Raw genomic sequence first — 114,048 nt, 5'->3', positions numbered from 1 at the left:
GAGCCGGCGCACTTAACCACTTGCGCCACCAGCCAGCCCCTCCTTTGTCTTCTTGAACTCCACTTTTTCCCTCCCTGTATCATCCATCCACTGGCCCCCTTCTTGGAGCTGAGCATGGCTGCCACCTCAGAGAACATGAGGTGGTCCCTGTCTATAAGGGGCTCACAATTTAATGAGGGAGACAGAGAAAGAAACGATATGTTTAGCACAGGGTGCTGTGAGACCCCCATATCATAGCTTTGGGAAGACCAGGGAGGTGACATCTAAGTTTAGACCTGTAGGATAAGTTGGAGTTGGCCAGGGAGAGAGACAGAGGACCACCCCAGGCCGGGTGGGAGCAGGCTATGCAAGGACCCAGCAGCTGGCAACTCACAAGTTTAGAAACAGCAAGTAGTACAATAGCTGGGAGTTAACATTTGAAGGGAAGGGGAGCAGAGTAAAGAGAGGTGGGGCTAAGGAAGTTTTAGGGATGTCAGCGTAGGTGGGGGAGGTAACAGAAGATGAAAAGCTTTTCATGGCATGCTAAACTGAGAGGTTCAGAGTATATTTTCTTTTGTTGTGTGTGAGGAGATCAGCCCTGTGCTAACATCTGCCAATTCTCCTCTTTTTTTTTGCTGAGGAAGACTGGCCCTGGGCTACCATCCATGCCCATCTTCCTCCACTCTATATGGGACGCCGCCACAGCATGGCTTGCTAAGCAGTGCGTCCGTGCGCGCCCAGGATCTGAGCCGGCAAACCCCGGGCCACCGCAACGGAGTGCGCGCACTTAACCGCTTGCGCCACCGGGCCAGCCCCCATCGGAGTATATTTTCTGAGGAAAATGGGAATTCTGAATTACTGAGGGTTTCATAAATAGTAAACCAATGTGACTCAATGATAAATGAATGTCACAGCTTAAGGTGCATACAAAAGAGATAGGCAGGACCAGCTACATAATTTGTGGAGTTCAGTGCAAAATGAAAATGTGGGGGCTCTTGTTGAAAAAGTGTTACGAATTTCAAGATGGCAACAGTGGAATATTAAACCGAGTGTGGGGGGCCAGCCTGAGGCTTAGCGGTTAAGTGTGTGCGCTCTGCTACTGGCGGCCTGGGGGCAGATGCCGGCACCAACGCACCGCTTCTCCGGCCATGCTGAGGCCGCGTCCCACATACAGCAACTAGAAGGATGTGTAACCATGACGTACAACTATCTACTGGGGCTTTGGGGAGAAAAAGGAGGAGGACTGGCAACAGATGTTAGCTCAGGGCCGGTCTTCGTCAGCAAAAAGAGGAGGATTAGCATGGGTGTTAGCTCAGGGCTGATCTCCCTTACACACACACAAACAAACCCAGCATGGGCCCTTCTAAGTGTGGGATTCTGTGCTACTGCCCAGGTCACATGGCCATGAGATGGCCTTGCAGAGAGGCCCTGTATCTCTCTGAGAAATTAATAACAAAACTAACCAAAAAAGAAATGAGAGAGCAGTCTCTTGTTCCTGTCAGATAACAGAGAACTGCTCATGGAGGCTGTGATAAATGCCAATTTTATAGGAGTGCGTGGAAGAAAATAAGCAGTACGCCAGATGATTCATCAAAGAATCTGGATCTTGTCCCAGTTGGGGCTCAGGACCATGAAGGTCAGAACACGGAGCTGGCTCCAGCCCTGCACTGCAGCCAAGGTGGAAGTCAAACATCATGACTGATACGCTCTCAGACACCTGTGTAATTAATCACATACTTATTAAAGCACACATTTGGGGTTGGGTCAGGTTCTAGACTGGCTTGTGAGAAAGAGTGCATATGACACAGACTCCGCCTCCAAGAAACTCATAAAATAGCGAGAAAGACAAAGATGTGCAGAGGGAGTCATTAGTGGTAGATGGTGTGGCTAACAACAAAGCAACAGCATTCTGATTAATAGTGATATTAATATGGCACTCTATACAGTTTATCAATGTTTAAAGATTTGGAATACAATCAAATATATCTGTATCAGTCAGAGTCCAGTCAGGAAAATAGAAACCGTTCTAGATATTTCAAACAGAGGGAATGTAATACAGGGAATTGGTTGCTGTAATAAAATATTTCACAGGTGCCATCTTCACCCAGTTTTGATGCCATAGCTAAAAACTCTCAATTCCCCTTCTCAGGCAGTTTGCTAAGCCCCTACTCCAACAACCTCCTTTATCAGGCTCTAGTATGCCCAGGTATAATACATACTTACCCAAGGCCAGAGGTCCCAGATACCTAACACCCAGGAGTGGCCCTTTCTTCCTTGGGTCCACAGAATTGTTCAAAATACCCAATACCCAGGAACCCCTGGAAACCTAGCTAACCTCACCCCACTTGCCGTAATGAGCCACCTCCTACAGTTCCAACTTGCTACTACCCTGTCCCCCGGTGCAACCGCCCATGTCGCCCTGCTTGACAGTGTTCTCTTATTTGGAGCTGTAAGCAACAAAGAGTTCTGCCTTTCAACCAAGTGTCATTGTGTTGTGTCCTATCATAGAAATAAACTGAACTCTTACACCACAGTTGCACATAGATGAGAAGACAGACATGAGACAGAGAGGCAACTCAGATATCAGCAAAAGTAGGAAGGAAGCTGCCACCACCCGCCTGGCTAGAGCTGAGGCCATGGCAGGAAGCGCTGTCCAACAGAAGTGGCAGGGCTGCTGTTAGACATGCTGCTGCTGTTAGAAACGCCTCCCAAAGCAGAGAGAGAAGAGGAGAAATGCCTTGGCCTCTCCCCTCCTCCCACCCTGCAGTCTTCTACCAGTGCTTCCTATTGGCTGTACTCTCAGAAACCAGCTGACAAGGGGCCCAGGAGACATACTTTCCTATGATACAAAAACAGTAGGGGGTACACCAATACTCATAGCGGCATTATTTACAATAACAAAAAAGGTGGAAGCAACCCAATTGTCCATCAAAGGATAAATGGATAAACAAAATGTGGTATATCTATACAATGGAATATTATTCAGCCTTAAAAAGGAAGAAAATTCTGGGCCGGCTCCGTGGCTTAGTGGTTAAGTGCGCGCGCTCCGCTGCTGGTAGCCCGGGTTCGGATCCCGGGCATGCACCGACGCACCGCTTCTCCAGCCAAGCTGAGGCCGCGTCCCACATACAGCAACTAGAAGGATGTGCAGCTGTGACATACAATTATCTACTGGGGCTCCGGGGAAAAAAAAAAAGGAGGAGGATTGGCAATAGATGTTAGCTCAGAGCTGGTCTTCCTCAGCAAAAAGAGGAGCATTAGCATGGATGTTAGCTCAGGGCTGATCTTCCTCACACACACACAAAAATGATTAAAAGGCTAAATTTTATGTTACGTATATTTTACTACAGACACACACAAAAGAGCAGGGGAGTGGAGGGGAATGGATTGAGAGCAAGCAGGCAAGTTATCTAGGCAACACAACATCTAACCGGGAAATGTTATCAAGTATGATTTATCTTCTTTGGTGATCTAGAAAGGCAGAATCTTGCAATGAAGCAGGGAGATCAGTTAATCTCCCCTTTCTCAGTTTGTAGAATTTTGTAATAAAAGGCATGAGTTCAAGACATAATTTTCCAATGATTTTGTCTTTGGGAGAATCACTTAATCTCTCTGAATTTTATAAAATGGAAATGATAGTCCTACTTTTATAGTTGTTGGGAGGTTATTACAGAGTAAAGCATGTTACACCCCTGGCACATAGTAAGTGTAGTAAATGGTAGATTTAGGCAAAATTAAGATTATGTAGTACTTGCTAGTGTTTTACATGTATTAGGTCAGGCTCACAACAAACTTGTTGTTACTGCCCAAGGAGGGTGTCATCTGCCTGCCAAAAGACGTGCCAATAGTCAAGAGGCAAGGAGGTAGGAGAGAAAGGGCTATTTATTACAGCTTGCTAGCAAGGGGGAAGATGGGCGACTAATGTCTGAAAGAACCATCTTACAGAATAAAGACTACAGGCCAGTTATACAGGGGGCTGGTCTCCGAGTGGGGAAGGCATCTACTCTCAGGGTGGAGATAAGCCATCTGATCCCTGGGTGGAGGCAGACAGCTGGTCTTAGTTCCTGTTAGTCTTTTGTTTTACTGGATATGTGTCAGAGACCTGAGCAATGCCCTCTACTCTGATCTTTTAGTTGTCCCTGATGATGGCCATCAGCATAGACTCTCTGCCCTGGGGTCATCACATTCCTAAGGAACTCAAAAGAACAAAGTTATCGACTTATTGCAGCTGGGAGGGGCCATAAAATCCACAGAGTGTGTCTGGGTTGGTTAATCAGAGGTCATTCAAAGTTACAATATGGGGGCCAGCCCGGTAGCATAGTGGTTAAGCTCGTGAGCTCCACTTCGGCGGCCCAGGGTTCACGGGTTCGGATCCCTGGCGTGGACCAATGCACCGCTTGTCAAGCCATGTTGTGGCGGCATCCCATATGAGGTAGAGGAAGGTGGGCACAGATGTTAGCCCAGGGCCAATCTTCCTCAGCAAAAAGAGGATTGGCGACAGATGTTAGCTCAGGGCTAATCTTCCTCACATACACACACACACACACACACGCACACAAAGTAACAATATGGTTTCTTTTCTACTTCCCTTGTGTCAACCTTGTGTTGAGCTGGTATCACTGTGAGCTAGGTATTAAAATCCCCATTTTTCAGATGAGAAGACTGAGGCTCAGAGACTTTAAGTCACTTGCCCCATGTCTTGCTGCTAGGCAGTGTCGGGGCCAGGATTTGGATCCAGGATGGTTTCACTGCAGAGCTTGAGTGCATTCTGTTCTCTATGCTGCCACTTAGATCCTATCCTCAGGGATTTACTGTCTGAGGAAACAAAGCACCTGTATAAAGCACTAAATAAAAATGTCAGCCTATACAGGTAGCCCCTACATAATGTGTTCCTAAAAATATATATATGAAACTGGAATGTCCAAAAGTTGATGCAATAATTTCTGTTCCTGGAGAGTTAAACATCTTTCTAATTACATACTAACTTTTAAACACAAGCTTTGATGATATTGCTCTAGGTTTTTACAGGTTTCTTAATCTGTCTCCTTCACAAATGAGCAGAGTCAATTAGCCTCGATTGTTCAGGAACCTCTGATTGAGATATTCACAGCTTCTGACATACCCAAGGATTCCTCCCAAGTGTTTTGAGTTTATGAGACCTATGTTTCGTATGACGCATATCAGCACTTTAATTTTCCATTTTCCATCCATGATTATAAATTAAAAAGCGCTAAAATGCAATAAAATATTTAAATGTTTGTACAAATACTTCCTTAAGAGGGCAGCACTGCCGAAACTGATGAGATCAGCAGAATGGTTGTTTGTCAACTGAGAGATAAAAGTTCAAACTCAGCAGAAGAAATGCTTCATAAGAGTGTGGTAGATGGTATTACTGACCTGTTCACCAAGTAATCTGGTTCCGTCTCCCTGGTGCCCCTCCAACCAGGAAGATTAGACATTCCTGCCCTCATGAACTCAGGAGTCCCCATGTGACTTGATTTGGCCAATGATATGGTTAGAAGCCGTGTAGGTGAAAGTTTTAAGAGTCAGATGATGGTTACTAGGTGGATTTCCTCCTCTGCCTGGAAACAGGCAATGGGACAGGTAAGACTGCTCCATCAGCAGTCCAAGAACGAAGATGATGTGGGTCAGAGCCACGGCCAACCCATTTTGGACATGGAGTGTGGGCTAGAAATGACTTGTGGGCTTGTTTGTTAGCACAGAGTGACCTCACCCATCCTGATGGTATAGGGTGTAAGTGTGCCACGCATGAAAACGTGGTTGTCCCATAAGCAGAACATTAAAAAGTAGCAGGTTAAGTGCCTGAAAGTACTATAGCAAAAGCACCAGAAAGTTAGCTGAAAAGTTTCCCCAGGAGATTAGGCAAACAGAAGGCTTCATAGAGGAGTTGGAACTTAATATGAGCTGTGAAAGGAAAGGAGGACATAGATGAGGAGTAGGCTTCTCCTCTTCTCTGTCCTATTTTAATTATCTAACTATGCATTTTCAAATACCAGATAATTAAAAGGTCAACAAAAGGAAAAATAAGGGTATGAGAAATTTTTATTCTTTTTTTTTTTTTGTGAGGAAGATCAGCCCTGAACTAACGTTCATGCCAATCCTCCTCTTTTTGCTGAGGAAGACTGGCCCTGAGCTAACATCTATTGCCAATCCTCCTCCTTTTTTTCCCTTTTTCTCCCCAAAGCCCCAGTAGATAGTTGCATGTCGTAGTTGCACATCCTGCTAGTTGCGTGGCCTCAGCATGGCCGGACAAGCAGTGCGTCAGTGCGCGCCCAGGATCCGAACCCGGGCCGCCAGTAGCAGAGCATGAGCACTTAACCGCTAAGCCACAGGGCTAGCCCTGAGAAATTTTTATTCTTAAGAAAATGATTCCACTAAAGTGAAAAATATTCAGAATAATATCATGAATAATTTTTATGCCCATCACTCAGAGTTCATCAGATCCTAAGATGTTGCTGTATCTGCTTCCTGTTTTTTCTGAGGAAATAAAACGTTACAGATACTGACAAGAGATTTTCACACACTGAGGCATATGGGGTAACTATCTGGGTTCAAAACTGATTTGGCTTGAACTAAAGGAACTTGACTTATTGTCTATGAAACACACATTGTACATCTGCTTTAACCACTTAAGCATGCACTCTCTGGGGCCGGCCCGGTGGCGCAGCGGTTAAGTGTGTGCTCCACCTCAGCAGCCCCAGGGTTTGCCGGTTCGGGTCCGGTCGCGCACCAGCAAACCACTTGTCAAGCCATGCTGTGGCATCCCATATAAAGTGGAGGAAGACGGGCATGGATGTTAGCCTAGGGCTGATCTTCCTCACAAAAAAAAAAAAAAAAACCTCTTAGAAACTTTGATGAATATGTATCCTAGGCATGTTTAATGTATATTCTTTGTTCTAAAAAGGTATAAGACTGTATTGAAAACCATGCTTCTCCAGAACAGTTTCTTCCTTTGTGGAAACTGCCTTCCAGGATTATAATCCTCACTCTGGCTCAAGTAAAATTCACCTTATCTCTCTTATCTATAGAATGGTTATTTGTTATTTTGCATCAACATGTTCAACCTTCATGCGTACCCCTCCTGGATCCTATTTCTTTCCTTTAAAAAGTCCACATTTACAACTCAGTAAATTAGGCATTGAAAAAAACTGGAAACCATTGATGGTGCTTAGCACAGGCCACCCCAAGATGCCCCACTCTGGTATGCAGATTATTTCGAGCTGAAGACACTAAAGACTCAGAAAACTCAGGAAAAACATTTGAGTTTCCCCTCCCAAACTACCTAAAGAACTTAAAAGTTCTGTTTCAGGAAGGAGTTACTATCATGATGGCTGTAATATAATGTAAAATAGATGTTACAATAGGAAAGACACCAAGCCCCTCTTATCAAAATTCTGTCTCTTCCCGGCCACATTCTCTAGGTGGCCCTGCTGGGAGTTGCCAGACAAATATTTACATTTATAAGGGAAATCTCCATTTGTAAATGTATCTCCCTCTCTGTGCTGGGAGGAGGGGGGTGACCTCATCTCTAAAAACTTATCAATGTGAAAGCTGAGGCCTTAAATCTGCATAATAACCTCACTCTTGTTTACTGTGCTTTTCTGGTAATCTCCCGTATCTGACTCCCCCACCCCCAACATCTTCTTTTGTCTTTGGCTGAAGATGGTATTTAAGACGAGAGTCTCTGCTATTGTGTTGAGAAACTCAGTTTCCCTGGTTTCTCCCATGTATACATGTTATTAAACTTGGTATTATTTTCTCTTGCTAACCTGTCTTTTTAATTATTTGGCCAGCCAGAAGAACCTTAAGGGAAAGGGCAGAGGCGGGATTCTCCCTCTTCCCCTACACCATCAAAATAAAAATCCCACTTTGAAAAAAATACACCTTTGTGATGGCAAAGTTGAGAAGCATATTTTTTTAAAAAGTGAAACACAGTTTATTATATCTAGGTGTAAACACCAGATGATCATTACAAATGCCACCCAGTCAGAGGAGGGAACTGAGAGAAAGGTCAGACAATATTTAGTGACTACACTACTGTTTTCTCCAGTTATGCTTGCACAGAATTGGGAAACAATATTATCCTAGCTCTTAAGGATTTAACAGGATCATGAGGTTTCAGAGCTGGAAAGTGTTTGGAGCCAACTTGAATCAGTGTCTTTTTTTGACACTTGAGAAACTGAGGCCCAGAGAGGCAAAGCAACTTGCCCAAAGTCACACCAATAATTTGTGTCAGAGCGAGAGCTTTGTCCCCACATAACTACCTTCCAAAACTAGTAAGGAGGAGAGACTGAGAGGGGAAGGCCAGCTACCTGTGAGTGTGAAGTACAGGCAGCTTTAGCAGGTAGGAGAAGAATGTTTCTGAGGTGTTGGAGGTAGTGGAGTGGAAAGGGAGTGGGACACTCATGTGGAGAGGACTGGTCTCCTTCCAGTGGAGCCTGGAGACCTTAAGAAGGTCTCCAGGAAATGCCTAGTGAATGTGAAGCCGGGTACCTGAGGGTTACTGTAAATATTCAATAAGATCACCTTTTGACCTTGTTATGAAAAGAAGTTAATCTTGTCAACTTGCTGTTTTCTTGTTTAGCCTGAGGGGCGACTCACAGGTCACAAGGATTTGTGAGCTTATCTTGCAGAAGAAGAAGAATGCCTTTAAGGAAGTTACAATCACCAGATAACCAGCCCCCAGCTGCTGTTGACACCCAGAAGTCAGATTGCCCAAGTGCTTATCTGGAGTGAAAGAAACATGGATTACCCTTTTGTTTCTCTCTAACTTCTCCTGCCAAGCCCCTTAGCTCTTTAAAACCCCCTGCTTTCTTCTTTTGTTAAGGTGGATTTGAGATAACCTATCTCCCCACCTTCTAGTTTTGGCCAATTTCAATAAACCTTTCTCCATCTCCAAGCACTGATGTCCCAGGGATTGGCTTACTGTACATCAGGCACAGGAACTTGAGATTGAGGTTTGGTATCAACTATGCCCCAAGACCATGGCTGCAATGGTTGTCTGAAGGCAAGTACTGCTTGCTGGGGTCACCCTGACAAACAGGAGCCCCACTGGAAGCTCCCTTGAGCTGATCTTAGGACTTGGTGAGACCTGTAGTGAAACTGAGTTGTGGGGCCTCGGGATTCTGAGGGCCCAGGAAAGCATGAGGTGCAGAGGAGTTCGCTGCTTCTCCTCCCTTTCTCTCTGACCAAATCATCCATGGGCATTGTTGTTGGCATGTTTTATTTTTGTTTTTATAGTCTGAGGGAGGTTTTCTGCCTTTTTTAAAAAATATATTGATTAGTTTATATTTTGCAGTGGTTTACATAATACTCAAAAACAAAGAATGAATTTAAATTTTGTTTCCTTCTTGAAAGGAGGGATTTAGATTAAGCAAATACAGGGGACGTTTTCACCAGGGCATTTTAATATAGTGAGTCAACCATTTTAGATTACATGAAACAGTGCCTCTTTACTTATGCCAAGACCCTTGCCACAGAGAGGATTTAACACATTCCCGAGATGTTCTTGAGTAAAGGCTGAGGGCACTTGGTTTATGAAAGTGTTTGGCAGCCTCTCCTATTTTCCCCATGGGGGAAAAGTTTGCACTTTGAAAAATAAACTGTGCTAATACTCATGAGTCCACACTGATATAAATAAATGATTGAATAAATAAATGGGGGAGAAGAGATAAATTCACTGGTTCAAAAAAATCCCAAGTAATTTATGTAGATACTTTGCCCATAAGGAGACGTAGCATAACTCCCTACTGCCTAAGTGTGGGCTGTGCATAGTGACTTCCTTCTGTCGATGCAAAATAACCAATAACCATTCTATAGATAAGAGAAACAAGGTGAGTTTTACTTGAGCCAGAGTGAGGATTATAACCTGGGAGGCGTTTTCTAGAAAGGAAGAAAGCATTCTGGAGAAGCATGGTTTTCAGTACAGTCTTATATCTTTTTAGAACAAAGAACATACATTAAACACACCCAGGATACATTTTCAAAGTTTCAAAGAGGTATTTAGTTGCAAATTAGCAGGTCAACATGATCCTGATGTCCAGAAAGGGACTAAAAGGGGTGTTACCAATAGGGCGCAGGAAGGAAGTGTGCATTCTTAAGAGAGTGCATTCTTTATTTTAATGGTTAAAGCAGATGTACAATGTATGTTTGATACGCCGTAAGTCAGGCTTCTTTAGTTTAAGCTGAATAGTTACCTCAATATGTGAAAATCTCTTGGCACTTCCAAAGAGCATGGTATAAAAAGTGGGGGAAAAGAGTAACCTGGAGAAACCTGACAAACGACCTTGGCCGGGTGATCAAGGTCAATATCAACAGTGAGAAGACATGTTGAGAGTATGTACCCTTGATATGGTGTGATGATGAAAATGATGCTTTACCTCGCTGATCTTCTTCCCCAAAACCCATAACCCTGGTCTCATCAAGAGGAAAACATCAACAACTCCCAACTGAGAGACGTTCTACAAAATATCTGACCAGTACTCCTCAAAACTGTCAAGGTCATCAAATACAAGGAAAACAATAAACTGTCACAGCCAAGAGGAGCCTAAGGAGATGTAACAACTAACTGTAATGTGGTCTCCTGGATGGGATCTTGGAACAGAAAAATGACATTAGAGAAAAACCAAGGACATCTGAGTGAAGTATGGACTTTAGTTAATAATAATGTATTAATATTGGCTCATCAATTATGACAAATGTGCCACACTAATGTAAGATGTTAATAATATGGGAAAGTGAGCGTGGGGTGTATGAGAACTCTTTGTGTTAACAGTCGTAATTTTCCTGTATATCTAAACTGTTCTAAAAAATAAAGTTCATTGAAAAAACAAAGACAAAAAAGTGAACTGTGCTGTAACGAGGAGAGGGGAAAATTATTTTAAAACAGTTTTAGACAAATTTTGTAAATGTTCAGATAATCATTAAAGCAAAACTTTGAAGAACTCTAAATTTGGCAACACCTGTGCCAAGAAATTTAGCTTCATCATCTTCCTTACAGAGGAAGAAGAGGATGTCCTGTGTGTTAACGAAAATATGATAAACATGTTAATAAATAAAATGAATCTACGATACTCCTCACAGTGCCCTTTGCTTACCTTTCTTCAAACGCCCCCTTTGAATACCTGGTAAATTTTATATAAATATTTTTTTATTGGCTAAAGGATTTAAAGCAAAGAAATATGCCTTTTTTCTTTTTTTGGTGAGGAAGATTAGCCCTGAGCTAACTTCTGTTGCCGGTCCTCCTCTTTTTGTTGAGGAAAATTGGCCTGGGCTAACATCTGTGCCCATCTTCCTCTATTTTACATATGGGACGCTGCCACAGCATGGCTTGATAAGCGGCGTGTAGGTCCACGCCTGGGATCCAAACCCACGAACCCCAAACCGCCGAAATGGAGCACGTGAACTTAAACACTATGCCACGGGGCCAGCCCAGAAATATGCCATTTTGACTTGAAATATCTTTCTCATTTAACTCTGCTCTGTGTGGCCTTTTCATTAAGGCTTTATTATTCTAATGAAAATGCCCATTGTGTGACGGGTTTTATTTTAAAGTTCACTTAATTTTGCAGTTTTCTTGGAATTGGTTTTGGTAACAGTTCCTTTGTCACCCTCCACTTTAAAAAAGTTTATTTAACATCAGTGCATTCTTTTTTTTTTTTTTTGATGAGGAAGATCAGCCCTGTGCTAACATCCATGCCAATCTTCCTCTTTTTGCTGAGGAAGACTAGCCCTGAGCTAACACCTATCGCCAATCCTCCTCTTTTTTTTCACTTTTTCTCCCCAAGGCCCCAGTAGATAGTTATATGTCATAGTTGCACATCCTTCTAGTTGCTGTATGTGGCACGGCGCCTCAGCATGGCTGAACAAGCAGTGCATCGGTGTGCGCCTGGGATCTGAACCCCAGCCGCCAGTAGGGCACTTAACTGTTAAGCCATGGGGCTGGCCCCAGACGTGATCAATGCGTTCTTTATGCATTGAGAGATCTTGTAATCTCTCAAGATCTGACACAATGTGCAAGGTTGGAGGAGATCACAAAATATTTCAGAAATCGAGAATTCATTAAATATTTGCTGTATACTCTTTGATAAGAAAAATATATCCAGTTTTAAGTAGCTAGTAGTGGTCTACGTTGTTACTTGGTAGACGAGTAGTCGAGAACATTTTGTGTTTCTTTTAGTTCTAGGGACAGTGGTGGAAGAAAGGGAGGAGAGCCCCCCAGTGTTCTGTACAAAGATTAGGAGATGACCTCACTGAAAAAATGAAGGAAAACACTCAACTCTAATGTTAAACATGCCCATATGGCACTTTGATTGGGCTGAGACTGGCCTCATATGAATGGCTCTGGGAGCCCTTTGGAGCAGCTATGGGCTGTGTTCCAGTCCATTCCCACAGCATTTATTGGTAACTCTTTAGTGATGCCACATCCCTGGGACACAAGTTGACTGAGACACGGACCCTCCCTTCCTTGAGCACCAGAACGAGTCAGGGAAAGAGTCCGGTCTCCTAGTGCTTCCAAACTATATATGTCTGAGGGGACAGAGCAGGGCTGGATTCTGTTCAGAGCCAGGGGGGCTGTTCCCTCCTAATTGGGCTGCTCTGTGGCCCTGGGCCCCAAATGAGAGCTTCCTTGCCAAGAGAGTCACAGATATCTCAGAACAGCTCCCTTATCTAGAGGCAACTTCTCCACTAAAAACCCAGAAATCTCCAGAAGCACAAGCATTGATCGGTGTGTAAGCGTGGTGTCTTCTCTCAGGTGGAACGGAGGGGCCCCCTGAGATGGGCCGTCGGGTCTCGGTAGGCGCACCAGTCGGTTTGCAGCCCGCGCGCACGGTGGAATTGATAGAGTTGCAGTCAGGCTAGGGAGGCTGCAGAAGAACAGCGGCTCAGCGGAGGGCGGATCCCGGCAAGAGTGCTCAGTCATCAACCTGAAGGAAGAAGAGCCCAGGAGGAGGGCTGAGAGACTGAGCGGAAACGGAAGGTTGGAGGGTCTGAGGGCTGTTGGGGGTGGGGAGATGGCGGTGAGAGAACACCGATGTGGAAGCAGCTCCAGAGGCAGACGCGGAGGGTACCTAGAGAGGCCGAGGGACTGAGAGACAGGGACGTGGATGAGTTGTCTATGTGGGCTGCAGGAGGTCACCTAGGATTGATATGGGCTCCAGACAAGGTTGACGTAAGGGAAGCCATATTGTAGGGAAAAAAACTCTATTGTAACTTTGAATGACCTCTGACAAACTAACTCAGCTGGATATGCACCCTCCAGGAGATCTAACTGCTCTGTAGATTTTACGACCCCTGCTTGTGCATGTACCTCCCAGCTGTGATAAGACGAGAACTTTGTGTTTTTGAGTTCCTTAGGAACGTGATGACCCCTGAACAGAGAACCTATGCTAATAGCCATCATCAGTGAAAAGTGAAAAATCTGGTGTGGCACTCCCAGTCTGTAACACCAGAAGGTCAACATTCCTAACCCCCTCCCCAATAACCTAATGGCCTATATAACTGCTGTAAGATTTCGTGCCCCCTTAAGATGGTTCTTTTGGACATGAGTCAGCCATCTTCCCTCTTGCTAGCAAGCTGTAATAAAAAAGTCCTTTTTCTCCTACCACCTTACCTCTTGACTGTTGGCATGTCTTGTGGCGAGCAGAAGGCCCCATGTTGGGCGGTAACAAGATGATGGCAAACGGGCTAGACAGGGAGACTGTGGGCCAAGTGCTGGGCCTTCGGTTCCACGTGGGGAGATAGCCAGAACTTGGTAGATGCAGGCCTCCCTGTACCTGGGTGGGCGCGCTCTGCCTACCTGGGCAAGCCAGGCTGAAACCCAGCCCACACTCCCTGGCCAGAGGAAAGGGCACCCTAGCAGCAGCCCTGGGTAGATGACCGCGATGAGGCCGGCTCAAGGGCATAGAGTGGGATGGCATGAAGCTCAAAGGAGGGGGCTTCTTATAAGAAGGCAAAGGAGAAATAGTCTGGAGTGGCATAAGGGAGGGAGGAGAATGCCACCTGCCTTCTGGCCCCATGACACAAAACTCTTCTTGTCAATAATAGTAATAGTTAATAATAATAATGGCCAGTACATACAGAGCTTACTGTATTCCAGACACCACACTAAATACTTTCCGTATGAAACTCATTTAATCCTCACAACAACCTTATGAAGTGGGTACAATTATTATCCCAATTTCACATTGAGGAAACTGAGGCACAGAGATCAGGTTACTCACTCCAGTGCAGGCAGGTAGTGGTGCTAGGAATCGCCCCCCATGGGCATTCCAAAGTTTGTGCTCTTAACCATGACACTAAAACATAAGGTCTACTTTCCTTCACAAAGAGCTCACAAAAACTAGTTTTACATCCCCCAGATTGACAAGTTTTGGCCCAGGTTTAATCAACTCTAAATGAAAATTCGTATGGGAATCCAAAGCTAAACTTTATTTCTTTCAAGATGGAGAAGATCTCACTTGATTGTTTCTCTCACCCTCCAGCTTTGCCCACGTTGCCCTTTGCCTCCCTCCCCACCCCCTCCTTAGACAACTCCTCCGTGGGGCTCAGATCGCCACCTGCTAGAACTTCTGCGTCTTGCCTTCGTTATGGGATTAGTGCCTAAGTATAGCCTGTAGTATTCTCTAATTAGTTTTGCATGATGTAGAAGTTTGTTACCGGGCTGCTTCTTCCTCTAATTGTTTAAACACACGAGTGTTATATATGCAGGTTGGTGGAGAAGCAGACAGCCTGGCCTGGTGGGAAGAAGCTGGAATTCCAGCTGTTGGTTTTGGAACCTCAGACCAGACAAGCATTCAACAAAGTTATTGAGTGTTTAGTAGGGGCCGGGTGCTCTACTGGGTGTAGATTGAATAGGAGTTCACCAAACCCACTTCCCTTCCCTCTGCACACACATGCAGACCACATTTCCCAGGTTTCTTTGCAGTTAAGAGGGGCCATGTGCCTGAGTTTGGGCCATGAGATATGGGTGACAGTGAAGTATGACTCTTCCAGGCGCGGTCCACAAACACCCCACACACAAGCCTCCACTTTCTCTCTTCTCTGACCAAAAAAAAAATTTTTTTTTTTTTTTTGTGGGAAAGATCAGCCCTGAGCTAACATCCACACCAATCCTCCACTTTCTGCTGAGGAGGACTGGCCCTGGGCTGACATCCGTGCCCATCTTCCTCCACTTTATGTGGGACGCTGCCACAGCATGGCCTGACAAGCGGTGCATCCGTGTGTGCACGGATCCGAACCCGGGCCGCCAGCAGTGGAGCGCGAGCAGTTAACTGCTGTGCCATGGGGCCGGCCCCTCCCAAAATTTTTAAGTTTAGAAATCCCTGCTAATGGAGCGTAGTAGGTTATAGACAAATACTTGGTGATTGGTGCGTTTAATTCTGTGCTTTCAAAATGCTAGCACTGCAGGAGATCTTTTGGGTAGCTGCTGCTGAGACTATTAAAACTGAATTAGGGCCGGCCCCGTGGCTCAGCAGTTAAGTGCGTGTGCTCCCCTACTGGTGGCCCGGGTTCGGATCCCGGGCGCGCACTGACGCACCGCTTCTCCGGCCATGCTGAGGCCGCGTCCCACATACAGCAACTAGAAGGATGTGCAGCTATGACATACAACTATCTACTGGGGTTTTGGGGGGAAAAAAATAAAATTAAATTAAAAAAAAAAACTGAATTAATACTTTTTGTCCTGAATTCCCTCCAAAACACATTTTTAGAGTTTGTTTGGGCAACTGAGTAATGATTGAAATAAAATTCCTAAGTATTATTCGTCTCCTGTTAAATCAACTACCCCTTCTATTATCTATTCCATTTCTAGCAACACAATTCCAAAACAGTTTATCTTGAAGTCTTTAGTCCAAACTTCTTTCAAACATTTCTTCTGTGCTACGGGTAATATACTTCCTTGACAGTAAACTGTCGTTATCCCCATAAAACCTTTCACGTTAGCAAAACCTCCTAGATTCTGTGAACTTATGCTCTTTTTTTTCCTGTGCTATAATTCTCAGATCAATTATTGCAGTTATTTTTCTTTTGGATTCCAGGGAATGTATAAAGCTTATAATAAAAATAATAATTCAAAACTGTTCATCTTGATACAGCTGTCCACAAGGAGTCCAGACAGCTCCAGGGAAGGGTTGTAAAGTATGAGATGAGAGCTAGACAAACAGCGGCTAAAGCCAGACAGAATTCCTAAGTGTTTGGAAGCACATGTATCCATATCTATCTTACTTAAAAGATGGGCCATCATTGGGTATTAGAACAAGAGGTCAGAACTCTCCTGTAATTCCTCCAGCTCTCAGTGTCCCAGCCATGGAACAGGTCAAACGATGTCAACCATCAAATGAGGATAATTGTAACAAGAAAAATAACAGAGACATATTAAGATTGTTTGTATCCAAAGCAAAATGTTATTTTTTTAATAAAAGAAATTTCTTAGGCTTTGACCATCATGATTTGTCCCTGTCCTGGAATTCAGTGGCCCTGTAGTTCTGGCCTCCCCAGCCTTCTGCTCACAAAGTGTTCCCTGGTGTGATTTCTGAGTGAGGGAGCTCTGTCTGAGCAATAGCAGACAGGTGACGTCTGTCTCACTGCGAAGTAACCTGAAGTCTTCTCTGCATCCTTTGTCCCTACCACCATAGTTCTCACCTGGAGCCCTGCATCAGCCTTAGGGTGACCAACTGTCTCTGTTTGCCTGGGACTCAGGGTGGGGCTTGAGGGGTGGAAGGGGAGGTTCCCGGAATGCAGAACTTCCAGTGCTAAGACTGGGAAAGTCCTGGGCAAACGGGGACGAGTTGGTCACCCTGAGCAGCTTCCTGCCTGGTCTCCCTGCATTCATCTATTTGCCCCCTCTCATCTATTCTCCACAGAACAGCCAGAAAGATCAGGCAGATATGGTCATGTCACTCCCATGCTAGAAACACTTTGATGGCCTGCTAGCATCATTATAGCTAAGCTACTTTACAGGGCATACAAAGTCTTCTTTATGATTCAGCCCCTGCTGTCCCCCTGGCTTCACTGCTCATCAGCGTCCTTCCTCTTCCCACCCTACCTGACTCCCCTCAGCAAGCTGCACTGCAGGATCCAGCCGCACAGGCCTCCTTCGGCCTGGGCAGGAGGCACACTTCTCGTCCCCAGGCCTTCCCTCACCCTGGTCCCTCTAACCAAACACTCTTCTCCACCTCTTTGATTTGTCTGCCAAGGTCTCGCCTTTGATGTCACCTCCTCAAGCAAGTCTCCTCTGATTTACCCTATTTGAGTTAGGTGTCTTTATCTGTTAGAATAATTTTGGGCTACCCATAACAGAGACATGACTACTGTGGCTTAACAGGGTAGAAATCTAATTTCTCTCTCATGTAAAATGAATGTGGGGATAGATGGTCCAGGGTGGTTTGACAGTTGTGAGGTCATCGGTGACCCAGGCTCCTTTCTTTCTGCACCCTCATCCTAGCGTGGATCACCTCGTGGTCCAGGTGGACTGTTTCAGCTGTCATGTCCACATCACAGGCAAAGTGTTCTAGATTCTGTGTTTGTTTAACTGACATCTATTAATCATAAGACCAAACTAACGGCCATAGTTGTTTGCATCTCCCTTGTGATACAGAGCCCATGCTCTGAACCACTTCCTTTATCTAACTCGCACACACCAAGCCAATATTTCCGCTGCCCTAAATCAACCCAGAGCCAGGTACCAGACAACTAAGGACGGCCCTATGCCACAGAGCCTGCTGGAATTACTCAAACTAGCCAATCCTAAGCTTGCCTTTCCTTTGGAAAACACAATAAAGCCTGTGGCCTGTGCTTTCCCCTCACTCCTGCTTCTGTGTCCTGACCAAACCTTGTGCTTCCCCATGTGGCCCTGCATAGCATGCCTTGCCTCCTTCTCTTGGGAACTGTAAGTAATAAATTCTTCTTTCCACAGTATTAGCCTCTCCATGTTGTCACTCAGTCTCCTTTATAAATTAAGACCCAGGCACAAATCACGAAGTTTGTCAGATTCCTTCTAGCAGCCTTCCCTGGCCCACAGGGCACTGCAGAGTATGACCATGACTAGTCTCCTCCCCACAAGGAGCTCTAGAGGAAGCTAGGAGGGTGCAGTGTTGTTCCAGATAGATCAGGGTTCTATCATGGTGACCTTTCTGTGTGCTCTCCCAGTGCTCTATGCTTTTCTTGTGCTAGTGTTTATCCTCTTGTCCCACAACTGCCTGCTTGCTTGTTTGTCATCTCTCTAAGGGCAAGTTGGTAAGATGAGGGGATGATTTGTCTTGTTTCCTTGTTGACTGTTGTTCCCTGCACCTGACACAGTGCTTGAACATTGTAGGTACTCAGTACTGCAAAAGGAAAGCATAGCTCGTTGACTATTAACTCAGGAACAGGGTGACACATGTCCGCATTGTTAGGTTAACCACACTTTTACAAGATGGGCAACACATTTGTCACATTGTCCACTTACTTATGTAGGCATTGAACAAATATTTTTTTGAGCACTTACATCAGTTACAGGCTAGTAACTGGTTCTAGGTACCAGAGATAGAGTGGTGAGCTAAGCAGACCGCGTCTTTTATTCAGTCTTATGTTTAAAATAAACTCCTGGCAGCAGATCTAAGTCTTGCTGGGCTCACTTTCCTTTTTCCTTCAGACGAGTTTGATTCTGTGCTTTTTACGGTAAATATTCAATAAATCTCAACTGAGCCGCTGGTTGAAACGAGAAGGAGAGAGAGGGAGATTTTAAATGTCCTCATTATCACCCCAATTTCCTCTTTAAAAATGTTACTTGGTCATTCTTCCCTTTTAAGTTTTATAGCCCCAAGGAAATGAACAATTGGATAATAAGAGCTGGATATAAATTCTAATTCCCTTTCCTGGAATGTATCTCTGTAACATTCTGTACCGTTTTCCTTTGAACTTTGGATATTGTAGAAATTGATGCAGAATAGAGTTTTAGAGTGAACTGAGCCACACAGTGTTATCTTTCCTGGTCCAGGTTCTTAGATTTCAGGTCTGGAGTGGCATGAAAGCCCCCAGCTACCATCATCTTTCTGTACAGATTCTTCAAAGACATTTTTCCCTAAGCCTGATATCTGAAAAAATAAGTTCACTTCCAGTTAATTATTGGAAGAGAAATAATATTTTTCTATTTTTCAATACATATATATGTATTTTAAACTTTTTCTCTGCTCACCTGCCTTTCGTATGGTAATAGTGATAGAAATGAATTAAAGCAGGGTGTCCTAAATTGGGGGTCTCTCAAACAATGTATTATCAGTTTATTAGCATCAATGCAATGGGGTATATGACATAAAATGGAATCTCCCAAACAAGATGCTGCCATTTTTATTGATTAATGTCAGTGCTCTGCTGTCTAAACACAAAATGGTTTCTTTTGCTCCATCCATGCCTTCCTTCATCCATTTTCTGTTGAATCCTCCTTTCCTCTCCCTTAGAGATGTTCCTGGAAGATTCCATCATTTCCCACTCATTTTCAGTAATTAAAGTCTAGAACTGGTTATAGCCCCAGTTTAAACATCACCTCTTGCCTCCCCTGCCCAGTACTTGCCAGGCGTGCGGCTTTGGGATTTGGAGGCAGAGGGAGCTTGCTCTGTGCTTTCGTTTCTTTCTCTCTTCCACCTGGAGTGGAGAAGGGGGCTTGTGATGTACTCTGGGGATTCCTGCCTCTTCCATACTCCAGTTTCTCTGCTATTTTAGGGTAGTCAGCTGGGAGGGAAACAGGTTCTGAGTCTTTTTCTAACTGACTGCTGATCCCCCCCCGGGGGTTGTGATGGTTAATTTTGTATGTCACCTTGGCTGGGCTATGGTGCCCAGTTGTTTGGTCAAACACAAGTCTAGATGTTGCTGTGAAAGTATTTTTTAGATGTGATTAACATTTAAATCAGTTGACTTTGAGTAAAGTAGATCACCCTCCATAATGCAGATGGGCCTCATCCAGTCAGTTGAAGGCCTTAAGAGAAAAGACTGATGTCCCCACAAAAGGAGGAAATTTGCTTCCAAACTGCCTTTGGACTCAAGACTGCAACATGAGTTCCTGCCAGAATTTCCAGCCTGCCAGCCTGTCCTGCAGATTTCAGACTTGCCACCTCCCATAATTGCATGAGCCAATTCCTTAAAATAAATCTCTCTCTTTCAGAAATGAGCTATGAAGCCATGAAAAGACATGGAGAAACTTAAATGCATATTACTGAGTGAAAGAAGCCAATCAGAAAATGCTATATAGTGTATGATTCCAACTATCTGACATTTGGAAAAGAAAAAACTATGGAGACAGTAAAAGATCAGTTGTTGCCAGGGTGTGGGGGTGGGAGATGAATAGACAGAGCAAGAGGGTTTTTAGGGCATTGAAAATACTCTGGTGATACCATAATGATGGATACATGTCATTATACATTTGTCCAGACTCATAGAATGTACAACACCAGAGTCAACCCTAAGGTAGACTATGGACTTTGGGTGATAATGATGTGTCTCTTGTCTTCCCCCAGCAAATGTACCACTCTGGTGGGAGATGTTGATAATGGTGGAGTCTGTGCATGTGTGGGGGCAGGAAGTATATGGGAAATTTCTGTACCTTCTGCTCAGTTTTGCTACGAACCTAAAACTGTTCTAAAACAATACAGCCTTAATAAAAAAATAATTTAAAAATCTCATATATATATTTCCTCTTAACGCCTTCAATTGGTTGGAAGAGGCCCACCCACGTTACATGTTATATATATACGTTCTATTGGTTCTGTTTCTCTGGAGAACCCTGGTAAGGGATTTTACCTGCCTCTCTGCCATCACTGGCTGGTCTGTGTCAGTGGCCTCCATGTGCAGTTCAGGAACACAAATCAGAAGAGTTTCTCTTGGAGCACTCCTTCATTTGGCTGGGGTGGTGGTGGAGGACACCTCCTCCCTCTTCCTCACAAAGAGAGGAGGGAAGGTCACAGCGTGCTGCTCTAGGCCAACAACATTCTACTCCTGTGACTCTCTTCCTATCTCCTCTCCCCAGTCTTTTTGGGTGGGGCTCAGGGATTGATGAGACTAGAGGGCATGGACCAGGATGGTGCCCTAGTGATGGAGATTCTCTTCACAACATCAGGCACTTAATGTCCCTTGGTCCTCAGCTGTAGGCCTCAATAGTCAGTTCCAGGGCAATGGGGAAACTTCAACCAGCATCGGTTACAGTAAGTTTTCAGGATGCTACTAGCATTCCTTGAAAAAAAAAAAAGTTCCAAGTCTGAATGTATCTGGGGACAACTAAGGGAAATAGAAACACTTTTCTTTAATGCAGGGTTTCTCTGAAACTCTGATAAGCTGATGTGAATGGTAAACTCCTGAGAGAGGAAGCAGTATACGGGAATTCCTAAACTTTGACTCTAGAACACAGTTTTGAGATTCAACTAGTAATAACTCCCAAAAGTGTTTCACAGGACACTGGGTTGGGAAATACTGAGTTAGCAGGACCGCTGAGATGCTGGTTCTGTTCCTTGCTCCTTCCCAGCTGCACAGCCATGCTGGGATTTGGGACGATTACTTAACCTCCTGAGCTTTGGTGAGCATCTGAGATAACTCACATAGAGCACCTACTATAGAATAGATTCTCTATCCGTGATAGCTATCACCATGAATAAATCAACTCATAACCCGTCCTACTATCAGTAAGTATATTTCACCAGTGGTGCTTTTGTAGTATGAATAATCTAATGCGTGATGTGCTATAAGAAGTCCGAATTCTGAATTGTGTTTTAAAAACATTTCTGCTGTAATCACTCTTTATTTTTCCATTTCCAGAATTGGTACATGGAGGAAATCTGGTGCAGTTTTCCTAACTCCGAGAAGATCTGAACAGTTTTTATACTGGTCAAGTTAACTTTAAAGAGATCAGTGAAGTCACAGAGAATGGGTTAAATATTAGAAAACTCAATTTCCTATTTCAAACATGCAATTAATAAACACACTTTCCTACAACAAACACAAAGCTCAGACATGACATGCCCTGAGATAGGAGGGACTGGAAGATCATTAGATAGCTTCCATCCTCTGCCTAGCCGCCATCCTCAGGCGGCAAGAGGGGACAGTGAGGGGGCATCCTTTCCTTCTTGTGGTGGAGGTTGAGAAGGAACTATCTTGTGACGATCATTCAAAACTTCCTCAGACCAGGGTTTGATCAGATGTGATAAAGTACCATTCTCTTTACTTTTGTGCTTTATGAGGCAGTAGAGACTGGCTGAAAAATAGTAGTTTTCATTATTTTGCAAAAACACTACCTCCTATTTTGTGTGATTTATGTGACTAAATATTTTGGACTCCATACAGAAATTATGGCCAGATGTTTACTGTATTACACAGCGTTGAAGTTAAAAGCTATAGAACATTTAATCATTAAAGTTCTCAGAAAGAGAGCTTCTTGCAAATAAAGTATTTAAATTTATGATGATAATATACAGAGTGTGTGTACATTTTTCCAGAAGGACTTTTACCCCAAACTAACTCTTGTCTATATTGTTGATGTCTTCAAGGTGTCTGACCTGGAATGCCCTCCAGCCCTTATCCTTCCCCGAGTAACAGGAGGCAACGGCTGGGTCAGTGCCTTCTCTTCCCACAGTCTCATATCAGAGCTCAAGGATTCTCAATCTCTCGAGTATGTTGCTGTTAGACTCTTGTGTTCTTGATTTTAAGCAAGGCTGTTTTAAAGATTATTTGTTTATATATTGATTATTGTGGTAAGAACACAACATGAGATCTCCCTTCTTAAATTCTCAAGTGCACAATACAGTGTTAACTGTAGGCACAGCGTTGTACAGCAGACCTCTAGAACTTATTCGTCTTGCAAAACGGAAACTTCATACACGTTGAACAGCAACTCCCCGTTTCTCCCTCTCCATAGGCCCTGGCAACCACCATTCTGCTATCTGTTACTATGAATGTGACTAGTTTAGATATCTCATAGGAGTGGAATCATGCAGTATTTGTCCTTCTGTGACGGGTTTATAATTTTTTTTTAATTCAACAGTGCTTAACATTTCACCGTGAAAAATATATTTGTTGCTTTTTCTAATATATCCCTAATGACCACAATCAGCCCAGAACTCACTGGCCTCATCACATTTTTGTCAGCTACCCATGGGGCGCATGAGGGGATGACTTTCCGTTCACTTCGGTTATTTATGACACTATCAAGCTCCAGGTGATAACAAACCAAATCAACCAGCCCCAAGTGGATTTTATGGTCTGTGATGCAGTGGCAGAGTCTAAGGTGAGGCCAGAGGTTACCTTGGTCTAAAGTAAATTTACAAATAAAATACCAGATTTTCAAAAGGATTTGAACTTATTTTCAAATTGGCCCTTATTTTAAAGCCTTGCTTTTTGGGAATGTAAAATGGTACAGCCACTCTGGAAAACAGTTTGGCAGTTTCTTATAAAATAAAACAAGCAATTACTATACAATGCAGCAAATTGCACTCTTGAGCCTTTATCACAGATTCAATGAAAATTAATGTTCACATAAAAATATGTGTGCAAATGTTCATTGCAGCTTTATTCCTAATAGCCCAAATATGGAAACAATCCAAATGTCCTTTAATGGACAAATGGTTAAACAAACTGTGGCACATCTATACCATGGAATGCTACACAACAAGAGGAATGAACTATTGATACAATAATTTGGATTGACCTCAAGAGAATTATGCTGAGTGAGAAAAACCAATTCACAAAGATACATACCATATGATTCCATTTATAGAACATTCTTGAAATGGCAAAATTATAACGAACAGAGTAATGCTGCCATGGGTTAGGGACAGGGATGGGGTTGGGGAAAGTGTGTGTGGTTGTATAAGGGCAGCACAGGGGAACCTTGTGGTGATGGGGCTGTTCTGTATCTGGATTGGTGCTGATTACATGAATCTACGTAAGATAAAATTGCACAGGATTAATACACACACAGAAAGGCACCTAAAACAGGAAATCTGAATAAGATGGTAGGTCGTATGAATTTCAACTTCCTGCTTGCAATATTGTACTATAGTTTTGCAAGATATTACCTTTGAGGGAAACTGGGTGAAAGGTTCTGTATTATTTCTTACAACTGCCTATGAATCTACAATTATCTCAAAATAAAAAAGTTTAATTAAAAAAAGGCTTTGCTTGTAGTTGAATATACTGCAGGGTAAGCAATTCTTTAAATTTGATAGACTCTTACCGAGCCAAGAAAAATTTTCGTTTGTTGCTACTGAGGAATGGCATACATTGCAAAATAGAACTATAGGCCTCAGGAAAGTTATACATCACTTCTGTTATCGAGAAAGCAATTGGTATCAGTATCCTCTAGAAGTCAATGCAAGGATAAGAGCAGCATAAAGTGAAAGTAATCTAGATAAATTCTCAAATTCTAAAAATGAACTTTTAATTACATTTCTTATTCCTTAAGCTCAGAATTGGGCTCTATACTTATGAAGGTCCAGACTGAAAATTTGCGCATAGGCCAATTTCCATGTTTGGACATTAACAATTATTTTGTCACACTTAAAAACCATCTATCCAACAAATGGCTCTTTCTACGGTTTCTACTATTTGGAAGACTCTATGGTGGTGCAGAGAGGTGATAGGCATAGAAGGCCTCAAGGAATGTACAGCTGTCCACTGAGGAAGACAGGGCAGCAGAAATAAGAGTGTAAGGGACACCTTTGGGTGTGCACAGATGAAGGCCAGGTCTGGGTGGGGGGGGACAGTTGGGGTGTGTGTGCACGCGTGTGTGTGTAGAGTTAGGGCCGAGGACTGAGGAGATCAGGGAATGATTCCTGGAGACGGTATTTTTTTTTTTAAATAATTTTATTTATTTATTTTTCTTCCCCCAAAGCCCCAGTAGATAGTTGTATGTCATAGTTGCACATCCTTCTAGTTGCTGTACGTGGGACGCGGCCTCAGCATGGCCGGAGAAGTGGTGCGTCAGTGCACGCCCAGGATCCGAACCCAAGCCACCAGTAGTGGACTGTGCACACTTAACCACTAAGCCACGGGGCTGGCCCCCTGTATTGTTTTTTAAGATTTTTTTTCAATGTTTCAGTCTAATCCATCGGTAATTTACTTTCATATAAAGTGTGATGGGGCCCAACTTTATTTTCTTCCAGTTAGATAAGTTATGCCAATAACATCTGTTAAGTAAATCATCCTTTTACTAGTGAATTAAAACACCACCTAAATTGTATACAAAATTCCCATGTATGTAGGAATGTATCTCTGAATTCCCTGCCTTGTTCTTCTGACTTATTTGACTATCCTTTTGTTGACAATTGATTAGATTACATTTGTGTAGTAGCCAGTAATGAGGTTTTGGATGCTCAATAAATACATTTTGATATCCTTTATGTTTGAATATCCCACACAGCCAAAATTCATTCTCCAGTATCCCTCACTCTTTGGTAGACATAGAGAAGGCCTCGCCTCTTCCAAACACAGACTAACGAAGGAGCGAGGTAAGAGGAGGCCTGAGCAGAACCCAGTTGTGGACCATGGCGTGGTGGCCTGCAGCCGTGCAGAGGCAGCAGGGGTAGGGCTCAGGCCTTCAGCCCTGAGTGTCCTCACGGGAGCTGGTGAGAGGACCGTTGTTTCTAGAGCAGCCTCTGAACGTGGCTAGGCGTTATTCCTGGCAAGGTAAGGGCCTGGATCTCTGGTGTGTCCAGACCCCTTTTCAGCTTAAACTAGCCAGAGGGAATCCTAGTTTTACAACTATGAACGCTGACGGATACAAGCCGTTTTATATTTTATTCTGGTATCTGGTATTCGTAAGGCAGGTTCCCTGCCTCTCTCCTGATGCTGCCCACTACTTTGTCTTGATCTTTTTCAAATTACTTGTTTCCATAATCTTCGAGGTACTTTAAAAAATCTGTTGCATTCTAACCAGAACTGAATTCAATTTATATATTAATTGTGGAAATACTGGCATTTTTATTTTCCACGTAAAGAATGACACAGCTTTTCATGTGTTAGATTGTTTCTGTCCTTCAATAAGACTTTACAGTTTTCATTTGGTCTTGTGTCTTTCTTGAAAAATTTACTTCTAGATATAATATTGTGATGTAATTGGACTGTTTTCCCTCCATTTCCTTTTCTAGGTGCTTATTCTAGTCCAGAAAATTTTTATGGTTTTTGTGTATCTGCCACTTGAGTGTATTCTCGTCCTAATGCTCATTGCTTTTTATTAGACTCGCTTGAGTTTTCAGGTATACAATCAGGGGAAAAAAAAGATAATTTCCCTCTTCTTTTCTGATGTTATACAATTTTTAAATTTTCTTATTTGTTAATAGCTCTCCAAGACAATGTTGACCTGCCTTGCACTGATTGTAATTGAGATGACTTTAGTATTACACCTATTTTTTTTTTCAAATCTAAATTCAGAATGGTATTGGATCAGCATAGTGTCTTGATCATATACTTTTTCTGCTTTAATTTTGTGATGCAATGAAATATGTTAATAGATTTCCTGACATTGGCCCACACTTGCATCTTTGATAGGTGTTTTATTGTTTTGATAAATTATTGGATTTCATTTGCTAATAGACAGAAATGCCACCATTCCTAGTTCCGGTGCTGAGGCAGGTTTCCTTCCATCTTTCGTTATTGTGGTCATTTCACTCTTGATGAGAAATGGGAACAGCTGCGACTTTTTCAAGTAATCCCATAATATTTTTTAATTATTAAAGACAGTTTAGGGCCGGCGCCATGGCTTAGCGGTTAAGTGCGTGCGCTCCACTGCTGGCGGCCCAGGTTCGGATCCGGGCGCGCACCGACGCACTGCTTCTCTGGCCATGCTGAGGCCGCGTCCCACATACAGCAACTAGAAGGATGTGCAGCTATGACATATAACTATCTCCTGGGGCTTTGGGGGAAAAAATAAATAAATAAATAAAATTTAAAGACAGTTTAGAAGAGAAAGAAATCACTCATAATTCCACTACCTTAAATTACTAGCAGCTCTTGCTGGTTTGCCATAAACCCCTTTGCGGTGCTTGTCCAAGTCCGCAGCCCCTCAACACACTTCACCAGGAATTCTCACCCTAAGCAGGGCACGGGTTGCTCTTCTGAATCCAGGGGGCAGCTCCTGTCTAGAAGAGAGCCTCGCCACCCCCTTCCTCATGGAAAGGCTGCCACGTGGTGTGCGCTACAGAACTCTGGGGGCGCCATTCACATTCAGAGACATTGTGCATATTTGTATTTACTCCAGTAATTTCCCAACAGATGTCAGTGGTATGAGGAAGGAGCGCCAGTGGGGCTGCCTTGACACCTTTCTGAGACCAGGCTAGATGTTACCTGGGACCCTTAGCCAGTTCTGGCACCAAGGACCTGTGCCAAGTGGGGCATCTGAGAGCAGCTATTTTCATCCATGCCTTTCCCCCCTTGATCCTGTTACCAAACAACAGAAGTCAAGCTCTCCCCTAATATCCCCCACTGGTAATGTTCTATTTCTTAAGCAGAATGGTGGTTTCAGAGGCGTTCATTTTATTATGCTTTATAATTTATGTACATGTTACATACATCCATTTTGAATGCTTTGAGACAACAAATAAAAAAGAAAAGCACACATATACAAATAACAATGCCATTACCATGGAGATGACCTTGAATCTGCTTACATCTTTCTTCAAATTAGTCTATTCATAAATCTCAGTACTGTAACTATTATTAGTTAGCAAACATCTTACAATGCACCTCATATACCTGTCTTGATGCTAGGGTTAGAAATCATTCTGTTAAAGTATTTAGAAAGAATAGTAATGCTTTTTTTTTTTTTTAAGATTACTTTATACACCAGGTAATTTTTCTATTGAAACTTGCTATAATCTATATTTGCAGTATTGGTGTGATAGCAGGCTACTCAAGTTTCTTTCAGCCTTTCTGTCTCTAGAATTTAAAGCAGTCATTGAGTGGCGGAAGTTTCCAGAATCTATTACCTATAAGTTGGAACATTATTAGTTGCTACTCTGAGCAGCAGCCAAGAGATTTCAAAATTTCTGCTCAGTTGGAAAAGCTAAAACCTGACCTTAAAAATGATGCTTGGGTGCAGGATATACATAGCGTCTGTCAACCCTGTGATAGAGACTGCCAGCTGTGCCCGACATCCAATTCTCTGCTGCTTCCTCAGTATGAATCCTAAAATGTTAATTTGGCCCGACAGCACAGAATAAAGACTATTATTTCCCATCCCCCTTTGTAACTAGTAGGATCAAATGATTTAAGTATGGGTTGATAAGACTATGTGGTGTGAATAACTCGTAAGAAGAGTTCTTAAAAGAAGGGGCCAGAAACGTTGATAGGAGGTTTCTAGCTGGTGCAGCTGTCTACAACCAGCACATGAAAGTCACATGCTGAGAACAGGGAGGGGCAATACAGAAGGAAGCTGGATCCCTGACCTTGGGTTTTCATAGTAGCCCTGGACTGCATTCCCAGACTTTTACATGCAAGAGAAATAAACTACCTTGTTTAAGTCACTACTATTTGGGGACGCAGCCAAACTTGAGCCTGATTTCCTTAACCTAAAGGTTGATAGAAGTGCTATACTGCACCTGGTGGCAGTTATACCTATTGCTAAGATGATGTAAGATGGAAGCTGTTTCCCATAGAGAGCATTGTGTGTCACAAACAGCGACATTTTCAGAGGGGCTTATCTCCAAATATTTGACTTCCCACTGGTAAAGCCTGCAAGTGCATTCATGGTTTTAGAAAGAAACATCAAGAACATCAAAGAGTGAATTGCCTTTACACTAGCTTAGAATGCAAAATGACTGAGAAGTCCCTTCCCAGAAGAGAACTATAACGAGCAATTTAAACAAAACAAAAATGGTTTGTTTTATTTACAATACTCAATGCATTGTACAAATAACATATTTGCATTCCCTAAGTCTGTTGGAAAGTAATTCCAGTTTGTGCAATGAGTTTACAGGAAAGTCTTAAGACATCTATTAGACATCTTAAACTTAAATTCTACATTTTGAAAGATATTTCACACTATATTAATAAAGGACCGTTTTCAATTAAGAAAAACTAAACTCTGTAGTTAAATATTGCCCTTCAATATCTTTAACCCAAATACAAACCAGATTAGCTTATGAAATAATACCATTAGATTTGGATGAATTCTTTTCCACTGCCCCCAACCCCAATGGAATGCATGCACAAGGTAAACGTGGTAAATTACGTTCACGACAGTTTATTTCAGTACTCTTTTTTTGGACTCTCTCAACTATTGTTTTACTCAATCGAGGGTATGGATAGGTAGGATCCAGTCTGGGGACATCCTAAACCCCAACTCCCTGCTCCAGAATAGGGAAGGATTTCAGTAAGTATGTGGAGACAGGTCCGGATTGGGGAGATTTTTAAGTAGTTTTTCTAGGAGGCCTTGTTTGCTAATCAGAACAAGTTTTCCCTCCAGGCCTGACAAAGCCTAAAGGGATCAGTTATCAGAAGCATCTAATCAAAGCCTCCAAAGGACAACAGGCTCCTCTCTTCCCTCCTTCCTGAATCTCTATCTTGATTTTAGTGCCTTCTGAGGTCATGATGGAGAACAGTTCCTGTGTTCAGATTCCAGAAACTGTTTTAATGTCACATAAAGATCTTTTGCAACAGGTCAAGAGCAATGAACAACGATACTTTAATTGGGCAAGAGTCTGCACCCCATGAGTGTGAAAGAGAATAAATTTATTAATTTTATCACTCAGAGCTGCCATCTCTTAAAACATAAAATCCATGTCCTAGCTCTTGAGCCAGAGAGAAGGGACAGTGGTATCTCCATACTGGATTCACCCCATTTTAGCAACGCACTTCTCCATCTCCACCCTACATCTCTCCTCAAAAGACAGTGTGTCTAACACTTACTTGGTGAAGGTGGTTGAATGGGACATACTAAGCTGGAGAAATAACGTCCAACATTTCACATAGCCAACAAAATTCCAAGATAAAGAAATGGTGAGGTAGAGTTGAGAGAGTTCAGTTAAATTTTTTGAGTGTAGATCTTTCAGCACATTCTAAAATTACAGACTCCCTACTGAATTCTCCTTTGTGATACCTTTACAAAGTGCTGGAAACTTAGGAATCCTTGGATGTATTTAGGAAACACCTATGTAAAGCTAACAAAATATAGTCATTTGAAGAAATCCATTCCGGGCACTTTAGCTTATTTACCCCGATATCAAAGCAAATAAAAACAATGCTATCCATTTGCTGAATTTATTTAAACAAATCAATTTAGAAATATCATAAACAAAACTTCTGACATGTAAACATACTGCCATGTTCCTGAAACAGATGTTAACACCTGATCATAGTTAATAATCGCTTGTTAGGAAAGCTGTCCATTAATAAGGCCAGTCTTCAGCAAAACTAAAACCATTTTGTTTCTTTTAGCTTTCCTAGTCTGACAATGCAATACTATCAAACCACAATTAAATATAATAAAGACAACATTGGATGGCTAGATCAGTACCATTGGTTACAGCTGTTAAACGGTTTCATTCTTGCTGCCACATAAAAACAATTAAGCCAATCACATCCAATATATCATGGCTTTTTTTCTTTATCACAATTCACTAAGTGATGTTAATTATGGTCCTTGTCAAACATGTTTGGTAAAGGCTATTTACAGTGTACATGGCTGAACATGCACTATTTATAGTTACAAAGATACCTGCCAGTTTATTACAATAAAATTACACAGTGCCTGAAAATGGTGAAACATCTCACACATCATTTAAATCAATACAGTTTCAAGCAGGAAACGTTCCTTATTTGACCACAATTGCAATAATTACATGAAAATTCTTATAAAAACATGAATCCCCTTCAAGAAATTGATGCATATTCTACGCACTACAGGTTAAGGCAGTAAAAAAATGTATTCCTGATAACTGGAGGTCTTGACAATGTCAATTAAAGCTGTCTGACTCTAGTTTTTCATTCTCCATCATATACTCAAAGTTTTTGCCTGTATAACTAGTTTGTGAAAGATTTAATTTTTAAAGTCAAAAAGTATTAGTAATGAAGAAGAGTTAACGCTGGAAAAAAGCAATTGCTAGGGAAAGGAAAAATGTTACGTTGGATTTTGCCTGAAAGCTTTCAAATCATAAACAAGAGCATTGTTTGTGAGTCTGAATCCTAAAAGTATGAAACAAATACAGTTTACCTTTCTTAATTTAAAATATACTGTACTTTGAACAATTCAAGTAACATAAGACTATCAAAACTAACTTGATAAGCCATACAAGTGTCTACTGCATTTTCAATGTTTTAATTAAGAACTTTTTAAAAACTGTAAACTAAACCACGACAGTTTAGTTAAACAAATGATAAACGACTTTTTATTTGCACTTGTGATTCCTTTAATACAAATTGCTACCAACAAATATGTAAAGATATGGCAGATTATGCATATGATCAAAGCACTTTGATTTAAGCATAAAACAGACTCAAATGGTATAAGTTCCGTGCATAAGATCCAAGAAGCTGCCCGCTGATTTGTAGGCAACCCTCTTTCTAATCAAAATCCTTTATTCCTCAGCTGCAGATGAGATAGGGCACAATCTGTTGTAAACAGGGCACTGCTGTAAAACCAGGATAATATTCTTAAGATCGTTCTTGTTAAATGGAAAAGACTTTCCCCAAGTGTCTTCCAGCACTGTAGTATATTCTGCTGACCTCTTAATTTCATAAATTAACTTTCCTTTGATTCCATTTTTACGGTGGTTGTGTTCACAGTTTTGTTTTAAAAATTGGCTTAAATTTATATAAAACTCTGTACATGTTCACAAATTATTGCATAAACAGCATAATCTTCAAGACAGTGTTTGCAAACACATGTCCAATTCAGGAAAAAAAATATTCACGTTTCCCGTCTGGCTTTTTTCTTCTTTTTTATTTGTTTGGGAGATTCCCAGCTAGTTTCAGACTTGGCTAAAAGGAAAAACAAAGGGGGGGGGGGCAGAAAAAAGTTAGGAGGATACTGAATACTGTTATGTCTCAATGTAAACGTAGTATCAATGAAACATGCTTCGAAATCCACTAATAATGTCTTAAATTTTTTTAAACTTTTTTTTTTATAATTTTTTATTTATTTTCCCCCCAAAGCCCCAGTAGATAGTTGTATGTCATAGCTGCACATCCTTCTAGTTGCTGTATGTGGGACGTGGCCTCAGCATGGCCGGAGAAGCGGTGTGTTGGTACGCACCTGGGATCCGAACCCGGGCCGCCAGTAGCGGAGCACGCACACTTAACCGCTAAGCCATGGGGCCGGCCCTAATGTCTTAAATTTTATGTTTAAGTTTTTAAGTTCTAGTTCCATGTTTTTAGGTTATTCAATGTCTGCCTTCCTCCTTTCCTTTTTTTTTTTTTTTGGTGAGGAAGATCAGCCCTGAGCTAACATCCATGCTAATCCTCCTCTTTTTGCTGAGGAAGACCGGCTCTGAGCTAACATCTATTGCCAATTCTCCTCCTTTTTTTTTCCCCAAAGCCCCAGTAGATAGTTGTAGGTCATAGTTGCACATCCTTTTAGTTGCTGTACGTGGGACGCTGCCTCAGCATGGCTGGAGAAGTGGTGCGTTGGTGCGCGCCCCGGATCTGAACCCAGGCCGCCAGCAGTGGAACGCATGCACTTAACTGCTAAGCCACGGGGCCGGCCCATTTCCTTTCAATCCCAATGTATTATTTGGTTTAACCATACGGATGATATTTCAACAGCTTTGACTTAGAAAAACCATCATTTAATATAGCTCAATCTAAGTAATAAAAGTAAAAACAGGTAAAAAGGGACACTAAAGGTAGCAGAGGGAGAAAAGGAGGGAGAAAAAGGCACAGAACAACCTGCAGTCTACTCTAAGATCAGAAGTCTAAAAATCTTAGACTTCTAAGATATTAACAGTTATAAACAGAAGAGAAAGCACACAAAAGAACCAAAAATGAGGATTACTCACTCTGTGAAGGAGGCACACTATTTTGCTTAGTACTCGACTTGGCTTTGTCTGTCTCTTGCAGCATTGGTGGCACTTGGGAAGAGCTCTTGTCAGCGTCGCTTTTGGATAAAGTAACAGATGGCTCGGTAGAAACAGCAGGTGGAAGAGTCTTGATAGGCTATTTCGGAATAAAATTATCTTAGATTTTTGTAAAAAGTTTCAAATAAAATTAAATATCATAGTAATACCAGGAGGCTGTAAGTAAATACTAAGCAAGTAAATACTAAGATGGTTCCCTGAAGAAGCCCTACAACTCATGTCTGCCCTCTAGTGACATAATCAAATAGATGTGTGCCTACAACAGCCACAAATACAGGTTGAGATAAAAATGGATGAATTTACAAAATGTTTACTGAATCTCAAATAGGAGTGAATAATTCCATTTTCATTAACTTCTATATTTTTCTTTTCCACTACAAATTGCACGATTTTGCATTTGTTAGCGATTCAGTGGTTCTGTCCACTTCCTACCAACTCTCAATTCCTCAAACCTTTTTCATGTGAAAGACAAAAAGAAAATAGCCAATTTCAGAACTACCACTAGGGGGTACCCCCTTTTCTCCTTCTTAAGAGGTAGGGATATCTCAGACAGCAGCAATAATAGCTCCAGTTTCCTACCCAAGTAAAAATATGGCCTCAGACAAATCAGACTAGGGCTACTAGTCCTGCTGATTAGAGCAACCAGTAAGACTCAGGTCCAAATCTTCAGTTTTATCCAGTCTGGTAGTGAAATCATAATGCTTGGGGCCCAGACTCTTGAGCCTTGCTTTTCTCCTCTCCAGCTTGGGAGCAGAAAGGAGGTGAATGATCTTTTTTTTTAATTTTTTTTTTTGTTGTTGAGGAAGATTAGCCCTGAGCTAACATCCATCGCCAATCTTCCTCCTTTTGCTGAGGAAGATTGGCCCTGGGCTAACATCCATGCCCATCTTCCTCTACTTTATCTGGGACACCACCACAGCATGGCTTGACAAGCTGTGCGTCGGTGCACGCCCCGGATCTGAACTGGGAACCCCGGGCTGCCGTAGTGGAGCGTGCACACTTATCCACTGCACCACCAGCCAGTCCAGGAGGTGAATGATCTAATTTGCCTCACTGAGGCCTAACTATTAATGAATGGTTAGGACCAGGTAATGACAAAAACTCCAATACTTGGAGAGCCTTGAGGCTTTACTAGATGAGTAGATCATCTCACTCTTTAGCTTTACTTGTGATCGTTGGTTTGAATATAGAAACAAGGGTAAAGAACATTTCTCTTGCCCCTTGTTCTTCCAGGCTCTGTGGGTTCAAGAAAGCACAATGGGGGGCCGGCTCCATGGTGTAGTGGTTAAGTGTGCATGCTCCGCTGCTGGCAGCCCGGGTTCGGATCCCAGGCGCACACCGATACACCGCTTGTCAGGCCATGCTGTGGCAGCATCCCATATAAAGTGGAGGAAGATGGGCATAGATGTTAGCCCAGGGCCAGTCTTCTTCAGCAAAAAGAGGAGGATTGGCATGGATGTTAGCTCAGGGCTGATCTTCCTCACAAAAAAAAAAAAAAAAAAGAAAGCACAATGGGAAAGGAAACAAGAGGAGGAAGCTGTGTGTGCCAAGGTAATTACTGGGATTCCTTTGTCCTATGTCAGGTATCTAAAGCTGCACATAAGCTGCACATATGTTGCTCAGCTTAGCTTTCTTAATGTTCCCTGTATTTATTTCATACCCAAAAGTTTTATTACATATTTTAAATCTCCTTTTCCCTTCTATTCTCTCACTAATCTATGTTATATCACAGAAGGACTCAAATATTCTTTACAAGATGGCTTCTAAAAATGACTTAAATAAAACATCAAAATGTCAAATGACCCTTTGTAGTCCTACTGTTATAATTTTATTCATTTTTTTTATTTTTATTTTTTTTCCTCCCAAAGCCCCAGTAGATAGTTGTATGTCATAGCTGCACATTCTTCTAGCTGCTGTATGTGGGACGCGGCCTCAGCATGGCCGGAGAAGTGGTGCGTCGGTGCGCGCCCGGGATCCGAACCCGGGCCGCCAGCAGCGGAGCACGCGCACTCAACCGCTAAGCCACGGGGCTGGCCCTGTAGTCCTACTATTAAACCTAAACATGTATTGAAATTGCATCCTTGGGGCTGGCCCCGTGGCTTAGCGGTTAAGTGTGCGTGCTCCGCTACCGGCGGCCCGGGTTCGGACCCAGGGCGCGCACCGACGCACCGCTTCTCTGGCCATGCTGAGGCCGCGTCCCACATACAGCAGCTAGAAGAATGTGCAGCTATGACATGCAACTATCTACTGGGGCTTTGGGGAAAAAAAGGAGGACTGGCAACAGATGTTAGCTCAGAGCCGGTCTTCCTCAGCAAAAAGAGGAGGATTGGCATGGATGTTAGCTCAGGGCTGATCTTCCTCGGTGGGGGGAAAAAAAAAAAGAAATTGCATCCTTTTATCTCAAAATACTCTTAGGGAATTAAAAGCATCAAATCCAAATAAGAAGTATCGTTAAGATTTTGTTTTAGTACAAGGCTGTTACACCTTCCTTCTCTTAGTGGCAACTAGGTTCTTGTCTAAAGCTGTTTCATTAAATACACAAAGTATATTTGTAAGCTCCACAAAGGCAGAGATTTTTTGTCTGCTTTGTTCTCTGATGTATCCCCAGAACCTCAAATAGTGTGTGGCATGTAGTAGGCTCTCAAAAACTTTTCTTGAATAATAAATGAACCATGCAACTCAAGAATTTCATATATTTCAATATGATACAATTTACCTAATTAGAAATCAGAGTTTGAAGAGCTATGGTCTTTGTGTCACTGGCCTAGATCTTTTGTAAAATGGTGCCTTCTGACAGAGCAAAAATTTCCACAGAAGACATACATTTAAGAATCTGTCACCAAATTTTAAACAAATGTTACATTTCAAGAGGTTGGACCACAGTCATATCATGTGCATGCTTTGGAGAAAATGCAACCAGCCACATTTTCTCTAAGCCATCTATCTCCTGTGTGACTACAAATTTAACAGGAGAAAATACAGTCTAGTGGCTCTAGTTTTGCCACTGATAGTTATGTGACTTTGGACAAGTTATTCAACTTCTCTAACCTCATTTACATAATGGGTCCTCCCTTTCTCATGTGTTGTTGTAAGGACTAAATTATTTAGAGTATTTTAAATGCTTAGCACAGCGCTTCAACAAAATATTAATTATGATACAATTCTCTAGTCATCAAAATTTTATTCTTTAAATATCAAAAAATTACCTGGCTATTTTTGACAAGTGCTTCAGCTGGATCACTAGTGCTTATGGTCTTCAAAGAAAAAGATTTTTCCTGTTTTGGACGGACTTTAGAGCTATTCACTGGAAGCTCTTCTCTAATCTCTTTTTCTAATTCTTCTGTATCCTACAGAGAAAAGCAGTCTATTAGATGATATAAATCACTAATTTTTACTAAGTAAAATCTATTTGGTTTGTTGTACTAATATCTAGAAGATATTCCAAGAAAATAATTTTATTTCAGAAACTATCTAAATAGCTTAAAGGAGCATATGAAAATAATTATTTAAAGATTTATAAATAGGTACCTTTGGAATACACATTCATCATCCCTGCTTTCTACAGAGATTTAAATCAACTGTGAATTGAAAAACCAATACACTCACATACCCAAAAGTGAACCATTCTAATTTATTAAACCACTTCAAACAGAATGAACTAAATTAGTATTTTTTCTTTTAAAAAAAAGTACACAGTGAATTAGTTGATACTTTAAGGCTTTAGAAATAGCATTTCACTTAAAGACTTCCTCAAGAAATGAAATATTTATATAAGTGCATTTTCTAGACAAATTAAGCTTACATAGTAGAAAGGACAAAGACAGGAATTTCAATTTTGGCTACGCCACAGTCTAGCTGTATAATCTTAAGGACAAATCATTTAGTTTCCCTGAACTTTAGTTTTCTCAACTGTAAAATAAAGTTTGCCTAGATAATTTCTACACAAGCTTTAACATTTCCATTTTCTTAGGCCTTCAGATTTTTAAAAAGTTTCAGCAAAATAATTCTAAAGCACATTATATGCTTAGGTATATGAAATAAGTATGAACTAGAATATAGCGAATAGGACCACTACTGTGAATTGCATTGTTCTTTAGCAAACACATACACATAAATGGCTGTTCTTTTTAACAACTGGCTAAGATGATCTTGTAAATTTCCTTCCAACAATGATATTCTATAAAACTTGTTCAGGATGGTAGTGGGTTTAGACAGTAATTCAAAATTTTGTTGTGAATTTAAGTTGAGCAAGTAGTTTGGAAGTATGTACGTTAAGATTTGCAATCTGTACAAAGTTCATGAGAAGACCTCAGTTAGTTCCATTCTAAATTGAACTCTAACAGTAAAGAACCCCAGAAACTACATACCAACAACTAAAAGGAACTTTACTGAAAAAAGAACAAATTCCAAAATATAATCATTTATGGATAGGACACTATGTGCTATGTACTTTACACAGAACTTCATGGATATCTCATTTAATTCTCAAAGCAACCTACGCAGTTAAGTAACTTGTAAGCCATAATTTAAGTCACAGAAATCTAGGAAAAGTTTGACTGAATGGATTTCAGATAGTATTACTAACCAAGGATAGCTGTCAATAACATTTCTCATCAGCTAGCTCAGCTAATAAGAAAAGCACACCTATTATATAGTTGTAGTCTTTTTATATCCATTGATCTTAGTCATGTTAACCTTAATGGCCACCAATTACTAGTACCGAGAAAAAACTAATACTGATAAATGGATTGGTATCATTTATGAAGGGTTTCACTTCCCACAACAAAAAAGAACAGAACACGTTATTTCCTTAAAAAGTCATGCAGCGGGGCCGGCCCGGTGGCACAAGCGGTTAGGTGCGCGCGCTCCGCTGCGGCGGCCCGGGGTTCGCTGGTTCGGATCCCGGGCGCGCACCGACGCACTGCTTGGTAAGCCATGCTGTGGCGGCATCCCATATAAAGTGGAGGAAGATAGGCACCGATGTTAGCCCAGGGCCGTCTTCCTCAGCAAAAAAAGAGGAGGATTGGCGGATGTTAGCTCAGGGCTGATCTCCTCACAAAAAAAAAAAAAAAAAGTCATGCAGCAACTTCTTCCAAATAGAATAAATAGGAAAATTACTATGTAGGCTACCCTCTAGAAATTCTGGCTATCTCCTACTTAGTATCCTTTCTGCTTTTTTGGCTTCTAACAGAAGCTTTCTATCACTCCTACATTTTCCCTTTCTTTTCTTCGGTCTTTCTTATCTGGGGAGAAATTTTTAGATTATAATGTAGATGAAAACAATGATATTTTAATTTCAAACATACTAGATTATTAGAAATATGCATGGATTTATTTTTGAAAGCACTATATCACCATTATGTTACAACTTAGGAAAATCTCATTCCTTACTTACAACTGTGTGTCTAATTGTTTTCATTCTTTTAAATGTAGAATAGCCAGCCAACTCAGTCACGTGAAAGACTCCACTTGTTATAGACATGGTTTTTCTAATCGTGCTAAAATTCTAAATTGCTAAATTTCAGTTACTTGAAGGAAATTTCTGTATATGTGACATAGTGTACCTCCTTTTCCATTTCACCATAATATAAACCAAAATGCATCAGACTAATTTAGAATTTTATTTATTTACTTTTGGGTTTGCACTTTTGATATGATTTTTTTTAGAGCAATAAAGTTTTTATTAGAGTACAATGTATAAAATCTTTTAAAACATTCTCTAAGTTTTCAAATGCTTCTCAAGTAAATTTGATGTCTCATATCGTGTCTTTTATCTCTACATATTCTTAGTATTTGCATATTATCTTTTCACATTCAGCAGTAGGTGCTTAGTGAATGATGTTTGTTGTTTTGATTTTCTACCTGTGCAGGAGAGTTATCTTCACCCTGCTTCTTCTTTTTCTTTTTTTTCTTTTTAGATTTCCCGGTTGGAAGAGCTCCCTCTCCCTTTTCTTTATCGTCATCTGAAACCTGATGTAAAAGCAAAAGTTATTAAAGTGAACCAACTGGTTAAGTTTTCATTATTTGGGAAATTATTATGAAATAATTTCATTAAGTCCGATCTTCATCTCCCAAATTCTAAATCAGAATTAGTAACGAGTAACAAAACTGATCTAAAATTACATACTTAAAAAATAACAAGGTACATGGAACTTCATTCTCCTGTTGTCTAAAGATAGAACACTTTTTCTTACAACTTTCATCACTCACTACAAGATCAATTAGAGAGCTATACAAACCTTGGTTTTTAAAAACTCATTGGAAAGGTAATTCTGTCTCATTTCAGAGTCTAAATGCAGAACTATTTGCATTAAAATTGAATTTGACCCTGATAAGTGAATGACAAGCCACAGAGTGGGAGAAAATACTTGCAAACCATATATCCAACAAAGGACTTCTAACTAGACTATATAAAGAACACTCAAAATTCAACAGTTAAAAAAACAAACAGTCCAATTAGAAAATATGCAAAGATATGAATAGACATTTCACGAAAGAGGATAGACAGATGGCAAAGAATCACATGGAAAGATGTTCAACATCATTAGCCATGAGGGGAATGCAAATTAAAACCACAATGAAGGGGCCGGCCTGGTGGCATAGTGGTTAAGTTCATGGGGTTCGCAGGTTTGCATCCCGGCCGCAGACCTACTCACCACTCATCAAGCCATGCTGTGGCGGCGTCCCATATAAAGTAGAGGAAGATGGGCACGGATGTTAGCCCAGGGCCAATCTTCCTCAGCAAAAAGAGAAGGATTGGCGATGGATGTTAGCCCAGGGCTAATCTTCCTCACAAAAAAACCCAAAAAAACCCCACCAGAAAACCAAACAAAAAAACCACAGTGAATTACCACTACACACCTATCCGAATGGCCAAAATAAAAAATAGTGACAACAGCAAATGCTGGCAAGGATACAGAGAAATTAGATCACTCATACATTGCCGGGGGAATATAAGTGATACAGCCACTCTGGAAACTAGTTTGGAGTTTCTTAAAATATTAAATATGCAACTACCATACAACCCATGGATTATACTCCTGGGTATTTATCCCAGAGAAATGAAAACTTATGTTTACACAAAAACCTTATAGTTTGTGTATACAAATGTGTATAGTTGCTTTACTCATAACAGTCCAAAATTGGAAACAACCCAGATATCCTTCAACCAGAGAATGGTGAAATAAACTAAGGTATATGCAGACCATGCACTACTCTTTTTTTTTATATTTTTATTTACGTTATTTTCCCCCAAAGCCCCAGTAGATAGTTGTATGTCATAGCTACACATCCTTCTAGTTGCTGCATGTGGTACGCGGCCTCAGCATGGCCGGAGAAGCAGTGCGTCGGTGCACGCCCGGGATCCGAACCTGGGCCGCCAGCAGCGGAGTGCACACACTTAACTGCTAAGCCACGGGCCGGCCCTGCACTACTCTTCAGAAGTAAAAAAGAACCAACTACTGATACACATAACAATCTGGATGAACCTCTAGAGAATTATGCTGAATGAAAACAAACAGGACCACAAGGTTACATACTATATAATTCTATTCATAGAACATACTTGAAATGACAAAATTATAGAGATGAAGAACAGATGACAGGTTGCCAGAAGTTATGAAGGAGGTGGGGAAGGGAGGAAAGAAAGTGTGGCTATAAAAAAGGGCAACATGAGGGATCCTTGCAGTGATGGAAATGTTCTGTATCTTGATTGCATCAATGTCAATATCTTGGTTGTGATATTGTACTATAGTTTTCCAAAATGTTACCATTGGGGGACACTGGGTAAAGGGTACACACAGGGCATCTCTGTATTATTTCTTATAAGTGCATGTGACTCTAGAATTATCTCAAAATACAAGCCTTAATTAAAAAATTGAATTTCAGTAGGAATGTCATTGAAAGGGGAATGTCATTTCACATGACAAAAATTGTGAATTAGGATTGTTAAATTAGTATACATGATGATATCTCTTCACACATACCATATAGTTGAATTTTCTATGGAAAAGTGCTTTTTGTCTATTCTGCACAGGTGACAGCCAAGATTCCTAGACTATCCTTATAGGAAGAGATGATCTGGATAACTGTTATTTCTCTGCTCAGCACCATACTCATTAGGATGATTTTGGAGGTTTCATGAACCACCAAACAGTTTACAGAAATTACCAGCAGATAGAAAAACCAAACCAAACCAAACCAAACCAAACCAAACCCTGCACAAACCTAGCTAAGAGATTTTCAGTGCAAGTTGGCTGCTAGTTGTGGAGAAACTTCTACAGAAGTGTTCACCATAAGCTTGTAATGATTAAAATACCATATGAAAAGATGCATCCTATGAAGGAAACTCAGGTCACAAGGACTCTGGTCTGGTTCTCAGCCAATTATAATCCAACCATAAGAGAAATGTAGTTTCTCATGGCAAAACACCGTTCAAAACAAAAAACACGGGTGGGCCCGGTGGTGCAAATGGTTAAGTGCGCGCGCTCCGCTGCAGCGGTCCGGGGTCCGCCAGTTCGGATCCTGGGCGCGCACTGATGCACCGCTTGTTAAGCCATGCTATGGCAGCGTCCCATATAAGTAGAGGAAGATGGGCATGGATGTTAGCCCAGGGCGAGTCTTCCTCAGCAAAAAAGAGGAGGATTGGCATTGGATGTTAGCTCAGCGCTGGTCTTCCTCACAAAAAAACAAAACAAAAAACACTGTTTTTGTTCATGGGAAAAACTCCATACCATCTTTTAACTCATATAAAAGAACTGACATTTTGACAAATTTATTTTAGATTTTTTAACATAAAAGATATTACTGAAAAATTAAAATTTCTTTACACTCCTTCCCAATCTCATTCCCACACTACCTCTCTAGCAGTAACCATTATCATAAACTTCTTTTGTCTATCTAATCAATTTTTCTATAAATTTATGAATATCTACACACACAAAATTTACATAAATGGTATCATAGTGTATCTTTCTGTAACTTGCTCTTTTTTGTTTTTTGTGAGGAAGATCAGCCTTGAGCTAACATCTGCCAATCCTCCTCCTTTTGCTGAGGAAGACTGGCCCTGGGCTAACATCCATGCCCATCTTCCTCTACTCTAGATGGGACACTGCCACAGCACGGCTTGACAAGCAGCGTGTCGGGGAGCACCCGGGATCCGAATCGGTGAACCCCAGGGCCGCCGCAGCGGAGCGCATGCACTTAACTGCTTCCGCCACCAGGCTGGCCCCTGTAACTTGCTCTTCATCATTCAGTATGTTTTTAGATTTTATTCATATTGATAACATTTTTTTTTTGGTGAGGAAGATCAGCCCTGAGCTAACATCCGTGCCAATTCTCCTCTTTTTGCTGAGGAAGACCGGCTCTGAGTTAAAATCCATTGCCAATCCTCCTCCTCTTTTTTCCCCAAAGCCCCAGGAGACAGTTGTATGTCACAGCTGCACATCCTTCTAGTTGCTGTATGTGGGATGTGGCTTCAGCATGGCCAGAGAAGGGGTGCGTCGGTGCGCGCCCGGGATCCAAACCTGGGCCGCCAGTAGCGGAGCGGGCGCACTTAACCGCTGAGCCACGGGGCCGGCCCAATCCAAGGTTTTAAACATGACATTCAAGGCCTTTTAGAATCTGGTCCCTGCCTCCCTCTCCAGCCTCATTTCTGAGCACTCTTCGCTTTACATTCTGTTTTTACCTCTAGCATGCCTTTGCTAAAACTCCCGAGTGCTTCCACAATACCCAACACACTGTAACACTACTTTCATCTGTTGATACGCCAGTCTCCTTCCTCTCCTCCCTCACTAGACTGCAGGCTCCTTGAAGGCAGTAATTGTGTCTTATTTATCTTTGTTTCTCTACTAGCACAATACCTGACCCATGGTTGATGCTCAATTAATGTTTGTTGAATACTAATGGTCCTATTATTTTCAGAGCCTCTTTGACTTTTCATCCTTATTCCTATAAACAACCAGAAGCAAAGTTTGATCAGTAGCTTTACGTCTCTTGTAAATACCACTTCCATTTATTTTTCAAAGCTATCAACTTAGTTCATTATCTTCTACGCTGATTCATGTACTGGCCTCTTTAACACTTACCCCAAATAGTACAAAATAGCCTCCCAAACTGGTTTTCTTCTCTCTCTGCTATATCCAGCCTAATTTTCCTTAACCCTATTGATGATGAGATTACTCCTGGTTTAAAAGCTGCCAACCGGTTCTCATTACTTATAGAATTCCATAGAAATGTGGTAAGGTATATATCATTCCTTTCATTTATTTATTCATTTACTAAATGCCAAGCATGTTACAACTTCGCGGTCCCTTTCTTTAAGGAATACAGCCTAGAAGAGGAAGATAGACCTGTAAACAATTGATCCTATCATCAACTGATTCCACACAAGTGTACTATTTACCTCTTCCCCAAAAGTGTTACCTATTTTCCTGCCTTGGTGTCTTTTTCATGATGTTCTCAATCTTGTCTGTTGCTCTCAAGCCTTCCTTAAATCTTTCTTTGGGAACCAATCTACTCTTCTCTAAATACACTAAGAGTTGGTAGGTTATTATAATTCTGATAAAAGGACAGAAACTGTGTTGTTTTCTTATCAGTGTATAATAGTGCTTTCCACATAGTAGAATCCTCAAGAATTCATGAAAAGAAACAGTGATACAGAGAAGGTATGCAGCATATAATGACTGAAGTAAATACGATCAGAATACCTCTCTGAAGCAATTATAGCACTGGATATATCTGTAATACAGAATGTAACCCTTAATAATTCTAATATAGTTGAGTGCACAGAGACATAAACATACCCACCAATCCTTTTACTCACTTTTTGATCATCAGGAATTGGTTCCTGGGACTTCAGAAGTGAAGCTCTTTCTTCATCTACCCAATTCCCCCACTCCTCTGCTGGTGCATTCCAATCAGAGCTGGGATCAGCAGAAGACAAACCATCTAAAATTTAACAGTGTAAATTAGGTGTCTATCATTTCTGCCAAAAAACTAAAATGCAAAAACTAAAATTCCTTATTTTGAACTAAGCTGTAATTTTAAACTATTGTTCTTCTTTCTTCCAAGCACATTTTAAGCTAGGAAAAAACCAATAACATGATAGTAAAAACCTTTACCCAACTTCTACTGGGCACGTCATGTGGCTAATTAAATAGAATTTCTAAAAAACTCCAGAAAACTTATGAATTAACCATATAATTCCCTTCTCCCTACCTCCTTTATTAGCAGTCTCCTAAATTTGCTCTTTTCCCTGTTTATGCCTAACTTGGTGTAGGATCTGATCATTTTTTTGCCCTAATTATTATAACATTTTGGTAATTGATATATTTTCCAGGGTATACAATTAGCCAATCTCTAACAGTAGTGCCAAAATCATGCTCCCCACCTGTCATTTTACCTATACCTCCTCCCTTCCTTATGAGCTTTTCAAGATTAGGTTCTTCTTCAAATTCACCAAGTCATGACAGAATATGTAACCTCTTCTTTTCCTCTTTTAATACTTAACCTGTATCTTAAATTTTTCAGATTATTCAATGCTACTTTTATCATTCCAAAATATGTGAGTCACTTTTAGGGCTTCTATCATCCTATTCTTAAGAATAAATTTTTATTCTAGACTTCCAAATTCCTTTCTTTCACTCTAGGAGGAACTGAATTTTACCTCCTTTGGGAAGCTATCACTGGCTTATTCTAAAAGGGAAAATCATTCTTTGGCTTTACCGTAGTTAAATAAGCAGCCCTAAGTTAGTTCTTCCCTCCTCTCTGCAGACGTCATACAATCTTCCATACATACTTCTGTAATGACTACAGTCATGTGTTGCCTAACGACGAAGATACATTCTGAAAAATGTGTCATTAGGTGACTTCGTCATTGTGCAAACATCATAGAGTGTACTTACACAAACAAACCCAGATGGTATAACCTACTACACACCTAGGCTATGTGGTACTAATCTTATGGGACCACCATTGTATATGCAGTCCGTCATTGACGGAAACGTCGTTATGTGGCACATGACTACACTTACAGCCAGGTTTCATTTACACTGGTTTAAGATGACAGAGGTTAGGCTTTATTTCTAAAAGGTTAACAAGTCATTCTAACACTGCTTTATTGAAAAATCCAACCTTTTCCCACTAATGACAAATGCTACTTTTATCAAATACTAAATTCCTTCATATACACGTCAGTCTGTTTGTGGAATTTCTATTCTATTACATTGATCTATGCCCGGGATAGTGCCACACATAATGTAACTAATACATTTTAGTACCTAGAATGACAAATCTGCCTGCATTACTCTTATTTTCTTTGCTATTCTTCTTTTTCCATGTGAATTCTTTTATTTTTGTTTAAAGGGGAGGTATTACGTTACATCCTCATGCAGGCTTTAAAACCTATGTTTTGGAAGAATATATAATAATTTGGGAAAATGCTCACAGAAAAAAAAAATCATAGACAAAATTGGCTATACAGTATGATCCCAAATTTATATGAGAAAGAGATAGAAGAAAATAATACATTAATAACAGATATATCTTAGTAGTGGAATTACAGGAATTTCATCTTATTAAGCACTTACTATGTACCAGAACTTGAGCTAGTAGGTACCAGAGATACAAAAAGGAGTATAATCCCTCCCCACATGGAGCTCATATAGTCTGTCAATTTAGGGATGGAGATAGGTAAGCACAACAGACAATTAAGTAAAGAGTGATAGCTTCTGTCACTAGGGGTGGAGAAAGGGAGAAGAGGGGCTAAACCAGTAGAGGATGGGGAGAGACTGAAAACATAAGCCAGAATTTATAGTCTAGTGCAGGAAAAACACGGAACAAGTAATTACAAGTGTGAAATGTCTTACAAAAAAGAAAGTCCCCTCCTATATTTCTAAATTTACTACCATGAGCAGATATTTAGAGCCAGTATTACATAGTATTAACATAGAGGTTAAGAGCATGGAATTTAGAGTTAAATACATCAACATTTGAATATTGCTCTACCACTTAATAACTACGTGATTTTGGTCAAATTTTTTAACCTTAATGGGCTATATACCAACTTTGTAGGATTTCTGAGAGGGCTATATGAGAAACACGTAAAGCAGTTCACAGCAATGCATAAGTGCTCAATAAATGGTAGCTACTTTTTTTATGTATCACTGATGACATTAACAATAGAAAGCCAGTTTCTAAGCTATCAGGCATATACAATTAAGAATTTATTTCTCGTAATCTTCATAAATCTCTCAATAAGATACACGTGGTATGTCTTAGTGTAGAAATCATTTTTACAAGTATAAGGGGATCTAGTAGATGTCTGGAACCAACTGTTCTTCTTACACCAAGCATTCATCAACCATACTGTTAGGAGATTTTAATGCCAAAGCTGTCACTGGTTTTGCTTAAATCTCACAGATCTAAGAAACCCAGATTTGGAAAAATGTGTCCATAAGCCAGGTCTCTAAGGCCTCTTGCCAAAAAAGAAACTTTCTTCTATTAAGAAAAAAAGTTTAGGCAAGTGAATGGGCAATATACTAACATATAAACTATTTTTTTAGTAAATATGGTAGGAAGGGGGGTGAGGGATAAAAAACTTAGTAAAATTATTTATTTTTTGTGAGGAAGATCAGCCCTGAGCTAACATCCAATGCCAATCCTCCTCTTTTTTGCTGAGGAAGATTGGCCCTGGGCTAACATCCATGCCCATCTTCCTCCACTTTACATGGGACGCCGCCACAGCACGGCTTGACAAGCGGTGCATTGGTGCATGCCCGGGATCGGAACCTGCGAACCTTTGGGCTGCCTAAGCGGAGTGTGTGCATTTAACTGCTGTGCCACCGGGCCGGCCTCTAAAATTATTTTTTTAAAGGCTTAAATGGCCATAAAGTTTGGGGAATTACTGTGGTCTATGGTTTAACTTCTATAAGAACATTAACAGAAGCGTAAATCTCTACTGGCTTTATAAAGCTTTATGGTGATTTTTCAACATTTACTGATTTCAGGTTTTTAAAAAAATTTTTTAATTAACTGGGATCAAATAAAACTACTTTAAAACAACAGATCACTCTCCTAAACCTAAAAACTGTCATTAGGATACGTCTCAATGCATAATTCTTAAGATTCATGGGCCTAATGTACTAAAAAACTTCTTACAGTTTCATAGAAACTATGTAGGATAGTTTCATTAATAGTATAGTTCTATTTATAAACAGAGTAATTTCTAATTTTTCAAAATTCTTCCATTAGCTTGCCAATGTCTTTTCAAAAAGCCATATTAGCTATCTTTTCAAAATGGTAAGTAATTTGTCTCTCCATTTAATTTGCTTGTGGAATAATGTTTTAGGTTTAAGTGTCTCATAGCTAGTCTCTATTTTATCTCAGGCATAAAACGGCTGTCAGCTGTTTCTTGTCAGAACTTAAGTCAACATTAACTTTAATAAAACAAAACAATTATGTTAGAAAGACATTCTCCAGTTTTAAACAGACAATACTAATTAACCCCACTGAGTAGACTAATTTTGCCCCTAGAAGAATATCAACAACAGTACCACACCACTTACTGAATATTTACTATGTTATTAGGCAGTGTTCTAAATGCTTTATATGTAGCATATCATTTAATCCTCTCAACAACTCTGTAGAGGAAGAACTATTACTTTTACAGATGATTAAACGGAGGCAGGGAATCATCATGTACTTGCCTAAGGGCAAAGGCAAGGAAGGTAAGATTCAAACCCAGGTAGTCTGTCCTCAAAGCTCACGCTCTTAACCAATTCACTATGCTCCAGCTAATTCATTCACTCTGGTGTGCCAACAAATGCCAACAAAAACTAAGTTCTATTCCAAATCTGAATTTTCACAGGGGTTATGATGATGTTCCTTTATGGTCAAGATAATTGACAGATTTAACATCTGCCTTTAAAAAGTGCTATCTTCTATACTTTGGCATCTTAACCTTATATTCAAGTGCTTGGGCAGATTCAGTGCTTTTCTGTCAGATAATCATGTCTATGCCTCAAACCAGAGGGTCAATATATTAATGATATCACACTGTTTAAAACTGTAGAGCTAGTATAATATATATAGTATATTTTATATATATATATATACACACACACACACACATTATAAAGCTAGTGTGTGTGTGTATATATATATATATACTTTGTGGATTAGCAGTCTCAAATACTAAATCATACATTCTATAAATTTAGAAAGAATAATTAAATTCACTAAGTACCAAAATTAGCCACATTAAAGATAACACAAAAAATAAAATTCATAGAGAAGATGAGGTTAAAGAGAAGCTTTGGACTTAAAAGACTGCCAATATAGCATAACAAATTTGAGAAAGATGGTGTTCCTGATAACTTATTACTTTAAGTACAGAATCCTGTGGATACATGTTTTTTTTTGGTCTTTTATTTTAGCAGCCAATCACGTTTTTCACATTACAAGAATTCTGAGATAGATTAAAGTGGAGCTATTCTACCCAAACAGGGAAGCCTAGAGACCCGTTTGCTCAGTTTCCTCAGCTTCAACCCACAGCTGCCCAAGATATCTCACTGATATTTTCTTACAATCACCTCTATTTTTCCTGTAATCACTCTTCAATTGTATTCTGCACATCGCTGATCATTCTTCCCAAAGTACAGGTAGACTATTTTTTCCAAAAATAGTGCTTTCACATCCTTATAATATCTTGGATTTATAAGACACTTTACAATTTACAAAGAACTTGCATGATCATTCATTTCCTCATTAAAATTTCCTAACAATCTATGAAGTAGATAAGACAAATTATTTGCTCCATTTCACAGCTCAATTAATCTAGATTCCAAGATAAGTGATAAAGTCCAAGCCACATGAGGTACTATGTTTTAAAGTCAGGACTAGAACTAGCATCTACCTTCTAAACCAGTACTCCAATCCCCACCTCCCTAATCTTTAGCTAGCGATTCAAGGCTTTTCACAATATGGCCCTTCCTAATCTACCTTTCCAATCTCATCTCTCTTAATCTGAAAGAATTGTGTTTTAACTAATCTATATAGAGACTAATTAGTCTATAGAGTAATCTTTGTATCGTGTTGCAAGCTTACCTTCGTGATTACAATAATCACCAAGGCTGTACCATGTAGTGGCTAAGAGCATGAACTCTGGAGCCAGACTACCCAAGTTTGATATCACCTCTTCCACTTAACTAGCTGTCTGGCCTGAGGAAATTTAGATAGCTTTTCTTTGCCTCAGTTTCCTCATCTGGAAAGTGTAGAAAAAAATAATACCTACCTTGCAGAATTGTTATAAGCATTAAATAAGTTAATAATATGTACAAGACTCAGACCAGTGCTCGGCACATAGTCAGGTGTTTGCTTTAGCACCATTACTACTGAACAGCTGTGTGTAAAGTGCTGCACTAGGCACTGAGGATAAAAAAGAGTGCAAGTTCCTATTTTCAGAGGGTTTCAACTCTACTTGAAGAAACAAAATATATTCTTAAAAATATTTTTTTTACAAAGACTAAAACGGTGGAAAATTGCACAAGGTAACATATAAGTGCTAAATAAATAGTAGAAAAAGACATGCTGTGAAAATTCTGAGAACGGAGTAAATTCTAAGGTTTGAGGTTGTGGGAAAAAAAATCTCAGATTTTTTTTTTTTTTAAATGAAGATGGTATGAGCTTTCTGAACATAAAAACTATATCCTTTTTCCCTTCCCCTTTTTTATAACTCCTGCCTCTAACTTTCCAATGCTTCTACTGGAAATTAGGCTAAAAAAATGGTTTTCTTCCACTACAAAAACTTGCATACCTCACAAAGTCATTTCTGTATATTCTATTTGCTCTATTATACTAAAACTAGGAAGAGAAACAGAACATTCATTTAAAACAAAATTTTATAAACTAGAAAAACTATGGAGCAATTATAAGAAAACTTCACGTTTAAATATTGCCTCAATCATGAAACGTGAATTTAGTTTTAATTCTACAGGTATTCAGTAATAAGTTTACATGTAGTACATCTGGTATTAAATTATTTTACTATGACCTAAAAGGTGAGAAATTAGAATTAAAATTAAAACATAAAGCATGAATTCAGGGTGCTAGAAAGAAAATTCTGAAGAAAAACAACAAACAAAAAACAATAACAAAAAAAACTGATAATTTTTAAAAGGACATACTTAACCCAGACCATTCATCATCGATATAGGGCTGATTACGGCTAAGATCCCACTGATAATCAGAAGTGGTAGACTGAGAAACTGGCTCAGCAGTAGACCCTTAAATGAAAACGAATGCAATAAAATTAAAAATGGAATTTTCTAATGATGTTTCATAACAATACTTCTCTACTTTGCACATGGAGACTTAATTATTTTTAATTTCTCCTAAAAGGAAAAATTGAGACATTAGAAAAAGAGTTAAGATGAAGGAAAAGCAGAATTGAGGGTACTTTTAGATTAAGCTTGATAATCACTTCATCTAACTCACTTATCAGAAATATATTTTTTTCCCCTATACCAATCCATTAGATTTTGTCTTTTACAATATACACCTCAAACTGGTTACCTAAAAATTTCAAGAAGTCAAAAAAAGTTGTTTTATTTTTCTTCTTAATGGAAAATAATAAAACACAAAAGAAATCTTGGATGTTTCAGGGTATGCTTATACCCTCAGAACCCTGAAAGAGAGAACTAAAAAATGTCTGAGTTTGCTAGAACCTTCTGCCTAAGGAAAAGTTAAAGAAACACACGGATGATTATCTAGAGAGGTAAGGCAGAGAGAAGCCAAAGAGATAAGAGAGTTGTGCTGGTGGTTAAGAGACCAAGTTAAGTTCAGGTACATTTAAAGAGAAGAGAACAGGGCCGGCCCCATGGCTTAGCTGTTAAGTGCACGTGCTCTGCTACTGGCAGCCCGGGTTCGGATCCCGGGTGCGCACTGATGCACCACTTCTCCGGCCATGCTGAGGCCACGTCCCACATACAGCAACTAGAAGGATGTGCAACTATGACATACAACTATCTACTGGGGCTTTGGGGGAAAAAAAAAAGAGGATTGGCAATAGACGTTAGCTCAGGGCCGGTCTCCCTCAGCAAAAACAGGAGGATTAGCATGGATGTTAGCTCAGGGCTGATCTTCCTCACACACACAAAAAATAAATATAAATTAAAAAAAAAAAAAAAAGAGAAGAGAATATTATCTTCTAAGGTTTTTCTGTTTTTGTTTTCTTGGGAGCTGGTGGAGAATAGGTGGGGTGAGAGTGCGGGTCACACAGTCCTTTAGGAATCTGATGAAAGCTGTGGTGGACTACTGGCCAGAACTTACACAAAATTTTGTATATATTTTAGGGGCACACAAAGTTCCTGGACGCCAGGTCAAAAACCCTCGCTCTAGAGCCATAAATATTAGAATGTAAATGTAAAACGGTGGTTCTCCATCAGGGATATATATACCCTAGACTTTCTGAAACAGAATTCCCATATGTATCAGAGTCCTTAGGTGACTCTGATATTTACTTTGGATTCAGAGCCACTGATATAGAGACATGATTAAACGACTTACATACAATCACTTCCTCTCATCAAAGTCCTTACTTACTAACTTAGAAATTTTCACTTGGTTATAGATGATCTTACTAGCATTCCACTAATATAACTGTTTGATACATACTCAAAATAATTATATTTTTATATAAATTTTAACAAATAGAGTAACCCTATAAAATTCATACACACACACATACATATATATATATAATTAGCACATTAGCTGCTCAGGAACAGTACAGTAACACAGTTGCTATTTCTTTAGCAGCCCATGCTGCTTTCTCTGACTATGTGAAGAGTACAGCATCTGTGTTGTACAAAGCCACCACATGAAGGAAGCATTAACTTGTACCTCTGGAACTGAAATGTAGTCTATGAGACCAGGAGTTGGCAAACTACAAACTATAGGCCAAAACCAGCCATCCCTTTTTTGTACGGCCCATGAGCCAAGAATAGTTTTTACATTTTTAAATGGCTTAAAAAAAAATTAAAAGAATAATATTTCAGAAGCAGACACATCTGTTTATGTATTGTCTCAAGCTGCTTTCCTGCTACAATGGCAGAATTAAGTATTTGCAACAGAGACAGTATACCCCCTAAAGCCTAAAATAATTACTATTGGGCCCTTTACAGAAAAAGTCTGCTGACCCCTGTTCTAGACTAGTGACTTCAAACACCGTGAAACTACATAATTAGAACACTGGGTCCACGAATTCCACGTGAACCAAGCATTACAAATGAAACATCTCCCACATTTATGTAATATTTGTTACGTACGTATAGCTTCTATATGATTAATAAAAGGCATATCCATTTAAGTAACGCTGAATTGATAGTTGTTTTTTAGTAATAATATATTTTCCTACCAATGGATACTCTACTTTAAAGTAGAGTTATTATCTGAGAGTCCACATAACCTGAAAGGCTTCGCTATAAACTCGTGATGAATAAGAGTAAATAGAAATAAAATGTCAATTTCCAAGTAGAAGCGTGGTAGGAGTACACCAGTAATAGAAAAGTATCATGACCCTGAAAGGAAGGCCTTCCATTTGCAATTGTCTGTGTGCCAACATACTTGCAGTTATGTTAGGCCACAGAATCTTCCTATCCTTCCACTACAGAAAGGAACTAAGCCACTTGCAGATAAGAATTTAGGTCTTGCTTTCTCCCCTTTTTATTAAGGCCTCTGACACTTTATATTATATAGCTATTACTTATGTCAATAGCAGTACTTGACGCTGATTATTTTTTCAAATAGCAAGTGCTAAAATTAAACAAATTTTTTTGTTAACTAAATGAAAGACTGTTTTCACATACCAGAAACAGCAGAGTTAAGTGTGAGAGATGCAAAAGAAGCAGAATTCTGTTCAGAGGTATTCATTCCCCTATCCACACTAGACCAAGCAGCTGTTAAAATAAAGAACGTCACTTGGAACCTTCAATTTGCAATGAAACTTGAAAGATATGTACAGATTTAAAACTATGATAACAATATTTAAAGATAACTTTAGAAATCAGAACCACTTAATACAGCAATAGCTACTATTTATTGAATGTCTATCATGTGCTGGTCTCTTGACAACCAACCACTTCCAATCTTTAGGGCAACCCTGCTAGGCAAAGTTTCAGAGTAGTTAAGTGACTTGCTGCCAGCCAGTAAACAGCTGAGCCATGACTGGAACTTGAGCTGCTTTTCAAAGCCTAACTCTTCCCATTGGAGCAGCTATTTTATTATTTATCATAATTAAGCTATGGCTTTGGGTCAGGCACTGAACTTGGTACTTGACAATCATTTTAGCCAATCATCACAACTACTTAAATATGAGGTTCATACAGGTTAAATAACTAGCCTAATTTCCATAAAAGCTAGTATGTGTAAGAATAGGGATTCATACCAAATAGGTCTGTCTGAACTAGTCCATGTTCATTACACTATATTGTGTTATCTTCTTAATATTTTCAAGAGATTTCTTACTTATATACAAGTATGTTAAGGAACATATACATCCACGAGACCAATCACACCTGTCTCTTCTCAGCAACTCACTGCAAACCTAATTTAATATAGTTTCCTTTCAATCTCAATAAAGGTCCTAATCCAGGTAGACAGGAACTCTAATCTGCTGCTTAATTTTACCTGTAGCAATATTAAGCAAGTACCATCTAATTTATGTCCTAATTATGAAAATGCTACATTGCTTTTATAAGTAAACTGCAAATATCTCAAAAGGTCACAGTTCTTAACATTACTCAATAAAACTTGACCATTTCTTTTACTAAATGTGAAACGATGCTTTACAGCACAGAAATTTATGCTTTCTTTACTGCTGAAAGTGAGGCTGGGAATTTAGGGATTGTCTCTTCTTCCAAATAAATTTTGATATTTCCACACAATTTTTGGACATTGCAGAGGGAGGAAGGGAGAACAAGCTTAAGATATTAGTAAATGATCTAGAGTTTTCTTCTTGGGGACATTAGTCAACATGAGTCTTTCTAAGCGTAAAAGAGATGGGAAAAGCAAATAACATAGGAAGAAACAGTTTTTTCTACTTAAACACTAAAAACTCTGTAGCGTCTATTCCTCCTCCAAACTAAAAGAAAGAAACTAACAAGAAATATCAGCAACAAGCACAACCGAAAAACTTGCATGTTTAATGCACAAAGAATTACAACTTAAAAAAAAAAAAAAACAGTAAGAGGCCATTAGACAAATGGGCAAAGAAAACAGACAATTCATAAAAGAAATGGAAATGATCAAGAAATTGGATAAATATTCAATGTCATTAGTGATTTTTAAAAGTTAACCAAACAATTTATGTATTTCTTGTTTATAAAATTAGAAAAGATTTTTAAAAATAAGGCTATCCAGCCTTGGTAAGTATAAGATACATGGCACTCACACTGATGCTGACAGTATAAATTAGAATAACTCTCTTAGAAAACACTTTGACAATATGTCATAAAGCATTGTACACATTCATATTCCCTTTAACCCAATAATATCACTCCCAAGAATCTATCCTAAAGAAATAACCCAAAACCAAATATATTCAATGTAATGTTATTTACAATGGTTAAAAAAAAAGAAAAATATTTCTCTGATAAAATGGGAATAGTTAAGTAATTTATGGTATGCTTACATAATATATAATAGGGCCATTAAATAAAAATATTTACAAAAAGTAAGGAAAATGTTTATGTTATAATATTAAGTGGGAGGTGGAAGATGAAAATGCTTATCTGATTTGGATTACGGAAAAAAAAATTATACATAGGAAAAACAAAAACCATAAAGAAATATAAAAAACAGTGGTTGTCACTGGGTGGTATGATGACAGTGAGTTTTTCCTTCTCTTTTTGCAGTTTTCCATATTAAACATGCATTTCTTTTCTATGTTAAACATGCATTTCTTTTCTATAATACACACACACACACACACTTGAAATTAAATTGCTTTTAACTTGATGGTACTCAACAGAAAAAAGCTTTTCAACTATTGGTCTTTATCTTCAAAAATCCAGGGGAAAAGTTAATCACAAATAGGCATTTTGTAGACTGTAAAACAGTATATAAATGGATGCAATAAATTGTACTTCCATTTACTATTTTTATTTAAACTCAATAGTAGAACTGTTGAAAATAATGAAAAAGTCTACTCACATATTACGCTTATTATATCACTAAAAATACACAATTATACCAGTTAGCTACATTGATAATCAAATGAGATAAAGTATGTGAAAGCACTAAATAAAGATTAAATAATAAATGCTATTATTCACTTATTTAGTTCCCACTTTGCTCCATATGAAGGATCTGAAAGAGTTAACTATTACTATGATTTCTGTATGGCCTTACTAATTTTTCTACTCATGGATCTTTTTTCATTCCTGGAAAATTCAAAATGTACCAGATAAGCAATTTTAATGAACTTAAAATTTTCTAACAGTTCTTACCAATGCCAGAAAATATTGAACGGTCACTCCAACTCCTCCCCCAGTCTTTTCCATTTGCATTAGCATCTCCAGTGTCTTGACTCCAAGCAGATGGCTCGGTTTTCCTCTTGCCTGCAGAAGTGGGTGAAACAGAGTTCCACTTCTCCTCACCTGCACTGATCTGTGAGGAAAGTTTTATAGGCTTTTCATTCCAGCCTCCTCCATTTACAGTGAGGTTTTCATTCAATCCTGAAGAAACTTAAAGAAAAGAAAATAAAGATTAAAAACTGATACATGACTCCTTGTTAAAACGGATATTTTCAAATTTCTATGATTGCTCGGTTTATATTTATCATTCAGTTTTTTCCCCTATTGTCCTTTAAATAGCTTGAGCTTTAAACATAAAAATGAAGAATTTAAAAAGTATATAACCACCATGGATGACTTTTAATTTAAAAACTATGAGTAGGTTTGAACTTAATAAATATATATATACTAAAGACGTCTTCAACAGCAGAATAACTTGCTCAAAGGAAGCACTACGGAGCCAACAGGAAAACAACACATATTCTGGTATACTTAGAATACTCACCCTCTAAGAATATGAAGACTCCTCCTTAGTTACATGCTCTTTTCTTAAATATTTACATATATATTATGTATAAGGCAGCGATTCTACAATCTGGTTTCATATTAAAATCAACTGAAAAATATCATAAAAGTAGATACTGGAGCCTCAGCCCAGACCAATTAAAATCAGAATCTCTAGGGGTGGAGCCCAGGTATCAGTACGTATGTGCGTATATATTTGTATGCAGGTACATGTACATATGTGTATGTGTATGTCTGTGTATATACACACACACAACACTCGAGTGTGTGTGTGTATAAGTACATATTTCTTTCTATATACACGTGTGTATTGTTTTTCTAAGCTTCCTAGATGATTATAACGTGTAGCAAGGATTGAGAATCATGGGAATGAAGGAGGCTGACAGTGTTAAGAACAAGCCTGAAACGAGAAGGTGCTTTTTCATTTCTAAATTTATGTTTTACCACATCACTTTAGTTTTTAGGTAAGGTATACTACTCTACTTAATTCAATCTTCATCATAAACAAGTAAATAAACTATATTTTCTATTTGTGAATCACTGCATAATCATATATCCATTTATTGTGAAATATTTGATATGTAAGAAAGCAGTTTAAAAGATTATAGGTATTAAGGCTTTTTTCTTAATAAACAGTGGTAAAGTCTTTTACCTCATATATGCCTATATTAAACCCAAGTCTAAAAAAAATCCTTCTTTTCTCTGTTGGCTTAAATGATGAAAGCAAGAATCAAAATTGCACAAAAACTATTAGTGAAAGAATATTTTTAGATATAGGGGAGAGAGGGAAACAACTAGAACATACCAAACACTGTTAGAAGTAGGAGTGATTTTTCTTTTTATCTATTTTTCAAAATCTCTGGACTGTGATTACGTTACTTTAGCAGTTAAAAATAATTTTTAAGCCTTTTTTTTCCTTCTGTGTCATTCATGTGAGGAAAGAAACATGTATATAAATTTCTATTTTGATGGGCCTTCAATTTAAGTTACATGTAATTTCTCTCACCCTGAAGTGTAGAATCTCCTTTTCCAGACTTAAAGTTGCTAACTTGAACATTTAGATGAGAATCACCTGGTTGAAATAGAAATAAAATTTATTTAATACTAAATAGGCCACTATGTACATTAAATTAGGAGTAACATACAAATTAATTTTTACGTACTATTTATAATCATAAATTGCTCCTTCAAGTACTAAATTCTTACACTGGAAAACAGTCTTACAACATATTTCACATTTCCTTAGGAACTGAGTCCTCTAGTTACCATATTCTTAGTCAACTAAAATGCCAATAAAGAACCTGAAAAATTGCCCAAGTATATATAGTCTACTGTTCTATAATGGTTAACAAGATTCTTTTAAGTAGGAACTGGAGAACTGGGCTCTGTAATTGGATTCAACTTTGCCACCTCTCAACAATACCAGCTGCCTTTTCAACAATCCTGGAAGCAAACACATCAACTTAAGAACTTTGCCAGTATTTGGGACCAGGACTCAGGAAATATGGCAAGAGGTGAGAATACATATTATAACAAAGATGCTATTTCTCTGACACTAAAAAACATAATGATAACGATGTATCAAAAAACCAGCATGACACAGGATTGTGCTAGCAAGGAAGGCATGCACAAGACAGTGAAAAAGGGTCACCAACAGAAACTCTAAAGCACGGCTAAGATGTGACAGTGAAAATGGATAAGTAGAAGTCACTGCTGTACCAAAGCAATAAATTCTACCAAGTCATCAAGCAAAAAAGTGAAAGGTAACAAGGCTAAGAAAGCGATCTGGAAAGAAGTGGGGGCTGGGGAAGCAATTAATAAAAAGGTAAAGGAAGATAAGTCAATGCCTTGAAGCAAGTTGAACAGTATCACTCTGCAGACTGATGTTCCAGGGTAAAAATGATGGCAATGTAAAGAGCTACCAAGAAGCCATCAGTATAGGCTAGTTTGAGCATTTGAAATAGTTGGGAAGAACATTAGCTCAATAATCTTTGAAGTTCCGGTGTCTAGCTTTATCAACAACCTATGGCATTCTCAAAAAGTTGGGGTGATAAGAAATCCAGATAGAACCTGTACTACCCAGAACATGATTGTTTCAACTTGAAATGAAAGCACTCAACATGCACAAAGGTGACAAATTTCTATTTAGTATGTGTATTGTCCACTATAAGAAATGGAGATGTAAGAGAGTTGGAGCGAAGCAATACACATGACAAAAAAGAGGCAACATCATTTTCTCATGTGACTCAAGGCAGAAAGGCAATTTAAATTTAACAGGCCACTCATTAGGCAGTATGTAACAAGTAACACTGCTGGTATCAGGTAAACCAATACGTGGTCCACAATGCTCTCACGAAGAAGGGTATATCAGCACAATGACGTAAGCAGTTCAAAATAGTCAGATTTTGACGTAATGATTTCGTACATCTGATTAAAAGGAGTTGGATTTGATGTATCATTCTTATGTTCCACTAATATACCTTTATTCTTCTTGGAACCAACAGGAAATGATGCAGTTGTAAGTTGCTCGGTGGTAACTGTGATGGTATTTTCTATCCCAGGGATAGTTGAATCCAATGAACCAGAATCAGTCTGCACCTTATCACGTTTACGCTGCTGTCGTTTCTCTCTGTGACTAATTTTAGTTTCCCAGGCTCCTGACATAGCCCCAGAAAAAAAAATGTTATTCAGTAAGGGGAAGACAAAAAAAGCTGTCGTTTTGGGGGGGAAAATGGGGCAGGGGCACACAAAATATCATGATAAATTTAGATATTAAACTAAAAACCAATAGTGCTGGTTACAGTAATTCATCCTAAGAATGTATTCTAATTTCGTTATGGTATTTTAGGCAGTTGCCATTATTTATTCTGGTAATTTTTACAAAATCTGTCATCTATGGTTTAGAAAAAATGTCACAGTGTACATCTTTTTATCTTGCTTGATAGAACTGAGTGTTATATATAATTACTAATAAATGGATTTATTAAGTGATGACAATAAATGGCTTATTCAAGAATTTTATACACAGACTTCTAGGTATGGCATATTTAAGAACAACAGGGAAGAATCCTAAACCACACTTCTAGGAAGCAAAGACAAAACAAATGGCTTTTCAATGGCTCAAGACACTGAGCTAGGGGGCTGGCCCAATGGCGCAGTGGTTGGGTTCGCGAGTTCTGCTTCAGCGGCCTGGGGTTTGCCTGTGAGGATCCTGGGTGCGGACCTACTCACTGCTCATCAAGCCAAGCTGAGGCGACATCCCACACAGAAGAGCTACCATCCTACAACTATGCTACACAACTGTGTACTGGGGTTTTGGGGAGAAAAAAGAAATAAAGAGGAAGATTGGCAACAGATGTTAGCGCAGGGCCAATCTTCCTCAAAACAAAACAAAACAAAACAAAACAAAACAAAACAAAACAAAACAAAACAAAACGCATTGAGCTAGGCCTTAAATTTCAAGGTGGTTCCCTTCAGGAAAAGCACTATTAGATCCTTAAATAATTTAGATTAAAAAGTTTCCTAACAATGCCACAGATCTGTACATTAAAATCTATACTTATGAAAAAGAAGAGCTAGATACAAGATTAAGCGAAACAAATGCAGCTTTTATATAATGCACCTTGATGAAAAAGGATTAAATTTTTCTATAGTCCTTTCACTTGCTCAAGTACCTTCATCAACTTCCTTTCCATCATGGCGTGAACTGTTTTGCACTGCTTTAGCATCTGACTTTGATTTCTTCTTATTTTTCTTTGACTGAAAGTAAAATAGAATGTTACTTAATATTTCATTATGTTTTTAAAAAGGTAGGAGTCAGTAAAATACATAATGAAATGTATGATGCTGACAATCAAAAAAATGTTTGATTAAAAAAACAACATATTAAATGGCAATAATAATATGATGTTACCATTTATTGAATGGTTACTATGTGCTAAAAGTACTTTACACTCATTTTCTTATTTATTCCTTAAAAAAACTCACTGGAGAAGGTATTATTCCCATTTTAGAGACGAGGAAATTGAGACCTACAGATGCTTAATAGGCTATTCTGGGTCACATTAAGTTAGTATATGGTGGAGTCAAATTAGGAAATAGGTCTATCTGGCTCCAAAGTCTGTGCCCTTAGATATCATGCTATCATAACTTACAGCATAAATAAGGTACTATAATATCGTGTTTTCAGAGCAGTAAAATAAAAATCTATTGCTAGTGTTCAGAAGGAAACTTATGTACTGATTATTGGCTTTGGACTTCATAAAGCAGATTGTTGGCACAGCCTATGCATAACAAAATAATGAGTCAATTGTACAAAGTAGATAATATTTTGTCAGTTTCAAAGCACTGTGAAAATATCTAGGATTTGTATATAGTCATGTTTAATAATTTAGTAAAGAAAAAATACCTACACACATACAAGATATGGACATTTTGGAATGGCCTTCCAACTCCCTTCTGCTAATATTATTTTCTCGCTCGCTAAAAACTTCATAAAGCTATTTCTATATTTAGATAAGTGCTTCCAGAAGAGAATTAATATTCATAAAATACTAATTTTATTTATACTTTGTATTCACTCATTTAACTATTATTGAGATTGGCTATGCAAGTATTATTGTGCAGTATCTTAAAGTTAACAATTAAAAAGAGATTGTATCCTCACAGTAAGTCTTTATTATGGTTAAGTAGTAAATGACAGTTTGAGTAAGCAATAAATGACAGCTAACTGTGTTTCCTATTGATAACCTACTTGCAAATATTCTCAAGTGGCATGACCTCGTAAAGGCAATTAAAAATTATCTTTGACAATGGAAGTATATAAAAAACGATTAAAAAGTTTTTTTACATTTCCCATAGTTGATTTGCATTTATTTATTTGCATGTTCTCATTATCATTAACACATATCATGTTTAATGTACTGCTTTATTACAGCTCCTAAACCATGCTCATATCCACTAAAAAAAAAAATCAAGATATTATCTACATACCATAATATTTACCCTAAGTGTATAATTCAGTGGTTTTTAGTATATTCAAAGTTGCACAACTATCACCATTATCTAATTTCAGAACATTTTCATCATCCCAAAAGAGAAACCCAGTACCCATTAGCAGTCACTCCCCACTACCTTCTCCCACTGGCACCCGCCACTAATCTACTTTTTGTGTGTGTGTGTCTCTCTCTCTCATATCCAGTTTTAAGTAAAGATAACACATTGAGCAATTACAGTCCAGAGCAGGGGTCAGCAAACTTCTATAAAAGACTAAACAGTAAATATTTTAGGCTTTGCAGGCCATACGGTTCTACATATAGCAACCACACAACTCTGCCGCTGTAGCGTGACAGTAGGCATACACAATATATAATTGAATGGGTATGACTGTGTTGCAATAAAATTTTATTTACAACACTAGGCATCTGGCTGGATTTGGGGGCTGGAGTTTGCCAACCCCCGGTCTAGGGCAGCACTGTCCAATATAAATACAATGTAAGCCACATATGTAATTTAAAACTTCCTAGCAGACATATGTTAAAAAGTTAAAATAGGTAACATTAATAACATATTTATCCCAACACATCCAATATACTACCATTTCAAAATGTAATAAATTAATCAATATTAAAAACTATTAATAAGATAGTATGAGAAAGAGTCCTAAATAGCCACATGGGGCAAGTGGCTACCATATTGTACAGTGCAGACCTATAGAAACTAATTGAAGTAGGTACCCCCACTTTACAGATAAGGAAACTGAGGCCATAAAGAGATTACATAAATTGCCTAAGATCATAGGGTTATTAAGTGGTGAAATCAGGATTAAAATCCAGTTCTGACTCCAGAGCCTGCCCTTGTAAATACTCTGATATTCTGTCTCTCTACATTTAAGTCCAAATACAAATTTTATTATGTATTAGCTATGTGATTTTGGGCTAAACCACACCAAACCCTTTCCCCAACTGACTATATGGGACAAAAACTCCTACTAACCTCACATAAGGTTCTTGTAAGGATTGAATAAGATGCGAGAGCAGATCGTTAACTACAAAGCAGGATACATGAACAAGATTTTTTAAAAGAAGGAAACTATGAAAAAAGGATAGAAATTACATTCATAATGAAATATATGTGATTTATCACTAAAATCTGCAGAAAAACAAGGAAGAATATCTTGGTTTGGGTTTCTGTCTTGATTTTACTATTACCTTTAAAACAAACTAACGAAAAAATAACGTTTACTTCGATGAGACTTAACATAATATACTATAAAAAGCTTTAAAATAAATACACATACATACTACTATTTGCCCCAGCCATCCTACTGAGGTGAACGTCTTACTTCTGAGCAGTTCTACTATGGCTAACACTTTTGAAGGAAAACTGCAAGAGAAGTTCTGGTTCCCTTGTTACCATAGTTCTTTTTCCCCCCATTTGTTGTCAGGCTCCACCACGGAGCTGAGTGAATTATTAAACTAGCTTCTCTTTAATGGTCTTCATGCAATCAAGATTTATCAAATACCTATTATGTGCCAAACACTGTTTTAGGAACTCAGAATACAGAACTGAATAAAAGTTTCTACTTATGGAAACTGCTATAATCTAATAAGAGAAACAGACATGTAAATGAGACATTAGCAGAAATTCTTATCTTCAACGGCTTCCCTCCAATGCTCACCTTCCAACATATCTACACCAGTCCAATTAATTTACAATCCCATTAAAAAAATTCCAGACATTTCCTATCATCTATAGTCTAATAACTTCCTTATATGACATATAAGGTCTTCCACAAATTAATCTCAATCTTATATTCTTTTATTCACTTAGATAATCATTGGTTCCAACAAGACTGTCACCTCTAAACATTCCTGTCTTTGCCCAAGCTACACTGTGAATTTTTCTGTAAAATAAAGTGCTGCAGCCAGGGTGCTTAGGGTGAACCTGAACCATCTGCTCCCTACTGATGTTCAAAGCCTGAAATGACTGTACTCATTAAACATTTAAAACTGCCATAAATTTGGCCATTTCTCACAACCTTCCTTGTGACATTTCCAATACTGTTTTACTGTGCAAGTGTTTATAGTTTTTCTAATGATAATATGAACTTCTTGAAAGCAAGAGAATAAGAGGCATTTCCTTATATTCTCCATAGAATCTTTATTTCACTTTATTTGAATGACTCATTATAGGCACTGATATATAAAGATGAAGAAAAAAAGAAATCTGCTCTTGAGGAGGTCTGTCTAGCAGTAGATATTAGCAGGTGCTCAGATGTAGCTCGAAGCAAACTACCCTTAACCCAAAACCTCCAACATCATTTGAAACGTTCGTCACTTAAAGCATTAGAAGTGATCCTAAACATTTGTCAAGTAAATTCTTTCCTACTGGCTTCCATTATAATTTCACATTTTGTTTTCTATTTCATACACACAATACAGATATTACAAAAATTTTAAACTATAATCGTCTGATTAGAAGAAATCTGTATCAGCGCTATATGTTAAATATGTATGTATATATGTATGTATGCACGTGTGTGTGTATACACACATAAAAATAAATAACACTCCTAAGAGAGAATGGACAATGAAAACACACAGTGATACTTGGTGGCTTGGGACTTGAAATAACATTTGCACCTTGAACAGCAAATGGCTCTATTGTTTTAAATCCAGACAATGAAAAAGCTTTGATAAATAATCATTAGATCCACTATCACTACTTTTTAAAACTGCTGAAGAATATACACAAAATACAACGGATTGATAGTTCCTTAGGAAATTGTGATGCCTATTTGTGATGCCTATGAAATGAGTTTAGAGAATTCTAAATCTCATTAGGAGTTATCCAAACATGCAAATAAGCAGTACCAATACCCAGCTGGCAATCCATGTATGGAATATATGGTAACTCACTTACATAGAATACCTGAGTAAGCACGCCAGGTAGAGGAGTTTGCTGTTCACTCTTAAAGCAGTGGTTAAATAAGCTTGTTGCTATACTTCTATGAGAAAAAATTGAGCATACATTCCAAAATGCTTATTTGTAAAATTTATACATACTCTACTACTGATAGTATATACATTTGTAAAAGATAACTATTTTTAGTGAGAGCAATATGATTGAATATGCTTCACTGTTTTTGAATAATCTTCTAAATTCCTTCATTTTAATACTTGGTATTAAAAACTATAGTATCTGACAAAGTTAAAGAGATCCAAATGGAGGACATACACCATTAGTCATGCTTACTAAATTATGACCCTAATTTTCCAATCTCATCCTCTAAGTATGCAAAGGTTTTTGTGGAAATTTAACTATTAAAATTTAATCTTCCTCAACATCAATCAGTTGTTTCTGCAATTGAATCTGAAGCTTCTACTTTTTTTTTTTTTGGTATTTTTAACAAATGGATTCACTAAAAGGACTTAGAAAGTTTTTAAAAACTGATTTATTGCTATCACACAGCTCACTTACACAGCTCTAATTAAACTATTTCAGTCTCAAAATAATTTTGTGGGGCAGATGCTATTATTTCCACTTTACAGATGAGAAAAGGGAGGCACAGTGATTAACCAATCCAAGATCACATAATTAGTAACTGTTGGAGCTGGGATTTGAGCCCATACCATACCACTGGGCTCCAGAATCTGGGCTGCTACACTATTTTTCTGTTAGAAAACTGCTCCCCAGCTGTTAAGTTGTGCAGATATGAGACTTCTGACAAGTAACAGACAAATCATTTTTAATAACAAGAGCACGATGTAAATTTTTCAGAATACACTCTTCACTGCATGAGTTTCTTTAAAAAACCAGCTACCACCTTCTGACACCTTGTTAAATTTTCCTTAACACTGATGGGACAAATTAAGTATACATTTTTCCCAAAAGTGTCTGCTTAGTAGACAAACACTTGTTGTCATAAAAAAGATCAACATATTTGAAACACTTGATTTTTAGTAAAAGAAAAATGTGTGGCTCACTTTTTTAAGTTCGTCAGCTTTATAAAAGTATTTTGCCACAATATAATCAACGACTCTTCTTTGTAGAATAAAAGATGATGATTAACACCTCACCTCTACTATGTAGTATGAAGCTTTGGTTTTCCAATTTGCAGTCTAGCTTTACCATTTTTTTTTTTTTTTGTGAGGAGATCAGCCCTGAGCTAACATCTGCCAATTCTCCTCTTTTTTTGCTGAGGAAGACGGCCCTGGGCTAACATCTGTGCCTATCTTCCTCCACTTTATATGGGACGCCACCACAGCATGGCTTACCAAGCAGTGCGTCGGTGCGCGCCCGGGATCCGAACCAGCGAACCCCGGGCCGCCGCAGCGGAGCGCGCGCACTTAACCGCTTGCGCCACCGGGCCGGCCCCTAGCTTTACCATTTTTTGACATCATAGTTTTCTAGAAATAAGGTAGTGAATGAATTTCATGCATGGTGCTCTCTCTCTAACCTTATCTCCCTACCCCCCAAATTTTATGTTTTGGGTTTAATTCCAGTCAAAGCAGCCCCTCCATCAGTGGTTTTTTTTTTTTTTTTTTGAGGAAGATCAGCCCTGAGCTAACATCTGCCAATTCTCCTCTTTTTGCTGAGAAAGATTGGCCCTGGGCTAACATCCGTGCCCATCTTCCTCCACTTTATACGGGACGCCGCCACAGCACGGCTTGACAAGCAGTGCGTCGGTGCGCGCCCGGGGTCTGAATCCTGGGCTGTCACAGCAGAGTGCGCGCACTTAACCGCTATGCCACTGGGCCAGCTCCCATCAGTGGTTTTTATTCAGTTTTTCCACAAAAAAATTTTTAAATCAAATAAGTGATCTACTGTTGAGAATATATCTTTGTGGGTATCATCTTTAGTTGCTCACAAAAGTAGTTCTTTATGCATTTCATTATTGAAAGAGAATCTAGCAAGTTCCCTAAGCTGTAATGTTAGAAACATCTGTACTTTCTCTCTCCCAGACTGTGCAATTTGCTCTGCTACTAATTTACTTAAATCATCAGCAATGTTTTTACACTACACCCAACAGTACATGCTGACGAAGGAATGTGTTTTGGTTGACTGTCATATTGTTTTTGCTAATTTTACCATGGCAGAAAGAACAAGTGTTTCCCCATGGTATGTCTTTCCCTTTAAACAAGAAACCTCAAGAGAGGCTACTCAGCATTTATAATTATATTTAGTAAAATTCTGTCATATTGAATACTGCATAACCAAACATCTCTAAAAAAACCTGTAGAGGTTGGTCTTCACACTCTGAATGCTTAGACTGCGTGTTAATTGGGATAGTTTCAGAATGTCATTAGCTAAAATCTCAAGGCACATTATAAATGGCCAAAGTTCCTTACCAAAAGGAGAAATATATTCCTATTTCAAAAATCTTCCTTGATGATTTCCATTTCTGGGGGACCAATTTCTTATCAAATCTGATTAAAATCATCTTAACCTCATGATGATGTGGATGATAGAGTTCTTAATATGAATAGTAGTGTCCACTCTTTTTTTCTAGTTTTTTACTTGCATTATTATCACCTGCAATCTGCAGCTTCTTTGCAGTCTGTTTACTAAAGATTAGTTTACCTTAAACCGGGAAATACAATCAATTAACCCATGGAATTGAGCACACATAAACTGCAATCTGTCATAATATGCTATAAGCAAAGAATCAATGAGGTTACTTTTTCAACTGTAGTTTCCCATTCTTCTCAGGATCCTTCCTATATAGTGTCTTACTATCCTCTAACATTCCAAATGAGGGTGCCAACCGACTAGCCATATATAAAATATGAGTAAAGCTTCAATTTTTTTTTGTTTTTATAAAAAACTAAGTATAAACAGAAAGCCTAATATTTTCTTCCTTCATCCCAATGGATCTTCTTGTGTACTCTACTCTGGAGACTATGGTCTTAAAAGCACATGCTGGCTGGCCCCGTGGCTTAGCGGTTAAGTGCGCGCACTCCGCTACTGGCAGCCTGGGTTCGGACCCTAGGCGCGCACCGATGCACTGCTTCTCCGGCCACGGTGAGGCCGCATCCCACATGCAGCAACTAGAAGGATGTGCAACTATGACATGCAACTATCGACTGGGGCTTTGGGGGAAAAAAAAGGGAGGAGGATTGCCAATGGATGTTAGCTCAGAGCCAGTCTTCCTCAGCAAAAAGAGGAGGATTGGCACGGATGTTAGCTCAGGGCTGATCTTCCTCACAAAAAAAAAAAAAAAGCACATGCTGAAGTAGTTCTAAAACTATGAGTAATTTGCTCTCAAATTCATAGAACTTAAAATATGAAAAAATTATGAGCTAGTTATCAAAGAAAACACAAAAATGACCTCCATAATTAAACTCATCCTTTACCTTTAACTTCTTAACGTGAATGAATATTCCTAATATTAGACAACACCCCCAAAATAAGTGATATCACTTAAGAGTGGCAAAACATACATGTTGGCAGCAAAAGCAGATCTACTCAAACGGCTAACTGCTCTCTTAGCAAATTTTGCTATTTTAAAGAACTGCAAAGTATACAGAAAGGCAGAGCAGTGCCCAATTCATGATGAAAAGATCAACTTAGGGAGTATAATCTAATATTTGTATAACATCAAAACTATCATAAGAAGGACACTGTACAAATTTTAAGTTAAGTGATATTTTGTTTTACAATTAGCCATTTACACACAAGGAAAGTAGCCAGGTTCTGAATGTAATCCTTAGTCAAGTCATTAATTCTCTATTCTGGAAAGTATTGGTCCTTAAAATTTTGGTGAACTGACATCTCTAATATTTCTAGCCCTATAATCATCTAACGTCTCGCTGGTAATGTCAGGAGTGATAAAGGAAATGGAGCATGAACAAGAGGAAGGCTGGGGGGTAGCCTGGTGGCGCAGTGGTGAAGTTGGCGTGCTCCGCTTCAGTGGCCCAAGGTTTGCCGGTTCGGATCCTCGGCACGGACCTACTTACCGCCCATCAAGCCATGCTGAGGTGGTGTGCCACACAGAAGAGCTACAACTCTACAACTATGATATACAACTATGTACTGGGGCTTTGGGGAGAAAAAAAGAAAAAGAGGAAGATTGGAAACAGATGTTAGCACAGGGCCAATCTTCCTCAAAAAAAAAAAAACCCACAAAAAACAACAAAAAAGAGGAAGGAATGCTGAGTATTTTGTAGGGATTAGAAATGAATACTACGATGCTTTGGTCTGTAGACTAGTGGTTGGTATATGAGGTTTTTTACTAACTCATGGCAAAAACTGTTCTATTTTCTGAGATTTTTGTTCTTTCTACTTTCATTGTGTTAAAATTCCTTTCTTTTTTTATAATGGTGACAGTGGTTTAAAAAATATGCTTGACAAAATTAAAATTGTTAATCAGTGAGATTTACTTTGAAACTTCTAGCAACTGCCACTTGAAAAGTCTGAAAATCATTGCTCAATTTCATCCACTTTCCGCCTAAACAAATTTGGCAAGTCCCTATTTTATATGGCTCCACATTCTGGCACTATTTATTTTTCTCATTTGTCTCAAACATACAGATGAGTTGGGCATAGTTAAACAGCAAAGGATGGATGGTTCAAAAGGCATACCAATTACATTTCTCTACTTTGTTTATACCAGCAGTTTTTTTTTTTTTTTGTGAGGAAGATCAGTCCTGAGCTAACATCTGTCGCCAATCCCCCTCTTTTTGCTGAGGAAGACTGGCCCTGAGCTTAACATCCGTGCCCATCTTCCTCCACTTTATATGGGACGCCGCCACAGCATGGCTTGACAAGCGGTGCGTTGGTGCGTGCCTGGGAATCGAACCCTGGGCCTCCACAGCGGAGTACACACACTTAACCGCTACGCGACCGGGCCGGCCCCTATACCAGCAGTTCTTAATCTTAGTAATTTGGTGACACAATGTCAGGATGAGATTAATTATGAAAAGTGTCACAAACCTTTTTAAAAGTAGAAAGGTTTGCAACTGATTTCCCCCTCTTTTTTTGGGGGGGAGGGGTGTAATTTAAACGAGTCAAGATTATTCCACTCACTACTATTCTGGTACATCCTCCTGAATGGAAGTAAGGAGCAGAGTTGCAGGTGCAGGGAAGTGGACACAACTGACACTTCCCCTCTTTCTCTTTACCCTGGGGTTACTTATTTTCTTCCACAGAAATTATCACCTGACATTAGAGAACATACTGGCTTGTTTTTAGTTGTTTTCTCCACTAAACTTCACGAGAATAGTGACTCTTTTATCAATGATTTTATCCTGCTTTATCAACCATTGTATTCCTTATACCTAGAATAGTACCCTGTACATACAAGATATTTGATTAATATTTGGTTAATAAATCAAAAAGCCTAAAAGTAGACTGCATTACCTATAGCCCTGTCTGTCCACCTCTCACTGTGACCCCAAATAAAACCTCTGAGCTATCATATTTGTATACTTGATCCATCATCCAAGTCATTAAATTACTTAAATATTTTTGGTGTGAGCTCTTAAGTTATGGTACACCACACAAGCAGCATGGCTATCAACTCACAATCTTAAAAAATTTACAAGAAATTTTTCCTAATAATTCTTTTTATCTAGCCCTGAACTCTTTCCCAGTATGGTTCTCACATTTCCAATAGACTAATTAATTAATTTCAGTTTAAGATCCCATTCTTACCTCCATCTTAGCATGTTTAAAACCAAATTCACCATTTCACTGTATTTCAATCTCCTCTTACCAGTTCCTGCCTGATACAACCATTGCATCCTGAATAAACAATGGGTTAGGGCAGAAGTGCTGGTTCTGGTCTCAGTCCCGCTATTTGTTAGGAGTTTAGACAAACAAGTCTAGGGGCAGAAGAGGGTTCTCTAGTAAGATAGTCCCTTTTTTAATAAAAAACTACTTTGTTTACCTTCAAGGGCACCTTGAAAACTAATTCCTTGGGTGGGAACCCAAGAAAACATGAAGCTATAGACTCTGTGGCACAAGGGAGCCTGAAAGGTCAAGAGTCCAAGATCTAAAGAATCAAACCGTATCAAAGCACTCCAGAAAATGAAACATTTTAATGAATCCAAAAGACTATATTAGGAGTTTAAAATAGGGGTTCAGCAAAAAAGGGGGAAGGGAGTAAATAGTTTAGGCTTTGCAGACTACAAGGCCTCTGTCGCAACCACTCAACTTTGCTGCTATAGTGCAAAAGCACCATAGAGAATAAACAAACAAATAAGTGTGGATGCCTTCCAATAAAACTTTCAAAAATAGGCAGAGAGCCAGCTATGGCCAGCAGGACACGGTTTGCCAATCCCTGGTTTTAAACTATAGTTCCTAAGATATATTATGGAAGGTAAAACACAAATGTATATAATCTCTCTGGCCATGCAAGTATTCTCTATTTTGCTAAGAGCTCTATAGCTTATGCTTGCTTAAAACCTATGCTGCCTCAGAATAATTCTATCTTTAGTCTTCTAAACACTGATCACTCCTAGGTCAGTGGATCTCAAACTTCTTGGTCGTAAGACACTCTTAAAATGGGGGCTGGCCCAGTGGTACAGCAGTTAAGTGCGTGCACTCTGCTTCAGCGGCCTGGGGTTCGTGGGTTTGGATCCCAGGCACGCACCGACGCACCGGTTGTCAAGCCATGCTGTGGCGGCATCCCACATAAAGTACAGGAAGATGGGCACAGATATTAGCCCAGGGCCAATCTTCCTCGGCAAAAAGAGGAGGATTGGCATCAGATGCTGGCTCAGGGCTGATCTTGCTCATAAAAAAAAATAAATAAATAAAATATACTCTCAGAACGTATTGAGGATGTCAAAGAGCCTTTGTTTACATGGGTTATATCTACTGATATCTAATATATTATAAATTTAAACTAAGAAATTGTTTAGATATGTATTAATTTATTTCAAAATAATGATTAACTTACATATTGTATAATTATACCTACATAAATAACTATATTTTCCAAAACAAAAAATATTTTAGTTAAAAAAGTGGAACGTTTTACATTTTCCAAATATCTTTAATGTCTGGCTTCATAAAAGACAGGTGGATTCGCATATCCACTTTTGCATTCAATTTACTGAGATATGTGTTATTTGATTGAAGCATATGAAGAAAATCTAGCTACATACACATAGATGTAATTGGAAAAGGGAGGATTATTTTAAAAGTTTTTTTCAGGTAATTGTGATACTCTTGGATATTACACCAAAGATTAGTGGTTGCCAGGGGCTGGGGCTAAGAAGAGGAGAGGAGAATGGGGAGCAACTGGTAATGGGCACAAGATTTCTTTTTGGGAAGAGGAAAAAGTTCTAAAATTAGACTGTGATGACAGCTGTACAATTCTGTAAATACGCGCAAGTGAATTTTATGGTATATCTCAAAATAAAGCTGTTTAACAAAAGAGAAAGAAAACCAATGTGGCTGGAGCTTAGAGAGGGTAAGAGGTAGAAAAAGAGACACAGGCAGGGCCTTTAGAATATGTTCAAGATTGTGGAGTAAGAGCAATGGGAAGTCACGAAAGATTTTAGGTGGAGGAAGGAAAAAATATGACACCAAAATGTGTCAAGTGGTAGTTTCTTAAAAATTGTTGCAACATGGAATCTAAGACTGCATCAATGAACCTTCTATACTCTATTACATTAAAATCCATTGGTCTATCTTGTACTTTGAATGAATCTTTTACACTTGCCTGATTTTGTAAAATGAAAGCATTGGTCCTTTGGAAAATACTGGTTAACTGACTTATACAGATCTTCCAAAATGTTAAAACATTCCATTATATACAATATTAAAAAAAAAATCACATTTGTTAATATCATAACTGATCTCATCAGAAATTCTTTAAGTATTGGGATATTGTCAAGCTCATGGTAGTGGATACAAATTTTCCAAATTTCTAATTTTCACTTGGCAACACATCATTTTATCATTTGCAACAAATACTTTCAGTTGTTTTCCTTGAAGTGACAGGACTATCTTGATTATTTTTGAGAAAATGTCTGCAAATACCCAAGTCTAAATAACCATGGCTTGTCTATCAGTTGTTCTTTCAACTAAAAATTGAGTAACATGAAATAAATGGCTAGTTCAGCTTGCACTCAATTGTACAAGTGTTTTTCCTCAAGACAACCACTGTTCTTCAGTACGCAGCATACTTTCCATTTCATCATACAGAATGATTAAAAAGCATGTATTCAAAGGTCAAGATGTAATTAATAATTGTCACTTTTACTGCTTCATCAAGGACACTGAAGTGGAACTAGCATTTTTTTTTTTTTTTTTACTGTGAGTGGATTGTAGCGAAGAATACGACTACTAGTAGTTTAGTCTCACTGCCTTAACTTGTGCTAAAGAGACAGCAGTTTTATTCACTATTGCTTTTGCACAATACTGCTGATATTGTGCAAATATCAACACAGTGAAAAAGGCAAATAATGTCTTAATTATAATGAAAGTAGTTTTGTCTTCTGGGACCCAACAAAAGGATCCCTTGGACCCCTTCTCAGGGGTCCACAAACCACACTTTGAGAACTGTTACCTCAGAGAAATTGAGGAAGCATTATTTACTAGCTATGTGATTTTGGGCAATTCACTAAATTCTTTTTAATGAACTGTATAAAAAAAGGATTAATACCCTCCCCTCTGAGTTGTTCATCAGGATTAAGAGACGAGAAAATATTTTGTACATTGCGTAGCATCACAAAAATGTAAGAGCTTATTAATACTTATAATGAATAATATCAGTATTTTAGTAAGATACCTCTGATTTCATCCTGAACAACCTGATGACCAAATTTTATACATTTTTGCTTCTGTTGTTTCTCTTACTAACAATCTTTACATTTGTATCTTAATTCAGACCCTTACAATCATAGATGCAAGACTGATTTGCTAATCATAAATGTTGCTGCCAGCTGAACATATCTAAGTTTTTATCATATCCTCACTCCACCCTGACCAGTCAAACTTGTCTAGGGCTTTCCCTCGAGTATATCTGAAATGTTCTTTTGTTTCAGCTCAATCATGTCCGAATGTGTTCATTTGTTTCTCTCCCTTGCCAAAATTGGCCTCCCCACTTCTACTTACTGAAATACCATCCCTATCCTTAATAGTCCAATTAAGTCAATCTTTTCTGGCTACCCAAATAGGATAATCTTTCTCCTCTGAATACCTGGCACTCAATGCCTTAGGTTACCTGATATCTTCTCTTGTGCTTGCCTTTCCTCAACTAGACTGTAATCTCTCTGAAGGTAAGTACATCTTACATTTCTCTTTATTCCCTTCAGCATCTAGTAGCACAATGCATTCAGCCTGGCTAATGGTCCTACGTGTACTCTACTAGAGGCTATCATCAATGAAGCATCGACCTTCATATCCAAATAAAGACCCAGAAAACTATGGTAGTTTAACCTGCTTTATAGACCCAAGATCTATAACTCTTGTCATACACAGTTTTTAGACAAAGTTTTATTTATAAGGCTTACTCAATGACAAGGCAAGGTATTCAGTATCACAGCTTACAGTGCAATTACTCTATGGGCAAACTGTATTTCTCCAAGTGCCCAAGATGTGACTCTGAGAGGAAAACAAATATACAGTAATGTATATTAAGATGCATAAGTAGATCTAAGATATGTTTGTTTACAAAAAAAGATAATAAGTGTAAGAAAACATATTTAACACACAAAAACACACACAGTGCAATAGCATAAAAAATGAACTGAAATGAATCACTTGAACTGAACCAAGCTAAAAAAGCATAAATTCAAGATGCAGGACGACAAAAACAAACACTAGCCATGAGTTGCAGCACTATTATTATGCAAAAAGTCAAATCAAATAGGCCAACAGATCAAAGGTAGAAGCTTCATACTGAAAAAGCCACAGCAACTGAAAGGAGGAGGTACTGCCAAGCGATTAAAAAGTGCATGGGCTTTGTCATCAGAATGAGCTTGGTTCAAGTCCTAGTTCAGAAACTGGAGGAAATTAGTGAAATCACAAAATCGTTCTATGCTTCAGAGCCCTAATCTGTAAAATGGGGCTATTACTATCTGTCTGGCAGAGTTTTTGAAAGGATCAGAAATAACAGAGCAGTAAAAAGCACAGACTTTGAAATCAGATGAGTCTGGGTTAGAACTGACTGCACTTTTAATAGCTTCTTATTTGCAAGACAGGTATAATACCACCTCCTCAGTGCTCTTGTGAGGATAAATAAAGTAACACGTATAAATATTCTATAAAGTCTTAACAGTACACCTAGTAAGTGCTCAATAAGTTGTCCCTACTAGATATATGTAAATATATTCATACTTAAACAAATACCTCACCTTGCACAATGCCTGCCATATTATAGATACTTAACAAATGTCAACTATTATAATTATTTCCTATCATAAAAAATTTCATAATGATTATCAACTTTAAACTGTGGTTTTACATCCTGATACACCCAATCTATACATGATTAGTCAATCAGAGACGGTAGTTCATTAATTATTCCAACTACAAATTTTTTCAGGATAATTCAGGGAGTGGAAGCAGGAGTGACTATGAAATGCTTACTAGTAGAGAGAAAGCCCAGAAACAAGGGAAAACTAGATAGAAGTATAAAACTATATTAGGCATATAAAAATTCACAATCCCTAAACTGTACGCTTATTTGTTAATACAAGTCATTTACTATTTATTTTTCTGCCAAAGGCAAAGTCAGACATAAATTAATTCTTTCTCACAACTATCCTTCATTTTAAGCCATCCTACCTGCAGCTTTCTTGGCTCTAGACCAATTTTACTGGGTTACAGGGGGAGAACTGATCTTACCAGTTCTTCAAAGATATTCTGAAATTACAAGCATCAAGAAACTGTAGCAACCATTTCACACCACTATTCTATGGGGCTGGAGCTGCTGCATCCTGGTTCCTAGAAAACACTTAGCTACCTGTCGTGGTTGGTTGGTTGTTTGTTTTTCCTGAAAAGGAGTTATGCATGCACAGGGTTAAAAAAAGGTGGTGGCAGGGGGAGAGTACTTAATGTACCAAAAGTAATGAAACAAAAAGTCTTTCTCCCACAACAGGAGGAACCACTGTTAACAGTTTCTTGCTCATTTTGCCTAGTTCCAAACTAGATTAAGTCAAATAAAAATGGGTCAGTTCTAACACTGGCAACTAGAAAATGAATAAAATCACAGGAATGTACCATTTACGGGGTATGATAGATTGTCTTATTTGAAAACTTAAGAGTGTACATCTAAACCTTTTAGTAATGACCTGAGTATAGAACATTTTCTTTTGTTAAATAAAGTCCAATTGTGTCTAATAAGTAGATAATTATGTCTCCATCACAACAGAAATCTATTTTTTTTATGCCAGAAGTACACTATTAACAAAGGTAACACAATTCAATTTTCAAATATGAGGTATGTTACACACCTGGAAACTTACTCATGTAAAAGATGTTCAAGTCATGAATAAAGTGTTTCTGGCATAATGAATATTTAATAATGCCACAGCAATATTTAAAATATTTGGTGATACCTCTTTCCTTTTAAAATAATAAAAAAAAAAACACTTACTTAAACCTTCACCACCCACACATCTGCTACAATAAATTCAGATTCTCAGTATTCTTTAAATGGGGGGTATACATACAATTTTGTGGAACAGAAAAGCATCATTTTTTATATGTCACTCTCTTTATTAAGAACCTTGCATACAATTTCATATGCTCCCAAACTTACCTTTTCATTTTTCTTGTCTGTCTCTAACGGCTGCTTTGCTGTTACACTTTGAGGAGTTCGGACAACTTCCTCCTCAGCCACTTCAACAGTCCGTCCATTTGGCTGTACAGGCAACAAAAAAGAATCTTGTTATCAAACTGCTTGGCAGATCAAACCAAAGATCTGTACTCAAGAAACAGAATACACTACAATCAAATTCTACCCCCTGACCCAAATTAAAAAAGTTTTTGTACAGCCATGTTATTTACGACTTGATGGAGTATCATCCCTAGTAACTGTGATTTGTAATAAAATAATATAATAAACTCATAAAATTTGGTAGCACAAATGTATTTTCTTACTTCACCCAGATATCCATCCTTCCAACAAAAAATAATGGAATGGAAGCAGGAAAAAGGAGAACTAAACTCTATTTGCACTCTGACCACCAATTAGCAGTGTAATCTCAGAATATTTCACTCTTTATCTGAGTCTTATTTCTACATCTATAAAATGATAGGTCTGACCTATTCAAAAATCAGCAAACTTTTTCAGTACAGAGCCAGACAGAAAATATTTTAGGCTTTGTGGGCCATATAGTCTCTTGTTGCAACTACAAAATTCTGCTATTGCATCACAAAAGCAGCCACAGATAATACATAAATGAATGAATGTGGCTGTGTTCCAATAAAACTTTATTTACAAAAACAGGTGGAGGACCAGATTTGGTCCATGGACCATAGTTTGTCGACCTCTGTATTAAATAATATCTAATGTCCCCTGTAATTCTATAATATAATGGCTCTACTGTTCTGGGATTAAGACGCTTTACCAACCCACTGCCACAGCTTAAAAAGGCTACCTCAGCTTTCCTAACCTTCCTAAAATAAAACGATAGCACTTAGAAGTGTTCATGAGTAGAATTAAGTGTAAATCCCAAATCAGGCTTTTAATCAGAATCACTAGTTTTTGGGATTGTCAAAAAAAATAAACATTTCTGAGCCCCATCACCAGAAATGTATTTAGATTTAGCAGTTTGAAGAATGGGGCCCTGTTAGAATATAGGAGGTACCTGTATTCTCTCACCTCTTCTTTCTGGATCCTACTACTTCTTTTCACTTGCTTATTCTCCTCATATTCAACACAGTAAGTTAGTATATCAATATCCTAGTTTCAACTGCTTTATTTCTAGTTCTTGCAGAATGGACTTCCACCAAATTATTTAATCATTGTAGCAGAGCTACACTCAAGAAAACAATATGAATGTTCAGGGGCCGGCCCGGTGGCACAGTGGTTAAGTTCGCGCACACCGCTTCAGCAGCCTGGGGTTCGCAGGTTTGAATCCTGGGGCGGACCTACACACTGTTCATCAGGCCACGTGTGGCAGCGTCCCATATACAAAATAGAGGAAGATGGGCACAGATGTTAGTTCAGGGCTAATCTTCCTCAGCAAAAAGAGGACTGGCAACAGATGTTAGCTTAGAGCCAATCTTCCTCACAAAAAACAATAAAGCACAAAAGTTAAAAAAAAAAAATGAACGTTCAAAGTTTCTATAATGTGACTTTACCTGCATTTATTAAAAATGATCAGGGATATGCAGTTGGAAAAAGAGACCATTAATATTCTAAAACCCAATTTGTAGGCTTCCCAAAGACTTATGGCAGAAAAATTAAAAACAAAAGCTGTCTTTAGCTGATTAAATTCCTAATTAATTCAAATTTAATCTGCCATGTCTTAAGCAACTTGTTAAAGTCAGACAGCTAACGCCAAAGCCAAGTCTCCTCACTCCTGACTTGGTTTTTTTCTTCTGTGCTGTTCTGCCACTTTAATGTTGCCTCTTCTAATCCCTCTCTGTGTGTACGTAGGTGTGGTGGGGAGAGAGGAAGCAATGCATAGAGAAAAGGAAGAAACTCCAGAAAGGAATTTGGACTTAGAGCCATAACCACATCAGGAAAACAGAACTTTGTTTAATTCTACTTTCCAATGTCATCTAATCTTACTTGTCAATTCTCATATGCTATTTCTTGGTTCATACTATCCTCTCTAGCCAAACTTACTTTTTCTGATTTCCTGAGTTCAGCCTCACCTTTCTATGTAAGCTTTGGACCAAGTGAACAATCTTGCAGCTCCAATTCCCCAGTTTCCCATCTCTTTAACCAGCAGCTCACAAGGCTTACATCTGCAAAACTTTATTTAACTAATCCCTTCAGGAAACTCTCCATCATAGTCACTTGTATAGCATCTCCATTTTACTCAAGTAAATGACTAAACTGAGTCATTTAAACTTACCTACTGACCACTAAAAGGTGAGGAATTAAGCTAAAAACCTACTAAAAAGTTCAATGCAATTCCTTTGAGACCAACTGCAAACACTATTGATATAGTTTCCCAAATGAAAGATGAAACAATCTTTCCCTTCGAACAAATACAAAGTCTCAAGTCCTCAATCAGCGACCAAAAGCGGGAACACTCAGTTTCCATTTCATAGGCTCTGAAGTGATCAGCAAGCCAAAGGTGGTCCTATGCTTCAATCTGTGCCAATTTTACTTCCTTCTTTGCATCAACTTCTGTAATGGGTATAATTGCAGCTGTTCTCTCTGGTCTATGCAGATTTCCCAATTTTCACTAACTCTTGGGTTTTATATAGCTCTCATAACTACTGGGATCCCATAAGTCATCAACAACTCCCCACAAATGCCTGATACCATGAAATAATAAGCCTCCTATCCTAACAATAAAGTCGACAGAATTCTTGGGTAGCAGGAAAAAAGGATACCCTAGGGTGGTTGTGCCTCTCCCATCCATCAGCAGCACTAATCTGTCCTGTTATTCTGCTGTCACTGTCCTGTTATTCTGCTGGTCAAGAAGGCTTTGTCCTGGAAAATCATTAACCATATTTAAATTAGCAAATCCCTAAATGGGAGCATAGTATGTAGATCTGCTCACATGAAAAGTAACTAATTGCAAACCAACACTTCAAATCCAATGTGACTGCCAATCTGGGTTTTATATGAAAGTATTATTTTCTCAGATCATGGAGCCTTAATGTACATGGTGTGTTTCTATAGATTAGCAATTACACAGGTCTCCCATTGTACCCCAGCATAAAATTCTCTGGAGAACTCTGAGGTGTTGCCCTCCAGGGCCAAAGTTAATTTCATATATAGCATACAACCTATATTTCAAATTAGACCACTCAAGAATGTCCTTCAAATTTGGTGATAGTCAACCGTAACAGAAACGATATAATCTCTTTTACATGGATAAACTCCTTGTAGGCAATGCCATGTCTGCTTTATTATTATACATTCCCCCAACTCCCATCCCAGATCCTTTTTTAAAATGCATTCATGAAGAAATGTTGCACGCGTGCGGGCATGTATCGGGAAGGGTGGTGCTAAACCAGAAAGAAGACACGTAGGTGACAATCAGGAAAAAAAAATAGCGGAGAGGGCCACATAGCAGGGGAGCGGGGTCTTCTTCAGGAACTCCTGATTTCAAAGAAATAAAATTCTTCATGTTAGTCAATCTTCAATTTATTAAGTACTTAATAAACATTTATGGAATTAAGTACCAGGCACTGGGCTAGCGATCTCAGGAAGGAGGACATATGAAACGAATTTGCCCTCCAGGAATTTTAAAGTTCAGAATACAAAGATATGCTTAATAATAGACTTCTACTCCATTCGCGCAGCCTTTACATATTTGTTAAACTGATTCTAAACGGCAAAGGAATCTATATCTAAAGTAAGCATGTATAAGGTTTTACACTTGACTTCTAAAGTGAAACCATTTAGAATCCTGTTTCCACTTATTTATGTAAATTTTCTTTCTTTTTTTTGCTTGAGGAAGATTCACCCTGAGCTAACATTTGTGCCAATCTTCTTCTATTTTGTATGTGGGTTGCCACCAGAGCATGGCCACCGACAAGTGGTATAGATCTGCCTAGGAACTGAACCTGGGCCACTGATGTGGAGTGCGCTGAACTCAACCCACTAGGCCACAGGGCTGACCCCTGTAAATTTTATTTCTAGCCACAAAATGTAAAAACCATGACTTCAAATTATTGGAAACGTTTTAAGTTTAGAAAGTAGAAGGACAGTCTACCAACCACCAGAAAATGAATATGAAAAGACTATGGGCTTTGGAGTTGGACAAACCTGAGATGAAGGCCCCACTTCTACCTTTGATCACTGTGATTTTAAGCATTTTCCTTAACCCTCGATTTCATCATCTGTAAATATGAAGAAAATATGTACTTGTCTTACGTAGGTTTCTTGTTAAAAGGACAGAACATGTGAAAGCATACTTTACTTGCTCAACATAGTTTCTTCCCTTCAATATCCTTTCCTCTCCAAAGCTATAATGGCCCTTATCTTCATTCCCACGTTCCAGCATTCAGGTCCTTTTTATACTAGCAAGCTCAAAATAAATGTTAATCCTGGCGGTCAAGAGGGCCAACAAACAATACATGCACCCGTCAGGCCCAATGCTCTAGACACAAATTCTTTTGGGAAGTTAACAGAATATAAGTGATAAGTAGATATATTCTGTCAGAGGCTAGAAATAGTCCAGGCTTGCTCTAAAGACAGCAACGTAATGTTACCTTTCTTACCTAAAAACTGCCTATAGTTTCACCATTTTCTAAGAAAATTACATAATATTCGCTCATGTTCATTCACTCAATATCCAGTGAGCAAACACAGTAGAGTAATATGTAGAATCCTTATAACCTTGAAACAAACACAGGTGAGGCCCAATCCCTGCCCTCAAGAAGCTTAGAACCTAGCAAAGGAAGAAGACAGCTATACAATAGCACACACTAAAATACAAGACAAAAGGTATACTCTGCCCCTCCCCCCCCAACCTTAAAGGGAAAGAGTATGGAAGCTGAAGGCAAAGAGACCAGGATTGAATTCCCAAATGTGTGTCACCCTGGACAAGTTACTACTTCACTGACGCCTCAATTTTCTTAGCTGAAAGTTATACTGAGCATACAGAAGGTGTAACTATATATATTATGTCCATCATAAAAAAGATAAAAGATAAGACATTATGGAAATTCAAGAGGCATCACTCTGATAGGTTAGACTATAAGACAGCCTGACAATAACTAATGATTTCCAAGTATTTGCCAGTGCCAAGCACCTTGCTAGATGTTTTACACGCATTATCTCATTTAATGAACAAGACCTAGTCTTGGTCAGTTTCTTAATTTTGGTTGTGAAGAGTTCTGATACAAATTCAAGATAAAACAATTTCTTATCATTTATTTGAAAACACAAACTGTGTTTTTTCCCCCTCTGCCAAATGTGGACATATCAATTATACAAACTAAATATACACATAAACTACAGCTTCAGTCATAGTAATTTACTAACTTATTTTTAAATTCAACCCTAATTTTAAACTTTTAATAACTGAGAGAACAATCTTACAAATATGGCCTATAATTCAAATTTGCAAAATCTTGCTATATATCCTGAGATATTTCCTTTAGTGGTAAAGATCCTTGTACCCTGTAAACAGCTAGCCAAAAATTCAACTCCTCAGAGATTCCAAATTATCTCCTCGTTGACTGCATCAGGGATCCTAAGGGCTACTTTTATAGGATAGAGAGATGACACTCAATACCTGTCACATGGCCAAATGATGCTCAAGATGATTTTTGAAAAACTAAATACAGCATTGATTTTCAGGGTTTTACATCTGATAGGTACTGAGATAAGCATTAGAGGTGACAGAGCAACCACATATCCACGCACTTCTTTCTTGTATATCGATGGATGCCTTCTGGAATACTGGCATTCTGTGGAACACTTTGAAAACTACTAGTATAGTTGGAGAGAAAACAGAGTAAATTTAAAAACTGGTCAAATAACACCAATTCCTCACTTAGATCTCTTGATTTTGTTTGAATAATGATAATTTAAAGATACTTTCAAGGCTTTCATAACCTTGAGAAGTAGTATATTAATCAATAATGCCAAAGCACAACAGAAACAAACGTTCAGAGGGTTTACTGCTGCTCTTGGTATAAAAGATGCGCACAACTATTAAAGGTCTTTTCTGTCAGAACTATTAAAGATCTTCTCTGCTAGGCCTCTGGCAGAATAAAATGAGATGAAAAAGTCCTGCCATATAACCAAACAAATGGAACCAAAATTCTGGAGCTTATAAAGGTCATTATAATTTTCAGCAGAAACTTCTGATTCTAAAAATAAATTTCAAAAGCAATAAAGAAAGTTGTAACTCACTAGGAAAATTGTTCTCTGAATGCAATGTAATATTCTGGAACATGTTATTGAAACCAGAGTGGTATAATGGACGTAAGTGAGTTCTTAGACTAGAAATTAGGATATTATTTTGGCCTTTGAAACTCCTTTGCTCTACAACCTTGAATAAGTCACTTAATCTCTCGACTCCTTTTCTGTAAAATCAGGAACATTTGTTTTACCTATCACTCAGGCTTTTTTAATCAAATGATTATTCTTTTTCAAATTTAAAACTAAGGGGGCTAGTGACTTAAAGGTAGAAAGAAAAACTCTGTAGGTGTTAAGTGATATAATTTACCTTTACTAATAGCTGGGGAAATATAGCAAAACCACTACCTAAGATTAAAGACATAATTCTATTGGGAATATCTTAAAAGACAAATCTGTTTAGCCCAATAACAGATTATCCAATTAAAACTGTGAGATGTCATTTTAGCTACTTTGTTCAGAGTTTAGTTCAACAAATAATTATCAAAGGCTCTTATAGCCAGGCACTGTTTGCCACTGTATGTTAAGGCTTACGATCTAGCGGAGGGAAAAGACTCCAAAAAAGTAAATGGATAAGTAAATAAATAATTTATAAACTGTGATAACTATAATAGAGGAAATACACGAGGTTGAGACAGAAAATATAAGGAGATGCCTATTTCAAGTAGTGTGATCAGGAAAAAGTTTTCTGAGAAAGTGAGGTCTAAAGGCTGATAAAAATAGTGGCAACAAGTTTGTTCAAGAAGTGTTAATAATAGCTCACGTAAATGCATTGGGTTGTGAAAGACTTTGAAGAACTGAAAAAGATCACTACAGTTGGAGATAGCAAATGAGAGGAAACTAACTCAAAATCAGCTTAGAAAGAAAAGCAGGTGTTGGGCTATATAGGAAAGTTTAGATTTTAAATGCAAAATCTACTAAAGTGTTGGTTTTAGACAAGATGGTGATCTGTTTTTCAAAAGACTCCTTACTAGGGTGTTGAGAAAGGATTGGAGGCAACAGAAGCTACTGTTGTGAGCTAACATGACAGCAGAATGAGAGTAGTCACTAGACTGAATATATATTTTGGAGATAAAATTGATGGTACTTGCTGATGGATTAGATATGAGGTGAAGATGATATGAGGAGGTGAGGAAAAGGGAAGAATCAAGAATGATTCTTAGATTTCTGGCTTGAATAACTGAATGGATGGCAGAGTCAGTTACCATTTACAGAAATGGGAAAGACTGGGAGAGAGCAGGGAATTATGAGTTCTGTTTTGGAGATGTGCAAGTTTGACCCATAAGTCAAATTTCCAATTGAAGAAATCAAGTATACACTTAGACATGAGGTTCTGGAGATGAGAGGAATGGTCCAGTTACAGATACAGATTAATATACAGTTGATCTCCATTACTTGGGGATTCCATATTGGCGAAATTGCCTACTCACTAAAATTTATTTCTAACCCCAAAATCAATACTTGAGGTGGTTTTCTGATCATTTGCAGACATGCACAGAACCGCAAAAAAATCTGAGTCATCCTACAGGCAAGTTCCCAGACAATGTTCTGCCTTTTTTTTTTAAAGATTTTATTTATTTATTTTTTCCCCCCAAAGCCCCAGTAGATAGTTATATGTCATAGCTGCACATCCTTCTAGTCGCTGTATGTGGGACGCGGCCTCAGCATGGCCGGAGAAGCGGTGCGTCGGTGCACGACCTGGGCCGCCAGCAGCGGAGCGCGCGCACTTAACCGCTAAGCCACGGGCCGGCCCCATTCTGCCTTCTTGTTTCAGCTCTCATAAAAAATATAAAATAAACATACAGAAAAGAGAGACTAACACTAGCTAGGGAGCTAGGAAAGGCTTTACAGTAGAAGTAGCACCATAGCTGGGCCTTCAAGGATAGGTAGAAATTAGTAGAGATACAGAAAGAAGGGCCTTTTAATAGAAGAAAATAATATGAATAAAGAGACACAGAAGTCTAGCTAATGGTAACGTCTTAAGCATAATGGTAAGAGATAAAGCTAAGATGCGGTTGGATCAGGAAGAGGCTCAACTGCCATGTCACAGACTGAATTTTATTCAACAGGTGATGGGGAAACTACTGAAAAGATGTGAACATGCAAGTCACATGATCAGAGATGGACTTTAAAGATTGAACTGGCATGAGTGGGTAGAAAGGAATGGCAACAAAGATACTGGAAGCAGGAAAACCAGTTAGGATGCTGTTAGAATAGTCTAAGCAAAACGTAATAAAGTCCAAAACTAGGGCAGTGGCAGTAAAACTAGAACAGAAGTAACGACTACAAGAGACACCGCATACTATTAGAATGATTTATTGGCTCTAGAAGGATAGATCTTACAAAATTTTAGCTAGATGAGGCAAACACAGACATTTTCCACAGTAAAAACAAAAAGGTGGTTCATGTGGCTGTTTACCAGGCATGAAGAATAGGAATAAGTTGTATAAATACTTTGGTGGGACACCTTACTATATTATGCATTCAATAATTACTTATTGAGTGCCAAGCACTGTGCAAGGTTATACAGTAGCAAACAAGAGAAAACACTACTCTTTTATTCACTGAGTTTATAGATACTGACAATGCATTATGGCAAATCTTTATGAAAATTCCTACACTAATATAAAAATAACTTGTGTACTAAATTTTCTTTGAAGTCAATCCTGGTTATGTGCTTTCAGTTGAAAGTCAAAGCAACAATTGTTAAAGATCAGTTGTCTGAGATCTCATATCCATCTAAATCATTGCTGAGATTAAGTCAAGTGAAAAATATTTACTGAGTACCAATTGAATACTCACATTGAACTAGGTGTCATGGAAAATACATATGACAATGACTTCCAAAAATGCCAAGAACTAATAAAGCCCAGTGAAAAGTGCTACCTCCTTCACTCTTTTTTTTCCTTTCCCCAAAGCCCAGTAGATAGTTGTATGTCATAGCTGCATATCCTTCTAGTTGCTGTATGTGGGACGCAGCCTCAGCATGGCCAGAGAAGCGGTGCGTTGGTACACACCCGAGATCTGAACCTGGGCTGCCAGTAGCGGAGCACGCGCACTTAACCGCTAAGCCATGGGGCTGGCCCCCCCTTCACTTTTAATAGAGGAACAAACTGCAATTCATGCCCTATATAAAAACCAAACTGATATAAAAATTTCAAAAAATGCTTATTAACAGATTTTAAAAAGCTAAACACTACCTAATCTACAAATAAAAACAAGCTACTAGAAACAAATTTTGAAAATCTGAGTTGCAAAATTTGGAATGATTTAAGAAAAAACTAAAAAAAATGGAATAAAAAGATGAAAAAATATTTAAGCAAATATGAAATATCCTTTCAAAGAAACTGGTAGTTTACATAACTGAGTCCACTTGAATCAGATTAAGTATATCCTAAAATGTGTATCAGAATGATGTAGTAACGAAGAGATGAATTTTAAGATTAGACACGACTCCACTTAGAAATCTCTCTTACAGTATGGATCTTATGGCCCTATTCCAGTGAGTGATTTTCAAACTCAAAGGCAAGGATTTACCAAGGAAGCTTGTTAAAAATGCAGATTTCTTGAACTCAGTTCCAGAGATTTTGAATTTCTAAGATCTGGGGTAGGGCTCAGGAATTTACAAATTTTAATGCAAGCATTCAAAGTAACTCTATTGCAAGCAGTCAGGGTTAACACTTTGAAGAATCCTGCAGTGTTTTAACTCAACTAAGATCTTCAAGTTAAAAACAAGATAAGCTAGACAGAGCAAGGTTAAATGCCTTACTCAAGTTTAGAGTCCCCCATTCCTGCCAGGCTGACAGAGTTCAGTTTTCCTCCCCCGGGCCTTTGCAGTTTGTTCAGCTTCTCCCACTATCCTGCTCCTACCCACTTTCAAAGCCAAATTCTGTGATAAGGTCGTTCATGACCACCCGGGCCCATACTGGGGTTGCACTGCTAATTTTCTGAATATATCTTTTTCCACAACTGCAATAAAAAAGCTCCCTGGGGAGAAACTGAGCTTTTACTTTTGTATCCCCTTCAGAGTGAGATATATGAATACTTTATTCCTTTTTACTTCCTTCAATTTGCAAGCAGTATCCTGCTTTTCTCCAAGTAAACACTTAGCACAGTGCAAAGCACAGATTACTAAATAAATGGCAGCTTATACTTCTTAGCCCTATAAAACACTGTTTTTCTAACTGTGGGCCATGCTCACAATCAAATGTGAAACCAATTTAGTGGGTCACAAATATCATTAAAGAAAAACAAAGAATACTTGATACGTGTGAGGGGAGATTGTAATGTAAAATATATTTCTTACTGTGGGTTGCAGTCAAAATAGTTTAAAAGCCACAATTTTGTAAATGTTGATAAACTTCTCCAACACATCTTTACCATTAGGTGTGCAAAGACATTTTCTCACCCAATTAACGTTCAACCATTCAGTTAGTGTTCCCATTCTCCACTCCCCAAAGCTAATCCTAGATTTATTTATTTATCCCCTGCTTCCTTAACTCAAATGAAAAGAAGAAGAGATAAGTCCTAAGTCTGATGAGCATTTTTCACAGTACCAATTTCACAGTAGTCTGTGTTCCTTCTTCAGATGAGTCATCTGAGTGTTATGATGCACTTCAGATGGGCTCTTGGAGCACCTGTCTCTCCACTCCAGTCTATCTGAAATTCTAGATGTCCCAAACAGGGCTTTGAAATTTTCAGAACCTGTTTCATCCACACAGGGCTTAGGCTTATTAATGCGTGTGGTTTTTTTCAAGATCACCTTCTTTCCTTATCTTAGAGCCAGATTCTCTATTTCCACCATAACATTACTTTCTGGTAATCCTTGATGCTCTTTACTAATTTAAATATAATTATATATGTTCCAAATCAGTTTTATTTTCTCTTCTCTGCTTCTCTAAGGCAGCATTCATATTGACAAATCTGTACCCTTTTCTAGGTTTTGCATGTATCTTGCACCCTCTTAACCAGCAGGCAAAATGTGAATACTTATCTAGGCCTAACAATGTGGTAACTGTGATCTGTCATGTGTCTAATACAGCCTTATTCATTATACTGTTACCAACAATACTCTCATTACTTTAGTTTGAACTCAAACCTCACTTCCTCCAATAACTTTCCTAAATCCCTCCAATGGAATTAGTCTACCATCCTCCTAACCTCATTAACACTGCTCACACCTCTATAGCACCTATCAGTCTAATGCTACATTAGAATTATTTATGAATCTGTCTCCTACACTGGTCTCCATGATCAACTCTAACGCCTCTGTGTATACCTCCCACTGTGCACCAAACACTGGAGCGCACTTCACATAGTATGGCCTTGGTTACATCTGCTTTATCGTACTGAAAAGGTGAAGAGCTTAATTCAGTGGATATAAAAATAGGTTAGGAGCTGTTTCTAATTCTGCACACCCTCCATACTGCTTGCTCAATGATAAAGTATTTTAAAAAATAAATACAACTATGAAAGATATAATGGGAGAACGGTGGGGAAATGGCAATAAAGAATGCAGAAATAAGACCTGAAGGCATGATAAAACGGACGTAACGCTCTCTGCATTTCCACACGTGGTCCGGTAAGTCGGTGTCTGAATCTATCAGCCTGCACCATTCTGCTCTGTCATCCCCTTTCACTCTATTTCGAAACCTCCCACACCACTTCGCTGAACTTGCCTTAGCTCTCTCTCACAGGGCCAGGTAGCCCAAAGGATATTAGCCAATCGACTCCCTCTTGCCTTGCTCCTGTTCCGGCCTCCACTGGCCACAATCACAAGAATAAGAGTGGGCAACCATTTCCCTTTAACAGTCCCAACTAAAATGGAAGCGCGTCTAGACCTGGGTACCTTTAATCCTCTGTAAGCCCCAGAGTTTTTAGGTCACCGTACTTCCCGCATTGGCTATCGTCTCAAAATGACTTGAGTAGAGATCTGTCTTCCAGGCGCAGCCTTTCCACAACTTCCAGCACCACCTTAAGGTCCCATTACCCTCCACACACGCAGCCTTACCCCGTAGGCCTCAAGGAAGGTTCTACCTTATTCCGGCGGTCAAGGTTCCCTAAAATAGCTTGACCTCTGGGAGCTTTTATTTAAACATACCCCACACGGTCTAGTTTCCTTCCTCGAAACTGGTCTTCCCACTCGTCCTATACTTCCTGAGTTTCCACCCTTCCCCAAGTAACGTGTCCACCGATCACCTCCCGCACCTGGGGAGATCTGCATCCCGGCTCTAACCGCCACCACTTCTTTTCCATCCCCGGCTGGGCGGCTGGGGCTCGGCCTCCCGCTCGCTCGAGGGTCTGCACGCCGGCCCCTCGCCCCTGCTCTACCGCCGCGCCTCCCCTACTCACTTTGGGCTTCTCGGGCAATTTCTTCCGGTTCTTCTTCTTCTGCTCCTCGCTCCTGAGATTCTTCAGCTGGGCTAGGTCGTCAGGGGCCGCGGCCGGGGCGGCCGCCGCCTCCTCCCGCTTGCGGGGCGGGCTCCTCCGCTTCTTGCGGGCGCCGGCGCAAGCTGCGGCCCAGCCGTAGCCGAGCAAGAAGAGCAGCAGCAGCCCGAGCGCGCCCGTGCCCACCAGGATCACCCAGCCCGGGTACCGCTTCGGCTCCAGCCCCAGGTCGAGGCCTAGCTCGGTGCGCAGAAAGCCTAGGCCGACCGAGAGCATTTCCCGCAGCCGGGCCGAGGCCTCCTCGGCCCGCTGGGCCAGCTCGTCCAGCCAGCTCGGTGCAGCCATCTTCCCTCCTGTCAGAGGGACTCGCGGGATGACGCTGGGCCGCAGAGACGCCGTGGAACAGTCACGGGGAGCCAGGAAGGGCCGAGCCGACTGCCTCAGGCCGAGCGCATCGCGGCCGCCCCTCGCGCCGGAGCCGGGGATCGGCCGCTGCCGCCGCCAGGAGGAGAGGGGGCTCCCTGTCCCCCCTTGTCAGCCTCACTCCGCCGCCGCCGCCAGGAGGAGGGGGGCGGCGGGAGGGAGTGTCTCCAGTGGCGGCCGCTAAGCGGCGTCTCGGCGCCAGGCCCCGCTGACCTCCCTTGGCGGAACAATGGCGGCTCCAGCCGCGATCCACGCCGCGCGCGCGCGGTCGCCCTGGAGGGCCGCGGGTCACGTGGGCGTTGGCGGGCGGGGCATGAGTGTCACGTGCGGGCGAGCGGGGCGGGGCGGGAGCCGTTGGGGCGCGCGCGGCGGTTGGCGGTGACCCGTTGGGGCCTGGTGGAGGTGCCGAGCCTGGGGACGCGTGACTGTGGACAGGAGGCTGGGAGGGGTTAACTGGAGGAAGCCTCCCCCGGGCGGCTGGTGGCCCGCAGCTGGGAGACGTGGCACTTTGAGTGAGCCAGGGGGATGGGGGGCGGGCGGGGAAGGAGTGAAGAGCGGGGAACCGGGTCACGGGCTCTAGGTCAGGGTCGCCCTAGTAGGTGTAGGTTTGCTTGGTTTCTTTTCTGGGAGTGGTGTTGGGATGGAAGCGGCTTTTGCTCCCTGGGCCACCGGTCGGCTAGATGCTTCCAGAGTGGGCTCAGTTGAATCTGAAGCCGGGCGCCTGTCTTCCAGGGCCTAGGTGTAATTCACGAATTGGATATTTCTCTTCAGGGCCCACTAACACCTCGTGCCTACCGTTTGGCAGCCTCGCTAGGGCGCGTTCGCGTCGTTTGGCTCATTCGCTCTTGCTCTCGCTGTAGTTACTCCCCAGAATTCAAAAGTTGGGAAGCCCGTGGGCGGCACTATTTTCCTACTAATTTGTAGGTTTAATAAGAAATAATAAGAGAAGCACATTAGATTGTATTGACATGTAGAGATAGCTTCCTCGTTACGTTTTATTTTAAGCTTTTGTACAAGACTACAAAAGGAGTTTCAAGAAATTCTATTTTTATATGCTTTGTTGACCATCTCTGGGTAACGTTAGGAGGAAATGAATTTGCCTTTTCAGATTTTAATTACAAAGACGATGTTTGAGGGCTTCCCTAGGGCTTTTAAATTCCATTTTCCTGTAAGGAAACTGTTTTATCATTCAGTGATAAAAAGCATGTAAGCAAGTGTCTTAGGTGAACTAAATCCTACAGGCTTTCTCAAAGACTAGAAAGGGGGTAATATTAATAAGTACCGAAAGCCAAAGTGTATTAAGTATTTTGACCTACTTTGTAGTGTTGTAATGCATGTTGTGATTAATGGGTAGAAGGGAGTTTTGTAAATAATAGATAATAAAAATAAACTACTACTCCTGCTAAGCTTTATACAGACTTATAATCAAGACAGTGTAAATGACAAGGCCAAAAACTTAGAAGATGTTATCGGGATCTGCTTTAACTCTAAAAGTTTCCAAATTCTATTTATATTTCTGAAATTAGGTTTATAATCCTACATTTATGTTTTGGTTCTAGAGACGTGAAGGGTGATGACTTTCCTAATAAGTTCCACTGCCCATTCTAGGTTAACACCTGTGGATTTATGAATTAAACTATTATACAAAAACAGTAGTGGGGGTTGCCTGTTCCTTTGGCAGCCTAGCAAGTATTGATTATGTAAAATCATATCACCTTCTTTTTTTCTATGACCTGTAACCTTAAAAAAATGTATGTTTAATGTAATTGGTAATACAGATAAAATCATTTTTCATATATAACTTTCTAGTCATCTTTCCAAGTATCTAATTTTAAAAACAAAAATGGTGTCATGCACTGTTTACTGTTTTGAACTTAATGTGGTCATGAACATTCATGTCAGTTGATAAAGCCCATCTGATAAAGTGAACCAGGAACACACCTGTAGTTCTACAAAGTTAGGTTTATTAACTTGCAGCAGAATGAAGTTTAGGTAAAATTTTAAAGACTCAAAGCAAAGCAGGCTGTGTCTAAAAGAGTTATCAGCCTTGACCTGTACAATGGAATACTATTCAGAAATAAAAAGGAATGAGCTACGAATACGTCCAACAATGTAGATGTATCTCAACATAATTATGCTCAGTGAAAGAAGCCAGGCAAAAAGGAGTATGTACCGTATGATTCCATTTGTATAAAACTAGAAAATGCAAACTAATCTATAGTGACAGCAAGCAAATCAGTGGTTACTTGGGAAAAGGGGTGCGAGCAAGGGAGATGGGAGGGAGGGATTACAAGGGGGTACCGGGAAACTTTGGGGAGTGATGGATATGTTCATTATCTTCATTGTTGTGATGGTTTTATGGGTATATATGTATGTCAAAACTTATCAAATTGTTTACTTTAGTTATTATAGTTTAATTTATGTCAAATATACCTCAATGAAGCAATTCAAAGTGACCCACATGGCTTAGATCCTTACAAGAGTGGGATGTTCCATTCTCACTGATGGGATTTCTAACAAAGTTTTTGCCAATCTATGATTTTAAAAAACAAGGTTTCTCAACACTATATCCTTGATGTTAATTAACAAAAGCAGTTTTTTACAGGTGTGCACAATAAATATTCACTTATTTTGTGGCTTGACTGTAATTTATTTAACATACTTTATTGTTGGATAGTTAGATTATTATTATTTTTTTTTGTGAGGAAGATCAGCCCTCAGCTAACATCTGTTGCCAATCCTCCTCTTTTTGCTGAGGAAGATTGGCCTTGGGCTAACATCCGTGCCCATCTTCCTCTACTTTTTATGGGACGCTGCCACAGCATGGCTTGACAAGCGATGTGTTGGTGCGCGCCCCAGATCCGAAGCCGGGCTGCCAGCAGTGGAGCGCGTGCACTTAACCGCTACGCCAGGGGGCCGGCCCCTGGATAGTTAGATTATTTACAGGTCCTTTGTTTTTTTTGCTATTCTATGCAATTCTGTCATGGACATGTTTTTAACTAAATCTTTGTGAATATCTGTAATTACTTCTTGAGGATAGAATGCTGACATGGTAATTGCATGAGCCACAGTCCACAATATGTGATTTAACGCTTTTAATTTGGAAGTTTTAAGGGACCTGAAGAAGTTCTGCTTAAAGCCTTTTATTTCATAGAATAGAAAAAGGAAGCTTTAAAGGGTTGTCATACTCTTGAGTCAGAGTGGCTGAGCTCAGAGTAGAACCCAGTCTTCCCACTGCTGTTGACCCCTTGGTTCTCTTTCTCAGTATACTGTACGATCAATTCTTGGAATTAGTGTGTGTATTTGTCTGCTTAGGCTACCATAACAAAATACCATAGACTAGGTAGCTAAAACAACAGAAATTTATTTTCTCATAGTCGTAGAGGCTGAAGTCCGAGATCGAGGTCTGGCATGGTCAGGTTCTGGTGAGGGCTTTCTTCCTGGCTTGCAGATGGCCACCTGCTGGCTGTGTCCTCATATGGTAGAGAGAGAGCCAGCAAGCTCTTTGATGTCTTCTTATAAGGATACTAATCCTATCAGATCAGGGTCCTATTCTTATGACTTCATTTAACCTTAATTATTTCCTTAAAGGCCATATCGTCAAATATGATTTCGTTGGGGTTAGGGCTTCAACATGGGAATTTGGAGGGGGAGACACATTCAGTCCATAACAGTGCAGGAAGCTTCCACTGAAGTAGCTTGTCTTTAAGGGCCGATGAAAGAAGAATATTGACTTGGGTCTTTAAAATGTAGACTATTGCCGTTATAAACTCCTAGGTCACAGAATTATACACCTAGCAGGATGATGTTACAGTAAAGCAGGAAACTACAGTTTAGTGTGTCAAGAATTTGGGGATATGGTCAAGAAAGTGTTATCCTCAGAAGAAATCTAGTAAGAATTAGTAAATAATGAAATTATCTGCAGAAGTGTCCTAAGCTGAAATGTGTTGCTGAAAGTGCCAGGATATTTCCAAGTCTCTTTAAAAGATCAGAAGATATGCTGAGAATCTGTATGGAACTGAAAATTAGAGCATGAGGGCAGAGGCCAGAGGAAGCAGAGAAGAGTGAATGTGGTAACAGAAGTGAAAGTTGTGTATTCATTCAGTGGAATGCCTTACAGCAATAAACATATCAAAGGATATTTACATTCTGATACCATGTTGACAAAGTTTAAAAAGCAGGTTTCTAGATAAAAATGTAAAACCATGCATAGGAATAATGAGCACCAAATTCGGGATAGTGGTTATTTCCAGGGAAAGCGACAGAAATGGGATTGGAGTGCAGTATACAGGAGGCTACCAACGAATCTATAATGTTTTCTCTCTTAAACTAGGTTATGGGTATAAAAGTGCTCCTTATATTATCTCTACTTTTTGTATGCCTGAAATACTTTGTAATTAAGGTTGTGACAAAAATTAAGTGACAAAAGTAATAGTTTGCACAAAAGCCCGAGAAAATAAGAGGCTCCCTTGACTATACAATTACTGGGTTGCTATAATCTTACAGTGGGGAAAAGGGTATTGGACCATCTTAGCTCAATAGATATCCCCTAAGGTCATTTAACCCCGTTTGCTCTAATTTCATGCTCAGCACACCCCACCCATGTGACATCTCATGTAGACTGTACTACATGAGAGAGAATGGGTTGAAGATCTGACCTAAGTAATCTGATCCTCTTAGCAGTTATATTAGTATAAATCATGCATTCTCAATGAAGCAATATTGCTCCCGTAAAGGTGAAAATTATTAGTTTTTGGGGCAATAAAAACCCCTTTTTTATGTATAAAGTACAGATACAATACACTAGATGCACAGATATACAGTGCATCTGTGGCATTAAATTTCATGGGTGGTGATTAGGAAGAAATATCTAAAAAGGCCCTTAGAGGGGTGATATTGAAAAAATGGTTGAGAAATACTGGTGTAAAGGAAGAAATTGGCACTTGGTTTCATCAGTTAGGCTCCTGTTTTTTTGGTTAATCGGTCTCCTTGGGTCATTTATTCAATCATTTCTTCACTGGACTTTTATTAAATTGCAACCTTTTGCTTTAAATATATGTTGTCTGTCCTCAGAAATCTCAGAACCTAGTGAGGATGATGGACCCTTTCTTAAATAGTCTTAATACAAGAGGCTATTGCTATAGTAAGTTGATTTGAGCCTGGGGATTGTATTTGATGCTGTGATGCACCTAGATCCCCCTTCAGTAATGAAGGACTTATTCCCCAACTCGGGGGGTATTACCAGAAGTCATCCCTTAAGTGTCAGACTTTTGGGGAGATTACTGAGGAAATCTTTCTCAGCCAAGCGCTCATGTGTTCTTCCAGGGATAGCCCACATCCAATGATTCATCAGCCTGGAGGTATAAAGTCTTGGCTTTCTTACCCCAACATGGGACAAATTTAAAGGACCATCTCAGCCGCAGAGTACTCCATGGGCTTGACTGAGGACTGTCTGTGCTGTATTTCAGCTCGATTCTCCCTCTGCCCAGTCCTGCTTCTCCTTCCACTGGCATTGGTTCCAGAAGCACTTCCTTATATGCTGATCTATCTCAAAGTCTGCTTCCCAGAAAACCCAGCCTGTAACAAAGATAATGAGGTATTTACAAAGTGTTTGGTATCAAGGAGGGAGAGATTATTTCTGCATAGGGATAGTGGCACACTGTAAATGCAGTATGTTTAGATTAAGTCTTGAAGGATGAGTAGAATGTGGCTAAGAAGAGAAGGGAAAGGGTGGAGAGGAATTTGCAAGCATAGGGACCAGCAAAAGTGAAGGCCTGGGACGTGAGAGAACATGGTATGTCTGAATTATGATGAGCACTATTTTGTAACCAGTGATAAAGTCCTTAAAATTCTGGTGAGAGATTGAAGAAGAGGGAATTGTCAGCATTGACTCCTAGGTTTCTCACTTCCAACTGGACAGATGGTGGTACCATTCACTGAAATGAGGAATATTGGGAAAGAACTAAGGTTGGCAAGATTAGTGGCTTGGTTTTATACACATTGATTTTGAGGAGTAAAAAATATCTGGATGAAGATATCAAATAGGCAGGTGGATACACGGGTGTGGACTCCAGAGGAGACATGAGAGTTGGAGGTACCTCTTGGTTTCCTTGTTCCAATCATACTATTCATTCCTCAGTCGTTTTATGCTTTCTACTCTTACAAGTCCCTTGCGCTTGCTCTTCCCTGGGCATGGAATTGATTTACTTGCTTTTACTAGTTAATTCCTGCTCATTCTTCATATCTCAAATGGAACATTTTCTCCCACAGGCTGTGCCAGCCACTAGATCAGGTCACTTCCTCATGTTACATATTTTCATAACACCATGAATTTTCATAGTATTTGTCAAAATTTTAATTTCATGTTTAGTCATCTAATTATTTTCTCTCTCCCTCTGACTATGAGAGCAGGAACTGTGTCTGGTTTTGCTCATCGTTGCACTATACCCTATACCTAGCACGTGGTAGATGCTCAGAACATATTTAAAAGAATAGTTGATATTAATGTGAATAAAAAAACCCGACAGTTATTTACACGTGGTACAAAGATATATTCCAAATTGAAGGCATCAGTATTTTGTGGAGGAAAGACTTTTTTTTTTTGTGAGGAAGATCAGCACTGAGCTAACATCTGATGCCAATCCTCCTCTTTTTGCTGAGGAAGATTGGCCCTGAGCTAACATCCGTGCCCATCTTCCTCTACTTTATATGGGATGCTGCCACAGCTTGGCTCTACAAGCAGTGTGTCAGTGTGCACCCGGGATCCGAAATGGCGAACCCTAGGCTGCTGAAGCGGAGCGCACGTGCTTAACCGCTTGTGCCACTGGGCTGGACCCAGTGGAGGAAAGACTCTTAAGATGCCCCCCAGTTATTCTGCCTCCTGGTATTCACATCCTTATGTAATCCACTCCCTTTGAGCATGGGAGAGACCTGTGACTTGCTTCTAATCAATAGAATATGGCAAAGGGTGATGAGATGTCACTTCTGTGATTATGTTACATAAAATTGTAGCTTCCACCTTGCTAACACACTATTTTCTCTTTCCCTTGCTGGTTTGGTGAAGTAAGCTTCCCTGAGAAGACGCCCATGTGCTAAGAAACTGAGGGTGGACACCTACCAACAGCCAACAAGAAAGCAAGACCCTCAGTCTAAGAACCAGGAAGAACTGAATCCTGCCAACCACCACATGAGTTTGGAAACAGATCCTTCTCTGGTTGAGCATCAGATGAGACCCCAGTGCTGGCCAACACCTTCTGAGAGACCCTAGTGCAGAGCAGCCAGTTAAGCTGTGTCCATATTCCTGACCCACAGAGACTGTGAGATAATAAATGTGTATCTTTTCTGTCTGCTAAATTTGTGGTAATATTGTTATGTAGCAATAAATAATTAATTTTGAGGTTTTGGTACCTGGTAGTGGGATGCTGCTATAATAAATACCTAAAAATGTGGGAGTGACTTTAAAACAAAGCACTATAATAGTCAAAGCCTGGAAGAATTTTGAGGAGCATGATAGAGAAAGCCCAAATTGCCTTGAATAGACTGTGAGTAGAAATATAGACATTAAAGACAGTGCCAGTGAGGCTTAAAAGGAAATGAGGAGCATGTTTTTAGAAGGGACATCTTGGGAGGCAGGGTATCTTTGTTATGTAATGGTAGAAAATTTAGCCAAATGTCTCCTGCAATTATATGGAAAGCAGAGCATGTAAATGATGAATTTAGATACATAGTTATGGAAATTTCCAAGCAAAAGTGTTGAAGGTGGCACTGGATTTCTTCTCAATATTTACAGTAAAATGTGAGAGGAGAGAAATCAGCAGAGAACTATAAGGCAAAACGAGCCAGACTTGATGATTTTGAAAATTTTCAGCCTCTTCAGATGGGAAAAGATGCTAAAACTAAGAAATGACTTCCAAGCACTGACTGGAAAAGTGGCATAGAGAAAAAGCTGAGTATGTGACTACAACCTTTTGTTAAAACCTCAGAAAGATCAAAGGAACAGAATATTCAGTCAAACAAAGAGGCCTTGAAAGAAATTAAGGGTGTGCCTCAAGGAACCTCTCCATTAAACCATAGATCTTCTAGGGGGTTTAAGGGCATTGTTCCTCAGCAAAATCAATAGGGCCCAAAGTAGAGAAGGTCTTACCTACAAGAGATTTTTATTTATTTTTATTTTTATTTATTTTATTTTTTGTGAGGAGATCAGCCTTATGCTAACATCTGCCAATCCTCCTCCTTTTTTTGCTGAGGAAGACTGGCCCTGGGCTAATAACCATGCCCATCTTCCTCCACTTTATATGAGACGCCTCCACAGCATGGCTTGCCAAGCAGTGCGTCAGTGAGCGCCCGGGATCTGAACCGGCAAACCCTGGGCCGCAGCAGAGCGTGTGCACTTAACTGTTTGCGCCACCGGGCTGGCCCCTGGAAGAGATTTTTAGATGGGGCTTTTGTCTAATGGAATGAATCCCAATGAAATTCTTAGACAGCTGACAAAGTTTTTGAGAAAATTGTGTCACCAAAATCACTGCCACTTTGGACTGAAAGGGACAGAGAGAGTATAAAATGAAAAGAAGGTATTGGACTTCAGAATTCTACTGGCAGGAGGCAGGCTGAGGAAGCTACTCAGCTGCAAACTGGTACTACCTTTCATGAAAGAGAAATGAAGATTCAGAAACTGGAACCAAGAGTCCAGAGGGTGGAGCCAAGACCCACAGAGAATTGTTCCTGGACCTTGAAACCTAGTCAAAGAACTTCCAGCATTTGCTGAACTGTATTTCGGAATTGCTGTGGACCACTGATGCCTTTGTACTTCCATTTCCCCTGATTGATTGGGGATGTCTATTGCTGTTTTCTTTTGCTTGTCACACTATTGTATGTTGGGTGTCCAGGAAGAAGAAAACTTGTCTCTTTAGTTTCACAGTTCCCCTGGATTGAAAGAAATTGTGCTCCAGGAGATATACTTAACAAAACTACACCTAAGGAGCTTCATCTTCACATGGACCTAATTTAGATGATGAGATTCTAGTCTTTGAGCAGATGCTGTAATGGGATGAAACTTTTGAGGGCCTTAGGAGAGGATGAATGTATTTTGCATGTGAAAGTGATGTGAATCACTGGAGACCAGAGGGTGGACTATGGTAGGCATTTTCCAAGATGGCCCTCAATGATCCCTGCCTTCTGATATTTATGGCTTTGTGTAATTCTATCCCCTTAAGTAACTTGCTTCTAAGAACTAATAGACTAGGGCCAGCCCCGTGGCTTAGCGGTTAAGTGCGTGCACTCGCTAATGGCGGCCTGGGTTTGGATCCCGGGCGCGCACCGACGCACCGCTTCTCCGGCCATGCTGAGGCCATGTCCCACATACAGCAACTAGAAGGATGTGCAACTATGACATACAACTATCTACTGGGGCTTTGGGGGAAAAAGAGGAGGATTGGCAGTAGATGTTAGCTCAGGGCCAGTCTTCCTCAGCGAAAAGAGGAGGATTGGCATGGATGTTAGCTCAGGGCTGATCTTCCTCACACAAAAAAAAAACAAAACAAAAAACAGGCTACCTCAGCATTGAGGGAATGTCATTTCTGTGATCAGAATACAAAGGATTCTGATTTCCATCTGGCTAACAGACTTTCTCCCTTGTTGGCTTTGATGGAGCAAGTTGCCATGTTGGAGAGGCATATGTGGCAAGAAACTGAGGGCAGCCTCTGGCCAACAGCCAGCTGAGAACTGTTCAATCCAAAAACCCAAAAGGAACTGAATCCTGCCAACAACCAAGTAAGAGAGATTGGAAGTGAATCATTCCTCAGTTGAGCCTTCACATGAGACCCCAGCCCTGGCTCCTACCTTGATTTCAGCCTTGTGAGAAACCCATGAGGACCCAATTAAACTGTGCCTGGACTCCTGATTCACAGAAACTCTGAGATAGTAAATACATTTTAAGTAAGTCTGTGGTAACTTGTTACACAGCAATAGAAATAATACAGCCATTATATTGACAAAGTTGGAAAGGACAGGCAAAAAGGCCATGGGAGAACAGACATTCTCATACAGTGTTGGTGAGAGTAAATTGGTACACAACTTTCTGAAGGCAATTTGGTAGTATAGATTTAAAAGAAATCAAAAGCTCAAAATGTGAATATTTTTTGATCCAGCAAAGTCCATTGCTAAGAAATTGCCCAAAAGAAATAATTGGACAAATACACAAAATTGAAGTCACAAGTCATTACGTTGGAGTTTATAATCTCAAAAAGTTGGAAGCAACCTAAAGAGGTGATTGGGGGCCAGCCTGGTGGCGCAAGCGGTTGGGTGCGCGCGCTCCACTTCAGCAGCCTGGGGATCATGGGTTCGGATCCCCGGCGCGCACCAACGTACTGCTTGTCATGCCATGCTGTGGTGGCATCCCATATAAAATAGAGGAAGATGGGCACAATCTTCCTCAGCAAAAAGAGGAGGATTGGCATCGGATGTTAGCTCAGGGCTGATCTTCCTCACACAAAAAAAGGTGATTGTTTGAATACATTGTGACATATACAAGAATAGGAATATTATGCAGCCATTAAAGAATATGATTTCTCTCTATGTATACCAATTATATACTGACATGGAAAGCCACACTGGTAAGTGAAAAAAATCGGATTACAAAATAACATACTTAGTTCATTAAAATTTTAGAATATGTATGTGTATACATGGATAGAGAGACATCTGGAAAGATATTCTCCAAAATCTTTATAATAGTTTACAGTAGCCACATATAGAAACTAGGATTTTGGGGTGTTTTTTACTTTTTTCTATATGTTCTAAATTGTTTGAATGTTTTATATGAAAATATATTATTTTAATCAGAATAAAATAGGGATTTTTTTTTCTTTGTAAAAACTTCACTTACAGGGTGATTGTGTGGCACATCATATAAACCTCAAAAACCACAGGAAAGGAATGGTACAGCTGTGTGTATATGCCCAGAGAAGCCATTGAGTTTTGGTGATGTTTTAAGTCTGAACAGTGACTAATGATGCAAGTGGGCTATAAGCTCTGAATCATACGGAATCATTCATTGTCGGTACCAGGTAAAGCTGAAGCAGTGAGGACTATTTTGTATGGTACATGCTTGGACTTCACACACGAGCAGGGTCACAGAAGGAATCTGTTCAGAGATGCCAACTTCTGTCTTGTGAAATATTTTCTTCCTTCTCCCTAAAATAAGTTTTTATTCATCTTTTAAAAATTGGAAAGAAGCTTATTATTGACCTGTAGAAAAACTTCTCCCAAGAGGATAATCATTTTTTGGGTAATATATATAAGTATAATTTAAATTTAAAATGCCTCCCTGGGAAATGCTTCCTAGGAGTTGTAGTATTTATTTAAGTGTGTGTTTCATTGAGGCCCACTTTGCTGAATAAAGCCACCACTAAATTTTAAGACATGCCCATCCATGTCATTTATTAATATAACCAATGGCTTCTAAGGTTCCAGTTAAATTTTAAGATGTATTTCTAAGCTTGTGAAACCTTTATTACTAAAAGGAAAACTTCTTAAGAAGGTGACAAGTAGTCTCTGCTGGAAGAGAGAAAAAAAATAATACCTCAAAGCTCACTTGAGACCTAATGTCTGCAAAAATGAGTAGCTATTCTGGTGGCTGAGCAGAAAGGAAAGAAACAGGTGTCCTTGCTGGGAAAGACCAAAGTGCATGTAAATTGGTAATCTCAGATACTCAAAAGCTGACAAAAGAACTGATGGTGTAGTCTAAAAAAAAAATCTTTAGCAGTTAGAAAGTTTATTACTCCAATGTGGCTTTGCTACATCTAATATATCCTAAATTTGATAAATTACTTGAACTCAGTGGGCTTTTTTTTGGCTTAGAATATAATGCAAGTGAATTGCAAGTATGAAGTATGGTTAATATTTGGAGAAATTCCTTTTGTCTATGCTGTGATCCTTAATCCTGATGAGCCATTTTGTGAATATGTGTGAGAGCTTAGACTACTTTAGTACAGATCTATCACCTTTACCAAAAAAGGACATTTTTGGTAGACAGCATCTTTTTCAGATAAATATGTTAGGACATTATTTTCTTGGAAAAGTAAAACCAAAAAACTATAATGTGGAATACTTAATTACTTTTTTTTTTTAAAGATTTTATTTATTCATTTTTTCCCCCCCAAAGCCCCAGTAGATAGTTGTATGTCATAGGTTCACATCCTTCTAGTTGCTGTACGTGGGACTCGGCCTCGGGTTGGACGGAGAAGTGGTGCCTTGGGGCGTGCCCGGGATCCGAACCCGGGCCGCCAGCATCAGAGCGCACGCACTTAACCGCTAAGCCACAGAGCCGGCCTACTTAATTACTTTAAAATAATATTTCATAGCTGTATCTAGTTTTGGCAAAGAAAATTGTCAGCTTCCTACTTTTCCCCTGTGAGCATCAAAGGAAATCTATGTGTGTGAAAGTGCTGGACCGATGTAAATTTAGCAAGCAGGCAATTACTTTATATTTATGATTCCTGTTCCTAAGAGGTTGTTTAGTTCCCTGTGTGTACTTTGTCTGCAATTAGAGTAAGAAATCCCCCATTAGTGCTTTAGTTGTAGCCTCCTCTTCCAAATAGATTTCAGTCATAGGCAGGAAGATCTAAGAGAGAGATTAACAAACTTTGCCTACAGTTATACTTTAAGAAATAATAGAGTCTTTATTAAAATAGTCAGATATAGTGATAGTGAGTAGTAACATGAGCAAAAGTTTGGAATAGAAAAGAAGTGGTGTGTCTTTGGAGAATTTTACTTCACTGGAGCTGAGGGCTGGTATTAGAGAATGGTGCCTGTCTGGCAGGAGCAAGAGTAACAGGATGTCTTAGTTAGCTAGGGCTGCCAGAATAGAATACCACAGACTGGTGGCTTAAACAACAGAAATTTATTTTCCCACAGCTTTGGTGACTGGAAGTCTAAGATCAAGGTGCCGGCAGGGTTGGTTTCTCCTGAGGCCCCTCTCCTTGGCTTGTAGTCAGCCAACTTCTCGCTGTGTCTTCATGTGGCCATTTGTGTGCCTGGAGAGGGAGAGAGAGACCTCTGGCATCTCTTCCTCCTCTTATAAATATATCAGTCCTATTGGATTGGGGCCCACCTTTATGACCTCATTTAACCTCAGTTACTTCCCAAAGGCTGTATCTCCAGATGCAGTTACATTGGGGGTTAGGGCTTCAACATATGAATTCTGGAGGGGAAAAAATTCAGTCTATAACACAGGATAAGATCTGGGATAGATGACTGACATTCTGTGGCTGAGTAACGTGGTGATCACTATCCCATTAGTGAGAAGAGAAGTTGAGAAAAGTTAATTTATTATTAAAAATCTTCATTTTGAAATGAGATGACTCTTAGGACTTATTCATAGTTTGTGAAACTGAAAGTCCTCATAGCTTCTCGCAGATGCTCCCTAAGGGTCCTCTGAAGGCCATGTGATTTCTTTCTCTTCCAGCAACATTTAGGGCTTCTATTTTCTGACTTACTGCTCTCACTCAATTTTGGTAGCCCAAAGAAAATTAGAAAGACTAGAAACACACATTTCTTCTCCTCTTCTAATAAGACTACTTCTACCTTCACTGTCTTTTATTTGTGGCAGCCACAGTAGAAAAGAAATTATGGTCATATTGAGCATGAGGTGAAATAAAACTTCTAGGCACCAGGGCTCTTTATTCAAAATTATTTCTTTCCTGACTGCTTCCTTGTCTTTAGAATTGTAAGAGAAATGACTCAAAACTGCCTTTCTCACTTAGTTCTCTAGCTGACTAAATGAGTGGAAATTTGCATCTTATAGCAACCTACTTTCTGAAGTTGCTTGTAGTTACAATAATCTCAGTTAATATCAGAAAGTTTTGAACGTGTCCATTATCTCTTCTGAACAAACTGTTCCCAGCCAACATTAAAACCCAAACTCAAAAGGTTGTTAAATATAGATTTAGAATAATTCATTTACATCTGCTAAGAGGATTTAGCAACAGGAAATTATTTGTTTATTGTGAATAATTGGAATGCTTTATTCTAGCTTTTGCCCTAGTTGCTCCAAAAAAAACCCAAGTTCCATATTCAGGCCCACTCCGTCTAGCAGACGATGTTAATGTTCTTTGTGAGTAGACAGCATTGTGCATAACCTTGAGAATAGGGTTTGTTCACTGGTTTTGGATTTTTATAATTAGCCAATAAAATGATCATTTTGAACTATAGCACAATGTTAATGCCCATTAATTTTAGCAAATTTATCATTCCTCTTTGTACAGAAATGTGTATAATTCTTGGAATTAAAAAAATTTTTTTTTTGAGGAAGATTGGCCCTGAGCTAACATCTGTTGCCAGTCTTTTTCCTCCTTTTTTCCCTTTTTGCTTCCCAAAGCCCCAGTAGACAGCTGCAAGTCATAGTTGTACATCCTTCTAGTTGCTCTATGTGGACGCTGCCTCAGCATGGCTTGATGAATGGTGCATAGGTCCGTGCCCAGGATCCAAACTGGTGAACCCTAGTCTGCCGAAGCAGAGCGTGCGAACCCAACCGCTACGCCACCGGGCCAGCCCCTATTCTTGGAATGTTTAATTGCTCCTTGACTTAAATACTCTGCAACAACTAATGAAAATGAAATAGCAATTAGTAATCAAAAGCATAAATTCTAAATGTAATACAATTGAAATTGAAATTGTAGGGTGTTTCAATTAGGATACAGATTAAGCTACTTTAACAAAGGGCTTTAAACAATATAGAATTTTACTTCTCATTTAATAGTCTGATTCATTTCTCACATAATATTGATATGTTGGCTCCTTCCATCTTGTAGTTCCACCATTGTCCCTAAAATATTAACCTCATCTGCTTGGTCCTACATGGCTTGTCACCACATCCAAGTTCCAGGCACCAAGATGGGAGAAGAAGGAGTAGAATAAAAAGACACATCTTCCATTTAAGGGGCACAACCTAGAAATTGCATATGACAATTCTGCTCACATTCTATTGGCCAGAACTTTGTTATATGGCTACACTTTACCTGGAAATATGCCCAGCTAAAACTCAAAGTTTTCTTTCTTTCTTTTTTTTTTGCTGGGAAAAATTTGTGCTGAGCTAACATCTGTTGCCAATCTTCCTCTTTTTTTCCCCTCCCCAAAGCCCCACTACATAGTTGTATATTCTAGTTGTAAGTCCCTCTAGTTCTTCTATGTGAGCCACTGCCACAGCATGACTACTGACAGTTGACTGGTGTGGTTCTGCGCCTGGGGAACTGAACCCAGGCTGCCGAAGCGGAGCGCACCAAACTTTAACTGCTAGGCCATCAGGGCTGGCTCAGCGTTTTATTTCTTAAGGGAATATGAGAAGACGGATATGGCATGCCAAAAGTTGTGACTCTTCAGTCTGAAATGAATGCTCATTGGACTAAGCTGGTTGACTGTGGATTCAACTGAAGGGAAAAACAAAAGCAAAATAATGCATCATTAGCAAAAGGTTGAAAATATGTTGTCAAAAATCAAGTCTAAAAGATGAAGTATAATTAACTATTTTATATATCTTATGGGTCTCAGCAATGGAAGCTCTCATTATAACTTGCTAGTCTATTGTTTGACTTTCAAAGATTTGGCCTTTGAATTTATGTAGAGTAACACATTTTGTATGAAAACAATGAACAACCTATCTGTATGGAAATTTCTGGCTTATCCTTTGTTCTGAAAATTATGATAGAATCAGTGTTACTGAGAAAACTAGATGCTTTGAGTGGCCTAATTGTAAGTCCTTCTAGTTGAAGAGCTATACTCTTAGCTTTCAGTTAAGCATATAGTGTGGTGGTTTTCAGTAGATGGAGCTTCTCTGTTGAACCTTAGAAAGTGCGTTGTCTTTGTGTACGGGGAAGACTCTGTTGTCAGGCATCATCAGTTAAGTGCACCTTAACCAGAGCTGCTCTGAAGAAAGCAACGTTCTCCAGTCTCCTGGCCAGTGCTCTGTTGCGGCACTATCAGCCTGCCTGGGAAGGGTAAAAGAATGCAGCTTGAGAGCAAGTGATGTGCCAGGAAGCGTGGAGTGCCACTGCCCCAGCCTGAGTCTAAGTGGACTGGAGAAAAAGATGATCAGAAAGGTCAGGGTTCCCAGCTCAGTAGGGAGAAGAGTCACACGATACTTCTCTGCTCTGGGCCGTGTGAGAGCATTAGAACCTCAATAGGTGGTGAGGGAATGACCAAGGTGGCCATCTCTTTTGACACTAGAGCCCATACGGCTTGAGATGTTTAATACCAGACCAGAACTAAGTAGCCATATGCTTGGGCTTCTTTGAGGAGTCCTCTGAGTCTCACCCAGCCAAATTATATTTCATTTAGTAGTCTACTACAGCCCTTAGGGACCTCTAACAAATATGAGATGCCATAGCTTCCTTCTGGCTCCAGTGGCATGAATTTTCTACCACTGAAAGCATTCCTTTAGGTTAAGCAATAAAGGTGAAGGCATTGTTTCTGAAAGCCACAGTCTCTTACATTTTCTGGCATGGCAAGGGAGTGGGATGTTGTAACTCTAGTCTTCTTTAGCTCATAACCATTTATAACTGACCTGTTTATCTGATTAACTGGTTGCCACATTGAGAGTAAGAGAGGTTTGAATAAGTATGTCAGCGACTATACAGTCTGAATGACCAGGGGCTGTCTTGAGGGTGTTGAGCTAAGGAGGGCAGGTCCTAGGTGTTGTGTTGCATAAAGGCGAGTACCTGGTGACTGTGCACCAGAAAAGTAGGAGTGGCACACAAGTTTCATCCAGTGGAACGTATTCTCCAAGGCTGTTCCTGCTTGGACTTCTCCTAGGCTTAGAATGTCTGGGTTGGAAGCAATGTACGTTGTTATGGTGGTCCAAGTCATTATGGTTTAATATGTTACATTTTCTTTCCTCTAAGGATTTATAATTTTTTTAGCAGTTACACCACTGCATTTTCAATACTATAATCTTTAAATGGATATATTATGATGCATTATGAACTTGGGTTAAAACTTTTATACTATAGTGGGTACAGACAAGAGCAAGCCTTTGATGAATTTATTGTATCTCTATGAGAGATCTATAGCTTATGAATAGTATGCTCTTTAATGATATATCTCTAACCTAAAAAAGTTAAAAAAAAAACCAACTGCATTTTTTTTTTGTGAGGAAGATTGGCCCTGAGCTAACATCTGTTGCCAATCTTCCACTTTTTCTTTCTTTTTTCTCCTCAAAGCCGCAGTACATAGTCGTGTATCATAGTTGTAGAGTTGTAGCTCTTCTATGCGGGATGCCGCCTCAGCATGGCTTGATGAGCGATGAATTGGTCCATGCCCAGGATCCAAACCAGTGGAGCCCGGGCTGCTGAAGCAGAATGTGCGAACTTAACCACTCTGACACCGGGCCGGCCCCTAACTGCATTTCTTTATGTATAAATAAATGGGATTAAGGATGGTTCCTTTAATAATGTAAGAGAAGCTGTCAATCAATGGAAAGTGCATTGGATCTGGATTCAGAGGTCCTAGGGTGTTGTCACAGGTCCCATGATTTTGTTGTGTGTGTGTTTTTTTTTTTTTTTTGTGAGGAAGATCAGCCCTGAGCTAACATCCATGCTAATCCTCCTCTTTTTGCTGAGGAAGACCAGCTCTGAGCTAACATCTATTGCCAATCCTCCTCCTTTTTTTCCCCAAAGCCCCAGTAGATAGTTGTATGTCATATTTGCACATTCTTCTAGTTGCTGCATGTGGGACGTGGCCTCAGCATGGCCAGAGAAGCGGTGCGTCCGTGCGCGCCTGGGATCCAAACCCAGACCACCAGTAGCAGAGTGCACACACTTAACTGCTGAGCCACGGGGCCTGCCCCAATTTTGTTGTGTTTTTAATCAATTGGAAACCTAGTTAATAATTTACCATGAGAAATCCACCTTCCTCATGATCAGAATGTTCATATCTATTAACCAAGGATCTGATCCCAGTATCAGGGTATTTGGGAGTAGGTATAATATTATTTCTGCTGTAACCTCTCATGATCTTTATTCATCTTTTGTAATATTAGAGGTTTGGCTAAGATAACGCTTAAGGTTCCTTTTAATTCTAAAAATTCCTATTGCATGGTCTGCATCACAGAAAGGGGAAGCCACGCATAGAAATTAGAAAGTAATTGGGTTCAGTGCCAGGCACTGTGATAAGCACTTAATGTACATTATTTTATTTAATCCTCACAATTTATGACATAGGTATTATCATCATCCCTTTTTTACAGATGAAGGAACTGAGACCTTCCAGGTGTTAGATCATGTGTTCAGTATCCTACCACTAGTGAGTGGTAGAATCGAGATTTTGAACACAGGTCTGTGGGACTCCAGAGTTTGGGGGCTGAAGTCTATGTCTCTTAACTATCACACAGTAGCAGTTGTGAGTAATGTTTAACTACCCAAGAGCAATAAGCAGTCTGATTAATATATTTTACTTTTTAACAAATTATGTAGCTGCAATATTTCTCTAGATATTTTCTATCTATACATTATTATAAGTTTATAAGATTTGAAAATAGGAAGGGTAAAGAGACCTCTGAATACAAATGAAAAAATAAAGTCAGATTAAATAATCTTCCTCCAAATCTGATGAAATGAACAGAAGTAGTGAAAAAAAAAAAAAGGCAACAACTCATGAACAGCATCCAAATCAAGGGGAACAACTTTACATCATAAACTTCAAAAAGTGACAGAAGTTTTTGTGTAGCTCCTTTCTTCACACCCACTCCACAGGAATAGTATTGAGAACTCTGATAATTTTTATTACTGTCTTGGATAGTTTGGACAGAAGCAGTCTGAGGGAGTGAGTAGGTAGACCTGGGAAAAGTAAAGGAAAATGCCCCAAGTGTAGCCAACCCTACTTACCCCTGTGGGGCCTTGACAGAGGCAGGAAGGGCCTCCGTGGCTTCCCATCTTCCAGGTCCCTGTGGGGAGTAGTTTGAATGAGAGGAAGATACCCACAACTGGGTGGAGTGGGCACTGGGGTGTTTACCTGGGCTTCAAAGGAGAAATCAGAGGCCCTCCTCCCAATCTAGTGTGGCTTTCCCTTCACATCCCTCCCACCATGCCCCCAGGCTAAAGATAAGTGGATTGAAAGCAACTGCAGCACTTTAAATTAGCTCCAAATGGGACAGACAGACTGGTCCTAAATAAAGTGGAAACATTATATCAGACCAAATAGGAAGTCAGGACAAAGCTATCTAACAAAAAATGGAAAGAAATGGCATGACAAGTAAACAAACACATTAGCACAAGAAGAAGAAGGAGAAGGAAAAGAAAGAAAAGAACATGGTATAAAAAGATGTTTTAAAGGAAGAGAATGAGTTTTAAAATTAAAAAAATATCTTCTTCAAACAAGATTCCCTGAGAGTACTTTAAGGTATAGAATAACTTTATGATACCATTATTCTATAAAACTAAGGCCCAAAAATGTGATAATAAAACAACAGAATGAAATGAACAGGGAACTTTCAGAGCTAAGGAAATTAATTAAGACCCCAACAATCACCATTATAGATTTAGTAAGTAATTTAGGAAGAGCAAGGAACAGGATAGACAATGGTTAAAAATAAAATTAGTATACTACTCAGCCATAAAAAACGATGAAATCTGGCCATTTGTTACAACATGGATGAACCTTGAGGGTATTATGCTAAGCGAAATAAGTCAGAGGGAGAAAGTCAAATACCATATGATCTCACTCATACATAGATGATAAAAACAACAACAAACAATCACATAGAGACAGAAATTGGATTGATGGTTACCAGAGGGGAAGGGGGGAGTGAAGAGGGTGAAAGGGGTGATTAGGCACATGTATATGGTGATGGATTATAATTAGTCTTTGGGTGGTAAACATGTAATCTACACGGAAATTGAAATATAATGATGTACACCTGAAATTTATATAATGTTGTAAACCAGTGTTACCACAATTAAAAAAAAAAATGCTGTGTGGAAATCTAGAGACCTAAGGGGTTTTTTAGAGATAGGGTAGTGAGTTTGAAGAACAAATTAAAAGAAGATTAACAATATGTAAATTAGTAAGTAAAAAGTTAAAGAAGATCTAAAACATTTAAATTAGTAAGTAACAAATGAAAATATGTAAATTACTAAGAAAAATACATAAGAAGTCAAAATTTGTAAATAAAAATTTCAAGGAGAAAAAAAATTAGTGATGTGGAGGAATTGCTTGCAATAATCAGTGAATCCAGAGAAAAGGGACAAAGGGATTAAAATATGTAGAAGGCAATCATTATGGAAGACAGAGACCATCCAACATAGACAAGAAATGGAATAGGAAAAGCAGTTAGAGAAAAGAAACTTTCCCTGAAATTAACAAACTGAATCCTTTGCTATAAGGGCACACTGTATGTTAGAAAAAATTGATACAGCACACAAGCATTGAGACATACTTTGGGAAAGTTATTGGCTTTCAAGGATAAGAAAAGAAATCTTTAGCTGTTCAGGAAGAAAAAGTAAGTTGTCTATAAGGAGGAAAACTAGGCTTGCCTTAGACTTCTCAGCAATATTCAAAACCAGAATGCAATGGAGCGATATTTACAAACTTCTGAGAACAAGAAATTGTGACCCAGCCAAATAATTGTTTGATTATAAAGTCAGCAAGCAGCCTTTCTCAAACATTAAAAACACAGGGAAGTAATATTTAGAATCTAGTGTCTAAGAGATATAAAACCTGCAAGCCCTTCTTGAAAAAAAAAACAACCATTTGATGTTGAAATCCAGCCAAAGAAATGAGTGAAGGTAAGAATTTAGGAGTGGTAAAAGAACTGGAAATGAGCACTGGATCCACTTTAAAAAAGAACAAAGACTAAATAACAAGAAGTATCACAATTACAGAAGACAATGTGATGGTTTATAACCTGGCAAAGTAAATGTAACATAAGCACTGAAAAATGGAACGGGGAAATGTGTAGGTAGGAGAAAGAACAAGAGTGTATCACCTCATCTTTCATAGCAGTCACTTCATGCTATCTAAAATTAAACCACATAGTTAAAAAAAAAAGGTGAGGAGGAAGTCAAGATGGCGGTGTAAGCAGACTCTGAACTCACCTCCTCCCGCGGACACAGCCAATTTACAACTACTCATGGAAAATTACCCCTGAGACAGAACTGAAAACTGGATAAGAGGAAATCCTGCAACGAAGGACAATCCTAATTGAGGTAGAAGAGGCAGAAACTCCCTTCTGGAGAGAAAAAAATGCCGCCTTCGTAAGACGCCAGCTTCACAGCTGCCCAGGAGCAGCCCACAGGTCCGCAGCCCTCCTTGGAGGCGCCGGGCCCTGAGCCGGGGAGCGCCCCTGCTGTGGGCATTTTGTGGACCCAGCACAATCGAGACGAGTGGCATAACATCTGACTTTGCCTGCTACTAAAACACTGGGGAGTACCCCCAGAAAAGCTGGTTGACAAAGAAACTAAAACCGGCTCTTAAAGGGCCCACGCACAAACTCACCCGTTTCAGAAAGCAACCTAAAATCACCAGAAAGAAAGGTGCACAGTGCTTTGGTGAAAAGAGACTCACCTTATAGGCCCTGAGTGCATCTTGGTGAGAGATGAGACCTCTTCAGGGACTGGGACATTGGCAGTGGCCATTGTTGTGGCCTGGTGTGGGCGTGCTGACACAGACGCCATTGGAGTTCTCCCTGAGGCCTGCTAGCCCAGGGTCTGCCCCACCCAGTAGAGCGCTGATTTAATCCAGCTCAGCCAGGGCAGGCAGCCCACCCTAGAGACTGGCCCCACCCAACAACAAGCCCTCAGGCAACTTGTGGGCCTGCATAGATTGGTGACTGGATTCTCTGCAGCCTGGCAACTGAGCCCACTTCAGAGGGGCAGGGCAGGCACAAGGAGCGGGTGGAGAGTGTGGGGCAGTGGTGGAGTGTGTGGGGCTCCCGCCGTGGAGAAACTGGGTCCACTTCAGGAGGTTGGGGCATGCACACGGGGCAGGACTGTGTTGACTGTGTGGGTGTGGACCTGTGGGTGGCAGGGCTTGTCAGCTGCAGAAGACTTGTGCTTCTCAAAGACCCACATGGGGGTTTGCTCCACCTTCCAAAGCCTGAAACAATTGGGTGCTCCCATGCCTGAGGCCAGCCCCACCCAGCTGCAATCCTCAGAGAACTGACAAGAGACCTAAAGCCTGGGGGCTTATAGCAATTGCAAGCCCCTGAGCCTAACAACCTGCCACGCTGGGGGCCTACTCACTTAAAAGAAATACTGCAACACAAATGTGGTATTAGAACTTGCAGCCAACTGTGTTCCGGCTCGCAACACCTGATAAAGAGACTGAAGAGCCCACAACAACTACAAGCAGCTGAGCATTACAACAGCTGGCCAGGAGCATAACTCAGCCTCCCTGGGTGCCGCCAGGGAGAGCAAACACGCCACAACAGAAGGACACATGTAGCACACATAGGGGTCACCCCTGGAACATTGAGAACTGAGGGAAGCACACTGGAAGCCTCCTAAGGCATCACTTATATAAGGTCACCTATCCAAGAGCAGGAGACGTAGCTGACCTACCTAATACATAGACATAAGCACAGAGAAAGAGGCAAAATGAGGAGGCAAAGGAATACATTCCAAGTAAGGGAACAGGACAAAACCCCAGAAAAGGAACTAAGTGAAACAGAAATGAGCAACCTACCTGACAGAGAGTTCAAACAAAGAGTGTTAAGGATGCTCACTGATCTAGGGAGAAGAATAGATGAACTCAGTGAGAATGTCAACAAAGAAATGGAAGATATAAAAAAGAACCAATCAGAAATAAAGAATACAATACTGGAAATGAAAAATTCACTAGAGGGACTCAAAAGCAGAGTAAAGGATACAGAAGAACAGATCTGTGAGCTAGATGAAAGACTAGAAGAAATTACCCAAGCGGAACAGGTAAAAGAGAAAAGAATTAAAAAGAGTGAGGACAGTCTAAGGGACCTCTGGGACAACATCAAGTGCACTAACATCCGTGTTATAGGTGTCCCAGAAGGAGAAGAGTGAGACAAAGGGGCAGAGAAACTATTTCAAGAAATAATAGATGAAAACTTCCCTAACCTAAGAAAGGAAACAGACATCCAGGTACAGGAAGCACAGAGAGCCCCAAACAAGATAAACCCAAAGAGGCCCACATCTAGACACATCATAATCAAAATGTCCAGAATTAAAGATAAAGAGAGAATCCTAAAAGCCACAAGAGAAAGACAAGTTCCATACAAAGGAAACCCCATAAGGCTATCAGCTCACTTCTCAGCAGAAACCTTACAGGCTAGAAGAGAGTGGCACGATATATTTAAAGTGCGAAAAGGAAAAAACTTACAGCCAAGAATATTCTACCCAGCAAGGTTATCATTCAAAATGGAAGGAGAGATCAAAAATTTCCCAGACAAGCAAAAATTAAAGGAGTTTGTCACCAAGAAACTAGTCCTACAAGAAATGTTAAAGGGACTGATTTAAGGGGAAAAGAGAAGACCATAAATAGGAAAAATTATCTATTTCCATGATAAGAGGGTAATGGATACAAATACACAAAAAAGAGGTTAGATATGATATCAAAAACATAAAATGAGGAAGGAGGGGAGTTAAAGAGTAGAGCTTTCAGAAAGAGGTCAAACTAAAGAGACCATCAATTCTGTATAGAAGGAGAAAGGAACAGAGAAGGACTACTAAAACACTGAGAAAAACAAAAGTTAAAAAATGGCAGTAAGTACATACTTATCAATAGCTACTTTAAACGTCAATGGACTAAATGCTCCAATTAAAAGGCATAGGGTGGCTGATTGGATAAAACAACAAGACCCATATATATGCTGCATACAAAAGACACACTTCATACCTAAAGACACTCTCAAACTGAAAGTGAAGGGATGGAAAAAGATACTCCACGCAAATGGCAATGAAAAGAAAGCTGGGGTAGCAGTACTCATATCAGACAAAATAGACTTTAAAACAAAAACTGTAAAAAGAGACAAAGAAGGGCATTACATAATGATCAAGGGAACACTCCAACAAGAGGATATAACACTTGTAAATATCTATGCACCTAATGTAGGTGCACCTAAATATATAAACCAATTATTAATAGACATAAAAATAGAAATAGACAGTAACACAATAATAGTAGGGGACTTTAACACTCCACTTACACCAACGGATAGATCATCCAAACAGAAGATCAATAAGGAAACATTGGCCTTAAATGACACACTAGAACAGATGGACCTAGTAGATATATACAGAGCATTCCATCCAAAAACTGAAGAATACACGTTCTTTTCAAACGCACATGGAACATTCTCCAGGATTGATCACATATTAGGCCACAAAACAAGTCTCCATGAATTTAAGAAGACTGAAATAATACCAAGCATCTTTTCTGACCACAACGGTATGAAACTAGAAATCAACTACAGGAAGAAAATCAGAAAAGCCGTGAATACGTGGAGATTAAACAAAATGCTACTGAACAATGACTGGGTCAACGAAGAAATCAAAGAAGAAATCAAAAAATACCTGGAGATAAATGAAAATAAAAATACGGCATGCCAGAATTTATGGGATACAGCAAAAGCGGTTCTAAGAGGGAAGTTTATAGCAATACAGGCCTATCTCAACAAACAAGAAAAGTCTCAAATAAACAATCTAACAATGCACCTAAAGGAACTGGAAAAAGAAGAACAAACAAAGCCCAAAATCAGTAGAAGAAGGGAAATAATAAAAATTAGAGCAGAAATAAATGAAATAGAGACTAAAAAAACAATAGAAAAAATTAATAAAACCAAGAGCTGGTTCTTTGAAAAGATAAACAAAATTGACAAACCTTTAGCTAGACTCACCAAGAAAAAAAGAGAGAAGGCAAAAATAAGTAAAATCAGAAATGAAAGAGGAGAAATTACAACGGACCTCAGAAATACAAAAGATTATAAGAGAATACTATGAAAAGCCATATGCCAACCAATTTGACAATCCGGAAGAAATGGATAAATTCTTAGAATCATACAACCTTCCAAAACTGGATCAAGAAGAAGGAGAGAATTTGAATAGACTAATCACCAGTAAGGAGATCGAAACAGTAATCAAAAACCTCCCCAAAAATAAAAGTCCAGGACCAGACGCCTTCCCTGGTGAATTCTACCAAA

At 39.4% G+C, this 114,048-nt stretch overlaps 1 protein-coding gene and 1 long non-coding RNA gene across 7 annotated transcripts; one reads left to right on the top strand and one right to left on the bottom strand.

Moving 5' to 3' along the window:
- Positions 1 to 27,466: 27,466 nt before the first annotated feature.
- On the bottom strand, positions 27,467 to 89,130 carry MTDH (metadherin). 5 transcript variants are annotated; one of them, XM_058564675.1, is made up of 13 exons: positions 88,437 to 89,130; positions 75,843 to 75,944; positions 59,797 to 59,881; positions 58,603 to 58,779; positions 57,129 to 57,194; positions 55,532 to 55,768; positions 52,892 to 52,981; positions 50,210 to 50,308; positions 43,849 to 43,973; positions 38,889 to 38,996; positions 36,233 to 36,373; positions 32,949 to 33,105; positions 27,467 to 31,932 (listed from the first exon to the last, which is right to left on the bottom strand). In XM_058564675.1, exons 1-13 carry the CDS (start codon positions 88,815 to 88,817, stop codon positions 31,862 to 31,864), a joined length of 1,839 nt encoding a protein of 612 aa, XP_058420658.1. In that variant the 5' UTR covers positions 88,818 to 89,130; the 3' UTR covers positions 27,467 to 31,861. The 5 variants fall into 5 exon arrangements, with proteins under 5 accessions (XP_058420658.1, XP_058420660.1, XP_058420662.1 ...); XM_058564677.1 differs by having other exon boundaries at positions 55,682 to 55,768; XM_058564679.1 differs by lacking the exon at positions 52,892 to 52,981 and having other exon boundaries at positions 55,682 to 55,768.
- Positions 89,131 to 89,255: 125 nt separating this feature from the next.
- On the top strand, positions 89,256 to 96,248 carry LOC131419502 (uncharacterized). Of its 2 annotated transcripts, XR_009223268.1 has the most exons (3): positions 89,256 to 89,407; positions 94,364 to 94,491; positions 95,959 to 96,248. It is a non-coding gene; the product is annotated as an uncharacterized LOC131419502 (long non-coding RNA). The 2 variants fall into 2 exon arrangements; XR_009223267.1 differs by lacking the exon at positions 94,364 to 94,491.
- The last annotated feature ends 17,800 nt before the right edge of the window (positions 96,249 to 114,048 follow it).

Source organism: Diceros bicornis, chromosome 21, assembly GCF_020826845.1.
Source record: "Diceros bicornis minor isolate mBicDic1 chromosome 21, mDicBic1.mat.cur, whole genome shotgun sequence".
Lineage (NCBI taxonomy): Eukaryota > Metazoa > Chordata > Mammalia > Perissodactyla > Rhinocerotidae > Diceros > Diceros bicornis.
The sequence above is the reverse complement of the archived record's forward strand: the minus strand, read 5'-3'. Positions and strand labels throughout refer to the sequence as shown.

Coding starts and splice junctions, on each gene's coding strand:
- MTDH (XM_058564675.1), bottom strand. CDS start 88,817: ATGGCTGCACCGAGCTGGCTGGACGAGCTGGCCCAGCGGGCCGAGGAG. Junction 55,769..57,128: donor AGGAGATTCTACACTTCAGG/GTGAGAGAAATT, acceptor CTTTTCTTTAAG/TTTCTTCAGGATTGAATGAA. Junction 33,106..36,232: donor CACTTGTCAAAAATAGCCAG/GTAATTTTTTGA, acceptor ATTCCGAAATAG/CCTATCAAGACTCTTCCACC.